The sequence below is a fragment of the Coregonus clupeaformis genome, chromosome 24 (assembly GCF_020615455.1).
Source record: "Coregonus clupeaformis isolate EN_2021a chromosome 24, ASM2061545v1, whole genome shotgun sequence".
In the NCBI taxonomy this organism is placed as follows: Eukaryota; Metazoa; Chordata; class Actinopteri; order Salmoniformes; family Salmonidae; genus Coregonus; species Coregonus clupeaformis.
In genome coordinates this window covers 13,223,943-13,351,843 of record NC_059215.1, presented here as the reverse complement: position 1 = coordinate 13,351,843, position 127,901 = coordinate 13,223,943, and the positions used below count along the sequence as shown (strand labels likewise).

Below are 127,901 nucleotides of genomic sequence, written 5' to 3'. Positions count from 1 at the left end.
ACCCCTCAGCACCCGCGTCCCCTCCACCCTCCATCACCCTCGTTCCCCCCACCCTCCATCACCCTCGTTCCCTTCACCCTCGTTCCCTCCACCCTCCATCACCCTCGTTCCTTCCACCCTCCATCACCCTCGTTCCCTCCACCCTCCATCACTTTCGTTCCCTCCACCCTCCATCGCCCTCATTCCCTCCACCCTCCATCGGCCACATTCCCTCCACCCTCATCGCCCTCGTTCCCTCCACCCTCCATCACCCTCATTCCCTCCACCCTCCATCACGCTCGTTCCATCCACTCTCCATCACCCTCGTTCCATCCACTCTCTATCACCCTCGTTCCATCCACCCTCCATCGCCCTCATTCCCTCCACCCCTCATCACCCTCGTTCCCCCACCCTCCATTACCCTCGTTCCCCCACCCTCCATCACCCTTGTTCCCTCCACCCTCCATAACCCTCGTTCCCTCCACCCTCCATCACCCTCGTTCCCTCCACCCTCCATCACCCTCGTTCCCTCCACCCTCCATCGCCCTCGTTCCCTCCACCCTCCATCGCCCTCATTCCCTCCACCTCCATCGCCCTCGTTCCCTCCACCCTCATCGCCCTCGTTCCCTCCACCCTCCATCACCCTCATTCCCTCCACCCTCCATCACGCTCGTTCCATCCACCCTCCATCACCCTCATTCCCTCCACCCTCCATCACCCTCGTTCCCTCCACCCTCCATCGCCCTCGTTCCCTCCACCCTCATCGCCCTCGTTCCCTCCACCCTCCATCACCCTCGTTCCCTCCACCCTCCATCACCCTCGTTCCCTCCACCCTCCATCATCCTCATTCCCTCCATCACCCTCATTCCCTCCACCCTCATCACCCTCATTCCCCCACCCCTCATCACCTTCATTCCCTCCAACCTCCATCACACTCATTCCCTCCACCCTCCATCACACTCATTCTTTCTTTCCTCCAAATGGGACACCCCAGGATTATCCATCTGTCCCTTACAGAAGGTCACTTCTAAATCAAAACTCTACAAAGTCAAGGCAGCATCTGGCCTTCTCCCATTTGCCCTACAAGCGTCCCCTATAGAGTGCCTCTCCTCTGGGCTTGGGGTCCTTCCAGCTGGCCCCTGCTCCTCTCTGTTCCCACAGCACATCTGTCCCCTGTTTGGTCAGTGGCTCTCTCAGGCTCCGTCCAAAGGGCATTCCCCCGTTCCGAGTTCACATGGTGCCAATGACAGAGAGGACAATGTAGCCCTCCCATCCATCAGACGGTCAGTCTGTCTAGTGCCATGGGCCTAAGCCCATGCCCATGGCTGTACCCTGTACCCACTCCAGGGTCCTGCCTGCAGCTGGGCACCTGGGTTGTACTTTCTCTGCCTGATTTAATGTCTCAGTTGTGATCAGGCAGATGTGCATATCAGAAGGGCCTTGGGCAGGCCCTGAGGGCTGGGCTGCAAAACACAGTTCTAAGAACAGTGAGAAGGCATGGGCCCTTATTAATAAAGTGTCTCACTGTACTGTGTGCTGATCTAGGATCAGGTTCCCGCTGTCCATATCATTTTATTCATTATGACCTAAAATACAAACTGATCCTATATCAGCTCTCCTACTCTGAGACTCCTCAATAATAATAATTTAAGGATTTAGCTGACACTTTATCCAAAGCGACTTACATCATGCATAAATACATATTTTATATGGGTGACACCAGCAGGAATCGAATCCACGGCCCAGGCTTTCCAAGCGCCATGCTCTACCAACATAGGAAAAGAGACTGAAGCACAGGTCTAGGAACAGTTAGACAGGCCAGGGACTGTACAGGCAGAGAGCCACATTAGCATGGCATGCAGGTCTGAGCCTTGGGCACACACAACAATGGGTGCATGTGTGGGATGAAGAGAACACTCAATTCATGTTTTTCCTCCAAGTGGTTTCTTTTGTTCTTGAAGAGACACCCTTAATTCTACCTTTTCCTATATAGTACATCATAGCCACATCTCCTATATCTGTCCCTGGGGAGTCTCCTGACTGAATGGATGCTTTTCTCAATGGGTTTGCAAAGTAGCAGGGAGGATGACATAAATTCAGGCATATTGTACATGCATCAAACAATACTATTATACACTACATGACCAAATGTATGTGGACACCTGCTCGTCGAAGATCTCATTCCAAAATCATGGGCATTAATATGGAGTTGGTCCCCCCTTTGCTGCTATAACAGCCTCCACTCTTCTGGGAAGGCTTTCCACTAGATGTTGAAACATTGCTGCGGGGACTTGCTTCCATTCAGCCACGAGCATTAGTGAGGTCAGGGCTCTGATGTTGGGCAATTAGGCCTGGCTCGCAGTCAGCGTTCCAATTCATCCCAAAGGTGTTCGATGGGGTTGAGGTCAGGGCTCTGTGCAGGCCAGTCAAGTTCTTCCACACCGATCTCGACAAACCATTTCTGTATGCACCTCGCTTTGTGCACGGGGGCATTGTCATGCTGAAACAGGAAAGGGCCTTCCACAAACTGTTGCCACAAAGTTGGAAGCACAGAATCGTCTAGAATGTCATTGAATGCTGTAGCGTTAAGATTTCCCTTCACTGGAACTAAGGGGCCTAGCCCTAACTATAAAAAACAGCCCCAGACCTATATTCCTCCTCCACCAAACTTTACAGTTGACACTATACATTGGGGCAGGTATCGTTTTCCTGGCATCCGCCAAACAAAGATTTGTCCGTTTGGACTGCGAGATGGTAATGCGTGATTCATCAGCTTCAGAGTCCAATGGTGGCGAGCTTTACACCACTCCAGCTGACACTTTGTATTGCGCATGGTGATCATGGAAAGCCATTCTATGAAGCTCCTGACGAACAGTTCTTGTGTTGACATTGCTTCTAGAGGCAGTTTGGAACTCGGTAGTGAGTGTTGCTACCGAGGACAGACGATTTCTACACGCTACGCGCTTCAGCACTCGGCAATCCTGTTCTGTGAGTTTTTGTGGCCTACCACTTCGCGGCTGAGCCATTGTTGCTCCTAGATGTTTCCACTTCACAATAAAAGCACTTACAGTTGACCGGGGCAGCTCTAGCAGGGCAGAAATTACTGACTTGTTGGAAAGGTAGCATCCTATGACGTTGTCACGTTGAAAGTCACTGAGCTCTTCAGTAAGGCCATTCTACTGCCAATGTTTGTCTATGGTGATTGCATGGCTGTGTGCTCGATTTTATACACCTGTCAACAACAGATGTGGCTGAAATAGCCGAATCCACTAATTTGAAGGGGTGTCCACATACTTTTGTATATATAGTGTATATTGAAGCCAGGCTTGTAGATAGAGCAGTTAAGGCTGTTTTTATAAAGGCTTGACTGTTCAATGACTGATGTGATGTTCATATGATATTGAGAATGCATACTCATCACTGCATGGTCTGCACGTGCATGCACACACACACACACACACAAACACACACACTCCTACACATCAGAAAGGTTCATATTACTCACCTCTGTGCAGGAGGTTGACTCACCTATAGATCTATGTGCGTTTTTCTGTTGAAACTACAAAGGATGACTCCATATCTCCATCATGAAGAGCGCCTTGTTCTTATATGTAAAGAAAATCACTTGACTCAAGCACTTTACTCTCCTACTGACAGTAGCTCTTTGCCTTCATCTTTTATGGATAGTTTTCTTCCTCCATTCAGACCAGGAGAAGTCAACTCTGAATACAGTAATGAGCTAGGTCAGAGGCATGCAAATACAAACCTGCAGATAAGAGCGCACGCACGCACACACAAACACACACACACACACACACACACACACACAAAACACACATACACTCACTGGGCAGGGCTTAGTGATGTTAATAGGGTCTGGGCTCTTAGCTCGGGGCTGGGTAAGGCTGAAGCGTAGTGTTGGTCAGCTCTGCCCTTGTTGCCCGTGAGCCTCTCGCTCTCCAGAACATCACTGCTGACATGCAAATCCTGTGGCACACTTGCTGCACTTCTGTCTCTCTCGCTCTCTCTCTCGCTCTCTCACTCTCTCCCTCTCTCTCCCCCTTCTCTCTGCTTCTCTCTCTGTATCTCTCTGCCTCTCTCTACCCTCTACCTACCTATCTCTCTCTGTCCCCTCCCTTTCTCTACTCCCCTCTCTCTCCCTCTCCTGTTCTTTGCTGTGTGTAACGGTCTAGAGCCTACAGTCAGTCAGTCTGTCCAGGGAAGCAGCACAGCTGTATTAGAGCAGCAGAGAGAGATGCAGGGAGCTCACAGGGCTCATCATGCGTCCTCCTCACGCTCACCACCCTTCTCCTTCCCCCTGTCTTTCTCTCCCTCCGGTGATATGGCTACAGAGCACAAGGACAAGGCTGGACAGGAGTGGAGGAAGGCTGTGCCCAGCTATAACCTGTCCAGTAGTGGGGCCATGGACTTCCGGACCTGGAGCACCTTATCACGTGACGAGAGCCAGGAACCCCTGCCCAAGACCTGGGAGATGGCCTACACAGAGACGGGCATGGTCTACTTCATAGAGTAAGTGCTGGTCTTCTGGTTCTCTACTCCAGTACAGTGCCAGGGTGGTGTTGCTAGAAGTGGCGAGAGGTCGTTTTGAAAGAGAGCATGGTGATTTGTTTGTTCCACTCTAACGTCTGTGTTTCACTGGTAGATACAGCATCCTACTTGTTTCTCTGTGGCTCAGACGTACAGTAGCAGTACAGTAGTTGGAGAAGTTAACAATAGTATTATTGTTATTATAATTATGGAGGAGGATTTGTGAAATTATTCATTATTTTAACCCATCTGGCGTCTAGAAAACAGGTGTACTGTTTTCCTGTGTTTGATGTGATGGTGCTTGGCTTGGGCTTAAAGCGCTGGGCCTCTCCCTCTCCATCCATTGTTTACCAGTCAGTCTGTTTGTGTGGCTCACACAGCATACAGAAGTCAGGGTCAGGTTCTGTAGCCTGCCTAAAATCAATAGCCCATTCTCTCTTCACAGGAGAAACAATTCGGCAAATGAAATGCTCCCAGAGGCCTGCTCTCTCTCCTTTCTCCTCTCTCCTCTCTCCTCTCTCCTCTGCTCTCTGCTCTACCTTTCTCTCATTTCCCCCCTCCTTTCCTCCATCCCTCCTTCCATTCCTCCCTCTAAGGACCTATCTGCCACTATTTGGTTCTGACTACACCTCCCTCCCTCCCTCCCTCCCTCCCTCCCTCCCTCCCTCCCTCCCTCCCTCCCTCCCTCCCTCCCTCCCTCCCTCCCTCCCTCCCTCCATCTCTCCCTACCTCCACCCCTCCCTCCCTCCATCTCGTCCTACATCTCTCCCTCCATCTCTCCCTACCTCCCTCCCTCTCTCCATCTCTCCCTACCTCCCTCCCTCCCTCCATCTCTCCCTACCTCCCTCCCTCCATCTGTCCCTACCTCCCTCCCTCCATCTCGTCCTACATCCCTCCCTCCATCTCTCCCTACCTCCCTCCCTCCCTCATCTCTCCCTACCTCCCCCTCCATCTCTCCCTACCTCATCCCTCCCTCCATCTCTCCCTACCTCCCCCCTCCATCTCTCCCTACCTCCATCCCTCCCTCCATCTCTCCCTACCTCCCTCCCTCCATCTCTCCCTACCTACATCCCTCCCTCCATCTCTCCCTACCTCCCCCCTCCATCTCTCCCTACCTCCCTCCCTCCATCTCGTCCTACATCCCTCCCTCCATCTCTCCCTACCTCCATCCCTCCCTCCATCTCTCCATCCCTCCCTCCATCCATCTCTCCCTACCTCCATCCCTACCTCCCTCCCTCCATCTCTCCCTCCCTCCCTCCCTCCATCACTCCCTACCTCCCTCCCTCCCTCCATCTCTCCCTACCTCCCCCCTCCATCTCTCCCTACCTCCCTCCCTCCATCTCGTCCTACATCCCTCCCTCCATCTCTCCCTACCTCCCTCCCTCCATCCCTCCCTACCTCCATCCCTCCCTCCCTCCATCTCGTCCTACATCCCTACCTCCATCTCTCCCTACGTCCATCCCTCCCTCCATCTCTCCCTACCTCCCTCCCTCCATCCCTCCCTCAAAGGCACCTGCTCCTTTTGTTCCAGTTTCAAAGGCTCCCTGAAAGAGCCACTGTATTCCAAAATATTGACACACGTTTTTGAAGGGCCTTTTATTTTGATTTGCTTGGGGGTTGGCCGAATGGTTAGGGTGCGCAACAGTTGTTTCCAAACACTGGCTGGTGAATAGCTAGCTATACTTTACCTAGTTGTTGTGATGCGTTGTATATATTGTATTTTTTTGTCTCCACAGTCACAACACCAAGACCACTACCTGGCTGGACCCCAGGCTGGCCAAGAAGGCCAAGCCCCCAGAGACGTGTGAGGATGGAGGTGAGAATCATACATACATTCTCATATACAGACGGTGTAGTAGCACTAAACTTTCTTACACAAGCATCTTGTAGCAATATTTCACTCACATGCACTCATACACCCTCACCACTCTCTCACTCACTCACATACACACACACACATACACATTACTGTCCACATTCGGAATACACCCCATTAACCATACTGTAACTATGAGTGGAGACCCCTATGTCACTGAAGTCTGTGACCTGTAGACAGACACACATACACACAAGACAGTAAACCACTAAGCAGGACCCAGCCTGCCCCTATCCCTAATGGCTTGTGGGAGACCTGCAGAGAGCTCATCAGCACTGTATCCCTGAAAATGCAATTCCACAGTCCCCTCTTGCGTGAAGCACTCTTTTCCCCTGCATGTGTTCGTCACAGGACAGCACACACTCCAGATTCCACTCACACCGCTGGGAAAAGACAAGCCATTATTTTTTCAGCATGGGCATAACAACTCCACATTTCCTTGCTTCCTATCCCTCTCTCTCTCTCTCTCTCTCTCTCTCTTCTCTCTCTCTCTCTCTCTCTCTCTCTCTCTCTCTCTCGCTCTCTCTGTGTGTTTCTCTCTGTGTGTCTCTCTCTCTCTCTCTCTCTCTGTGTCTCTCTCTCTGTCTGTGTCTCTCTCTCTCTCTCTCTCTCTCTCTCTCTCTCTCTCTCTCTCTCTCTCTCTCTCTCTCTCTCTCTCTCTCTCTCTATGTCTGTCTCTGTGTCTGTCTCTCTCTCTCTCTCTGTCTCTCTCTGTCTCTCTCTCTCCCCTTCCACTCCAGAGATCATGTTAAGTCCCAAACACCCGGTGACAAATAAGGCAGCCCTCTCAGTAGTTGGTGTGTATATATACATAAACCCTTCTTCCCTAGTCCTGTGCGGTTAGCTGCCATTTACAGCTGCGTGCTTCATTGCGTGTGTAGGCTATGTACCAGTTGTTCCAGAGCTTTAGCAGCACACTGATTTGCATCTGCTTCTGTCTGTCTCTTGCCTGCAGAACTTCCGTATGGCTGGGAGAAGATTGAGGACCCACAGTATGGAACCTACTACGTGGAGTAAGTACACCTCTCATGATTGTTGTGGTGATACAGGAAGTAGTGGCATGGTTATTATTTGATAATAACAAGTGTTTGTTTCATGAGCTGGGATGAGCTGGGATTTCTATACACAAAGTTGAAGTCATTAAGATATGCTGGACAGGCAGACCTGCGCTTGTGAAGGCTGTCAGTCAATGTAGCCTGTAGTAGCGCTTGAGTTTGAGAAGATGGATTAAGGACAGCTGGCCTTCCCAAACAGCATTCCCATGGTGCTCTACAGGGGTGCCACTGCCTGGTGCAGGGGGCACTCGGGGTCCAGAGCATGAGTGACGCTCACCGCCTCGCTGAGAAATGCACACTGGCACACAGTTCACCCAGTATGTCCTCCCTTAGGAGCAGAGGGAGGAAGTATTCCATTCTGAGGAGTAGAGGAAATGACAGCCCAATGTTTGATTATACAAAGGGATCACCAGGACAACCAGGGCTTTTCCCCTCCCTGTCTTTTTATTTTCAATGAATACAGTAAGATACAATGGATCATTATTTTCTAACTAAAGTACAGAACAAGAGCCAAGGCAATCAAAGGAGCGGACTGAGCGAGTTCAGTCACAGAGGAGCGCTTCTGTTCCCTGATTGGATAGGGAGGATAACTCTCAGCATGGCTCATGCCCAACGAGAGCACAAACAGTACTTTTCTTCTAAACACACACACACACACACTGGCACACACACTGGCACACATCGAAACGCACAAACCCACACACACAGGCATGCACACAAATTGACAGACACATATGACTGCGGGAAGATATTTTGGGTTGGGTCTGCTGTCGACGGGGAGTGCTGAGGATGATTTTTCTCCGCTCTGCTGAAGAGTATTTTCTTCTCTGCTCATCATAGAGTAATAAAAGTAATAAATGTTGTGAAATGTTTTCTTTTTTATTATTATTACTATTTTTTTTGTTTTTTATTTATTTATCAGGGGCACACACACATACACTGGCAATTGGCACACACACTGTCACACATACAGTTGAAGTTTACATACACCTTAGCCAAATACATTTAAACTCAGTTTTTCACAATTCCTGACATTTAATCCTAGTAAAAAGGCCCTGTCTTAGGTCAGTTAGGATCACCACTTTATTTTAAGAATATGAAATGTCAGAATAATAGTAGAGAGAATGATTTATTTCAGCTTTTATTTATTTAATCACATTCCCAGTGGGTCAGAAGTTTACATACACTCAATTAGTATTTGGTAGCATTGCCTTTAAATTGTTTAACTTGGGTCAAACGTTTCGGGTAGCCTTCCACAAGCTTCCCACAATAAGTTGGGTGAATTTTGGCCCATTCCTCCTGACAGAGCTGGTGTAACTGAGTCAGGTTTGTAGGCCTCCTTGCTCGCACACGATTTTTCAGTTCTGCCCACAAATGTTTTATAGGATTGAGGTCAGGGCTTTGTGATGGCCACTCCAATACCTTGACTTTGTTGTCCTTAAGCCATTTTGCCACAACTTTGGAAGTATGCTTGGGGTCATTATGGAAGAAAAAAAATGTATGCACTCACTAACTTACGTAAATGTAAATGTCATTGTCCATTTGGAAGACCCATTTGCGACCAAGCTTTAACTTCCTGACTGATGTCTTGAGATGTTGCTTCAATATATCCACATAATTTTCCTTCCTCATGATGCCATCTATTTTGTGAAGTGCACCAGTCCCTCCTGCAGCAAAGCACCCCCACAGCATGATGTTGACACCCCCGTGCTTCACGGTTGGGATAGTGTTATTCGGCTTGGGATGGTCATTATGGCCAAACAGTTCTATTTTTGTTTCATCAGACCAGAGGATATTTCTCCAAAATGTATGATCTTTGTCCCCATGTGCAGTAGCAAACCGTAGTCTGGCTTTTTATTGCGGTTTTGGAGCAGTGGCTTTTTCCTTGCTGAGAGGCCTTTCAGGTTATGTCGATATAGGACTTGTTTTACTGTGGATATAGATACTTTTGTACCTGTTTCCTCCAGAATCTTCACAAGGTCCTTTGCTATTGTTCTGGGATTGATTTGCAGAATGCGTCTCCTTCCTGAGCGGTATGACGGCTGCGTGGTCCCATGGTGTTTATACTTGCGTACTATTGTTTGTACAGATGAATGTGGTACCATCAGGCATTGGGAAACTGCTCCCAAGGATGAACCAGACTTGTGGGGGTCTACAAATTTTTTTCTGAGGTCTTGGCTGATTTCTTTTGATTTACCCATGATGTCAAGCAAAGAGGCACTGAGTTTGAAGGTAGGCCTTGAAATACATCCACAGGTACACCTCCAATTGACTCAAAGTATGTCAATTAGCCTATCAGAAGCTTCTAAAGCCATGACATCATTTTCTGGAATTTTCCAAGCTGTTTAAAGGCACAGTAAACTTAGTGTATGTATACTTCTGACCCACTGAAATTGTGATACAGTGAATTATAAGTGAAATAATCTGTCTGTAAACAATTGATGGAAAAATTACTTGTGTCATGCACAAACTAGATGTCCTAACCGACTTGCCAAAACTATAGTTTGTTAACAAGAAATGTGTGGAGTGATTGAAAACGAGTTTTAATGACTCCGACTTCAACTGTACACACACACTCCGCATGCATGTGATTCAACGAGTAGAGTGGGAGTGGCATCCATTCCCCCCAAAAATCTAGTAACGACTGGCGCTGAGCTACACCTGTTAAAGCACAGGCGCATTATGCAGATGAGCTGCTTTCCTTGCTTTACATTCAACCTGGGGGGCTCATCTCTGAATAGTAGGAGATGTTTAAACACAAAGTGCTGACCTGGGAATCTACAGCTCTACAGCTAGCAGGGAACAGGAGGCACACAGGCTGCTTTACTGATCCTAGGTCAGTCAGATGTGGCCGTTGTGGGCAGGATATATGTCTTGGGTATAGGGTTATTCCACTGATCTTAGGTCAGTGGTTATACATGCCTAGTGTAAGTAAGGAAGTTTCACCCACTATGCTAAAGCTGTTTGTCAACAGTACTGCAGTGTTATTTGCTTTGTGGTTTACAGATGAGAAAGTGGCGTGTTGGTGTCTCTGATTTGAATATGATCACTGTGATGTAAAATAAGCTTGGTACCAGAGGTTTGCAATGGCTGGATAGTGATATGGGATGTCACTAGACTGTACTGTGAAACAGAGTTTTGGTCACAACACAAACCACAGAAGAAAACTGCTCCTGAGAGATGACTTGGCTTTTGTATTGCTGCCAAATTAATAGATACAGATAACTATGTGTCATCTCTAGGAGGAGAAGGAAAACATTGAAAGACAGCTGTGAAAACTGACTTTCCTTTGGTCGGTTTCACCTTCCCTAAGATTTTTTATCAAGTGTGTATTAGTCCTTGCTTGAGGTTGTATTTCTTAGTTTTTTTTATATGTACAGTAGCACTCTACGCATATGTGTGCTGTATATTATTCTCTCCAGTGAGTGTTCTGTCTTGTCCCTTGTCTCTGTATTGCAGCCATATCAACCAGAAGACCCAGTTTGAGAACCCAGTCCTGGAAGCCAAGAGGAAACTGAGCCTGGACACCCCCTCCCCTGGCCCGCAGGGGGCTAACACACCCTCAGGTAACACCTCTCTGCCAGCCCTGGGTCACCATAGATTCAAATAAAAACTGCTCATTGTCATGGTCACTAACTAGTATACCACTTATTATGAAGCAGTGTGTTTAATTATTTGGGCATATTCAATGAATTGTCTGTTTAATTGGGCATGCATTCTGTATGGTAGTGTCTATTGGATCAGAGCCTAAACCCAGAATGTCAGAATTGTTTCTAATCAGATCCCCATAGCTGAGAGATGGTGTCAGTGTAGACGCCAAATACACGATATGCCACTTGGACCACTTCTCATTGTAGTGTCTACTGTCTAGAGATTATCATGACAGTTGCAGTCAGTGAGGGCAGTACCAAGTGGCCATCGTAACAATGGTATTCAAATTCAACTATTGGATAGTAGCCACTTTACTTCAAATGTATTTAGACAAGTGTGTTGTGAAGTAGAGAAGGCACTCGTTTTGCTCACAGCTCTCTCGCACAAAAAGCCTTTGTCTGTCCCTGTCAATCATCGCTTCGAACATTTCACACTGCCGAGAGAGAGAACCAAAGAGAGAGAGAGAGTCATGGGAGTGACAAAGACAGCGAGAGAAAGAGAGAGAGAGTCATGAGACAGAGAAGAGAGAGAGAGTCATGAGACAGAGAAGAGAGAGAGAGTCATGAGAGAGAGAGAGAGACTCATGAGAGAGAGAGAGAGTCATGAGACAGAGAAGAGAGAGTCATGAGACAGAGAAGAGCGAGAGAGTCATGAGACAGAGAAGAGTGAGAGAGTCATGAGACAGAGAAGAGAGAGAGAGAGTCATGAGACAGAGAAGAGCGAGAGAGTCATGAGACAGAGAAGAGCGAGAGAGAGTCATGAGACCGAGAAGAGAGAGAGAGAGAGAGAGAGAGAGTCATGAGACAGAGAAGAGCGAGAGAGTCATGAGACCGAGAAGAGCGAGAGAGTCATGAGACAGAGAAGAGAGAGAGAGAGTCATGAGACAGAGAAGAGAGAGAGAGAGTCATGAGACAGAGAAGAGAGAGAGAGAGTCATGAGACAGAGGAGAGAGAGTCATGAGACAGAGGAGAGAGAGAGTCATGAGACAGAGAAGAGAGAGAGAGAGAGTCATGAGACAGAGAAGAGAGCGAGAGAGAGAGTCATGAGACAGAGAAGAGAGAGAGAGTCATGAGACAGAGAAGAGAGAGAGAGTCATGAGACAGAGGAGAGAGAGAGAGAGTCATGAGTCAGAGAAGAGAGAGAGGGTCATGAGACAGAGAAGAGAGAGTCATGAGACAGAGAAGAGAGAGAGAGAGAGAGAGAGACAGAGAAGAGCGTGTCGGACGGTAGAAAGTTTGCTGAATCATGGTTGTTTGGTGTCAATGGATTGGCACTCAAGTGGACGACGGATTAATTATAATGTAGTGGTTATAAATTACATTATGATTGACTCATCCTCTCAGGACCACTTCCTCTAAGTAATGTCACCGAGCCATTCTGTTTTCTAACCACACTGTAAGTCAGCATTCAGCTCTGATTAAGCTGACTAGGGCTGGCTTGTTTCTAAGTGAGCGTGGTTTCCAAGGTTTTCAGTGAGTCTCTTATGTTCAATAAGTCTGTAAGGATATTAATCAGTCAATCAATTAAATGTATTTATAAAGCCCTTTTTACATCAGCAGTTGTCACAAGTCCTCTTCTGGCTGTGCTGGGTGGAGATTATAAGAGTACATGGCCATTGAGGCCAGCTTGTTCTTCAAGATGTTCAACCATTCATAGATGACCGGCAGGGTCCAATAATAATCACAGGTCAGCACCTCAGGATTACATTGAGGGAGGGAGGGAGACAACCAGGTGGGCTGGGACAGCCAGGAGTCGTCAGGCCAGGTAGTCCTGAGGCATGGCCTCCAGCTGTTTGCTTAGAAGTTCTAGGGACAATAAAGAGGCCTGCGTCTTGTGATTGTAGCGTATGTGTAGGTATGTATGGCAAGACCAAATCGGAGAGATGGGTAGGAGCAAGTCCATGTAATGTTTTGTAGGTTGACAGTAAAACCTTGATATCAGCCCTAGCCTTGACAGGAAGCTAGTGTAGAGGCTAGAGTAATATGATCAAATGTTTGGGTTCTAGACAAGATTCTAGCAGCCGTATTTAGCACTAGCTGAAGTTTATTTAGTGCCTTATCTGGGTAGCCAGAGAGTAGAGCATTACAGTAATCTAATCTTGAAGTGACAAAAGCGGGATTAGCTTTTTTTTGCACCATTTTTTGACAAAACGTTTTTTTGCAATGTTACGAAGATGGAAAAAAGCTGCTCTTGAAATATTTGTATATGTTTGTCAAAAGAGAGATCAGGGTCCAGAGTAACGCCGAGGTCCTTCAGTTTTGTTTGAGACAACTGTACAACCATTGAGATTAATTGTCAGATCCGACAGCAGATCACTTTGTTTCTTGGGACGTAGAACTAGCGTATCTGTTTTGTCTGAGTTTAAAAGTAAAAAATATTCCACCATGGACTTCCTTATGTCTGAATCACAGGCTTCCAGGGTAGGCAATTTTGGAGCTTCATCATGTATCATCTAAATGTACAGCTGTGTGTCGTCTGCATAGCAGTGAAAGTTGACATTGCGTTTCCGAATGACATCACCAAGAGGTAGCATATATAGTCAGAACAATAGTGGTCCTAGAACAGAACCTTGAGGAACACCATCCACAGAGACAGATATACTGATATATTTTCAACAGATAAGATCTAAATCAGGCAATAACTTGTCTGCGTAGACCAATTAGGGGTTCCAATCTCTCCAAAAGAATGTGGTGATCGATGGTGTCGAAATCGGCACTAAGGTCTAGGAGCACGAGGACAGATGCCATTAAAGGTCAAGTCGGTTAGGACATCTATTTTGTGCATGACACAAGTAATTTTCCAACAATTGTTTACAGACAGATTATTTCACTTATAATTCACTGTATCACAATTCCTGTGGGTCAGAAGTTTACATACACTAAGTTGACTGTGCCTTTAAACAGCTTGGAAAATTCCATAAAATGATGTCATGGCTTTAGAAGCTTCTGATAGGCTAATTGACATAATTTGAGTCAATTGGAGGTGTACCTGTGGACGTATTTCAAGGCCTACCTTCAAACTCAGTGTTTCTTTGCTTGACATCATGGGAAATTCAAAATAAATCAGCCAAGACCTCAGAAAAATAATTGTAGACCTCCACAAGTCCGGTTCATCCTTGGGAGCAATTTCCAAACTCCTGAAGGTACCACGTTCATCTGTACAAACAATAGTATGCAAGTATAAACACCATGGTACCACACAGCCGTCATACCACTCAGGAAGGAGACGCATTCTGTCTCCTAGAGATTAACGTACTTTGGTGTGAAAAGTGCAAATCAATTCCAGAACAACAGCAAACAGGTACAAAAGTATCTATATCCACAGTAAAACGAGTCCTATATCGACACAACCTGAAAGGCCGCTCAGCAAGGAAGAAGCCACTGCTCCAAAACCGCCATAAAAAAGCCAGACTATGGTTTGCAACTGCACATGGGGACAAAGATGGTACTTTTTTGAGAAATGTCCTCTGGTCTGATGAAACAAAAATAGAACTGTTTGGCCATGATGACCATCGTTATGTTTGGAGGAAAAAGGGGGCGGCTTGCAAGCCGAATAACACTATCCCAACCGTGAAGCACGGGGGTGTCAACATCATGCTGTGGGGGTGCTTTGCTGCAGGAGGGACTGGTGCACTTCACAAAATAGATGGCATCATGAGGAAGGAAAATTATGTGGATATATTGAAGCAACATCTCAAGACATCAGTCAGGAAGTTAAAGCTTGGTCGCAAAAGGTTCTTCCAAATGGACAATGACCCCAAGCATACTTCCAAAGTTGTGGCAAAATGGCTTAAGGACAACAAAGTCAAGGTATTGGAGTGGCCATCACAAAGCCCTGACCTCAATCATATAGAAAATTTGTGGGCAGAACTGAAAAAGTGTGTGCGAGCAAGGAGGCCTACAAACCTGACTCAGTTACACCAGCTCTGTCATGAGGAATGGGCCAAAATTCACCCAACTTATTGTGGGAAGCTTGTGGAAGGCTACCCAAAATATTTGACCCAAGTTAAACATTTTAAAGGCAATGCTACCAAATACTAATTGAGTGTATGTAAACTTCTGACCCACTGGGAATGTGATGAAAGAAATAAAAGCTGAAATAAATAATTCTCTCTACTATTATTCTGACATTTCACATTATTAAAATAAAGTGGTGATCGTAACTGACCTAAGACAGGGAATTTTTACTACGATTAAATGTCAGGAATTGTATTTGGCTAAGGTGTATGTAAACGGGCGGCAGGTAGCTTAGTGGTTAAGAGCGTTGTGCCAGTAACCGAAAGGTCGCTGGTTCTAATCCCCGAGCCCACTAGGTGAAAAATCTGTCGATGTGCCCTTGAGCAAGGCACGTAACCCTAATTGCTCCTGTAAGTCGCTCTGGATAAGAGCGTCTGCTAAATGACCAATTATTTATTTAATTATTTATAAACTTCCGACTTCAACTGTATATGCTCACACACAAACGGCTCAGTGACACTGCTGCTATGCGAGAATGTCATGTTAATCACACTCAGCATAACCCGTTTTCTCTGAGCGCTATGCAATTATGCAAATCTAAATCCCATGACACATGACACATGGGGGGTAGTGGAGGAGGAGGGGGGATGTCTATATTTACTCCATTTAAAGAGATTGATGCCCCCCACCCCCCTATCCATCCCTCAGTGCGTGAAGCATCACTAGAGGGGACACAGCCTATAACTCACCCAATGGAAACCAAGGTCAGACAGGTGCCATGGATATCTCTTTGCTCCCTCTCCCTCCTCTATCGCTCTCAATATCACCCTCCTCTCGATCTCCCTCTCCCTCTCTCTCTGTGCTGATGCAGAGGTAAAGGGCGCTGTGTCTCAGTCACATGGTGAGAGCCTCCAGCTGCAGTTTGAGGTCAGCTGTCTGTCTGCCTCCATCCCTGTGTTATGGTGGTTATTCAGGTGGATATACCCCTGCAGTGTAGACACACACACACACACACACTGCTGAGACACACACACACACACACACACAAACACAAACACACACACACAGTTTGTCTCCTGGACATTTATTCCCATGCACCATCCTGCAGGCATAACATAGCAAATTCAATCTGAAAGTTTATCACATCTCTGTAAGCTTTGAAATGTCAAGGTCATATCCAAATGGATTTGTCACTGCTTTGTGCGTCATGCGTGTGTTATATATATATTTTTTTACAGTATGTATTTTTCAATGGCAGGCTTAAGTATAAGAGTAGTAGGCCATCTCTGTTCAGCAGTAGCATAGTTCTTGCCTGTGCTTTGTTACCAGACAGCTCTTCAAATGAATAAGCCTGATGTGGATATTTTATTGCCATGTTGTATTTTGATGTGTGATTTGAGTGTTGGTGGAATTAGTGAGAGTCTGAGTGACGTGTTGCTGTCAGCATCCTGTCACCGTGGCGGTAGCCTGCACTGTGACGATACAGGGGACAGATGGCTAACAGCCTGTGAGCATGCACCTGTGTGCATCTGTCACACACACACACAAAACAAACAAACATACTCACACACTTTACCTACCATAAAAAAAATAACAAGACTGCTACTTCAGGTGTTCTTTGAAGTTGTCCCATGTGGATATATCAGAATAAAATAAGCGTAGCGGCATAGAGGTGTCACTGTAATCTCTCTCATTGTGGATTAGTGATAGCAGCTAGCCTAGCGTGGTTTCTCTGTCAGATCAATGGATTAGTGATAGCAGCTAGCCTAGCGTGGTTTCTCTGTCAGATCAATGGATTAGTGATAGCAGCTAGCCTAGCGTGGTTTCTCTGTCAGATCAATGGATTAGTGATAGCAGCTAGCCTAGCGTGGTATCTCTGTCAGATCAATGGATTAGTGATAGCAGCTAGCCTAGCATGGTTTCTCTGTCAGATCAATGCAGCTGAACAATAGTGACAGGCCTTGTGATGATAATACCACAAACAAACAGGGAATTAATAGTCACTAATTTGTAAAGTAGAATACTTCAATGCGGCATTAAGGTTTGAGAGCAATTTGTAAAGTAAAATACATCAATGGGGCATTAGGTTTGAGAGCAATTTGTAAAGTAAAAATATTTCAATGGGGCATTAAGGTTTGATAATTAGGTAATTGCTTATACAGTACTTCCTCAATTTGCATCTCTCTGTCTCTCAATTCAATTTCAATTCAAGGGGTGTTATTGGCATGGGAAACATATGTTTACATTGCCAAAGCAAGTGAAATAGATAATAAACAAAAGTGAAATAAACAATAAAAAATGAACAGTAAACATTACACAAAAGTTCAAAAAGAATAGATATTATGTCTATATACAGTGTTGTAAAGATGTGCAAATAGTTAAACTACAAAAGGGAAAATAAATAAATATAGGTTGTATTTACAATGGTGTTTGTTCTTCACTGGTTGCCCCTTTCTTGTGGCAACAGGTCACAAATCATGCTGCTGTGATTGCACACTGTTGTATTTCACCCAATATATATGGGAGTTTATCAAAATTGGATTTGTTTTCGAATTCTTTGGGTCTGTGTAATCTGAGGGAAATACAGTGGGGAGAACAAGTATTTGATACACTGCCGATTTTGCAGGTTTTCCTACTTACAAAGCATGTAGAGGTCTGTAATTTTTATCATAGGTACACTTCAACTGTGAGAGACGGAATCTAAAACAAAAATCCAGAAAATCACATTGTATGATTTTTAAGTAATTAATTTGCATTTTATTGCATGACATAAGTATTTGATACAACAGAAAAGCAGAACTTAATATTTGGTACAGAAACCTTTGTTTGCAATTACAGAGATCATACGTTTCCTGTAGGTTTGCACACACTGCAGCAGGGATTTTGGCCCACTCCTCCATACATACCTTCTCCAGATCCTTCAGGTTTCGGGGCTGTCGCTGGGCAATACGGACTTTCAGCTCCCGCCAAAGATTTTCTATTGGGTTCAGGTCTGGAGACTGGCTAGGCCACTCCAGGACCTTGAGATGCTTCTTACGGAGCCACTCCTTAGTTGCCCTGGCTGTGTGTTTCGGGTCGTCGTCATGCTGGAAGACCCAGCCACGACCCATCTTCAATGCTCTTACTGAGGGAAGGAGGTTGTTGGCCAAGATCTCGCGATACATGGCCCCATCTATCCTCCCCTCAATACGGTGCAGTCGTCCTGTCCCCTTTGCAGAAAAGCATCCCCAAAGAATGATGTTTCCACCTCCATGCTTCACGGTTGGGATGGTGTTCTTGTGGTTGTACTCATCCTTCTTCTTCCTCCAGACACGGCGAGTGGAGTTTAGACCAAAAAGCTCTATTTTTGTCTCATCAGACCACATGACCTTCTCCCATTCCTCCTCTGGATCATCCAGATGGTCATTGGCAAACTTCAGACGAGCCTGGACATGCGCTGGCTTGAGCAGGGGGACCTTGCGTGCACTGCAGGATTTTAATCCATGACGGCGTAGTGTGTTACTAATGGTTTTCTTTGAGACTGTGGTCCCAGCTCTCTTCAGGTCATTGACCAGGTCCTGCCGTGTAGTTCTGGGCTGATCCCTCACCTTCCTCATGATCATTGATGCCCCACGAGGTGAGATCTTGCATGGAGCCCCAGACCGAGGGTGATTGACCATCATCTTGAACTTCTTCCATTTTCTAATACTTGCGCCAACAGTTGTTGCCTTCTCACCAAGCTGCTTGCCTATTGTCCTGTAGCCCATCCCAGCCTTGTGTAGGTCTACAATTTTATCCCTGATGTCCTTACACAGCTCTCTGGTCTTGGCCATTGTGGAGAGGTTGGAGTCTGTTTGATTGAGTGTGTGGACAGGTGTCTTTTATACATGTAACGAGTTCAAACAGGTGCAGTTAATACAGGTAATGAGTGGAGAACAGGAGGGCTTCTTAAAGAAAAATGAACAGGTCTGTGAGAGACGGAATTCTTACTGGTTGGTAGGTGATCAAATACTTATGTCATGCAATAAAATGCAAATTAATTACTTAAAAATCATTCAATGTGATTTTCTGGATTTGTTTTGATTCTGTCTCTCACAGTTGAAGTGTACCTATGATAACAATTACAGACCTCTACATGCTTTATAAGTAGGAAAACCTGCAAAATCGGCAGTGAATCAAATACTTATTCTCCCCACTGTATGTGTCTCTAAAATGGTCATACATTTGGCAGGAGGTTAGGAAGTCTCTCTCTCTCTCTCTCTCTCTCTCTGTGCTTTTTTTGTATTTAGTCATCTTTCTCTAAGATTCTTTTCTCTCTCTTTGCTCTATTCTCGCTCCCTCTCCCTCCTCGCTCCCTCTCCCTCTCTCCTTCAGATGAGCCTGTTGTGGGTGTGAGGGGTTTCGTACGGGACCCAGCCCATCTCCAGGGCTCCATTCTGAGGACAAATCTGAGGAAGAGCCCCCAGGGGTTTGGCTTCACCATCATTGGGGGCGACCGCCATGACGAGTTCCTCCAGGTGAAGAACGTGCTCCAAGACGGGCCCGCCGCGCACGACAACAAGATGACCTCTGGTGAGTGTTGTACGTGCATGTAAACACACTCTCACACACACAGACGTACACACAGATGCTTGTACGCAGGAACGCACACAAACACACACAGATCAGCAAGGTTAATCTTCATTGTCTGGACGCACCCATGTTATGTGACTGTAAGTCGCTTTGGATAAAAGCGTCTGCTAAATGGCATATTATATTATTATTATTATTATATGTTTATGGTAACGCTTTGAAGTGGAGCCATATACAATATTTCAGATTTCATAGGCCTCTTGGCAGTGCTTTTTTACATGCTTATGATTATTACGAGCATGCATATCTATACAGTGCCTTGCAAAAGTATTCACCCCCTTTGCGTTTTTCCTATTTTGTTGCATTACAACCTGTAATTTAAATTCATTTTTATTTTTATTTCATGTAATGGACATACACAAAATAGTCCAAATTGGTGAAGTGAAATGAAAACAATTCTAAATAATAAATAACGGAAAAGTGGTGCGTGCATATGTATTCACCCCCTTTACTGACAAAGACATGATCAGTCTATAATTTTAATGGTAGGTTTATTTGAACAGTGAGAGACAGAAAAACAACAACAAAATCCAGAAAAATGCATGTCAAAAATGTTATAAATTGATTTGCATTTTAATGAGGGAAATAAGTATTTGACCCCTCTGCAAAACATTACTTAGTACTTGGTGGCAAAACCCTTGTTGGCAATCACAGAGGTCAGACGTTTCTTGTAGTTGGCCACCAGGTTTGCACACATCTCAGGAGGGATTTTGTCCCACTCCTCTTTGCAGATCTTCACCAAGTCATTAAGGTTTCGAGGCTGACGTTTGGCAACTCGAACCTTCAGCTCCCTCCACAGATTTTCTATGGGATTAAGGTCTGGAGACTGGCTAGGCTACTCTAGGACCTTAATGTGCTTTTTCTTGAGCCACTCCTTTGTTGCCTTGGCCGTGTGTTTTGGGTCATTGTCATGCTGGAATACCCATCCACGACCCATTTTCAATGCCCTGGCTGAGGGAAGGAGGTTCTCACCCAAGATTTGACGGTACATGGCCCCGTCCATCGTCCCTTTGATGCGGTGAAGTTGTCCTGTCCCCATAGCAGAAAAACACCCCCAAAGCATAATGTTTCCACCTCCATGTTTGACGGTGGGGATGGTGTTCTTGGGGTCATAGGCAGCATTCCTCCTCCTCCAAACACGGCGAGTTGAGTTGATGCCAAAGAGCTCGATTTTGGTCTCATCTGACCACAACACTTTCACCCAGTTCTCCTCTAAATCATTCAGATGTTCATTGGCAAACTTCAGACGGCCATGTATATGTGCTTTCTTGAGCAGGGGGACCTTGCGGGCGCTGCAGGATTTCAGTCCTTCACGGCGTAGTGTGTTACCAATTGTTTTCTTGGTGACTATGGTCCCAGCTGCCTTGAGATCATTGACAAGATCCTCCCGTGTAGTTCTGGGCTGATTCCTCACCGTTCTCATGATCATTGCAACTCCACGAGGTGAGACCTTGCATGGAGCCCCAGGCCGAGGGGAGATTGACAGTTATTTTGTGTTTCTTCCATTTGCGAATAATCGCACCAACTGTTGTCACCTTCTCACCAAGCTGCTTGGTGATGGTCTTGTAGCCCATTCCAGCCTTGTGTAGGTCTACAATCTTGTCCCTGACATCCTTGGAGAGCTCTTTGGTCTTGGCCATGGTGGAGAGTTTGGAATCTGATTGATTGATTGCTTCTGTGGACAGGTGTCTTTTATACAGGTAACAAACTGAGATTAGGAGCACTCCCTTTAAGAGTGTGCTCCTAATCTCAGCTCGTTACCTGTATAAAAGACACCTGGGAGCCAGAAATCTTTCTGATTGAGAGGGAGTCAAATACTTATTTCCCTCATTAAAATGCAAATCAATTTATAACATTTTTGACATGCGTTTTTCTGGATTTTTTTGTTGTTATTCTGTCTCTCACTGTTCAAATAAACCTACCATTAAAATTATAGACTGATCATTTCTTTGTCAGTGGGCAAACCTACAAAATCAGCAGGGGATCAAATACCTTTTTCCCTCACTGTACAGTATCAGTTATGCAAGCTTACAACCAGAATAGAAAACAAGCTAGCTATCTAACAAGGCTAACTAACTAGCAGCGCTCTTGCTCACAAGACTAGCCAAGTTATCTGTATTGTTGCTTGCATGCGATTGGCTGTGGTCTTGGGGGTGGCAAAGAGCCTGGGAGACAGAGCTGCCTGTCAGGCATCGTTCAGGGCTTAAATGCCCCACGAGGGCTTAGCTTGCCCACGAGCTGTTAGCTCAAGGTAAATTACATTTCACTTGCTAACATTCTAACTGCTAAACTGATAATGAGCTCCAAACACATGAAAACGTGATGTTATCATGAAATGTACCATCCCTTAGTGTAGCAATCAATAAAAATGTATGCGCTGATCCACCATGGGCTCTGCCGCCTCAGCCATCAATACGTCCACTCCTATTTATAGAGTTTCTCTCATGATCGCGACACAACTTTTGTTACATCATGATCATGAGAAAATTATATTGTGATATCGACAAAACAACTTTTGTTATGTAGTGATCATGAGATAAATAAGTTGTGATCTCGACATAACAAAATAATATATTTTTTATTCATACATCCTTTCTGGACTTCCATAGAGATCAGATGTATGGTAGTAATATAATTATGATTTGTTTATTGTGTAATATAAATCATGTCAGATTATGCATTATGGGATGACTCGTTAGAACACAGTAGACTGTATTGTGTGACAACAACCACAGTGTTATTGCTTAAAACTCTAATGACTACAAGACTGGAACACGTTTTTCCATGTCTCATTTCCCCTAGGGTGCCATCTAATTGATAGAACAAAAGTATATGTAAATTTGATGCTAGAACAATATCATAAGATCGGATACATTTCTCTGTCCTTGAACCATGCGTACTTAAGTGTGATGCTAGCGTGCGTGCGTGCGTACGTGAAGTATGGGCGTAATTACCAGTGTTTTCCCTGATAGTGTTTGGCTGTGTTGGCCTTTCTCCGTTAAGCTGGTTTGTTCAGCTCATTTGAACAACAGTCAAACGTTACATGTGTTTGTTAGCAACAGCTATTGATTTTGTTGGGTGGATCCTTCAGGGGACTCCCAGCTAGCTAGCAGAGTTGGGAGTTTCCTGCTTTTGTTTTGGCTGGAGATGAGATTAACGCATTCTCCTACTCTTCATTGATCTGGCTGGGGCTAGCTGACTTAATAAACCAAGGCTGGAATGATGGAGGATGAGGGGAATGAGATAGTTAGGCTGTACCTTACTTCCTTGTTCATTCATCAACCCCAAAGCAGTTGTTTATGGAGCAGACTCCAAGGAAACATATTTCAGCTCCTGACCAACGATGCCTTCATACGGGCACTGTCTGTGTTAAAAGTTATGCAAACTGATTTGTGTGTTAGTGGACTGGGTCTGGTGTTAGTGGACTGGGTATAGTGCCACAACTAACCACAACACACTCCCATTCTAAAGACAGTTGCCAATGCTGATATTGACACGTCCTCTCCCCTCTCCCTCCTTTCTCTCCTCTCCCTCTACTCTACCAGGTGATGTCATCGTGGAAATCAACGGGCTGTGTGTCCTGGGGAAGACTCATGCTGACGTGGTTCAGATGTTCCAGTCTATCCCAGTCAACCAGTATGTGGACATGGTGCTGTGTCGGGGTTACCCCCTCCCTGAGGACCCCAGTGGGAGTGACGACACCTCCTCAGGGGACGTAGCCACGGCCCTGGCCCCCGAAGCAACCTCTTCACTTTCGACCTCTAACCCCCAGGAGATACAATATATCACCAGCCCAAACGGCACCCTCCCAAGACAGGTACAGTACAGCCAGAAGAGGATGGGCCACCCCTCTGAGACGGGTTCCTCTCTAGGTTTCTCCCTTTTTAGGGAGTTTTTCCTGGCCACTGTGCTTCTGTTTTTGCTTGCTGTTAGGGGTCTAGCCTGGGTTACTGTAAAAGCACTTTGTGAAAACTGCTGATTTAAAAAGGGGCTTTATAAATTGATTTGGGTGATTTAATTTGATTGATTGACAGACAACAGCTGCAGTCCCAGCCATGACCAACGGGGGGCGCCACTACTATGAGAGTCCAGACCCCACGCTGCTGCAGCCGGAGCTGGTGGGCGTACCCCTGGTGAAGGGGCCGGGAGGGTTCGGCTTTGCCATCGCAGACTGCCCCCTGGGTCAGAAGGTAACATTTATTGAATGAATTTCCGGCAACACTTTACCATAGCCTCCCTTATGTATGACTGGTGTTATAATGCCAGAGGTGTGGACACGAGTCAGTTGACTTGGACTGGAGTCTGACTCGAGTCACAAATTTGATGACTTGAGACTCGATAGAAAATAAAATGACTTGACTTGGAGCCTCAAGACTCGGGACTCGACTTTTACTCGACTTTGGTTTTATAACGTTTTGTCACTCATTTTGTGGCACAGAGTCTCTGTGGATTACTTTCCAAGCAGCCAAAGCAATATAGCACTTGCAAAAAAACAGATTGGCTAGTGAAACGCACACTCAGCCCTCTGATTGGACCAGCAAACTGTCAATCAACACATGTCGGGTGAGCTAGCGCAATGAGGTTTTGGGGGGTTGCAAGTGTGAAACTGAATGGAGAAAAACATACATTCTTCATACATATTTGAATAGGCTACATATAGCCTACCATTTGTATTTTATATTTATACCTTTACTTATTCGATCTTGTCACCAACATAGACCTACGGCATTGGACCAAATTCTTCTTTCAAAAACATCTAATCAGTGCTTCAGAACCAAAAAGATGTGCGTTTTGACTGTTGACCTATGACCAGTCATCAGCATTGGCGCGCAAAGGCGGGCGCACATATCCAGATTAGGGACCGGAAAGCACTTGTTTCATTTCCTCCGGTTTTGCCTGGCAGAAACAGAGTCGCCTGCCTACATTGCTACGGACGCATCAGCCACAACAATAGGCTACCTGGTGATTTCATTGATCATTTTCATATTTCAGATATGGGTTATAATTATATACATGCCTCAGTGGTGGTACTGCATGTGTCTAAAGATACCTGTAACATAGCACTACCTTCAATACTTATGGGATGAAGATGTAACATATTCTGGCAAATTAATTATGAGGAAGAAAAATGCTACAGACAGATCATGCTTTCCATCCGATCCTGCAACCCCAGCTGCATACAGGTAGGCGTGCCCGTGCGTGGGGGTCGCAAGCTTTGAACCACTACTTTTTGGAGGTCGCGGGTCAAAAAGTTAGTAAACCACTGAGCTAGAGAACACCTCTGTATAATGCCTTATGTAGCAGTAGCTGTTGTAACGACTTGATGAATGGCATATACAGTTGAAGTCGGAAGTTTACATACACCTTAGCCAAATATATTTAAACTCAGTTTTTCACAATTCCTGACATTTAATCCTAGTACAAATTCCCTGTTTTAGGTCAGTTAGGATCACCCCTTTATTTTAAGAATGTGAAATGTCAGAATAATAGTAGAGAGAATGATTTATTTCAGCTTTTATTTATTTCATCACATTCCCAGTGGGTCAGAAGTTTACATACACTCAATTTGTATTTGGTAGCATTGCCTTTAAATTGTTTATCTTGGGTCAAACGTTTCGGGTAGCCTTCCACAAGCTTCCCACAATAAGTTGGGTGAATTTTGGCCCATTTCTCCTGACAGAGCTGGTGTAACTGAGTCAGGTTTGTAGGCCTCCATGCTCGCACACGCTTTTTCAGTTCTGCCCACACATTTTCTATATGATTGAGGTCAGGGCTTTGTGATGGCCACTCCAATACCTTGACTTTGTTGTCCTTAAGCCATTTTTCCACAACTTTGGAAGTATGCTTGGGGTCATTGTCCATTTGGAAGACCCATTTGCGACCAAGCTTGAACTTGTCTTGAGATGTTGCTTCAATATATCCACATAATTTTGCTTCCTCATGATGCCATCTATTTTGTGAAGTGCACCAGACCCTCCTGCAGCAAAGCACCGCAACAGCATGATGCTGCCACCCCCGTGCTTCACGGTTGGGATGGTGTTCTTCGGCTTGCAAGCATTCCCTTTTTCCTCCAAACATAACGATGGTCATTATGGCCAAACAGTTCTATTTTTGTTTCATCAGAGCAGAGGACATTTCTCAGAAAAGTACGATCTTTGTCCCCATGTGCAGTTGCAAACCGTAGTCTGGCTTTTTTATGGCGGTTTTGGAGCAGTGGCTTCTTCCTTTCAGGTTATGTCGATATAGGACTCGTTTTACTGTGGATATAGATACTTTTGTACCTGTTTCCTCCAGCATCATCACAAGGTCCTTTGCTGTTGTTCTGGGATTCATTTGCACTTTTCGCACCAAAGTACATTGTCACCGTTTCGGCCGAGGCTGCTCCTCCTCCTTGTTCGGGCAGGCTTCGGCGGTCGTCGTCTCCGGAGTACTAGCTGCCACCGTTCTATGTTTCATGTTCGTTTGGTTTTGTCTGTTTGTAACACCTGTCCCTTGTTAGTGTTTGATTGTGTTCCCTATTTAGTTTCGTTTATTTGGGTCAGGTGTTATGTGTGATTGTTATTGTCAGCTATTGCCTCCGAGGAGTTTTCTCTCTCGTTTGTTGTTATTTCGTGAGTTCGCACTGCGTGCGCTTTTTCTTGTTTTCCGCACTGTGTGTTGTGCGTAATTGTTCGTGCCGCCCGGTTGGGTTGGCGACTCATTCCTGTTTTGGAAATTACTAAAGTCTGTTGAAGAACATCCTTGTTCCTGCGCTTGATTCCCTTCACTACATCCACACACAGCACTCTGACATACATTCATCTCTAGGAGACAGAACGCATCTCCTTCCTGAGCGGTATGACGGCTGCGTGGGCCCATGGTGGTTATACTTGCGTACAATTGTTTGTACAGATGAACGTGGTACCTTCAGGCGTTTGGAAATTGCTCCAAAGGATGAACCAGCCTTGTGGAGGTCTACAATTATTTTTCTGAGGTCTTGGCTGATTTCTTTTGATTTTCCCATGATATCAAGCAAAGAGGCACTGAGTTTGAAGGTAGGCTTTGAAATACATCCACAGGTACACCTCCAATTGACTCAAATGATGTCAATTAGCCTATCAGAAGCTTCTAAAGTCATGACATAATTTTCTGGAATTTTCCAAGCTGTTTAAAGGCACAGTCAACTTAGTGTATGTAAACTTCTGACCCACTGGAATTGTGATACAGTGAATTATAAGTGAAATAATCTGTCTGTAAACAATTGTTGTAAAAATTACTTGTGTCATTCACAAAGTAGATGTCCTAACCGACTTGCCAAAACTATAGTTTGTTAACAAGACATTTGTGGAGTGATTGAAAAACAAGTTTTAATGATTCCAACCTAAGTGTATGTAAACTTCCGACTTCAACTGTATAAGGAAGCGTACAGTAAAGATTTACCGAATGTACTTTTAATCTAATTTAATGTAATATAGGCTAACCTAATCTAATCCAATATAATGTAATGTAATGTAACCTAACTAATGTAATCCCAGGTGAAGATGATCCTGGACGCCCAGTGGTGTCATGGCCTGCTGAAGGGTGATGTAATCAAGGAGATCAACCGTCAGAACGTTCAGACACTGAGCCACTCCCAGGTGGTGGACATCCTTAAAGACCTACCTGTGGGGAGTGAGGTCAACGTGCTAGTCCTTAGAGGAGGTGAGATAGACATATCCGTTATGATATTATAAAGCTGTGCGTTACAGCTGCTTCCCCTATGCAATATGCGCTTTCTCTAGGTAATCAGTCTAGAATAGACGGTGTACGCCTTGAGCAAGGTCAGTTCTGGTGTTCAGTTGTAGTACTTTATGAGCTTGCCGTAGACCAGTGGTTCCCAACCTTTTTTGGTTATTGTACCACCAACTAAATTTTGCTCGTCCTTGAGTACCCCTGAAGTACCACCTCATGTGCATTTTACCAGTAAGCCTATGGTCTCATGAGTCTTCCCAAGTACCCCTGTGGATAGGCCAAGTACCTCCAGGGGTCCTAGTACCCCTGGTTGGAAACCACTGCCCTTGGTAATCAGTGTTGTTATGATAGGAGTGTGGCAGTGCATGCCTTCATCTCAGTCAACATACCGGTGTTCAGAGGAGCTGCCAGACCAAACTGAATACTGCCACCTTATTCTGACAGGGTCATGCTGCTGTGAAGATATAGTATATAGTAGTTCCTAGAGGAAGTAAGTTAGATGGCCGTTCAGCTCCTCAGCAGCCGGCCCTCCCAGAGGCCAGCCCCAGAGCCACCCACCGTTTAATAAAGCAATTTCATGCTCTAGTCTATCCTACTATCGATCCACTATCCATTTCCCATTTGCACCTCTGCACCTTGACCAGAGAGGGAGGAGGAGAAGGGTATGCTAGTGGGAGTTACATTCAGACAACTCTAGTGTTTGGCTCGGTAGTGATTAATGATGGGGGGAATCGATACAGTTACATATCGGGACATTATTTTAGGTGATAAATCGTATCGTTTTGACAATATCGCAATATTATTTTTTTGCGCTAGTTTGCTGTACCTGCACAGATTCCAGTATTTTTCCTTCATAGCTTATTCTCCATCTTCTTTTTAAATAGGGAGCCAATTTGTTTTCAGCGCTTTTATTTCCATGGCTGATCAACGCTCATTTTCTCATGGCTCTCGAATTGGAACATCCGAATTGCCATAAAATCACAGTATCGAATCGCAATACATATAGAATCGTGAGAATCGCAATACATATCGTATCGATAATATTGTATTTTGAGGTACCTGGCAATTCCCAGCACTAGTAGTTATCTCTCAGCTCATACTTCAGTGGCAGGCAGCCTGACAGAGGCAATCTGACATTTTGTGAAGTGGAGAGTCATTTTTGCCCGGCTCTCCTCTTCAAAGATGATGCTGTCACTCGATTGGTGAGCTTTCCATTAGCCTGCACCACAATAGCCAATGTGATACCTTGAACAGAGAGGTAGGAAGAGGAGGAGGGGATGCTGGTGAATATACAGTATGTTGTGGTCCTCTGTAGCTCAATTGGTAGAACATGGCGCTTGTAACGCCAGGGTAGTGGGTTCGATCCCCAGGACCACCCATACGTAAAAATGTATGCACACATGACTGTAAGTCGCTTTGGATAAAAGCGTCTGCTAAATGGCATATTATTATTTAATTATTTATGTTCACCTAGTTTTGGTTCGATTATGAAAAAAGTGTCACTTTTCTATTTCGGTTTCACTCATTTTATTAGACATTAAATACACTATGCATTATGTGGGTTGAATGCTGTAACAACACAGAATAAAACAATTAATACAAATCCCATAATGGTAGTGACTGCCCATTACTGCTTATCACTTATTAACCATCCGTTTATTCACATTACTTTAATAAAATATTTGTTTGATTTGATTACTTTATTATTTCATTCCAAGTCATGATCTCTATAGAGCTGCTGTCTATGCCATCTGACAAAATCACTATTTTGTAGTTCTTCAAAGTAAATCATGACTTTTATGACTGCTGAATACCAACTATCAATCACTTAGATCATGTATTTTTGCAAAGCAACTGCTTTCTATCCCTCTCGATCATGCATTCTCTCTTCTCTCAGACCCCATGTCTTGCTCTGCACAGACTGGACAAGTTTGGAAGGGATTAAGGTCATTGTAGTTAATTACCACTTTTTATACGCTAAACTATGTAGAATATTGGCCTGTTGGAAACTATAACTCCGTAATACATCGCACAGTTCAGGCTTGATATGATTTATCTCAACAGAAACTGCACATTGAGCTCAAATAATTGAACCGACATCTGTCAATTAGTTGTTTAAAAAACCGAACAATTCTAATGAGTCAGGATGTTCAGCCAGAGATGTGTGGTGCGCCAACTCCTGACTCCTGTACTGTGAAGTGTTTGTCCTGAGGAGGCCTGGGGGAGGGAGCAGGTTCAGGTCGTACTGTTGACTGGTGGAGGGGCTGGCAGGAGATCAGTCTGGCCTGGCAGGGTCATCAGGAGGTCACCTAGGGGCTGAGGTATAGAACCTTGAGCTATGACCAGGGGGTAACAGCAGCTCTCCACCACTGACAGCCACAGAGAGCGAGAACAGGTACTTGCCTGCTGGACTGGCCCCAAGCACTATCCAGCTCACTTGAGGATGCTTCCACTGTGCAATAATGGTGCTTGCCCTAGGCGGTACTGGTAATACCAATGGGAATTTTCACCATTCACCATGGTCAATGAAAAGGTGCTGACTAGTGACTACTAGCTGTGTGTTGTGTAAGAGTTAGATCATTTTATTAAAGTGACACTCCACAATGATACAATAATAGAAAATACAGATATTTCTTAAATACACATTGTGGACCACTTAACTTGAGTTTTGAGAAACTAAAAACAATCATAGTCAAACATGGTACAGGCGTAATCTATAATGCATTACATAATCTATACACATTACATAATCTATAAACAAAAACAAAACAAAGTACAGTGGATATAAGGACAATTATGCAGTTATAAAGAAATGTCTCCATTGGAGGATAAGGTGGCAGATTTTGGCGTAGGCATTTACATTATTGTTACCTGATAACATTTTCATCAAGACAGTTAACATTTTTGGTGCGTCATACAGACACCCCTTGGCTTCTTTTAAATGTCACTGGGCTTCTTTTGATGAGGGTGGAAGGTCTACTGCTGATTATCAGAATGGAGTGTCTTAGTGTGTGGCATGGTAGCAGCAGGTGTGGAAAATAAATAACAAGGTTAACCCATGGTGAGGCACATCTCATCCCTTAGTCTGTTTCTCTGTGTTGAGATCAGAGATCCTTCCCATGCTGCTGCTTGAGCATAGTACCACCTGCTGGTCAAGTTGATCCGTGATCCTGCTGGCTTTTAGTATCGGAGAGGATATGTAGAGATGTATGGGGCTGTCATGGTTACCACTCATTATGTAGGGCAGAGTGTGTGTCTAGGGGAAACAGTCATTTTGTATGATGAATGAGAATGTACAGTTTTACAGCAGAGCAGGGTCAATGGTGTGGGGAAATAGAGATGTATAATAATCTATCAGACCTCCAACACAATAACCCAGTCACCCCCCTAAGGCACTGGAACCTGTCCTCCATAATAAATGCTCTTCTTCTACTGTATTGAATCATATTTTTATTTTTTAAATCTCTCTCCGCCCCCAGGTCAGACATCTCCCGTGAAGTCTCTAAAACCAGTAAGTTAAAATAAATGCTTTTAATCACCCTGCTCCTTCTCCTCTCCTCCTCCTGCTCTCTCTCACAGAGACTCTCTACCCTTGGCCTCTACAGGGGATTCTAATGAGAGGGGATGCGTCCCAAATGGCACCCTATTCCCAATATAGTACACTTCTTTTGACCAGGGCATACAGTGAGGGAAAAAAGTATTTGATCCCCTGCTGATTTTGTACGTTTGCCCACTGACAAAGAAATTATCAGTCTATAATTTTAATGGTAGGTTTATTTGAACAGTGAGAGACAGAATAACAACAAAAACATCCAGAAAAACGCATGTCAAAAATGTTATAAATTGATTTGCATTTTAATGAGGGAAATAAGTATTTGACCCCCTCTCAGTCAGAAAGATTTCTGGCTCCCATGTGTCTTTTATTCAGGTAACGAGCTGAGATTAGGAGCACACTCTTAAAGGGAGTGCTCCTAATCTCAGCGTGTTACCTGTATAAAAGACACCTGTCCACAGAAGCAATCAATCAATCAGATTCCAAACTCTCCACCATGGCCAAGACCAAAGAGCTCTCCAAGGATGTCAGGGGCAAGATTGTAGACCTACACAAGGCTGGAATGGGCTACAAGACCATCGCCAAGCAGCTTGGTGAGAAGGTGACAACAGTTGGTGTGATTATTCGCAAATGGAAGAAACACAAAATACCTGTCAATCTCCCTCTGCCTGGGGCTCCATGCAAGATCTCACCTCGTGGAGTTGCAATGATCATGAGAACGGTGAGGAATCAGCCCAGAACTACACAGGAGGATCTTGTCAATGATCTCAAGGCAGCTGGGACCATAGTCACCGAGAAAACAATACGCCGTGAAGGACTGAAATCCTGCAGCGCCCGCAAGGTCCCCCTGCTCAAGAAATCACATATACAGGCCCGTCTGAAGTTTGACAATGAACATCTGAATGATTCAGAGGAGAACTGGGTGAAAGTGTTGTGGTCAGAGGAGACCAAAATCGAGCTCTTTGGCATCAACTCAACTCGCCGTGTTTGGAGGAGGAGGAATGCTGCCTATGACCCCAAGAACACCATCCCCACCGTCAAACATGGAGGTGGAAACATTATGCTTTGGGGGTGTTTTTCTGCTAAGGGGACAGGACAACTTCACTGCATCAAAGGGACGATGGACGGGGCCATGTACCGTCAAATCTTGGGTGAGAACCTCCTTCCCTCAGCCAGGGCATTGAAAATGGGTCGTGGATGGGTATTCCAGCATGACAATGACCCAAAACACACGGCCAAGGCAAAAAAGGAGTGGCTCAAGAAGAAGCACATTAAGGTCCTGGAGTGGCCTAGCCAGTCTCCAGACCTTAATCCCATAGAAAATCTCTGGAGGGAGCTGAAGGTTCGAGTTGCCAAACGTCAGCCTCGAAACCTTAATGACTTGGTGAAGATCTGCAAAGAGGACTGGGACAAAATCCCTCCTGAGATGTGTGCAAACCTGGTGGCCAACTACAAGAAACGTCTGACCTCTGTGATTGCCAACAAGGGTTTTGCCACCAAGTACTAAGTCATGTTTTGTAGAGGGGTCAAATACTTATTTCCCTCATTAAAATGAAAATGCGTTTTTCTGGATTTTTGTTGTTGTTGTTCTGTCTCTCACTGTTAAAATAAACCTACCATTAAAATTATAGACTGATCATGTCTTTGTCAGTGGGCAAACGTACAAAATCAGCAGGGGATCAAATACTTTTTTTCCTCACTGTATAGGGTTTTGGTCAAAAGTAGTGCACTATGTAGGGAAAAAAGTGCCATTTGGGACTCAGGTAGAAAGTGTAGAGTGAGTCTGGGAACAGAGACAGAAACACAGGGCTTTTAAACACCAGACAGGAGATTAATTATTAAAACAATCGTGATATGACTTTGTCTTAGTTTCTTTCCCCCGCCAGCGAGCAGAGTCGTCTGCTGTAGAGAGCAGTGCATTATTCAGGGAGCTAACACGAGTTGCGAGCCACACACACAAACACACACACACACACACACACACACAATGGTGTTATTTTTGGATGTGTGTGAATGTGCTCCTGGCAAACAGCTACTTAACATCCTGGCTGGTAGTAGCTGTAGTATGTAGCAGTGGTGTAAGCTGTTAAGCCATGTTCAACAGTGCTGTTCCTAGAGCCCAGCAGATACATTCTTAGAGGGGTTCCTTCTCTGAACAACAGACTAGAGGAGGCTGCTGGGTCAGCAACAAGCCTTTGTACACGGCTCAGAATCAGTGCAGACAGAGCCTTATATTGAGATATATAACTGAATCTAGATTTAAGGCTCCGGTTCAGTGGAAGTATTATCATTCAGCTAATGAGGGACTGTGTTAATTTATGAGGGACTGTGTTAATAGAGTTGAAGCAAGCACTGTAGACACTAGGGGGGAAACTCCTAAGTGTAGTTTGGGACTACAGAAGAAAAAAAACTGTCTTGCTAAATCCAACACTATTACCTCTCCGTGTCTGAGTTGTAGATTATTGTATACTGTCCATATTAAAACCATGATATGAATAAAATACATTGTTTTAATTAAATCATTTTGTTTGTTGTGTTGCAGTGCACTGCTCCCATGTCGCAGCAGAGGCAGGAGAGAAAGGAGAAGGAGAAGACAACCAGCACAGAGACCCTCAGCCCCCCAGAGCCAGCCCTGGCCCCCACCCCACAGCCCCTTCCCTTTCCCCTCAACACCATGCACTCTGCCAAGCCTGACCCCTCAGAACTCTACCTCAAGTCCAAGGCCCTGCTGGACAGCAAACGTGAGTATACACAAACCCCTCTAACCTGACGGACAGTCCCTATCCAGTCTCACACAACATTCTGCTTGGCTGGTACTTTTAAATGTTCAGTCTGTCACAAGAGACTGCACACCATGCTGTGGTTCCCATTTTCCACCTGTCAGACTGATATTACTTAGCAGGTTGTCTAAGTCTTATCATTCCACTGCACAATATCTGGCTATTCTTCCATAGCAATAGTGAGTTAACCCAGTGTGTCCTTCTCCCTGTCTTTCCCTGTTTATCCAGCCCCCAACACCAAGGACCTAGATGTGTTCATCAAGAGGAACCAGGAGTCAGGCTTTGGTTTCCGAGTCTTAGGAGGAGAGGGGCCAGACCAGCCCGTAAGTACCCACCCAGAGAGACTGCTCTATCCTGGTTCAGCCAGCATTAAGTCTCTGGGCACACTGTGGGCTGCTTTCCTGGAACTAGATTAATAGTGCTTTAAAGTTGTTACCTCCATTGACCATGTTTTTTTTGTCGTTGAGAATGCTTAATCTGGGTCTGGGAAACTGGTTCTAAATCTGGTTAAAGTTATCCCCCTGTGTTTGAGTGTCTTAAATAAATGTCATCATACCCGCCTCTCTTCCCTGCGCCAGGTGTACATTGGTGCCATCGTGCCCCTGGGCGCAGCAGAGAAGGACGGACGTCTTCGGGCAGGTGATGAGCTCATGTGTATCGACGGGGTGCCAGTCATGGGCAAGTCTCACAAGCAGGTGCTGGATCTGATGACCAACGCTGCCCGCAATGGACAGGTCATGCTGACAGTCCGCAGGAAACTGGCACACACAGGTGGGTGGGTGGGTGGGTGGGTGGGTGGGTGGGTGAGAAAATTAAGTATCAATCATAGACTCTTTGTGGTTGGAGTCAAAGCATGAGATATAAACAGATTTATTTGATGCAAGTTGACAAGACAAAGATTCAAGAAAACAAGCTATTCATGAAAGATTGACTGAGGCAGAATTGCTTTACCCAGAAATAATGACTTTACAAACATTTCCATTCCAAATATTTATTTCCTATTCTGTGCACAATTCAGATATGCCAAACACACATCAGTGAGTCTTTCTATACAGTAATTGTGGGGTTCATTTTAAAATGAACACTAGAATGACATTGATACATTCTAAAAGGAATAATGTGGTGGCATAAACTGAGCATTATAAACAACTTTAAGGGGCGGCAGAAAGCCTAGCGGTTAGAGAGGCGAGTCAGCAATCCGACGGGAAATATCTGGTGGGAAGTGAGCTGGCAACTGGAGGGTTGCTCATATCAAATCCTAGATGCCATTGCATGCCGTTGTGCCCTTGAGCGAGGCACTTAACCCCCACAACAACAGCTCCCCGGGCGCCCAGTGTGGCAGCCCCCCGCAGCTCTCCAAAACCTCTATATGTATGTGTGTCTTTCGGAGGGGTTTGGTTAAAAGCGGAAGTCAAATTTAGGTTGGACATTGTGTGCAATTGACAAATAAAGGGATCTTAAATCTTAACTTCTACCTTTTGAGCTTTCATAAGGATGGCTGTGAGAGAGCGACCATAAACAACTTGAAAATTACGAGAATAAGATGTAGACAGTAAGTTACCCCAACTGAAACCATATAAAACTATTTCTCCCTGTGTGTGTGTGATCAGAGGGCAGTGGAGAGGAGGATGGTGGTAGTGGTCAGCAGCAGGTGGCTCCAGCCCTGGTCAATGGCTCCCCCAAGCTGCCCTGCATCCAGGTTCCTACAGCCAGCTCCCCCCACCACCCAGAATGCTACGACATCACCCTGCAACGCAAAGACAACGAAGGCTTCGGCTTCGTCATCCTTACCTCCAAGAACAAGCCTCCTCCCGGAGGTAAGAGATATTCCAACTCTATACTCCAACTCTGTATGGATGATGCTGTTTGGCAATTTAGAGACCGTTCCCTCCAATACAAAACATAACCTCCATGCTTGTATTCCTCTGAATCACAATGTAGACTATTTTCAATGCCTCGTATTTCAAGTAGATTCAAGTAGAGAAAATAGCTTTGTTTTTGCACCATTGGTGTTTCCAAGCTGTTTCATCTCTTCTTATTACTGATTGGGTAACACACAGAGCACGGTATTGACCCACGCAGCATGCCATCTCTCTCCCTTTCTGTCACTCCTTTTGTCTCTCCCTGTCTTTCTGTCTATTAGTACTTGAGTTTGTTTGTACACTGAACTAATGGTACAGACAGGAGGCATGGAGTAGTGAGGTTCACTATACATATAGAGCATGAAGTACTTCCTATGAGGGAGGTGATAAAGGACTATACAAAGATCTTTCAAATTGTGTTTGGTTGATAATGTCAAAAATTAGTAGTATAGCTTTATTTAGCTTATTGAATACTGCTTTGATACAATGAATAACCAGTTTGGTACAATGAAAAACCATAACTGCTTCACAAGTACCATCTGCACTAATACCTGACAGAGTGGAGCTAAATTGTCCTGTCATCTCTTTCACTCTCTCATGCTTCAGTTATCCCTCACAAGATTGGTCGCATCATCGAGGGCAGCCCCACAGACCGTAGCGGTCAACTGAAGGTGGGCGACCGTATCTCAGCGGTCAACTCCCAGTCCATCATGGAACTGTCCCACAACGACATCGTCCAACTCATCAAGGAGGCCGGCAACACTGTCACCCTCACTGTGGTGCCGGAGGATGGTTAGACCTTCCATAGACACACTGCACTCTGTGATATGGAGCCCTACTTGATATGGGGTTCAGTAGTATTTTTGTTTATGTTTACTGTGGATTGTGGAACTACTAAATTTGTTAGTCTTGCATTTTCAGTTTTTTGATATTGCTCGATAAAGTGAAAGAGGAAAGGTTGGGATGGAGTTGAGATGACTGTCTGGAGAGGATGAAATGTTGGTTTGCATGACATCCCATACTGAAAGTCTTCTGTGTGCGCTCTTTTAGAGAATAGTGGTCCTGCATCTGGAACCAGTTCAGCCAAGCAGAGCCCTGCAGCACAGCACAGAGCTATGGGCCAGCAGCCTGCCAGCCACACTGACAGGTACAGGAGTGGACACACACACAGAGCTACATGGCCCATCCTGAAGAGAAGGATTAATGGAGGGTGGTGTGGCTGCACTCAGTTTTTGATCTTCCTGTTTAAACCAGATTACCTGTGTCAGACTTTTAATCCATTACTACAGCAACTATAATTCCCCTCACATCCCCTAACCCAGCCAGTCAGGGAAAGCACACTGCTAAAAAGGTTCTCTGTAGCATAATATTATTATTATATCACTGCAGCTCAACTCTGACAAAAGATTGTAATGAGATTGAAGTCTGCTACAAGCAGCTTGTCTCTTCAGAAGAATTATAGCATGTACCATTTACCCCACACTGTATAAGCATACTGAAGGAAAGGGACACTAAACACTACAAACCCTGTGAAGGAGGAAACCTTTCTGGTACTGGAGTTGGTGAGTACACTGACACTGTGATGTTTTGTCTGTGACTGTTTAGGAATGGAGACACCCTGGAGTATAAGTCCCTTCCACCCAGTGAGATGGGACAACTCATCACCTTAGACACCAAGCAGGTGAGGCTGTGGAGAGAAAAGGTCAGACACTGTGTGTGTGTGTTTATTGTTGTGTATTCCTAGCCATGTGGATCAATATTGGGTAACTGAATATCATAAAGCATTACACATCTATTCCCACATGACATTATATCTATATGTTAGCTGAATAACTTAGTTGTGAGATGTATATGTTCTCTGTATTAGGGCGGTTTCCACGTGGAGCTGGAGCGAGGCCAGCGGGGGTTTGGCTTCAGTCTACGGGGAGGGAAGGAGTACAACATGGGCCTGTTCATACTGAGGCTGGCGGAGGAGGGCCCTGCACTGAAGGACGGCAGGATACACGTGAGTCTAACTGGGCTAGTCCGTCACCAACCCAGGGCATTAACACCTGCTCTCAGAGATGGTAGCTACTTGGGTTCTCTCTATGAGAATGGGCACACATACAGTACATGTCTGTTCAATGGTGTCGAGGGGAGAAAGACAATTTTGCTGCGTTTAATGACATTGGAAGGATTCAAGTGATTGTAGCATTAACATTAGCTTCATACTGAGTAAATACTGTGGCTAGTTGTACTGAAACGTCATGTGCGTTGTTACCACAGGTAGGAGATCAGATTGTGGAGATCAACGGTGAGCCCACCCAGGGCATCACACACACCCGGGCCATCGAGCTGATCCAGGCTGGGGGCACCAAGGTCCTGCTGCTCCTCAGACCTGGCCTGGGCCGGGTGCCCGACCCCAGTGAGAGACCACGGACTCAACCACATACTTTACTCAAACACACATAAAAGAGGGACCTTGTTCTCAACCACAGAATTAGAATGTGGACTCATCAACATGTAACCTACTCAGACACTGTTACTATTGCTTGCAATACACATACGCATAGAAGACTGACCATGGACTAAACCATAGAATTAGAATGTGTCCATTCTAGTTGTTCTACTTCTATGGACTCAACACATATTCTACTCAAACACTGTTATTAAACTTTCAATACACACACACACACATAGAATATAACCCAGTCTATACAGTACGTATAAATGACCATACCTCCCTTTTGTGCATGTGAAAGCTTTTGCAGGCGTCTCGCTTTACCTCAGTTTCTCTCTCTAGCTTTATACCTCTCTATCTATCTGGCTCTTCCGCTCTCTGTCTGGCTGTCCTGGCACTGTTCTCTCTCTCCTTCCTCCCTATAGGTGTGAAAGCTTCTTCCTCCACCCTGTGCTTCTACATGAAACCAGAGCGTCACTAGCAGCCTCACTGCTTTTCTTGGTCTGTCCCTAATAGCCTTGGTAAACCACCTCGTACTCCTCTCTCCTCCTCTTTGCCTCTGTTCTCTCCTTTTCAAAGTGCTACACCTCCTTTTAAAATCAGCTTCTGTTTATATCTCCTCCTTGCCCCCCTTAATCAGAACTGGACATCTCCTCCCATAACAGTCCCATGTTCAGACAAGGCCTCGTCCAATTAGAGCTACTCTGACTGTAACCTGTAGGCGGTCTGAACGGAGGCAGTGACTCCAGTCGAACATGTTTACTAACGAAGGCCTCAATTCAATAAATCACAGATAAGGAAATTGCACTACAGGTTCACTCTGAGGTGTTAACCACGAAAAGACAGTTATTCTCAAGGACCAAACCTGTCTTTGAAATACAGCGTTAACATTCTGAGTGAAACTGCAGTTTTCCTTTATCTGCAATTGATTGAATTGGGGCCTGAGACCCACACTGGAGCATGATGTGTTGTTATTACAGAACACAAACATGCCGTTGCCGCGGAACGCACGCAACATCACAATGATCGAGACCAGGAGAAAGTCGTTACCTAGATATTGATCAGTGAGATAGAGGAAAATGATGTATGTGCGTTCACCGTCATCATCTCTCTCCTGTCCTGATTTTAAGAAGAATGGATTTCTATGGGTTGTTTCTCGTAGAAATCGAAACCCCATTTCAGCTCCACTAAGTCCATCTCACTTTCTGGTTCTCCGCTACACATCTTTGCTCTTTCAATCACGCCAGCGCTACTCTTATCAGCTCTTGAGGGAAATTCAAACGACAGCCGTGCGGTGGTGTAGAAAAGCTTACGCCTACCTCCCTTTGATGGCACTGAAACATATCTCAGATTCATATTGTCTGATGTGACTTAAAAGCTCATATTTGAAAGGTTATAATGGAAAGATGGAGTAAGAAATACATTTTGTTAGTGGATTATTGAATGTGCACTTATTTTAGAAGATTTCAAGATGCTTCACCACCTTCACATATTGAATGTACAATATATCCCAGACTTTAATACAGTGGGGAGAACAAGTATTTGATACACTGCCGATTTTGCAGGTTTTCCTACTTACAAAGCATGTAAAGGTCTGTAATTTTTATCATAGGTACACTTCAACTGTGAGAGACTGAATCTAAAACAAAAATCCAGAAAATCACATTGTATGATTTTTAAGTAATCAGGACCTTGAGATGCTTCTTACGGAGCCACTTCTTAGTTGCCCTGGCTGTGTGTTTCGGGTCGTTGTCATGCTGGAAGACCCAGCCACGACCCATCTTCAATGCTCTTACTGAAGGAAGGAGGTTGTTGGCCAAGATCTCGCGATACATGGCCCCATCCATCCTCCCCTCAATACGGTGCAGTTGTCCTGTCCCCTTTGCAGAAAAGCATCCCCAAAGAATGATGTTTCCACCTCCATGCTTCACGGTTGGGATGGTGTTCTTGGGGTTGTACTCATCCTTCTTCTTCCTCCAAACACGGCGAGAGGAGTTTAGACCAAAAAGCTCAATTTTTGTCTCATCAGACCACATGACCTTCTCCCATTCCTCCTTTGGATCATCCAGATGGTCATTGGCAAACTTCAGATGGGCCTGGACATGCGCTGGCTTGAGCAGTGGAACCTTGCGTGCGCTGCAGGATTTTAATCCATGACGGCGTAGTGTGTTACTAATGGTTTTCTTTGAGACTGTGGTCCCAGCTCTCTTCAGGTCATTGACCAGGTCCTGCCATGTAGTTCTGGGCTGATCCCTCACCTTCCTCATGATCATTGATGCCCCACGAGGTGAGATCTTGCATGGAGCCCCAGACCGAGGGTGAATGACCGTCATCTTGAACTTCTTCCATTTTCTAATAATTGCGCCAACAGTTGTTGCCTTCTCACCAAGCTGCTTGCCTATTGTCCTGTAGCCCATCCCAGCCTTGTGCAGGTCTACAATTTTATCCCTGATGTCCTTACACAGCTCTCTGGTCTTGGCCATTGTGGAGAGGTTGGAGTCTGTTTGATTGAGTGTGTGGACAGGTGTCTTTTATACAGGTAACGAGTTCAAACCGGTGCAGTTAATACAGGTAATGAGTGGAGAACAGGAGGGCTTCTTAAATAAAAACTAACAGGTCTGTGAGAGCCGGAATTCTTACTGGTTGGTAGGTGATCAAATACACTGCTCAAAAAAATAAAGGGAACACTTAAACAACACAATGTAACTCCAAGTCAATCACACTTCTGTGAAATCAAACTGTCCACTTAGGAAGCAACACTGATTGACAATAAATGTCACATGCTGTTGTGCAAATGGAATAGACAACACGTGGAAATTATAGGCAATTAGCAAGACACCCCCCAATAAAGGACTGGTTTTGCAGGTGGTGACCACAGACCACTTCTCAGCTCCTATGCTTCCTGGCTGATGTTTTGGTCACTTTTGAATGCTGGCGGTGCTTTCACTCTAGTGGTAGCATGAGACGGAGTCTACAACCCACACAAGTGGCTCAGGTAGTGCAGCTCATCCAGGATGGCACATCAATGCGAGCAGTGGCAAGAAGGTTTGCTGTGTCTGCCAGCGTAGTGTCCAGAGCATGGAGGCGCTACCAGGAGACAGGCCAGTACATCAGGAGACGTGGAGGAGGCCGTAGGAGGGCAACAACCCAGCAGCAGGACTGCTACCTCCGCCTTTGTGCAAGGAGGAGCAGGAGGAGCACTGCCAGAGTCCTGCAAAATGACCTCCAGCAGGCCACAAATGTGCATGTATCTGCTCAAACGGTCATGAGGGTGGTATGAGGGCCCGACGTCCACAGGTGGGGGTTGTGCTTACAGCCCAACACCGTGCAGGACGTTTGGCATTTGCCAGAGAACACCAAGATTGGCAAATTCGCCACTGGCGCCCTGTGCTCTTCACAGATGAAAGCAGGTTCACACTGAGCACATGTGACAGACGTGACAGAGTCTGGAGACGCCGTGGAGAACGTTCTGCTGGCTGCAACATCCTCCAGCATGACCGGTTTGGCGGTGGGTCAGTCATGGTGTGGGGTGGCATTTCTTTGGGGGCCGCACAGCCCTCCATGTGCTCGCCAGAGGTAGCCTGACTGCCATTAGGTACCGAGATGAGATCCTCAGACCCCCTTGTGACACCATATGCTGGTGCGGTTGGCCCTGGGTTCCTCCTAATGCAAGACAATGCTAGACCTCATGTGGCTGGAGTGTGTCAGCAGTTCCTGCAAGAGGAAGGCATTGATGCTATGGACTGGCCCCGCCCGTTCCCCAGACCTGAATCCAATTGAGCACATCTGGGACATCATGTCTCGCTCCATCCACCAACGCCACGTTGCACCACAGACTGTCCAGGAGTTGGCGGATGCTTTAGTTCAGGTCTGGGAGGAGATCCTCAGGAGACCATCCGCCACCTCATCAGGAGCATGCCCAGGCGTTGTAGGGAGGTCATACAGGCACGTGGAGGCCACACACACTACTGAGCCTCATTTTGACTTGTTTTAAGGACATTACATCAAAGTTGGATCAGCCTGTAGTGTGGTTTTCCACTTTAATTTTGAGGGTGACTCCAAATCCAGACCTCCATGGGTTGATACATTTGATTTCCATTGATAATTTTTATATGATTTTGTTGTCAGCACATTCAACTATGTAAAGAAAAAAGTATTTAATAAGATTATTTCATTCATTCAGATCTAGGATGTTTTATTTTAGTGTTCCCTTTATTTTTTTTTGCAGTGTACTTATGTCATGCAATAAAATGCAAATTAATTACTTAAAAATCATACAGTTGAAGTGTACCTATGATAAAAATTACAGACCTCTACATGCTTTGTAAGTAGGAAAACCTGCAAAATCGGCAGTGTATCAAATACTTGTTCTCCCCACTGTATAACTACAGTCTCTCCAATCTGCTTCAGTATCACAATCTGTATTATTATTTATTTCTCAGCTAGCTGGAGGTGGAACCATTTTCTCACTCACTATGACTCTCAATGCCTTTATTCCAGGTATGAAGGAGAAAGTGAACATTTCACCCTCAAGCTTTCCTAGACTCTCTGCATCTGACGAGCAGTCATCCCCCGCTTCTCCATTCTCCATCTCCCTGTCCACCTCCGAGCTGCCCTGCCCCTCCTCCACCAACAACTCTGCCCCCGAGGAGCCCTCTGACTGGGAAACGTCTGCTGCCGCTGCACCCTCCCCCTCTAGGCTGCTGGAGCCCAACAAGGCCAGAGGGCAGCAGCCTCACCACCATAGCCAGAGGAGAGCCAACAGCCCCAACAACAACACCCTCCCCAAGAAAAGTGATTCCATCACCTCCCACAGCAACAAGCATGCTAACCCCAAGAGATCCACCGAAGGCCGGGCTGAAACCAAGGAGCGCTCCCAGAGCCCCAGGAAGACCGACAGAGTAGACCGAGACAAGGCAGGGAGTGCTGAACACAAGAACGGCTCAGTGGAGGGAGACCTGAGCAGGGAGAGGAAGGCCCATGGCCAGAGCGAGGGCCGGAAGGATCGAGAGGGCCGCTCTTCCAGCCCCAGGAACACAACATCAAAGAGGGATCCGGAGGCAGCAGTCTCCAGGCAGCCCTCGAAGGGCCAGGAGGGTCAGAGGCGCTCTAGGGGGCAGCATCCCAGCTCCAACCCTGCCTCTGGTGAGGGCACTCAGGGGAGAGAAAGAAGACGTAAGGAAGAGGACCCCTCTCACAGACAGGAGAGAGAGACGGGAACCAGCGAGCGCCGCAGGAAGGACATGGGGGTGGGGCGAGAGGCGGAGCCTCATAGATCCCACTCCCAGACACAGAAGGAGAAGGCAGGGCCAGTCTCAGAGGGCGGAACCCTGAATCGGAGAGAGAGGAGTCAGAGAGAGGGCAAACACAGAGAGGCAGCGGAGGAAGAGAATCAGAGGGACACCAGGGATAGCACCAGTAGTGCTGCTAGCCAGGACCCTACATGCAACAGGAACCCCAGCAGCAAGAAGCAGGCCACCATCACCCCAGGGCCTTGGAAGGTCCCTAGCTCAGCCAAGATCCACTCTCATGTGGAGGGAAACTGATGCATCGTAGACAGACTAACCTGTCCATAACAGATACATACACGGCTTCTACAGTTCTGCTTATCTGCAGCATGATGACATTTAGAATGGACCAATGAGGATTGAGAGGATTTAGGCTATTTTGCATCACTGTGTTACTCCTTATCATCACATTGCCTCCTATTGCATATCAGTGCTTCTTTTCACAGTTTGCTACAGGCTGTTTTTATGTCCAGAGTTCAGTCAGTTTGTGGCTCTGCAGAGTCGGTGCCTGTCTGATGATCTGGAGGATGTGAAGTCCAAATCTGTTTTGTGCCAATCAGAGACTCCGACATGCTGGGAGGAAGTTGGTCCATGTCATGTGATGTATCGTCCTTTCTGTGATGTGAAACTCTTTTGTAGTTGAATGAAAGGAGATGCTTCCTCTTCTCTGATGCTGGCTTTGATGAAGGATGTTGTTGTTTATCACTATGAAGGTTTAAAAGACAGACTCTTATCCAGGCAATCACTCAGCGTTTTGTGTTCCTTGTGGCTGGTGGGATTGATCCACTGCTATGTACCAGATGGATGTATAAAGAGGTGATGGTGATTTCTCCTCAAGTCACTGGGAGATGAGGGGGTTTGGGTTTTCAATCATTTTCTGTCCATATCTAGAAATCCAGTCCAGACATGTTAACTGGGTGTGTAGGCTACACGCTCTGTGTAGACTCTGAATCACTGTTGTCATCAGCTTTGCAGTGGATTTTAGATCATTACGGAAAAGCTTTATATGCATATCTATCTGAAGACCAGACACTTGTGGTTAGGTATATTGTTTACTACTACACGTGTGTTTATTATGAAGCATATTGTAATTTATTGAGATTAAATGACAAAGAATAAGTATTAATGTATCCATACTGAGCCATTCCATATTTTGATGTATTGACCACAGGAGGTTGGTGGCACCTTAACTGGGGAGAATGGGCTCGTGGTAATGACTGGAGCGGAATCAGTGGAATGGTATCAAACACATGGTTTCCATGGTTTCCAGGTGTTTGATACCATTCCATTTACTCCGTTCCGGACATTATTATGAGCCATTCTAGAAATAGTGTCTGGAGACATCACCACTGAAAATGTTCATTTGCTTTTAGCCGCATAGCCACCCTATTGCAGGATAAATGTCCTTTCCTCAAACTTGTAGTGTATTTGAGGTTTAAAAAGACTTCTGACACTTTCAAATTTCACCCTACAAAAATGACCATTAATTATAATCCACATTTCCTGTTGCTGCAGGATTATTTTCCTGCTGTAGCAAACTGGCTCAAATTAAGATCCAACATCTGTACTTCAATTATTGCTCATCACTACTGTGTTTTAGTGTATTTACATTTTAGTCATTTAGCAGACGCTCTTATCCAGAGCAACTTAGTTAGTGAGTGCATACATTTTTTTTCATACTGGTCCCCGGTGGGAAACGAACCCACAACCCTGGCGTTGCAAACGCCATGCTCTACCAACTGAGCTACACGGGACTACAGTGTACATCACATTACATTCACGTCACCGTATCAATAACTGTGCCCCCATATTGGATGAGCCATGTCAATCACATATGGAGTACTAGATCATTCTATCCCATATCAGTCTATGATCCGTATACACTGTATTTCTATCCATTCACAGCCTTCATCCATCATGTTATTTATTGTAAGCAGCCATTTTAGATCCTCTGGCAAAATGTGTATACTACAAGCTGACGGGTATGTATTTTAGACAGTGCTGTAGCTTTGACTGTACGTTATCTAATATGTGTATTATTTAGCAAGGTGTTTGCTAATCCAAATGTGGGGGTAAATTAGCTGTATTGGCAGATTGAAGTTAAAAAGTGAGACCTTTGCATTTTTGTGACACCACAATTGTTCTTCCAATGTGCACATCAAAATTTGCTTTTAATTGTACACCAGTCCAAGATGTTAATATTAAATACATCTAAAAACTACAGTAATGCCAAACATATCCTGATATATTCTGGCACACTTCAGACCAAGGTTTCCCAAACTCGGCCCTGGGTGCACGTTTTGGTTTTTGCCCTAGCACTACACAGCTGATTCAAATAGCCAACTCATCATCAAGCTTTGATTTTTTTTAATCAGCTGTGTAGTGCTAGGGCAAAAACCAAAACGTGCACCCAGGGGGGGCCCCAGGACAGACTTTGGGAAACCATGTTTTAGACCAGTGGTTCCCAAACTGTGCGGTGCGCCCTCTGAGGGGTCCCCTAGGGGGATAACGGAACTCAGTCCGGCTTTAAACTTACTCTTGAAAGTTGTAATAGTAGAATGCACGAGGTGCAATTTTGAAATTGGGTAGTGCATCATCAGATCCTCTTGTCATGTTAGTCATTGCATACCTTAGAGAGCTATTTATAACTTGTCAGAAATGTCCAGATCAACTAGCCCATGTCAACCTTTTTTTGTTGTTGTTGTTTTTTTTTGCCCATAGATAGTTGTAATTTTTTTGTCACTCAAATATCACTAGAATACACATTAAACATGGCAAAATGGATAGAATTGCAAGAAAATTAGCTTTAAAACTGCAAAATGTTCTTTGCACCCCATAACAAAAGGAGTAGAATTGCAGGAAATAAGCTTAAACCTGCAAAATTCTCTCCACCAACAAGAGGGGTGTGAACAGTTTGTGTCATGAACAGTGCTTGTGCCCATAGAAATATACGTGGCGCGTGAACGCGCAAGGGGGGCGCGGGATGTTCCCCAATGCTGGAAGGAGGGCCCAGAGTGAAAATGTTTGTGAACCCCTGCTTTAGTGCCCTCTTCTGGAGGAACGGAAATAAAGGAACTCCATGCGAGAATCCCTGAAATCTACATTTAAATGTTTTACATTTTAGCAGACGTTCTTATTCAGAGCAACTTACAGGAGCAATTAGGGTTATGTGCCTTGCTCAAGGGCACATCGGCCAATTTTTGGCCTAGTCGGCTCGGGATTCGAACCAGCAATTACTGGCCCAACACTCCTAACTGCTAGGCTATGTGGCGCCCCTTATCTGTGTCACGATTTTACAAAATTACATTAGTTTACACAATGATAGCCTAGTCTGTTTGAGGGCATCGGTTATGTGGCAGCTTTGAAAATGATCAGCTAAAACCTTACATTTGGGTGTGTCCAACTTAATAAATAATATGCCATTTAGCAGACGCTTTTATCCAAAGCGACTTACAGTCGTGCGTGCATACATTTTTGTGTATGGGTGGTCCCGGGGATCGAACACACTACCTTGGCGTTACAAGCGCCGTGCTCTACCAGCTGAGCTACAGAGGACCACAACTTCAAGTCTTCTCTTCCAATCAACCCTGTAAATCAAGTAAACTCCATAAACTGCATTGAAAATTTGATATGCACTAACAATACATGGGAATTAAATTAGAAACATCACCAGATTTGTAAACTTGCTTGTCCTGTTGTGTAGCAACATTTTAATTAAATTGTCTCGTGATAAAATCTTAGACAAGTATACTGATTTTGATTTACTCTTCACCGTTATATATAGTTTCCCTTTTATCTCCCAGCATTCATGTCACGTGTCTGTATATAATAATGTGGCCTTGCATTGCTTCAACAGAAAACAGCCTTTTGGTCTTTACATTATGTGGTAGTTGTAAATGTTTATAAATTGTACAGCACCTGTATAAATACTTGCCTTCATTCAGAAAAAAAAAAAACTGTAAATCACTCCATTATTTTTTTAAGTAATTGAGAAGAAAATTATATAAAAGGGGTGAGAGAAAAGAATCAGGTAATTCTGTTCATGTCCTGATAAATAAAGTTTTACTGAATAAACGTATTCCTTTGTGTGAAGCCTACAGTCATTGGTGCAAGAGGGTTTCCTCCGCCCAAAATCTGATCGAAAATAAACACTAAAGTGAGGAATTTTTGTATGGAGGTTTTGTATGGCTTAACCCCTACCTAAATGTACATGATAAACACTCTTTTCACGTCACTTCGATTCCGAATTAAGTGACTTTTTCGTAGCAGGTTAGGAGAATTAACATAGCAGGTTAGGAGACTGAGGTTAATGTTAGGAAAGGGGTTAGCGAAAATCACTTTGTATCGAAGTGGCATGAAAAGAGTGTTTCCCATATGTATACAGAACAAAAATATAAACGCAACATGCAACAATTTCAAAGCCTTTATTGAGTTCATATAAGGAAATCAGTCAATTGAAATAAATGCATTAGCCCCTAATCTATGGATTTCACATGACTAGGAACACGGATATGCATCTGTTGGTCACAGATACCTTTTTATTTTTTTAAGATACAGGCGTGGATCATAAAACCAGTCAGTATCTGCTGTGACCACCATTTGCCACATGCAGCGCAACACATCTCCATTGCATAGAGTTGATCAGTCTGTTGATTGTGGCCTGTGGAATGTTGTCCCACTTCTGTTCAATGGCTGTGCGAAGTAGCTGGATATTGGTAGGAACTGGAACACGCTGTCGTACAAGTCGATCCAGAGCATCCTAAACATGCTCAATGGGTGACATGTCTGGTGAGTATGCAGGCCATGGAAGGACTGGGACATTTTCAGGAATTGTATAGATCCTTGCTACATGGGGCTGTGCATTATCATGCTGAAACATGAGGTGATGGAGGCAGATGAATAGCACGACAATGGTCCTCAGGATCTCGTCACGGTATCTCTGTGCATTCAAATTGGCATCGATGAAATGCAATTGTGTTGGTTGTCTGTAGCTTATGCCTGCCTGCCCATACCATAACCCCACCATGGGGCACTATGATTACAACGTAGACATGAGCAAACCGCTTGCCCACATGACGCCATACACGTGGTCTGCGGTTGCGAGGCCGGTTGGACGTACTGTCAAATTCTCTAAACGTTGGAGGCGGCTTATGGTAGAGAAATTAACATTCAATCCTCTGGCAACAGCTCTGGTGGACATTCCTGCAGTCAGCATGCCAATTCCACACTCCGTCAAAACTTGAGACATCTGTGGCAGTGTTTTGTGACAAAACTGCACATTTTAGAGTGGCCTTTTATTGTCCGCAGCACAAGGTGCACCTGTGTAATGATCATGCTGTATAATCAGCTTCTTGATATGCCACACCTGTCAGGTGGATGGATTATCTTGACAAAGGAGAAATGCTCACTAACAGGAATGTAAACACATTTGTGCATAATATTTGTGAGAAATAAGCTTTTTGTGTGTATGAAACATTTCTGGGATCTTTTATTTCAGCTCATGAAACATGGGACCAACACTTTACATGTTGCGTTTATATTTTTTTGTTCAGTGTACATAGTTACTGTACCTCAATTACCTTGTACCCCTGCACATCAACCTGGTCTCAGAGCATTTCGTATTATTCTGTATGTAAATCCGAGACACTCCATTTAGTATGTTACGTTTCGTATGGTCTGTGGATGTCTATCACCCTTTTCGTAAGATACGTTACGAATTACAATCCGTATGATATGTTACGAATTTCTGGTTAGGCACTAACGTTAGCTAGGCTAGGGGTTAGGGTTAAGTTTAGGAGTTAGTTTAAAGGGTTAAGGTTAGGGTTAACTAAAAGGGTTAAGGTTAGGGGAAGGGTTAGCTGGCATGCTAAGTAGTTGAAAGTTGCTAAAATGCTAAAGTTGTCCGTAATGAGATTCGACCTCTCAACCTTTGGGTTGATCGACATTCACGTTTTTAGTAGATGGGATACAGTTTGTCAGAATTTACCAGAAATGACTTTTTCGTAGCAGGTTAGGAGAATTTACGAAGCATGTTAGGTGTATTAGGTTAAGGTTCGAAAAGGGTTAGGTAAATGCAAAAAAATAATAACTTCTGACGTCAGTTTGACATAAGATGTATCCCATCTAGATGTGACCCATAGTTAGGTCGAAGACATGAGTATCTCGTCAGGAAAAAAAAAAGAGGACTGAGCACGCCCCCATTCCACATCACCAACGAACTATCATGGTCCAAACACACCAAGACAGTCGTGAAGAGGGCACGACAAAGCCTATTCCCCCTCAGGAGACTAAAAAGATTTGGCATGGGTCCTCAGATCCTCAAAAAATTCTACAGCTGCACCATCGAGAGCATCCCGACTGGTTGCATCACCGCCTGGTATGGCAACTGCTTGGACTCTGACCGCAAGGCACTACAGAGGGTAGTGCGTACGGCCCAGTACATCACTGGGGCAAAGCTCCCTGCCATCCAGGACCTCTATACCAGGCGGTGTCAGAGGAAGGCCCTCAAAATTGTCAAAGACTCCAGCCACCCTAGTCATAGACTGTTCTCTCTGCTACCGCGACGGCAAGCGGTACCGGAGTGCCAAGTCTAGGGTCCAAAGACTTCTCAACAGCTTCTACCCCAAGCCATAAGACTCCTGAACAGCTAATCATGGCTACCCGGAATATTTGCACTGCCCCCCACCCCATCCTTTTACGCTGCTGCTACTCTGTTAAGTATTTATGCATAGTCACTTTAACTCTACCCACATGTACATATTACCTCAACTACCTCAACTAGCCGGTGCCCCCGCACATTGACTATGCAACGGTACCCCCTGTATATATAGCCTCCCTACTGTCACTTTATTTTACTGTATATATAGCCTCCCTACTGTCACTTTATTTTACTTCTGCTCTTTTTTTCTCAACACTTTTTTGTTGTTGTTTTATTCTTACTTTTTTTTGTTTAAAATAAATGCACTGTTGGTTAAGGGCTGTAAGTAAGCATTTCACTGTAATGTCTGCACCTGTTGTATTCGGCGCATGTGACCAATAAAATTTGATTTGATTTGATTTGATTTGATTACATCCACAATCTCTGGTTTCATAATTGTTTTACAAATAAATTAGCCCTGTATCTATAATTATAAACTGGGTGGTTCGAGCCCTGAATGCTAATTGGCTGACAGCCATGGTATATCAGACCGTATACCACGGGTATGACAAAACATTTATTTTTACTGCTCTAATTACATTGGTAACCAGTTTATAATAGCAATAAGGCACCTCGGAGTTTGTGGTATTTGGCCAATATACCAGGGCTAAGGGCTGTATCCAGGCACTCTGCGTTGCGTCGTGACTAAGAACAGCCCTTAGCCGTGGTATATTGGCCATATACCAAACCCTCTCCTCCCTTATTGCTAAAATATACAATATGCAGAATAGAATGTTATAGAATACATGTTTTACATTATATTTAACAGGCAACCACATGGTTCAGTTCAATGTTCAACCTGAAATGTGTAGAACTATGGCAGAGGAGATTGCACAATTAGGTCCTGTATGGCGTAGTTGGTGTTGTGAGTTCGATTCCTGGTACCATCCATAATTAAATGTATTGTAATGACCCAGCTGGGTCATAAAGTAAAAGAGAGACGGGCACCAGGTGTACAGGCAGAACACAGGTTTATTCCTGAATGGGCTATTGTTCAGGCCACAGCCCACGCCGCTAAACCTCGAACATACACAAATAGAACATGTCAAATCAATGGTCCCGAACAGAAGAGAGAGAGATGAGACCGTAACCCCTATTTAATCATTCCAAAACCCCGCGGGATTACCCATCATACCCCCAACCTTTCCATCTGTCCTGGCATATTTAACCCCTGCTAGTACCCATGAGAACGATAACACATCCATGAACACAGAACACAATACAGGGTCGTTACATAGCCCCCCCTTTCTAAACCCTAGCCCCTAGGGTTACAAAACAAAATCCTTAAAACGACCCGGAGGTCGCATCAGTCTCTTGTGCCTCCCCTTGACTCTCACTGGTGGACCCCCAGAACACTCATCTGCCCCAATGTCATTTCCAGCACCCCCGAAGAGGCAGCCCCCGTCCCAGGCTCAGCTTGCACTAGAGTCTCCCTCGCTAGACTGTCCCCGTGTGCTCACATCAGAGTCCTCACTTCCATTCCCTACCGTTTTTCCTCCCTCTGTAGGGCGCCAATCGGTCCCGGTGGACCACCACCCTCCTGCCCCGTGGGGAACCTCCACCCGGTACGTCACCTCCCCCACTCTCTCTATCACCAGGCACGGCCCCACCCAGGCACTGTCCAGCTTTGGGCACCGCCCCTTCTTGCGCGTGGGGTTGTGAAGCCACACGCGTTCTCCCGCTCCAAAGTGCCTCCCCCTCGCGTGAGTCATAGTGGCGCTTTTGGCGCATTCCTGCGTTCTCGAGTTGCTCTCTTGCGAAGGTGTGAGCCGCTTCTAACCGGTTCTGCAGTCGACGAACATAGTTCGGGCCAGGCAAAACCCCGTCGTCGTTATCAGGAGGGTGGCCAAACGTCAGTTCGGCTGGGGTGCGCAACTCACGACCTAACATTAGTAGCGCTGGGGAGCACGCAGTCGATTCCTGAACAGCCGACCTACATGCCATAAGAATAAACGGTAAGTGGGTGTCCCAATCTCTCTGGTGTTTTGAGGTAACGATAGCCAGCTGTTGTGCTAATGTTCTGTTAAATCTTTCCACCAGCCCATCACTCTGGGGGGTGAAGCGGAGTAGTGCGCGTCTTCTCCGCGCCTAACCGTCTACACAACTCTGAGAACACCCGTGACTCAAAGTTTCTCCCCTGGTCGCTGTGTATAGACTGTGGCACCCGAACCGACTGATTATTCCCCCTACCAATGCATCAGCTACTGTTTCTGCCTCCTGGTCTGGGAGAGCGTAAGCCTCTGGCCACTTGGTGAAGTAGTCCATAGCAGTTAGAATCCACCTGTTACCGCTGTCTGTGGTTGGAAACGGTCCAACTATGTCTACCCCCAGTCTCTCCATGGGCTCCCCTACTGGGAATTGTTGTAGGAGGGCGTGTGACTGACCTGGAGGTCCTTTCTTAGCAGCACACTCATCGCACTGCCTGCAAAAGTCCTCCACATCCCTCCTGTGCCTGGCCCAATAGAAGCCTTTACGTACGCGCTTTAACGTTTTGGAGACCCCAAAATGCCCTGCGCCTACTCCCCCGTGAAGCTGCTGTAACACGCTCCCTTGCAGCCTTTTGGGAACCACTACCTGCCACGTCATTTCTCCAGTAGCTGGCTTTTTCCACCCCCTCTGGAGCACTCCCTCAGCCACTCTAAGGACTGAGAATTTAGCCCAGAGTCCTTTGGTGACTGGTGATAGAGGGGCTACTTCCCCCATGGCGGTCGTCTTCCCTCTTCCACCCACCCCAGCACAGGACGCAGCTCTGCGTCCTCCTCCTGGCGACGCCTCCACTCCCCAACGTCCACAGCCTCAAGCTCCCGGCACTCTGTCACCCTCAGCTGACTCACCGTGGCGGTGACTCCCTCCTCCATGCACAGTTCCCTCTCTCGCTCCACCCGTTTGGCGCAGTACCCACAGCCGTCCCTCAGCACACGGGCGACGGGACAAGGCGTCTGCATTGCTGTGGCGAAGGCCGGCCCTGTGCTCCACCTGGAAGTCGTAGGGTTGCAGCTCCTCCAACCAGCGGGCGATCTGACCCTCTGGCTCCTTGAAGGAGAGAAGCCACTGCAGGGCGGAGTGATCCGTCCGCACCACAAACGGCAGGCCCCCCAGGTAGTACTTGAAATGGCGTACTGCTGCCACGACAGCCAAAAAGCTCCCTCCTTGTCACGCAGTAGCGTTTTTCAGCCTTATCAAAAGTTCTGCTGTAATAAGCTACTACGTGCTCCCCGTCAGAACCACGCTGAGCCAGCACAGCCCCAAGCCCTCATTGCTTGCGTCGGTGTCCAGGATAAACGGACGGTTCGGGTCTGGTGAGGACAGGACAGGGGCCTCCACCAGGGCACGTTTGAGGGCCTCAAACGCCCGCTGGTGCTCTTCGGTCCACTGAAAAACAGTGTCCTTCTTGAGAAGGTGGTTCAAAGGAGCTGCTATCCCCGCAAACCCTTTCACAAACCTACGATAGTAGGATGCCAGACCCAGGAAGCTCTTAACCTCTTTTTTTCCACTTGGAATTGGCCACCCCCTCACAGCCTCCACCTTGTCTGGCATCGTGCTGATACCCTCACCACCCAGCCGATGACCCAGGAACGCCACCTCCCTTTGCAGAAATGGCACTTTTCCGGGTGTAATTTTAGCCCCGCCCCGAGATCCTCTCCAGCACTCGCCTAAGTGCCCCCAGTGCCCCCTCAAACGATGTGCCGTGCACCAATATGTCGTCTAGGTACACGACACACTCGTCTCTCGGAACCCCCGCCAGCACTCTGTCCATGAGCCTCTCAAAGGTGGCAGGAGCATTACAAAGCCCGAAGCACAGCACCTTGAACTGCCAATGGCCCCTATCCGTGGAGAAGGCCGTTTTTCACGTGCCCCAGGCGAGAGGGGCACCTGCCAGTAGCCACTGCGCAGATCAAGGGAAGAGAACCACGAGGACCCTCTGACGTGGTCTAGCGACTCATCGATCCTCGGTATGGGGTAAGCGTCTTTAGTGGTGACAGAATTTAGACCCCTGTAGTCCGCACAAAACCTAAGTTTACCCCCTTTCTTAGGCACCATGACGACCGGCGCGGACCATGGGCTATCTGATGGCTCAATGAAATCCGCCGCAACATGTCAGCAATAGCTGTGGCTGCTGCTTCCCTCTTGGCAAGGGGAATGCGACGGGGCCGAATTTTAATGGGTTGGTTGTCCCCAGTGTCGATGTCGTGCTGAACCAGGTGCGTTTGCCCTACCTCATCTTCCCCCCCAAGCGAAGCTATCTTTAAAGTCAAACAGCAGCTGCTTTAACTGTCTCTGTTGTCTCTCATCCAGACCTTGACAGTTTTTCAGCCACACAGCCTCAACGGCGTCGATAACTTCCTCCTTCCCCCGTCGGGCTGATGGGGTGAAGGAGCCAGTGTGTTTTTGGGCTACTGGGATGCCTGTGCTTGCACCATTATGGGGAGTGAAGGTCGTTGCCGCCGGAGACAGCTGCTGGGATGGCACAACGACCAAGGGAGCAGCCGGGACGACCAGTGGAGTTTCGGCAAGCTTGGAGGAAGACGGAGGGACAGCCCTGCCCCTGCTGGACCTCCCGAAGGCGACATTCCCACTGTGGGACCCCCCGACAGCCTCAAAGTGCCCGAGCTAAGTCCAACTGAGCCCCACAGTTTTTCAAAAAGTCCATTCCCAGTATACAGGGGGTCCTGTACCGCTGCTACCCACACCGGACACCCCACAGTTCTCCCCCACAGTCACAGACAACCAACACTTCCCTAACATGGGGCTAGCTCCCCGTGACAGTCCGTAGCTGGACAAGGGTCGGCTCCACCCGCACCCCAACAGGTAGTATGTCTGGTCTCACCAGGGTTACTGTAGAGCCCGTGTCAACCAGGGCCAAACATTCCACCCCCTCTACCTTGACGATGACATTGCAGAAGTCCCCAATGGTGGTACGTCCCACCACAACTACCGGACTAGGAAACACGGTGGCAGCCACACCCTGGGGAAGCAGGTCCCCACCCTCTTGCCTGCGCTGCTGGGTACCTCTTCTGCTTACTGTGGTTTCGGGGGCGGAGGGGTGGGCCCGCGCTGCCCCCTGCGCGAGAACCCGCTGTCGTTTCCCTGTTGACTGGGGAATCTGCCACACCCGCTGAATGTGGCCAGGCTGGCCACAACCCCAGCAGACAATGGAAGTTGAGCTGACACTGCGATGTTGTCTGGAGCCCTTCTCAATGACAAGCGAAGCGGTCTTGACTAACCCTCCCAACTCGTCGACCCACTCTGGTTTGGTGACCCCCGGCACCCCGGCCGCCGCTGCTCTCACCTCTGGTTGACTGACAACCTCCACTCTCACTCCCTCACCCCAGATCAGCTCCCTCTTCCTGGCTATCTCCACTGCAGCCCGCAGAGATGCTGGGTCCGACATCTGCACATGCTTACCCAGTTCGGTGGGGGAGAGCGCTCTAATAAAACTGTCCCGTGCCAGCTCGTCTTGCACCCCAATCGGCATATTTGCATAAGCCCGCCTGGTCAGGCTCAGAATATCACTTGCCAACGCCTTTAATGATTCCCCCTGAAGTCTCTTTTTGTTATTCAGTTCAATCCGCAGCAAGTTGGGCTGTGCATCGCTGCCGAAACGGACCCCAATGCCTCCACTAGCGCACCGTAGTCGCCCTCTCGTCCGGGGCTAGCGTTAGCAGGCATTCCGACGCCTCCTCTGCCAGGCTCAGGGCAAGCTGTAACCCTTTCGTCTCGTCAGACCACCTCCCGGCTCTAGCCAACAACTCGAATTGAGTGAAAAAAACTTCCCATTTACCTTGTCCATTGAACTTTGGAAGTTTAGCCGCTACCGTGGCTAATGGCAATAGGGCGCTGCCATCTCTGTTTACATAAGGAGGTCCAGCCATTTCCGCGCACGCGGTGACGTCGATATCTCCGTCGCCGTGACGTCTGTTCTGGTCGAGCGGTTTGGAGGAAAACCCGCCCGTTCTGCCATCTTGCTGACTGACAATTTAACTCCCGCCATGTGGCTCTCCAGCTCTTCTACAGCCGTCATCGCCTGACCCTCCCGACCGGGTACACCCGAGCCCACAACGGACACTTTGTCCGACTCTTCCTTAACTTTCCGCCTCGCCCCGATCATCCTGCCCGTAGATGCGAGTCACGCTAAAGCTAACCACGGCCTATACTGAAACAGCTAACTCGCCTAATCTCGATCTATCCCGTCGTTCGAAAGCACTTCTGACACCAATGTAATGACCCAGCTGGGTCATAAAGTAAAAGAGAGACGGGCACCAGGTGTACAGGCAGAACACAGGTTTATTCCTGAATGGGCTATTGTTCAGGCCACAGCCCACGCCGCTAAACCTCGAACATACACAAATAGAACATGTCAAATCAATGGTCCCGAACAGAAGAGAGAGATGAGACCGTAACCCCTATTTAATCATTCCAAAACCCCGCGGGATTACCCATCATACCCCCCCAACCTTTCCATCTGTCCTGGCATATTTAACCCCTGCTAGTACCCATGAGAACGATAACACATCCATGAACACAGAACACAATACAGGGTCGTTACAGTATGCATGTATGACTGTAATAAAAGCATTGGATGAAAGCGTTTGCTAAATGCCATATTATTATATTATATGTTTACATTTTAGTCATTTAGCAGACGCTCTTATCCAGAGCGACTTACAGTTAGTGAATACATATTTTTTATTTTATTTTTTATACTGGCCCCCCGTGGGAATCAAACCCACAACCCTGGCGTTGCAAACGCCATGCTCTATCAACTGAGCTACATCCCTGCCGGCCATTCCCTCCCCTACCCTGGGCCAATTGTGCGCCGCCCATGAGGATTATAACAACACCAAAGCTGCAAAGAAGGACCCGCACCTGCAACGTCCTCTGTCTATCTCTCCGAGTGTCGCTCAGTTTACCATTATGTCAGCTGTAAAAGTGAGTGCGTGCAGAGGCGCACGCATGCTCTAAAACACGAACTACAACTCCCAGATAGCCTTACAACTAACTACAATACTGAGAGTGCGCATCAGCTGCCCATAGACCAGAAAGGGTGGAAAAACTACAAATACAAGATCGCTGAGCGCTTACAAGAACTACAAACTCCCATCGAGTTGCGCAGTATGAATTTCTAGCCCTTTAATTAAATGTACGTGCAAAATGGCTGCGCAGGTCGACTTGCTCCGTATTAAAGTAGAACATAAGGTAAGGGACGGTCTTGATAAATTAGCCAAAGAAAATAAGAAGAAAAAGAGGGAACTGTCACCGTCCGCGGATAAACGCCAGCGTTCATCCGAGGAGGCAAAGAAAGTAAAGCTCCATCATCATCGCCACCACCATGACCCACAACATGTTCAACAGCAGCAGAATGGCCAACCACAACCACGCAACTCCAGCGCCGAAAAACCTACAGTACAACGACATCACCAGCACCATCACCACCATCAGCACAACAACACCAATGGTGCAAAGAAGGACTCGCACCTGCAACCTCCTCTGCCTGCGCGGAAGGTGGTACCCGCAGCAGCCAAGTTGGAGAGGAAGAAAGCACTTCCCCTGGTTCTGCCGCCTGGAGTGTTCAATTTCACGCCCCTCAAAGTGGCGGAGCCCAAGGCCAAGATACAGGAGAACAAGGAAAAGCACAGGGAGAAAGAGCTCAAACTCAAACCTAAGAAGGAAAACACAGAGGATAACGTAAAACATGAAGTAGTCATATGTAAGAAAAAGAAAGGTAGGTTATTCTTCATATTCTTTTCCATTATATTAGTATGTTACCACTCTTAATTCTGGAATCTTATGCAAAATTACAATTAAGTCAGACAAACAGTTATGACAAAGCTTTGTTTGTTTACATATGCAAAAGTAGCCAAGTGACGCACATGTAAGGTGCGTGACAAGGTAATCATTATTATTTTATAATTGCCTGCCAACCCAGAGGCTGCTTTGGCCAAACGCTACGCCCACAGACATTAAGCCTACTTTCATTGCAGAGAATAAACTATGTAGCAAACAACAGTGCAGCAGAACAATTTAGTGTGAGTCTTCAGGCTTGTTTTACAGTACTCCTAGTTGTCAACCCTCTTACCATCATGGCCACCTGGCACCTAATCATCCCCAGCTTCCAATCGGCCTGGTTGCTGTAACTGAGAATGTGTTCTCAGTCAACTTACCTGGTAAAATAAAAAAGTGAACCAATTGCAATTTGGGTATTGACAAGCGATGTGCATGGTAATGAGCTATTGTCTTCCTGTCTCCAGAGCCCCATCATGATGAGAACAGCAAGGCCCAGTCACTGGAGGAGTACCTGTTGAGGAAAAAGAAAAAGAAGCGGCGGCACCGTGAGGATGAGCGTGGTAAGAGGATCCGTACATACAACAAGGAGGTCCAGACCGTGTACGGAGGTCTGACTGACCACAGTCCTTCAGCCCGCCTTGGCCCTGTGAAGGAGGGGAAACACTGCCAGCCTGGTACAGGCCACAACAACCACCTCACTCCTAAAGAGCTACACAGCCACAACCCCCCCCACCCCCCCTTCCTTTCCCCCCAAGACCACTTCATCCGCAGCTCGTCTCTGCAGACAGGTACCGTCTACGGACGCTTCATCCACGAGGAGCGCCAGGCCAATGGTGGGGCATCGGTTCTGCACGCTTACGCTGATGAGCTGGCCTCTCTACGGCCGTGGGAGATGGAGCGCTTCGCCCAGGAGTTCCTAGAGCTGGCATTTGCTGAGAGACCCAGAGGGGCAGCCTGCTATGCCCTGGCTGTGGTGCACAGGGCTGCTGCCTACCTACCTGACTTCCTGGACTACTTTGCCTTCAACTTCCCCTCCACGCCGGTCAAGATGGAGATCCTGGGGAAGAAGGATATCGAGACCACTACTATCGCTAACTTCCACTCTCAGGTCGTGTAATACAACTTTATGGAATTTAAGTATTTGTTTCTTGGGCTTCAGGAATGTGACTGAAAAAGAAAAAATAAACTGATTGAAAGTATGAGGGGATATCAGTGAACAAATTCCGCCCGTGGTCAAGGCTACGACGGCCCAGCGCAATGAGTGGAGCTTACTCAGGTGTTCAAAAGCGCATATCAGACCAAGAGCCTAATGCTTCTTAGGTAGTTATTTATGAGTTGTGGTTTAGAAAACGATCTCTCCGCAGAAGCGACAGTTACAGGGATGGTAAAAACAGCTTGATTGCCATAGCAACATCAGGGAAACTTACAGAACTGGGCAGAAAGGAGTTGTGCTTCAAATACAGCAGTTCTGGAAAAATATTAACTGAGGACAGGTCGTCTGGATACTGGACATCCAATAAATTGGCAGATGCAAACAGATTATTATCTTTAGCAGACAACAATTCTTGAGGGCTTGAACAAATAAACCTGTTTTGCGATTTTGTTCAAATCAAATTTTATTGGTCGTATACACATATTTAGCAGATGTTATTGCGGGTGTAGCGAAATGCTTGTGTTCCTAGCTCCATCTGTGCAGTAATATCTAACAATTCACACAAATCTAAAAGTACAAGAATGGAATTAAGAAATATATAACATTAGGACGAGCAATGTCGGAGTCCGGAGTATAAATACAGTGTGTATCAGTGGAGGCTCCTCAGAGGAGGAAGGGGAGGACAATCCTCAGTGAATTTCATAAAAATAAAAATTGTAAAACATTTAAAGTTAGCCTTTTTAGATAAAACTATACTAAATATAATCACGTCACCAAATAATTGATTAAAACACACTATTTTGCAAAGAAGGTCTACAGTAGCCTCAACAGCACTGTGTAGGGTAGCACCATGGTGTAGCCGGAGGACAGCTAGCTTCCGTCCTCCTCTGGGTACATTGACTTCAATACAAAACCTAGGAGGCTCATGGTTCTCACCCCCTTCTATAGACTTACACAGTAATTATGACAATTTCCAGAGGATGTCCTCCAACCTATCAGAGCTCTTGCAACATGAACTGACATGTTGTCCACCCAATCAAAGGATCATATAATTAATCTAGTGCTGAAAGCATAAGCTACAGCTAGCTAGCACTGCAGTGCATACAATGTGGTGAGTAGTTGACTCAAATAGAGAGAAAGACAGTAGTTGAACAGTTTTAAAACAAATTCATTTCTTCCAAAATGAAGGAGAAGCAAGAGAAATCGAGAGAGAGAGAGAAAGAGAGATTTCCTCATTTTTTTTCAGTTTCACTTATTTAGCTAGCAAATGCAGCTAGCTAGTTTAGCCTACTGAAACACCCTGGTCAAACAGAGGGATGCTATGTTAGTTGCTGGCTATGACTTTCCAACACAACACTGGAACTCTTCCAAGTCAAGGTAAGCTTTTGGTTTTACAAATTTATTGCCACCGGGGCCTGCCGGTGTAACTGCTTACTGACTGTACACTGTAACGTTAGGGAAAGGCAAAGGGGGATACCTAATCAGTTGAACAACTGAATGCATTCAACTGAAATGTGTCTTCCGCATTTAACTCAACCCCTCTGAATCAGAGAGGTGCGGGGGGCAGCCTTAATTGACATCCACGTCATCGGTGCCCGGGAAACAGTTACTGCATGATTATAACGAATTTACTAACGCAGTGGTCCTCTGTAGCTCAGCTGGTAGAGCACAGCGCTTGTAACGCCAAGGTAGTGGGTTCGATCCCCGGGACCACCCATACACCCAAAAAAAATGTTATGCACGCATGACTGTAAGTCGCTTTGGATAAAAGCGTCCGCTAAATGGCATTTTATATTATATTAGCTATGCTGACTATGACGTGACTTTAACTAATATGGTGACAACGATGTAGGCTGTGTGTAGCGGTTTGGCTTGGAGCGTTTTTCCGCCTGGTCACATACAGCTGATGTGTTCTGCATTGAAGTCCACAAGCGAAGGGAAGAGGTGAGAGGAGGAGAGTGCATAGATGCGAGAAGGAATACAACGTGGCTGCTAAAGTGAACTGTGTTTATGCGTGATCAGGGGTGTATTCATTCCGCCTATTCTGTTGAAAAAACGTTTCTTAAACGGAAGTAAACGGAACAAAATGGTGATGAACATACCTGAATTTGTCCAATAGGAACTCTCGTTTGTAACTATTGGACTAATGATTTCACCCTATATCAGCTAGATGCAGGCAAGAATGTGTCTCTCAACCTGTGTGCACCTACGTTGTAAACTGTCATTCATAGGCTAGGTTGTAGCAACCTCATGATGGGTATAGGGAAAATTTGAGTATCATGTAGTAGCCTAAACCTATCGCTGTTTGAACTGGGTGAATGGAATATGAATGACAGTCATCCAATATGCTGTCATAGAAATAAGGCCATGCTCATGAAAAACAATCATCCTCCCTCATCTTAAACGGCACTGACTGCCACTGGTGTACAGTGAGGGAAAAAAGTATTTGATCCCCTGCTGATTTTGTATGTTTGCCCACTGACAAAGACATGATCAGTCTATCATTTTAATGGTAGGTTTATTTGAACAGTGAGAGACAGAATAACAACAAAAAAATCCAGAAAAACGCATGTCAAAAATGTTATAAATTGATTTTTCATTTTAATGAGGGAAATAAGTATTTGACCCCTCTGCAAAACATGACTTAGTACTTGGTGGCAAAACCCTTGTTGGCAATCACAGAGGTCAGACGTTTCTTGTAGTTGGCCACCAGGTTTGCACACATTTCAGGAGGGATTTTGTTCCACTCCTCTTTGCAGATCATCTCCAAGTCATTAAGGTTTCGAGGCTGACGTTTGGCAACTCGAACTTTCAGCTTTTCCACAGATTTTCTATGGGATTAAGGTCTGGAGACTGGCTAGGCCACTCCAGGACCTTAATGTGCTTCTTCTTGAGCCACTCCATTGTTGCCTTGGCCGTGTGTTTTGGGTCATTGTCATGCTGGAATAAACATCCACGACCCATTTTCAATGCCCTGGCTGAGGGTAAGAGGTTCTCACACAAGATTTGACGGTACATGGCCCCGTCCATCGTCCCTTTGATGCGGTGAAGTTGTCCTGTCCCCTTAGCAGAAAAACACCCCCAAAGCATAATGTTTCCACCTCTATGTTTGACGGTGGGGATGGTGTTCTTGGGGTCATAGGCAGCATTCCTCCTCCTCCAAACACGGCGAGTTGATGCCAAAGAGCTCGATTTTGGTCTCAACTGACCACAACACTTTCACCCAGTTCTCCCCTGAATCATTCAGATGTTCATTGGCAAACTTCAGACGGGCCTGTATATGTGCTTTCTTGAGCAGGGGGACCTTGCGGGCGCTGCAGGATTTCAGTCCTTCACGGCGTAGTGTGTTACCAATTGTTTTATTGGTGACTATGGTCCCAGCTGCCTTGAGATCATTGACAAGATCCTCCCGCGTAGTTCTGGGCTGATTCCTCACTATTCTCATGATCATTGCAACTCCACGAGGTGAGATCTTGCATGGAGCCCCAGGGAGAGGGAGATTGACAGTTCTTTTGCAAATAATCGCACCAAATGTTGTCACCTTCTCACCAAGCTGCTTGGCGATGGTCTTGTAGCCCATTCCAGCCTTGTGTAGGTCTACAATCTTGTCCCTGACATCCTTGGAGAGCTCTTTGGTCTTGGCCATTGTGGAGAGTTTGGAATCTGATTGATTGATTGCTTCTGTGGACAGGTGTCTTTTATAAAGGTAACAAGCTGAGATTAGGAGCACTCCCTTTAAGTGTGTGCTCCTAATCTCAGCTTGTTACCTGTATAAAAGACACCTGGGAGCCAGAAATCTTTAGATTGAGAGGGGGTCAAATACTTATTTCCCTCATTAAAATGCTAATCAATTCATAACATTTTTGACATGCTTGGAGTTTGTCAGAATTTGTGGGTTTTTGTTTGTCCACCCGCCTCTTGAGGATCTATTAAGGCAAGTCATCCAGGTCCTGAGGCAGCAAAGCATCCCTAAACCATCACACCACCACCACCATGCTTGACCTTTGGTATGATGTTCTTACTGTGGAATGCAGAGGTTTTTTTTTTATATATACACTTCCTATCCAAGCTGGGAGAGCGTGCGGGGACGGCTCATGTCTTGCAGGTTCAGGTAGCCTATACAGGACAGTTGTATATTCTGGGGTCCAGAGAAACTGCGTTACGCCAGTGGATACTTAGGTGCCGATACTATTTGTATTGCGATTCTCACAATTCTATATGTATAGCGATTCGCTACTGCAATTTTATTGCGATTTGATGTTCCAAACATATTGCTCACCATACAGTGCATTCAGAAAGTATTCAGACTTCACTTTCTCCACATTTTGTTACGTTGCAGCCTTATTCTAAAATGGATTTAAATGTTTTTTCCCCCTCATCCACTAACACACAATACCCCATAATACCAAAGCAAAAACTGGTTTTTATAATCTTTTTCTTATACCAAAAAAATAAGGAAATATTACATTTACATAAGTATTCAGACACTTTACTCAGTACTTTGTTGAAGCAGCTTTGGCATCGATTACAGCCTCGAGTCTTCTTGGGTATGACGCTACAAGCTTGGCACACCTTTATTTGGGGAGTTTCTCCCATTCTTCTCTGCAGATCCTCTCAAGCTCTGTCAGGTTGAATGGGGAGTGTCGCTGCACAGCTATTTTCAGGTCTCTGTGTGCTTGGCTGTGTGCTTAGGGTCGTTGCCCTGTTGGAAGGTGAACCTTTGCCCCAGTCAGGTCCTGAGCGGTCTGGAGCAGGTTTTCATCAAGGATCTCTGTACTTTGCTCCGTTCATCTTTCCCTCAATCCTGACTAGTCTCCCAGTCCCTTCCACTGAAAAACATCCCCACAGCATGATGCTGCCACCACCATGCTTCACAGTAGAGATGGTATTGGCCAGGTGATGAGCGGTGCCTGGTTTCCTCCAGACGTGAAGCTTGGCATTCAGGCCAAAGAGTTCAATCTTGGTTTCTTCAGACCAGAGAATCTTGTTTCTCATGGTTTGAGTCCTTTAGATGCCTTTTGGCAAAGTCCAAGCAGGCTGTTGTACCTTTTTACTGAGGAGTGGCTTCCGTCTGGCCACTCTACCATAAAGGCCTGATTGGTGGAGTGCTGCAGAGATGGTTTTCCTTCTGGAAGGTTCTCCATCTCCACAGAGGAATTCTGGAGCTCTGTCAGAGTGACCATCGGGTTCTTGGTCACCTCCCTGACCAAGGCCCTTCTCCCCCGATTGCTCAGTTTGGCCGGGTGGCCAGCTCTAGGAAGAGTCTTGGTGGTTCCAAACTTCTTCCATTTAAGAATGATGGAGGCCACTGTGTTCTTGGGGACCTTCAATGCTGCAGAAATGTTTTGGTACCCTTCCCCAGATTTGTGCCTCAACACAATCCTGTCTCGGAGCTCTACGGACAATTCCTTTGACCTCATGGCTTGGTGTTTGCTCTTACATGCACTGTTTGCTCTTACATGCACCTTATATAGATAGGTGTGTGCCTTTCAAATCATGTCCAATCAATTGAATTTACCACAGGTGGACTCCATTCAAGTTGTAGAAACATCTCAAGGATGATCAATGGAAACAGGATGCACCTGAGCTCAATTTAAAGTCTCAGAGCAAAGGGTCTGAATACTTATGTAAATAAGATATTTCCGTTTTTTATTTTTAATAAATTTGCAAAAATGTCTAAACCTGTTTTCGCCTTGTCATTATGGGATATTGTGTTTAGATTGATGAGCAAAATAATAATCAGAATAAGGCTGTAACGTAACAAAATGTGGAAAAAATGAAGGTCTGAATACTTTCCGAATGCACTGTATGTCTGCTTCAGAGGGACTATTGGTTTTGGAAATAAAGGTGCTGAAAACAAATTGTCTCCGTATTTAAAAAGAAGATGGAGAACAAGCTAGGAAGGAAAAATGCCAAAAAATAATATCCCGATTATGTAACTGTATCAATGTTTTCCCCGTCACTTAAGTATTCTGGCGGTGGTCACCAATCCTGGTCCTGGAGAGTTACAGGCTGTGCAGGCTTTTTGTTCCGTCCCATCATCAAGACCTCAACCGGCCTGATAAAGTGATTGACTGTGAATTAGGTGTTATAGCTTTGTTTGGGTTATAGCTGTGTACCCACCAGCTCTTATCTTAGACAAAGTTATGAATGAGCTAAACAGCCAGTTAGTCATCCAATAGTTGTTTCATTCCAAAGTACACCAATGTTAATTCTATAGCTGGACTCCTGCCACGTTTTCCCTGTTGCTATGCTCCCTAGAGGCCTAATGGAGTGGCTCTTGACTTGTTCCATGACGTTTTACTGTTCTGTTTAACCAGACCAATGGAGACTCATAGGGCTGATAGCACCACACACACACACACACACACACACACACGGTTAATACAGTGCTCTGTGCAGTTTACACAGACAATTAGCCTAGGCCTCATTTAATGCAGCGTTTCCACTAGAATATCCAAGGGCTACTAACGCGTTCAGAGGAGGAACATGAATGCAGGGCACTGCTTGATTATATTGCACTAACTAACTAGGGTTAGCTAAATGTTGGAAAGCCTTGGACGGCTCCATGCTCACCAAACCATCCACCTGGGTCACTTTTAGTCCAATATCCTAATGATATATTAAAGCCTAAAGCCAATGCACATTGGCATTGCATTAATTTCAGATTGAGCCAAATCAACATTACCTCTCCACCTGTGTGCTGACTGTAGGTGGGTCGTCCCAGGCCGGCCCCATGAGACAGATCAGTCTGGTCTGACCTCTGACCTCTCTCCCTGTCCTGTAGGTGGGGCGGACCTACTGCTCGGGGACGTACCGGGCCGGTCCTATGAGACAGATCAGTCTGGTCGGAGCCATGGCAGAGGAGGTGGGGGACTACTTCCCAGAGTTCCTGGACATGCTGGAGGAGTCCCCCTTTCTGAAGGTCAGAGGACGAGGGAATGGATGTTAGGGATGTTTGTGCTTGGAATTTATCAAATGATTAATACAAATCTGCTGGCTTTCTATTCATTCTTACTAGCCTCCTGGCCATCGTTTTAGAACTGAAGTGTAGATCTATGGTTTATGTGTAGGCCTACAGCTATGGCTAACAGACTGAAGTGAGACAAAGGTAAAATTTCTGTCTCAATGTAGGCCTAAGATTTTTGAATGAATCATTGTATACCAAGAGTATGATTGTCACTGAAACTATGTCTGTCTGTCCAGATGACCCTGCCTTGGGGAAGTCTCTCCAACCTGAAGCTGGACTGTCGTTCCCAGAGTGATGATGGGCCCATCATGTGGGTCCGGCCGGGTGAGCAGATGGTGCCAACCGCTGACATGCCCAAGTCACCCTTCAAACGACGCAGGTAGCCTAAACATCCAAGGACTTTTATCATAGTAACACAGTAATAATATAGTAATAACATATATGACGTAACACATAATAAGCCTCCTTATAGGTGGATCATTTATTCGTTTGTGCCAGTGTAGCTCTACTCCCTCTCCTTGTTCGTTCTCAATCCTCCTCTCTGTCCTCACTGTGTCTCCCTCCATCCCTTTCCCCACTCCTCCTCTCTGTCCTCACTGTGTCTCCCTCCATCCCTTTCCCCACTCCTCCTCTCTGTCCTCACTGTCTCTCCCTCCATTCCTTTCCCCACTCCTCCTCTCTGTCCTCACTGTGTCTCCTTCCATCCCTTTCCCCACTCCTCCTCTCTGTCCTCACTGTGTCTCCTTCCATCCCTTTCCCCACTCCTCCTCTCTGTCCTCACTGTGTCTCCCTCCAACCCTTTCCCCACTCCTCCTGTCTGTCCTCACTGTCTCCCTCCATCCCTTTCCCCACTCCTCCTCTCTGTCCTCACTGTGTCTCCTTCCATCCCTTTCCCCACTCCTCCTCTCTGTCCTCACTGTGTCTCCCTCCATTCCTTTCCCCACTCCTCCTCTCTGTCCTCACTGTGTCTCCTTCCATCCCTTTCCCCACTCCTCCTCTCTGTCCTCACTGTGTCTCCCTCCATCCCTTTCCCCACTCCTCCTCTCTGTCCTCACTGTGTCTCCTTCCATCCCTTTCCCCACTCCTCCTCTCTGTCCTCACTGTGTCTCCTTCCATTCCTTTCCCCACTCCTCCTCTCTGTCCTCACTGTCTCCCTCCATCCCTTTCCCCACTCCTCCTCTCTGTCCTCACTGTCTCCTTCCATCCCTTTCCCCACTCCTCCTCTCTGTCCTCACTGTCTCCCTCCATCCCTTTCCCCACTCCTCCTCTCTGTCCTCACTGTCTCCCTCCATCCCTTTCCCCCACTCCTCCTATCTGTCCTCACTGTCTCCCTCCACCCTTTCCCCACTCCTCCTCTCTGTCCTCACTGTCTCCCTCCATCCCTTTCCCCACTCCTCCTCTCTGTCCTCACTGTGTCTCCCTCCAACCCTTTCCCCACTCCTCCTCTCTGTCCTCACTGTGTCTCCTTCCATCCCTTTCCCCACTCCTCCTCTCTGTCCTCACTGTGTCTCCCTCCATTCCTTTCCCCACTCCTCCTCTCTGTCCTCACTGTCTCCTTCCATCCCTTTCCCCACTCCTCCTCTCTGTCCTCACTGTGTCTCCTTCCATCCCTTTCCCCACTCCTCCTCTCTGTCCTCACTGTGTCTCCCTCCATCCCTTTCCCCACTCCTCCTGTCTGTCCTCACTGTGTCTCCCTCCATCCCTTTCCCCACTCCTCCTCTCTGTCCTCACTGTCTCCTTCCATCCCTTTCCCCACTCCTCCTCTCTGTCCTCACTGTGTCTCCTTCCATCCCTTTCCCCACTCCTCCTCTCTGTCCTCACTGTCTCCTTCCATCCCTTTCCCCACTCCTCCTCTCTGTCCTCACTGTCTCCCTCCATTCCTTTCCCCACTCCTCCTCTCTGTCCTCACTGTGTCTCCTTCCATCCCTTTCCCCACTCCTCCTCTCTGTCCTCACTGTGTCTCCCTCCATTCCTTTCCCCCACTCCTCCTCTCTGTCCTCACTGTGTCTCCCTCCAACCCTTTCCCCACTTCTCCTCTCTGTCCTCACTGTCTCCCTCCATTCCTTTCCCCACTCCTCCTCTCTGTCCTCACTGTGTCTCCTTCCATCCCTTTCCCCACTCCTCCTCTCTGTCCTCACTGTGTCTCCTTCCATCCCTTTCCCCACTCCTCCTCTCTGTCCTCACTGTGTCTCCCTCCAACCCTTTCCCCACTCCTCCTGTCTGTCCTCACTGTCTCCCTCCATCCCTTTCCCCACTCCTCCTCTCTGTCCTCACTGTGTCTCCTTCCATCCCTTTCCCCACTCCTCCTCTCTGTCCTCACTGTGTCTCCCTCCATTCCTTTCCCCACTCCTCCTCTCTGTCCTCACTGTGTCTCCTTCCATCCCTTTCCCCACTCCTCCTCTCTGTCCTCACTGTGTCTCCCTCCATCCCTTTCCCCACTCCTCCTCTCTGTCCTCACTGTCTCCTTCCATCCCTTTCCCCACTCCTCCTCTCTGTCCTCACTGTCTCCCTCCATTCCTTTCCCCACTCCTCCTCTCTGTCCTCACTGTGTCTCCTTCCATCCCTTTCCCCACTCCTCCTCTCTGTCCTCACTGTGTCTCCCTCCATTCCTTTCCCCACTCCTCCTCTCTGTCCTCACTGTGTCTCCCTCCAACCCTTTCCCCACTCCTCCTCTCTGTCCTCACTGTCTCCCTCCATTCCTTTCCCCACTCCTCCTCTCTGTCCTCACTGTGTCTCCTTCCATCCCTTTCCCCACTCCTCCTCTCTGTCCTCACTGTGTCTCCTTCCATCCCTTTCCCCACTCCTCCTCTCTGTCCTCACTGTGTCTCCCTCCAACCCTTTCCCCACTCCTCCTGTCTGTCCTCACTGTCTCCCTCCATCCCTTTCCCCACTCCTCCTCTCTGTCCTCACTGTGTCTCCTTCCATCCCTTTCCCCACTCCTCCTCTCTGTCCTCACTGTGTCTCCCTCCATTCCTTTCCCCACTCCTCCTCTCTGTCCTCACTGTGTCTCCTTCCATCCCTTTCCCCACTCCTCCTCTCTGTCCTCACTGTGTCTCCCTCCATCCCTTTCCCCACTCCTCCTCTCTGTCCTCACTGTGTCTCCTTCCATCCCTTTCCCCACTCCTCCTCTCTGTCCTCACTGTGTCTCCTTCCATTCCTTTCCCCACTCCTCCTCTCTCTGTCCTCACTGTGTCTCCCTCCATCCCTTTCCCCACTCCTCCTCTCTGTCCTCACTGTGTCTCCCTCCATCCCTTTCCCCACTCCTCCTCTCTGTCCTCACTGTCTCCCCTCCATCCCTTTCCCCACTCCTCCTCTCTGTCCTCACTGTCTCCTTCCATCCCTTTCCCCACTCCTCCTCTCTGTCCTCACTGTCTCCCTCCATCCCTTTCCCCACTCCTCCTCTCTGTCCTCACTGTCTCCCTCCATCCCTTTCCCCACTCCTCCTATCTGTCCTCACTGTCTCCCTCCATCCCTTTCCCCACTCCTCATATCTGTCCTCACTGTGTCTTCTTCCATCCGTTTTCCCCACTCCTCCTCTCTGTCCTCACTGTCTTCTTCCATCCGTTTTCCCCACTCCTCCTCTCTGTCCTCACTGTCTCCCTCCATCCCTTTCCCCACTCCTCCTCTCTGTCCTCACTGTCTCCCTCCATCCCTTTCCCCACTCCTCCTCTCTGTCCTCACTGTCTCCTTCCATCCCTTTCCCCACTCCTCCTCTCTGTCCTCACTGTCTCCCTCCATCCCTTTCCCCACTCCTCCTCTCTGTCCTCACTGTCTCCCTCCATCCCTTTCCCCACTCCTCCTATCTGTCCTCACTGTCTCCCTCCACCCTTTCCCCACTCCTCCTCTCTGTCCTCACTGTCTCCCTCCATCCCTTTCCCCACTCCTCCTCTCTGTCCTCACTGTGTCTCCCTCCAACCCTTTCCCCACTCCTCCTCTCTGTCCTCACTGTGTCTCCTTCCATCCCTTTCCCCACTCCTCCTCTCTGTCCTCACTGTGTCTCCCTCCATTCCTTTCCCCACTCCTCCTCTCTGTCCTCACTGTGTCTCCCTCCATCCCTTTCCCCACTCCTCCTCTCTGTCCTCACTGTGTCTCCCTCCATCCCTTTCCCCACTCCTCCTGTCTGTCCTCACTGTGTCTCCCTCCATCCCTTTCCCCACTCCTCCTCTCTGTCCTCACTGTCTCCTTCCATCCCTTTCCCCACTCCTCCTCTCTGTCCTCACTGTGTCTCCCTCCAACCCTTTCCCCACTCCTCCTCTCTGTCCTCACTGTCTCCCTCCATCCCTTTCCCCACTCCTCCTCTCTGTCCTCACTGTGTCTCCTTCCATCCCTTTCCCCACTCCTCCTCTCTGTCCTCACTGTGTCTCCTTCCATCCCTTTCCCCACTCCTCCTCTCTGTCCTCACTGTGTCTCCCTCCATCCCTTTCCCCACTCCTCCTCTCTGTCCTCACTGTGTCTCCCTCCATCCCTTTCCCCACTCCTCCTGTCTGTCCTCACTGTGTCTCCCTCCATCCCTTTCCCCACTCCTCCTCTCTGTCCTCACTGTCTCCTTCCATCCCTTTCCCCACTCCTCCTCTCTGTCCTCACTGTGTCTCCTTCCATCCCTTTCCCCACTCCTCCTCTCTGTCCTCACTGTCTCCTTCCATCCCTTTCCCCACTCCTCCTCTCTGTCCTCACTGTCTCCCTCCATTCCTTTCCCCACTCCTCCTCTCTGTCCTCACTGTGTCTCCTTCCATCCCTTTCCCCACTCCTCCTCTCTGTCCTCACTGTGTCTCCCTCCATTCCTTTCCCCACTCCTCCTCTCTGTCCTCACTGTGTCTCCCTCCAACCCTTTCCCCACTCCTCCTCTCTGTCCTCACTGTCTCCCTCCATTCCTTTCCCCACTCCTCCTCTCTGTCCTCACTGTGTCTCCTTCCATCCCTTTCCCCACTCCTCCTCTCTGTCCTCACTGTGTCTCCCTCCAACCCTTTCCCCACTCCTCCTGTCTGTCCTCACTGTCTCCCTCCATCCCTTTCCCTACTCCTCCTCTCTGTCCTCACTGTGTCTCCTTCCATCCCTTTCCCCACTCCTCCTCTCTGTCCTCACTGTGTCTCCCTCCATTCCTTTCCCCACTCCTCCTCTCTGTCCTCACTGTGTCTCCTTCCATCCCTTTCCCCACTCCTCCTCTCTGTCCTCACTGTGTCTCCCTCCATCCCTTTCCCCACTCCTCCTCTCTGTCCTCACTGTGTCTCCTTCCATCCCTTTCCCCACTCCTCCTCTTTGTCCTCACTGTGTCTCCTTCCATTCCTTTCCCCACTCCTCCTCTCTGTCCTCACTGTGTCTCCCTCCATCCCTTTCCCCACTCCTCCTCTCTGTCCTCACTGTGTCTCCCTCCATCCCTTTCCCCACTCCTCCTCTCTGTCCTCACTGTCTCCCTCCATCCCTTTCCCCACTCCTCCTCTCTGTCCTCACTGTCTCCTTCCATCCCTTTCCCCACTCCTCCTCTCTGTCCTCACTGTCTCCCTCCATCCCTTTCCCCACTCCTCCTCTCTGTCCTCACTGTCTCCCTCCATCCCTTTCCCCACTCCTCCTATCTGTCCTCACTGTCTCCCTCCATCCCTTTCCCCACTCCTCATATCTGTCCTCACTGTGTCTTCTTCCATCCGTTTTCCCCACTCCTCCTCACTTCCCCTTCTCTGCTGGTGGTTGACTGTAGTATGTGCTCTCCTGTTCCTCCCTGTAGGTCCATGAATGAAATTAAGAACCTTCACTACCTGCCCAGGACCAGTGAGCCCAGAGAGGTGCTGTTTGAGGACCGAACCAGGGCTCATGCTGACCACGTGGGCCAGAGCTTCGACTGGCAGAGTACCGCAGCAGTGGGCGTGCTGAAGGCTGTGCAGTTTGGGGAATGGTGAGGTTTTACTGAAAGTAGGGCCGTTTGGGGAATGGTGAGTGTTTGGTATTCATTCGGCTCTGCTTGGCTCTCAGTTGCGATGCAGTATGAATATGCTGGTGAAAGAATTCCAGTTTGGGATGCTTCATCCAGTGTTTCTGTTGTCATACGGGCTCCCGAGTGGCGCAGCGGTCTAAGGCACTGCATCTCAGTGCTTGAGGCGTCACTACAGACCCCCTGGTTCGATTCCAGGCTGTATCACAACTGGCCGTGATTGGGAGTCCCATAGGGCAGCGCACAATTGGCCCAGCGTCGTCCAAGTTTGGCCGGTGTAGGCCGTCATTGTAAATAAGAATTTGTTCTTAACTGACTTGCCTAGTTAAATAAAGGTTAAATTAAAAAAATAACGGATACCTGTGATATGTTAAACCACTTTGACTACTTTGACTCTTCACCCTTGATTCCACATTGTATCAACATTTATGTAGGTGTGATCCATATGTCCAGTGAACAAACTGTTTTTGATCTACAGGAGTGAGCGTCCGAGGATAACCAAAGATGTGGTGTGTTTCCACGCAGAGGACTTTAACAATGTGGTCCAGAGGCTACAGCTGGATCTGTACGAGCCCCCTGTGTCTCAGGTAGGAGGAACTGAGCTCTTATTGAACCTTGAACCTGTTAGGGTGATGCATGAATCTCCGCTGTATGGGATCATAGCAGGTCAAATGTCTGATAGGCTTAGTCATCAAAAGGATCAGACATGCATGAGGTTGAAAGCCTTGGAGTGGATGACATAATATGCCATTTAGTGAGTCAGTTTAGAGCTTTAATTTACAGAACCAGAGGCTTTATTCTGGTCCCAGAGAATGACCAATTCTGCATGATCTTCTCTGGAGTTTTCTGGAGTTCAGTTCAGTGTTGGTCGAGATACCAGGCAGGCGTGACAGGACAGGCTTACTGCTGCTGTGTGGGAACAGATCCGGTAAGCCTACCCATAATTCTCGTCTCTCTCTGCAGTGTGTCCAGTGGGTAGACGATGCCAAGCTGAACCAGCTGAGGCGGGAGGGCATCCGCTACGTGCGGGTGCAGCTTTGTGACGACGACATCTACTTCATCCCCCGTAACGTCATTCACCAGTTCAAAACTGTCTCGGCAGTCTGCAGCCTGGCCTGGCACATCCGCCTCAGACAGTACCATGAGGAGAAGGACTGGGGGGAACACGCCCAACACAAGCCCAACGACCAGAGCACAACATCGGGTCAATTCTTCTTATCCTCCCCCTCCCCGGCCCAGCCGGATGCCAAAGTGCCGCACTGTGCCGGTCTGCAGGCACAGACAGACACGACCCAGGGAGGGGTGGCCAAGACTGAGGAATCAGTGTTTCAGAGGCCTGCTACTCCACCTAGAGAGCCCCGGCCAGCCCGTCCTCAGCCTGCTAAGTCTGCTCACCTGCCCCCTCCCTACCTGGGCATGAGCCCCCTGCCACATGTCTCCTCTGGTCCTGGTTCTAACCCCTCCAGCCTAGAGCCCAGGCTTCCACAGCCCCTGGTCTGGCCTCCCCCTGGTCGAGACTACAACTCCCCGCGACCCCACCATGATGTACAGCGTCACTGCCCCACTGACTTCCTCAAATGACCTTCCCTCCCCTTTACTCCTTTAGCTGCTTTTGCTACCCTCTAAGGGAGAGCAGTTTATTTCAAGGAATATGACTAACTTTTTGAATTTCTTCTCTTTAAATTATTCAGATTATAATGTATTATTTTTATGTGTAAATGCAGTATCAGAGACAATCCTATACGTTTTTTTTCTCAGCCAAAGTGTGAAAAGTAAATTTAGAAACATTTGTCAGAAAAAAAGTGTCCGTGTTTATATTTGTTAGTATCTGAAACTGAGGTCCCTCTGGGGAGTTTCCTAACTTGCTTCGTGAGTTACCAAGGCAACTCGCTTTGCCAATCGAGAGAGACTACCAAGGTGTATATCATGTACATTGCCTAATTGGTTTTTAGAGAAAAGTGCCTGCCACCCGAAGAACAGCAATCAGTCTCAAATACATTTTTTAAATGTATTCTTAGGCTAGCGTTCTTGAGACTTTCTGTAATGGTGAATGTACAATAGAGTTTTAAAGAACTGTGGAAATTCACATATAAGATATTTTCCCGAGTTGTTCGTTATTTTTGTCTGTGCTTCACAAATGCAGAGTTGGCCTGAGTTTTTGTATTGGATTGTGGATTCATTCATATATTTTTTTAAATGTGTAATTAAACAATGAATGGCATGTTCTGGTGTTTGACACTCAGATGTTGATACAGTACAATACTTTATGTCCAAAACATTGTCCAACTTTCAGCCATTTCTATCGATGTTATGCCATGTTTTAATGTTTTTCTACTGTCCCATTTATTTTCTACTGTCCCACTTTTACACATTTTACATTTAAGTCATTTAGCAGACACTCTTATCCAGAGCAACTTAGTTAGTGAGTGCATAAATTTTTTTTTCATACTGGCCCCCCGTGGGAAACGAACCCACAACCCTGGCGTTGCAAGCGCCATGGTCTACCAACTGAGCTACACGGGGCTTACACTGCTTCTGATGTTTTATTTATTTGTTCTGCATTAAGTAAAACCAGGTAGCCTAGCGGTAAAGCGGTTAGGACAGTAACCGAAAGGTTGCTGGGTCGAATCCCCTAGCTGACTAGGTGAAAAAGCTGTCTGTGCCCTTGAGCAAGACATTTAAACCTAATTGCTCCTGCAAGTCGCTCTGGTTAAGAGCGTCTGCTAACTGACTAAAACGTAAAATTTAAAACAAATGGTCATTTGTTCTGAATTAAGTCTATTACTTTAGACTGTCCATTTATAATGGTAAATAAAGGGTTAAACCTGTGTGAGGTGTTACACAAGTTGCACCTGTCTGAGGTGAGGGCAGTTTGGGTCTGTGATGGTGCACAAGGCAAGAATGGTTATGGTCAGCAATCACTTTTGTGAGATGTTTTCCTGAAATAATGTCCACGCATTTTAAAATGTTATGTATTATCTATTGTTATGTTATCTAGAATTATGTGAATGCTGTCAGTGCACTTTGTCATACAATTTTTCGCTCAATGTTTTGATGAAAAGGTACTGTAATGGGTACACTTTGTGGTAGGTGAAATCTGAGTGCAATGTAGTGACCACTATTGTGTAGTGTTGTTTTATGTAAGTTTTCTTGTTTTTGCACTTGTCTGTCTGGTGGTAACTATGCTGAAAAAGAAGTCTATGTAAGGGAGAGCTGGGTGTTCCCTAGCCTCGGAAGCCCAGGTCGAGTGAAGGATACTGGCCTCTCGACTAGTTGTTCCTTAAAGGTCTGTCAGTACAACTGATGCATTCCCTAGGATGCAGATTAGGGTTTAGCTAGCATTTTAGTTCCTTGACAATTCTGCCCATTTGAAACTGTGATTTGTTTGTAGGCCTATAAGTCTATAATAACACAGACTATACATTGCTTCCTTATGCTCCATGATTTCCAGATGTGGAACCTGTGGAATAGAAGGCTTCTATCAGGTTGGTTAAATAAGTAAAAAGAACAGTATGAAGATATAATTACCTTTGGAATGAACATTGGTCATTCAGAACCATGCCTTTCATGTATTTTAAGTCTTTCTCAAACATGCAGTTTTTCTGAAAAGTCGAATGGCTAGTTATTGCAATTTGTTAAACAGATGGTTCTCAAATAGGTACTGAAATAAATTGGCAGCTAGCTCCTGTTTCTTCTGACTTTTGTCAAATTCTAATGTGTAGTCTGCCTGATGACCAAGGCCTGCTACACGGGGGGCCAGTATGAAAAATGTATGCACTCACTAACTGTAAGTCGCTGTGGATAAGAGCGTCTGCTAAATTACTGAAATGTAAATGTAATGTGTAGTTTTAATACAAATAATTACTGTTGTTGATGTTTGTATTTTAATTAATGATATAAACAAAAAAATATTTAGAAAAAAACATTTTGGGGTAAAACAAGTTACATTTGATATAATTATGTTATTAAAAGTGTGATCAATCATGTGAATTGAGTAGAAAACAAAATGCAATTCAAACGTTTCTTGTATTTTTCAAAATAAATAATTGTATGTGTGCATTATGTATGAATTATCTGAGTGACATGACTTTTGTAAGCATTATAGAGAAGAAAACAGTGATCTTCAAAAATGGGTAAATTTAGAGCAATCTCTATTTTCTTTGCTATTAAAGCCCATATAGAAAACACATCCATCAACTTACAACAATGAACATGATGTATGCACAGTACCGGCCTGTATGCTTATCCCACACCACCATGAAAAATATTACCGGTATATATTTATCTTAAAAATAGTTAGTCCCATCACGGTGGGTAATATTCACTCTGTACAGGGTAGGTGTAGATCTAGATTTTGTCTGGATCAGAAGGAGCCTATACAAACAATAAAAAATTAACATCAGCATATAAAACTATTTGGTAGCATGTATCAAGTAGCGTGTTACCAACAATTCAAAGTACCTTACAGTATTTATCAGGCAAAATAGACAAAAGTAGCCCTCTAAGATTTATCAACTCATCCATCCATCCATCCTTTGCCTACATTTGATTGCATCCTTCCACCACATTTCAAAGGCACAAGTTCTCCCTTCAGGCACGGATAAATAACTACAGTACAATCAATTTGTCATGAATTGCAGGTGCTCCAATACAAAGCTAATCCGAGGTTGATCACTGGGCCGTGACAGTGTTAATGTCGTTTCAGAACACAGGGAGAAAGTCTTGCTACATAATTCCCCATGTCTTCTTGGAATGATGCTCTTCCTTCACACTGTCAAAAGTCCTCTAGGGACCATCCCTAGTCCAGTTGAGTGGCCAGTAGCTAGTAGCCACATGCAGGGTTCCAGCCATGTGATCTGAGGACAGTGGCCAGACATGTCCAGCTTTGTTGACTGGTTGTCTTACACCCACGTCTCAGGTTGACTCCTTGGCCCTTTAGGCTTCCCAAAACGAGTCCCAAATCCTGGAGAGAACACATACTGTTCTGAAATGTGTCCCATCACATTCTTTAAATTAGATTTGCATTGATGTGTCTGGTGAAGGCTTACCAAAAGTGAACACTGATGATGAGGCAGAGGTACCATAAGGAGGAGGTGGTCCAGAGTGGGTTGGTACTGGTGGAGGGGCAGACTTTGCTGTGGGAAGAATTTGTTACCATTTTAGCTGCTAGAGGTGGGAAATCTACAGTATGTTCCAGACAGCAGATCCATTTACGTATATACCTGTTACTTACGTTTCTGTCTGAGTTTGAATAACTTCAGGCTCTGAAAAATAAAAACAGAGACAGCTGGCTTTAGATGACAAGACATACCCAGATAATAGCAGAGAATATTCTGAGTATAGAAACACCAGATCCTCTATTTCTAAAACAATAGACAAAGTCTGTGAGTTACTGTAATTCTATGTACATAGTCATTACCTTTGTTCTAGACATGGCCTTCCCACTGTTCTTGTCTGATTTGTCTTCTGTAGTCCCAGTGATGGTTGAGGTGCTGTTGTCCACAGGCTGCTGAAGCTTCATTTCAGCTGAGAAACGGTCATTAGATACAGTATGTCACAGTTATGGAGACATTTTGTAAAAGTTTAATTCAATATCATCAAGAGTCAAGAGTAAACGGGAATAGGGTGGATGTTTGGATTAGAGTGATTTAAATACTCTTAATAAGGAGAGGTCATATTTACATGGGCCTGTGTTTAGTTAGTGAGACAGAGTTGATAGTTGTAATTGCGGGTCTATGTTCTGTGTGTTGCAACTCACCACTTCCTCCTTCAGTCATGGCCACAACGGCTGGAGCAACCAGAGGAACAGTAGTCAGGGGCTCTGTAGAGAAAATGTAGACAGACAAATTGTAAAGTACTGTATGTTCTCTCAAACATCAGATAGCTCAAGGAAGGAGTACTTCTGACATTAGTTCTCATCATCATGTCATCAATTACAATAAGAGTAAGTAAGTAGCCTTGCACGAGCTGGAATGGCTCATAGGATAATGATCCTATAGAGCTTGACAGCTTGTAGTCCTATAACCCGGAAATGAGTTACCTCTGGTTCGTTCAGCCATCCCTATGTGAAAAATGAATTGTGAAAGAATATGGTTTTGGAACAAATGTCGATAATAAGGTCTGAGGTTGGCACAGGCTTAGGAGATCTTATACGTTTTGTTCTATGAGATAATTGCAGTCAGTTAACATGATCATTATGAAGCCTTTATGTGTTTTATGTGTTTCTTTAAATTACATAAATTCTTCAAAATTCACAAAAAGAGATGTTAGCTGAAGAAGATTCTCATAGGACAAAACCTATAAGATCTCCTAAGCCTGTGTTTACCACATACCTTATTTTCAGCGTTTATCTAAAAACCCTACAAAAATGCCATTCATTTTCTCCATAGACTTTGTCCAACGAACCATGGTGGAGTTAGTGCCTACAAAAAGTTGGCATTACTATTTATTTCTATATCCTGTTTCTGTGGTTTGAGGTAGCTTGATATACAAGTACACCCACCTGGACAGGACACTAGTCTATTGCAAGGCCTTACCCCAATCTATCTCCAGAGACACATTGTGTTCCATCATTTACAGTCTTTGGTACGACTCGGTGATCAAACTTCCAACCTTCCAATTTCAGGGCAGACACTAACCACAAGGCCACTGAGTGTGTATAATGATGCTTTTCAGTGATTTCTATTAGTGCCTTTTATTGTGTGAGGGAGCAAAGCCAAGAGCAACCATTTGAAGTTGACTTTTCTCAGTCACAGATGGCCTTTCTCAGTCACTACTGAGAAAACAGCTTACCTTGCAGTGAACTCTTTACACGGACACTCTGAGGGAAAGGTTTAGAGCATTGTATTAATGTTCTTATGTATTTACAACAACTGGAACATATGAGCCATAGCATGAATCACAAGGAGGACAAAAATGCTCAGGGCATTTAATATCCCTAAAGGGCATTTAGCAAAGATAAGTTCATGACACAAAGGGGTGGGTGGCAGCATCCTGTACTAGCTAGATGTACCCATTAAATACACATGACTCTAAGAGTAAGAGTCTCTACTGACCATAGAAACGGAATAACTAGAACCATCCCCATTCTATAAGCATTAGTTCTATGAGGGTGACTACCACACCTCCTTATAGTCTTGACAGCTACAGCACCCAGAGTCTGTTAACGTCTGTTACCTTGCTCCGATTCATGATTCCATCCAGGAATCCTATGGGTTGGGAGTTCCCTGCCCACTCTGAGGACGTACCGATCCTCTGATGTGTGGTTGTGGTCTGGCTGCTGCTCTGACTCTGCAGGCAGGGGGCGCTGTTCTGATCAACTGCAACTGCCCAAAAATTATACAATGTCAGTTTAGTACTACACAGAGTAGATACATTACCTTGATTGACACACACAGAGCCGTTTACATATTTTTAAATTCTGTCTGGAGGATTAACATTTTGACAGTAGCCTATTCCTAGCAGCACTATCATGGTGATGATGATGATGATGATGATAATGATGGTGGAGGTGGTGGTGATGAAAAGGCATGTGCTCACCTTCTTGAGTGACCAGGATGAAGGATTCTGGGGTTCTCTCAGGTAGAGGGGAAGTCAGACTCTCTGAGCCTTCACAATGAAAAAAAACACAAGTCAATGAGGTTCTACATGGAACACAAAAGGGTTCTACCTGGAACCAAAAGGGTTCTACCTGCAACCACAAATGGTTGTTCAAAGGGTTCTCCTATGGGGATAGCCAAAGAACCCTTTAAGGTTCTAGATAAAACAATTTTTTCTAAGAGTGTATAGAAAAATAACATTGCAAACATAAAATGGGTGTCACTTTTGCTTACCTGGAGGTGTGAGAGGAGGGGCCAGAGGATAGGGAGGTGGAGGGGGAGGAGGAAGGTTTACTGATGTACAGGGAGCAGGTACAGAATATCTAACTGGGGGAAGCACTGTAATGGGTGGTGGCACTGTAACCGGGGGTGATCCTGTAAAGGAAAAAAAGGCCAAAAAGACTGGGATAAACATCATTTGCACATGACATTCTCTCCATTTTATCATACTGATTGTTTTGTGTGACAAATACCTGAGAGTGTTGTCATTTTTACTTTTAAGCTTTTGCTCCTCATCCGAGATCTCTTCTCCACCAGAGCAGGAGTGTCCACTGAATGTCCAGACCACTCTTTCTCTTCTGACTTCTGGCCTACCATCTCCACGGGGACTGAGAGGGAAGGGAAGACAGGAGTGCTCCTACCGGCATCGTTGGCCAACACAAAGGACTCTGGCGTTCTCTCTGGCAGTGGGGGGATAGGCGAGGGGGGACTCCCTTTGGGAGAAAATGAGGTAGAGAAAAAATTTATGTTTGAATACTTATGAAGAAGAGCTTATGATGAGTATTATGAGTGTCTTCAAAGGCCCTCCACTCACCGTTCCCCCTGAGGGCTTCAGCTGCAGCATTAGGAGGGATGATGACCTCTAACCTCTCAGGTTTAGAGATGTTATCAGGACGCTCTGATGGGCCCAGGAAAAGATTTCGTGACATTAAACATATAGTTATATATATATATATATATATATATATATATATATATATATATATATATATATATATATATATATACTATATGTTTAATGTCACGAAATCTTTATATATATATATATATATATATATACAGTGCATTCGGAACGTATTCAGACCCCTTGACCTTTTCCACATTTTGTTACGTTACAGCCTTACTCTAAATTGGATTTGTCCGTAGAGCTCCGAGACAGGATTGTGTCGAGGCACAGATCTGGGGAAGGGTACCAAAAAATGTCTGCAGTATTGAAAGTCCCCAAGAACACAGTGGCATCATTCTTAAATGGAAGAAGTTTGGAACCACCAAGACTCTCCCTAGAGCTGGCCGCCCGGCCAAACTGAGCAATCGGGGGAGAAGGGCCTTGGTCAGGGAGGTGACCAAGAACCCGATGGTCACTCTGACAGAGCACAAGAGTTCCTCTGTGGAGATGGGAGAACCTTCCAGAAGGAAAACCATCTCTGCAGCACTCCACCAATCAGGCCTTTATGGTAGAGTGGCCAGACGGAAGCCACTCCTCAGGAAAAGGCACATGACAGCCTGCTTGGAGTTTGCCAAAATGCACCTAAAGACTCTCAAACCATGAGAAACAAGATTCTCTGGTCTGATGAAACCAAGATTGAACTCTTTGGCCTGAATGCCAAGCGTCACGTTTGGAGGAAACCTGGCACCATCCCTACGGTGAAGCAAGGTGGTGGCAGCATCATGCTGTGGGGATGTTTTTCAGCGGCAGGGACTGGGAGAAACTCCCCAAATACAGGTGTGCCAAGCTTGTAGCATCATACCCAAGAAGACTCGAGGCTGTGATCGCGCCAAAGGTGCTTCAACAAAGTACTGAGTAAAGGGTCTGAATACTTATGTAAATGTGATATTTCCGTGTTTTTTTTCTAAAATCCTGTTTTTGCTTTGTCATTATGGGGTATGGTGTGTAGATTGATGAGGGAAAAAACAATTTAATCAATTTTAGAATAAGGCTGTAACTTACCAAAATGTGGAAAAAGTCAAGGGGTCTGAATATTTTCTGAAGGCACTGTATTATATATATATATATATATATATATATATATATATATATATATATATATATATATATATATATATATATATAGTGATGGGATATACTGGAATATCAACCCAAAGAATGGGCCATGCTTTAAAGCCAACTAAGCACTCAAATTCTTCATTGATCTAAAAGAGTAAGCATACAGTATCACAACATTCACCTGTTCCAGCAGCCAGTACATATGATTCAGGGGTTCGCTCCGGTAATAGAGGTGGACTGTCTTCATCCGAGGAAGCTACAACCACACCTGGGGCAGCGTTGGTGATGACAAGGGCTGGCAGCTCCATCGGCTGGCCGTTAAGGGTCATACTTGACCCATTGAAATAGGGGTTCTCTGTCAACTTGCTCAGTGGAGCCAGCTCCTCCTCATTATCAGCCCCTCTGGGAGCCTCAGAAGCCAGGGGTGAGGTCAGTGAAGAGTCAGGTCCAAAGTAGGGGTCCTCCACGGTGAGACAGAGGGTGTTGGAGATGGAGACCGCAGAGAGCACTGGTGGTACCAGTCGGTTGATCTCTACATCCCTCTCCACCTTCTTTTGCTCCATGGCTCTCTGACAGAATTCCTGAGTCCTGAGTGCCTGAGGGGTTATGATGGGGATGCTGAGGCTGGGCTCTTGTCTCAGGTCCTGGCAGGTGGGCAGGTTATCAGGCTTTGTCGGTAGTGGGTATGGTGGTCTCTGGTCGATGGGCCTGTTATTAGGCTGTGTCTGTAGAGGTTGTGGTTTCTGGTTAACAGTCTGTGTTGGTAGGGAATTTGGTCTCTGCTGTTCCCTCTGCCTGTCCCTTGCTCTCAGGGCATTGAGGATGGCTGAGGGGGAGCGCGTAGCTGCGTCAGACAGTGGGTCACCATCATGCACCGCTGCTGAGGCAGAGAAGGCCACTGGTAAGACGTGATTGGATATCCCATCAGGCTCCTCCCTCTCTGAGTGCCTGCAACACAATATGAGTTATTTAGCCATTCTATTGAAGAGGCCACTGGAGGCATTTCTCTCTCTGTGTGAGAAAGAGTATTGGTTATTGTGACATATTTTGCTATAGAGATATGCATCCAGAAATGCACCATGAAAAAAGCTTTAATTGTCAGATCTATGGTTGATGGGGAAAAGCATTTACTGTTCTGTACCTGTGCTCTGTCTGTGGTTCTATTTGATGCTGGGGCACAGGTTCTGGTTCCTGTTCAGCTTCAGACGCCTCGCTGAGGTCAGAGAGCTCACTGTCACTGGGTGTAGGGGGTGAGGGGGCCACTGGCACCTAAACATTTAAACAGAATCACACGCTTACTCACTCACCCTCTGAGAAAGTATTTACGTAGGCCACAGATCACTGGCCTTAGTTTATGTGGCTGTGTTGCTCCATTCCAGTGCCTGTTGCTACAACATCCCCAAACAGCCAGCTTGGTTCCCCTAGCCAGAGTCTCTCTGTGTGTTTGAGATTACACAACAGTCACACTGTGCAGAATCATTGATCTACAAATCACCTTGCATCCCAAATAACTACTCATTATGTGATCGGGATTAGTGATTCAGCACCTCATCTTGATATAACTGTTCCCCGTCAAACACGCTGTCTGTCTCACCTCCTCTGTGCAGGAAGGCGGTGCTGGTGCCATGGACAGCAGATACTTCTCAAACAGGAACTTGATGGTTCTGTACACTAGCTCATACTGTTCCTGTAGTCACACACAAAACCAGTTATTTTAGTGTTAGATCCCATATCAGCTGCCCCGGCGAGAGATTACACAGGGGGAGTTTCTACTAACATTATAGATTGCAAAGAATATGTGGCTCTACAGATGTAGGATCTTAATTTGATCAGCCTGTTGCAGGAGAACTGTCCTGCAATGCAGGAAATGTAAAACATGTAGTGTATTTGAGATTTTAAAAGGCATATGAAGCCACTTTGAAATGTCAGAATTGATTGCTGCCAGACGATGGTGAGATACAACTTTGTGATAATAATGTCTCAGGTGGAGGCCTGTCACACTGAGTGTACAGAACATTAGGAACACCTGCTCGTTCCATGACATAGTCTGACCAGGTGAATCCAGGTGAAAGCTATAATCTCTATAATCCCACCTCAATGTCAACTCAATCAGTGTAGATGAAGGGGAGGAGACAGGTTAAAAAATGATTTTTAAGTCTTGAGACAATTAAGACATGGATTGTGTATGTGTGCCATTTAGAGGGTGAATGGGCAAGACACATTTTTTTAAGTGAACGGGGTATGGTAGTAGTTACCAGGCGCACCGGTTTGAGTGTGTCAAGAACTGCAACGCTGCTGGGTTTTTCACGCTCAACAGTTTTCATGTGTATCAAGAATGGTCCAGCACCCAAAGGACATCCAGCCAACTTGACACAACTGTGGGAAGCATTGGAGTCAACATGGGCCAGAATCCCTGTTGAACGCTTTCGACACCTTGTAGACTCCATGCTGCAACGAATTTAGGCTGTTCTGATGACAAAAGGGGGTGCAACTCAATATTAGGAAGGTGTTCCTAATGTTTTGTCCGCTCAGTGTATGTGGTTATGCTCAAATATTACTATGAAGTGAAAACGCTACCTTGGTCTAAAGTAGAAGCCTGTCACAAAGTGTCTGTGTATGTATGTGATTATGCAGCTAATAGCATTATGTAGAATACTAAGTGAGAATGCTACAGTGTCTTCAGAAAGTATTCATACCCCTTGACTTATTCTACATTTTGTTGTGTTACAGCCTGAATTCAAACTAGATTAAATATAAATCATTTCTCACCCATCCACACACAATACCCTATAATGACAAAGTGACATACTGACATACTGTAAGTATTCACTCCACTTTGCTATGACACTCTAAGTTGCGTTCAGGTGCATCCAATTTCCTTTGATCGTCCTTGAGACGTCACTACAACTTGTTTGGACATGATTTAGAAAGAAGCACACCTGTCTATATAAGGTCCCACGGTTGACAGTGCATTTCAGAGCAGAAACTATATCATGAAGTCCAAGGAACTGTTTGTTGAGCTCCGAGATAGAATTTTGATGAGGCATATATCTGGGGAAGGGTATAAAACTATTTCTAGAGTGTTGAAAACTTCCAAGATCACGGTGGTCTCCATCATTGGGAAATTTAAAAAATATGGAACTACCCAGACTCTGCCTAGATCTGGCTGTCCGACCAAACTGAGCAACCGGGCAAGGAGGACCTTGGTCAGTGAGGTGACCAAGAACCCAATGACCACTCTGACAGAACTACAGAGTTCCTTGGCAGAGATGGGAAAACCTGCCAGAAGGACAAGTCTCTACAGCCCTTCACCAATCTGGGCTTTATGGGAGAGTGGCCAGACGGAAGCCACTCCTGAGAAAATGGCACATGACAGCACACCTGAAGTTTGCAAAAAGGCACGTGAAAGACTCTGAGAGCATAAGGCAAAACATGATGTGGTCTGATGAGACAAAAATGTAACTCTTTGGCCTGAATGCAAAGTTCTATGTCTGGAGAAAACCAGGCACAGCCCATCACCCATCTAACACCATCCCTACCGTGAATCATGGTGGTGGCAGCATCATGCTATGGGGATGCTTTTCAGTGGCAGGAACTTGGAGACTGGTAAGGATAGAGGGAACAATGAATGGAGCCAAATACAGGAAAATCCTTGATGAGAACCTGCTTCAGAGTGCAAATGACCATAGACTGGGAGCAATTTACATTCCAACAGGACAATGACCCGAAGCATACAGCCAAAGCAACACTGGAATGGTTTCAGAGCAAGAATGTGAAAGTGCTTGAGTGGTCCAGTCAAAGCCCAGACTTGAATCTCATTGAAAATCTGGGGAAAGACTTGAAGATCGCTGTTCACCGCTGCTCCACATCTAACTTAACAGAGCTTGAGGAAATCTGCAAGGAAGAATGGGAGAAAATCCCCAAACCCAGATGTGCAAAGATGATACAGACATACCCAAGATAACTCAAAGCTGTAATCGCCGCCAAAGGTGCTTCTACAAAGTATTGACTCAGGGGTGTGAATAATTACGGAAATTAGCAAACTTCTAAAACATGTTTTCACTTTGTCATTATGGTGTATTGTGTAATTCAGGCTGTAACAACAAAATGTGGAATAAATCAAGGGGCATGAATACTTTCTGAAAGCACTTTACCTTGGTCTGAACCACAGAGGGCCTCTGTGTTCTCATGTCCTGAACCAGGTCATAGATGCTGAAGTCTTCTTTGAGCCGCTGGAAATAAACACAAAGGCACTCAATGACGATCAGTAAGGTGACTGTACACACATACAGTTACAGATAGGATAGCTTTCAGTACACCACAACATAGATACAGTAGTCTTTGGTCCTCTGCTCTCACTCGGGTTCAGAGGAGATGGTACAGTACAGGGTAGGGTAGGTACAGTTCTCACCTGTGTTTTCACCAGGTTCCAGGTGTAGTCGATGGCACACAGTGCTCCTGTTCTTCCACAGCCAGCACTGCAGGGACAAACAGGTTGAACAGTGTCAACATAAAATACATTATATTAATTAAGAAGAACAAACATGTAGAATATATAAATACAAACTCTTTTCACCTAGCATGCTCCTGGCCCACACTAACAGATAGAGACTGTCAGATACACTATATATATACAAAAGTATGTGGACACCCCTTCAAATTAGTGGATTCAGCTATTTCAGCCACATCCGTTGCTGACAGGTGTATAAAATTGAGCACACAGCCATGCAATCTCCATAGACAAAGATTGGCAGTAGAATGGCATTACTGAAGAGCTAAGTGACTTTCAACATGGCACCATCATAGGATGCCACCTTTCCAACAAGTCAGTTCATCAAATTTCTACCCTGCTAGAGCTGCCCTGGTCAACTGTAAGTGCTGTTATTGTGAAGTAGAAACGTCTAGGAGCAACAACGGCTCAGTCGCAAAGTGGTAGGCCACACAAGCTCACAGAACGGTTACAACACTCACTACCGAGTTCCAAACTGCCTCTGGAAACAACGTCACCATGGCCGAGCAGCCACACACAAGCCTAAGATCACCTATGCGCAATGCCAAGCGTCGGCTGGAGTGGTGTAAAGCTTGCCGCCATTGGACTCTGGAGCAGTGGAAACGCGTTCTCTGGAGTGATGAATCACGCTTCACCGTCTGGCAGTCAGACGGACTAATCTGGTTTGAGGGATGCCAGGAAAACGCTACCTGCCCCAATGCATAGTGCCAACTGTAAAGTTTGGTGGAGGAAGAATAATGGTCTGGGGCTGTTTTTCATGGCTAGGCCCCTTAGTTCCAGTGAAGGGAAATCTTACCGCTAAAGCATTCAATGACATTCTAGATGATTCTGTACTTCCAACTTTGTGGTAACCGTTTGGGGAAGGACCTTTCCTGTTTAAGCATGACAATGCCCCCGTGCACAAAGCAAGGTCCATACAGAAATTGTTTTCGAGATCAGTGTGGAAGAACTTGACTGGCCTGCACAGAGCTCTGACCTCAACCCCATCGAACACCTTTGGGATGAATTGGAACGCCGACTGCGAGCCAGGCCTAATCGCCCAACATCAGTGCCCGATCTCACTAATGCTCTTGTGGCTGAATGGAAGCAAGTCCCCGCAGCAATGTTCCAACATCTAGTGGCAAGTCTTCCCAGAAGAGTGGAGGCTGTTATAGCAGCAAAGGGGGGACCAACTCCATATTAATGCCTATGATTTCTGGAATGAGATGTTCGGCGAGCAGGTGTCCACATACTTTTGATCATGTAGTGTAGGTGATATGAGAGCAGCCTAGTTTCCCATGGAGAGTGAACTGTTCCAAGGGAAACATGCCAGTAAGCAGATCTGTCACTTCATATGATGATACCTTCCTATCCTCACCCCTGACTCTAGGTTAACTAACTGAGTAGAGAGGGGAGCATGATTCTATGGCATGGGCATGCCTGATGCCTGTGACTGAACTTTCCGTTCCTGGTGGTTCATCTATCTACTAGGAGGTGTGGGTATGTTGTGACGCCTCCTCTATACCACGCCTGGATGCCAGCCTGTTACACAGACACTACTATTAACTGACTACTGAAGTGTTATGCCATCTGACTGGGGTTTACTTAAAATCTGTAGCAATTGGGCCTAAAATAGGATGCTAAAGACTGCCTATTATAGCCTTATTATAGAGAGCAGGGGGAGGGGATAACGAGTGTTGTGCAACACGACTCAAGCCTATGTCAAACACATTGAGCAACTTTCAAAGAGGAGACCTGTGGCCACCGCTGAAATTTCCGTGTGTCACTGTTGTCGCAGTATGTAAACAAGCAATGTTCTCTCTCTCGTCTTACTCATGTAAGACAGACGACTGAGTTAAAGGAGGACAGGGTTTAAAAACACAACCCTTTGAACATTCATCATCACTAGACTCTCAGATAGCCCAAGGCCTTACAGCAGGTTAGCGGTAACCATGGCGAGAGATAGTAAGAGAGAGGGGGAGATGTACAAGTGCTTGTTTGCACACAGTGGTCTGTTGGCCAGCCGCCCACACACTCTTCCTGTCTGTGTGTCTAAGAGAAGGGGGAGGTGACTGAGCTTAAAGTGGTCTACAACAGGATGCCCACAACAGGGTGTTCTACTCACAGAACAATCACTTTTTCATGATATATGACCCCACAGCATATGACTGCCTAGCATCAGCCACAAAGGGAACCTATAACTGTAGAACTATTTACCATGCTTTATTGACTCTCCGTTTCTGACAATGATTCAAACTTCAGGTTAACGGTGTACTGTGTTGGTGTAATTCAGGACTGATTCACTGTTGTGAGGTGTGTGTGTGTGTGTGTGTGTGTGTGTGTGTGTGTGTGTGTGTGTGTGTGTGTGTGTGTGTGTGGTGGGAGCTTGGAGAGATGACCTGCAGTGTATGCAGATGGGCACGTCCCCATGGGCCTGGTAGGACCTCATCTCCTGCAGCAGCTCCAGGATGGGTGGGATGGTGTCAGGGACCCCATGGTCGGGCCAGTTGATATAGTGCAGCTGTCTCAGGGTCCGGCACCACTTATGGAAAAACCACAGAGTTCAATATTAAAACAGACAGACGGACACACCAGGAGACATGTGAGACCCCTACCCCATGAAATAAAATCAAAGTTTATTGGTCGCGTACACAGTTTAGCAGATGTTATAGTGGGTGGGGTGAAATGCTTGTGTTACTAGCGCCTAACATTGCAGTAAAATGTCAAACAAGTACACAAATTAATCAAAAACTAAAATCAAGAAATCTCAGAAAGATTCCAATTAACAACCCAAATAACACTGTATCAGTAATCCAAGTGCAATCTATGCGTATATACACCGAAAAGATTATACGAAGAATGATATGTATAGCAGTTGATTTATTAGAGTGAGCTATGTTAAGAATCCAGTATCTAAATATGCGGTGTGAATAAACAGTGTAACTAAAATGCAATGTACAATAGTAGATATCTTAGAATGAGCTATGTTAGGCTTCCCAATTGGCGCAGCGGTCTAAGGCGCCTTGTGGCAGGCCGGGCACCTGCAGGTTGACTTCGGTCGTCAGTTGAACAGTGTTTCCTCCGACGACACATTGGTGCGGCTGACTTCCGGGTTAAGCGGGCAGGTGATAAGAATCGCGGTTTGGCAGGTCATGTTTCGGAGGACGAATGACTCGACCTTCGCCTCCCCCGAGCCCGTTGGGGAGTTGCAGGGATGAGATAAGATTGTAATTGGATCACAATTGGATATCAAGAAATTTGGGAGAAAAAGGGGGTACATTTTTTGAAAACAAAATAAAGAATGAGCTATGTATATAAATACACAGTGTGAAAAACAGTATAAAAGAAACAGGAAGTGTCCAGCATTAGGAGTCTAAGGGCCCGGGCTGGGCTTCTACTAAGCTAACATATGTAATTGTTTTAAGATGGTCATACCAAGGATTATTTAGCTATTCAATTCTGAATTTTAGGACCCCTGTAGGTATAAAAAAATATATTTTATGAAACATTGAATTTGTACTTACTGCTATTAGCCCATGGAAACACATTGAATAAAAGATTCATACATGGAAAAACAGATAGTCCAAAAATAAATCAAGTTTGCCAAAAAACAGTAGGTCATTCTGGTTAGTCAATGTCCAGATTTCAGTTTCCATTTAACCCATCTAAACAGTAGGCTACAGTTCCCTTGACATGCCATAGGCCTATTTGAATCACCGTAAACCCGTCTGCCCCACGGATATAACCTCGGGGACTGCGGGTTATGAGTTAACCTGCGCATCACTAGTGTGGGAGTGTGTGCAAAAAAGTCTACCTTTGATGTATTTAATTACTGAAATGCTCTGCACCAAAGAATACTGCAAAGCATACTACAATTCCACCAACAAAATATTCCATCACAATTTAGCGATTTTAAGCATGTATATATCTCTTGTCCGCAGATTCTACACATGATCGTTTCTAATTTACACTCCATCTCAGTTTATAATAAGGGTATAAACAGTTCTTACATTACGATAGGTCACCCTCAAGTTTCTGCTCACATAGTCCCCTTTACTCTCCTCTGAGTCCTGTGCACAAACACACAGAGTTGGCAGCTTAGCATTATTTTCACACAGAAAACCTGCAGACGCTATTCTTTCTAAGGTGGGAATGACATTAGTATACTACATGTACTTCACACGTGCGTGATTATCAATGTTTAGGCATATTTAAGGCATATTTGAGCAGAGCCCTATAACTTAGAATCACAGAGGAAAAAGTACTAAGCACATCAAGGGACTTTTGTACAGTGCATTCGGAAAGTATTCAGACCCCTTGACTTTTTCCACATTTTGTTATGTTACAGCCTTATTCTAAAATTGATTTTAAAAAATCCCCCCCCCCTCATCAATCTACACACAATACCACATAATGACCAAGCAAAAACTGGTTTTTAGAAATGTTTGCAAAAATATATACATATTTATTCAGACCCTTTATTCAGTGCTTTGTTGAAGCAGCTTTGGCAGCGATTACAGCCTCAAGTATTCTTGGGGATGACGCTACAAGCTTGGCACACCTGTATTTGGGGAGTTTCTCCCATTCTTCTCTGCAGATCGTCTCAAGCTCTGTCAGGTTGGATGGGGAGCGTCGCTGCACAGCTATTTTCAGGTCTCTACAGAGATGTTCGATGGGGTTCAAGTCCGGGCTCTGGCTGGGCCACTCGAGGACATTCAGAGACTTGTCCCGAAGCCACTCCTGCGTTGTCTTGGCTGTGTGCTTAGGGTCGTTGTCCTGTTGGAAGGTGAACCTTCGCCCCAGTCTGAGGTCCTGAGCGCTCTGGAGAAGGATTTCATCAAGGATCTCTCTGTGCTCCATTCATCTTTCCCTCGATCCTGACTAGTCTCCCAGTCCCTGCCGCTGAAAAACATCCCCACAGCATGATGCTACCACCACAATGCTTCACTGTAGGGCTGGTGCCAGGTTTCCTCCAAACATGATGCTTGGCATTCAGGCCAAAGAGTTAAATCTTGGTTTCATCAGACCACAGAATCTTGTTTCTCATGGTCTGAGAGTCTTTATGTGCCTTTTGGCAAACTCCAAGCAGGCTGTCATGTGCCTTTTCCTGAGGAGTGGCTTCTGTCTGGCCACTCTACCATAAAGGCCTGATTGGTGGAGTGCTGCAGAGATGGTTGTCTTTCTGGAAGGTTCTCCCATGCATTGTCAATTGTGGGACCTTATAGAGTCAGGTGTGTGCCTTTCCAAATCATGTCCAATCAATTGAATTTACCACAGGTGGACTCCAATCAAGTTGTAGAAACATCTCAAGGATGATCAATGGAAACAGGATGCACCTGATCTCATTTTCGAGTCTCATAGCAAAGGGTCTGAATACTTATGCAAATAAGGTATTTCTGTTTTTTATTTGTAATACATGTGTAAAAAATTCTAAAAACCTGTTTTCGCTTTTTCATTATGAGGTAGATTGATGAGGACATTTTGTCATTTAATCCATTTTAAATAAAATACTTTCCGAAGGCACTGTATGTGCCTGTATCTTTTTGTATCTGGCTTTTCAATAAGGTTGCATTCATCTAGCATTTATGACTATAGTGTTGATAACGTAGTTATGGTTAGGAGGCCGGTTGTCTTGTGAGAGGACAAGAGAACCAACCAAAGCAGGAAGTGGTCAGAGAGAGGGAGGAAGTAGCCTACTACTCACGCAGTAAATAGTAAACGGGCCACACACAAATGGCTCCTCTTGTTTCTCCGGCCAGTAGCGCTCACACTTTTTCTACGAAAGAGTATGTAGGTCACATTACAAACAATCTGTCTTCAATGTGCAACAGGCTACAACACTGACCTGATATTAACCACAATCTATGATTATGAAATGCAGCGTAATAATAGAGCATAGTATACATGAGCATAGAGAGTGACTTACCCTGCCCATCTCATACTCCCTGCAAGCCATCACTATGACCTGATAGAAGACAATATCACCATCAGTGCATCAGTACAACATCACCAGAGAGAGCGAGAGAGACAGGGGGGTCGTTCCAGCTCAAATAGCACAAAAAATAGGATTTCGACACCCACCATCTCAGATTGTTCTGAAGTCGTGGATGAACAAATAATACCCAGAGCCGCAGTTCCATACTACTCATCAAGCATACAGAACTGATAATAAACTCAGCAAAAAAGAAACGTCCCTTTTTCAGGACCCTGTCTTTCAAAGATAATTAGTAAAAATCCAAATAACTTCACATATCTTCATTGTAAAGGGTTTAAACACTGTTGCTTGTTCAATTAACCATAAACAATTAATGAACATGCACCTGTGGAACGATCATTAAGACACTAACAGCTTACAGACAGTAGGCAATTAAGGTCACAGTTATGAAAACTTAGGACACTAAAGAGGCCTTTCTACTGACTCTGAAAAACACCAAAAGAAAGATGCCCAGGGTCCCTGCTCATCTGCTTGAACATGCCTTAGGCATGCTGCAAGGAGGCATGAGGACTGCAGATGTGGACAGGGCAATAAATTGCAATGTCCGTACTGTGAAACACCTAAGACAGCGCTACAGGGAGACAGGATTGACAGCTGATCGTCCTCGCAGTGGCAGACCATGTGTAACAACACTTGCACAGGATTGGTACATCCGAACATCACACCTGCGGGACAGGTACAGGATGGCAACAACAACTGCCCAAGTTACACCAGGAACGCACAATCCCTCCATCAGTGCTCAGACTGTCCGCAATAAGCTGAGAGAGGCTGGACTGAGGGCTTGTAGGCCTGTTGTAAGGCAGGTCCTTACCAGACATCACCTGCAACAATGTCGCCTATGGGCACAAACCCACCGTTGCTGGACCAGACCGGACTGGCAAAAAGTGCTCTTCACTGATGAGTCGCGGTTTTGTCTAACCAGGGGTGATGGTCGGATTCGCGTTTATCGTCGAAGGAATGAGCGTTACACCGAGGCCTGTACTCTGGAGCGGGATTGATTTGGAGGTGGAGGGTCCGTCATGGTCTGGGGCGGTGTGTCACAGCATCATTGGACTGAGCTTGTTGTCATTGCAGGTAATCTCAACGCTGTGCGTTACAGGGAAGACATCCTTCTCCCTCATGTGGTACCCTTCCTGCAGGCTCATCCTGACATGACCCTCCAGCATGACAATGCCACCAGCCATACAGCTTGTTCTGTGCATGATTTCCTGCAAGACATGAATGCCAATGTTCTGCCATGGCCAGCGAAGAGCCCGGATCTCAATCCCATTGAGCACATCAGGGACCTGTTGGATCGGAGGGCTAGGGCTAGGTCCATTCCCCCCAGAAATGTCAGGGAACTTGCAGGTGCCTTGGTGGAAGAGTGGGGTAACATCTCACAGCAAGAACTGGAAAATCTGGTGCAGGAGATACACTGCAGTACTTATTGCAGCTGGTGGCCCCCCCAGATACTGACTGTTACCCCACAGTGAGAGGACGTTTCTTTTTTTGTTGAGTTTATATCTAATCTAATCATCAACAACAAAAATCTCATCTATATACTCGTTGTTGGGGTGGGATTGGTGTGAGGTATGGGGAGTCCGTCGATGGCTTTTGACCACTTCTTTAGATTCCTCATGTCTTACTCATTGTTTGAAAAAAGTTTGGTCCAAATTGGATGTTAGGTACTATAATTATTGAATAATATATGAATCCTAGAAATTAAAATACAATCAATTAGCTTAATTTTTCAGATATCGAATTCTATTTCAACAAAATAATGTTTACAGAATGCTTATCCTATCTGTTTCTAACTACAGAAATGATTTCCGAACAATCTGTGATGGTGGGTGTCATGGCTTGCTGAAATGACATGGAACAACCGTAGAGAGAGATAGAGAAGAAGAGAGAGAAAGAGAGAGAGAGAGAGAGAGAGAGAGAGAGAGAGAGAGAGAGAGAGTGACACAAACACACACACAGAGACAAACAGACAGACAGACAGACAGACAGACGGACAGACGGACAGACAGACAGACAGACAGACAGACAGACAGACAGACAGACAGACAGACAGACAGACAGACAGACAGACAGACAGACAGACAGACAGACAGAGTGGTACCTCTATGTTGTACTCCCAGAGCATCCTCCAGAAGTCCAGCACGGTGTGGGGCAGAGGGCCCTGAGTGGCAATGTAGGCCCTGGACCCTGACACTCCCTGGGGGTACAGAGCATAATGGTCGCACACCCTGGGACTCTACTGCAGATACTCTTCTATTGTGTCTTCTAGTACACCAAGATCAAGTCCCGCCACCCTACCTTGATGAAGCTGGCATTGATGTAGTCATTGTCATTCTTGGAGGTGGTAAGGGTCAGCTTCACTCTGCTGTGGTCAACTGAGGGGAGATGAAGACATTATTGTAGTGAATACTGCATAAATATACCACTTCAAACCACTGCATTAGACTGTAACTGTAAACCGTGACTTACAGGGAACAATGTCCTTGTATCGGTTCTTCTTCACATTCTCCTGAGTCTCTGCTACCTTTGTGGGGTACGTTTTGTCAGTGCGGTACTTGGTGGACTGGCGTTTGAGCCTCTGCAACAGTGAAAAGTGAGTCAAATATTAGAAAACACAAGGCATATGTTTGCATGTGCAGGAGGGAAAGGGTTATCTCAGTCTATCACCCAGACCTGTGTGGTTAAATGTAAGGGTGTCTAAAGATCTTGTTCCTCTGGGGAACTGGATGTAAGTAGCCGTACAGTCAATGACATTGCAGTTGTCACAGTTCCTATGTTTGTATGTCTGAGTCTAGTAACTGCCCAAAAAGGGTTCTTCAAAGAGTTATCCTATGGAGACAGCCTAAGAACCGTTTTAGGTTCTAGATAGCACCTTTTTTTCTAAGAGTGTAGAGTCAGTGTTAGAGTCACATCCATGTACTGTACACTCTGTGGGTAACCCTGTGACACCACACCACTGCCAAAGCTTAACGTCAGCTCTGGCATGGCTCAGACTTACAGCCATTAGCTTACTGGAAACATACAGTGCATGGCAACAGACTAAGAGAGGACATTAGTGACTCCAGTCAGGGTAGTGAATGAGTGACACTCAAAATAAAGACCCAGAGTGTCCCTCCCTGGTCCTCTCCCAGTTCTGACAGACAGCCCAAACAGAAGGCAGAGAGCAGACATCTGCACCCTGCAGAGCTATTTTTGTTCCACACACGTAAGTTCTGTTCCCCTGGGTGGTCAGGATGGAAGGGACACGACACAAGCAGGGCGGCAGGTGGAGCGGAGAGAAGGGAGAGGGGAGGAGAGGAGAGGAGAGGAGGCCCAATGCCCTCAGTCACAGAGGTGTCCCTCCTCACCATGGTGATGGTCCACAGGTGATGTCATCCATGGGAACAGGACAATGGGGTGCCCAAGGCAGAGTTTTAGTTAAAGTGCACTGATGGTTAGTGGGGCCTCACTTGGCCCCACTAACAGGCTTCTGTGATATCCCATTTGCAATTGTAAAGCTAGTGTCAGTCAGTGTGTGTTTATGTGTGTGTGTGTGTGTGTATGAGTATGTGTGTCTGTGTGTATATGTGTGTGTGTGCATTAGTGATGCACAGGTTAGCTGTTTGTTCACCTGCACCTGCCCTCAATTGCTAATAACCCATCCACAACCGCCTGACTATGTGTGATAAAGTGAAAATCTGATGCAGCACCCAACCCTAACCAGCAAATATAGAAAATGGGCAACAGGCTACTGTCAAAGAACGATTTCTTGACATGGGGTGCAGGATTTTTTTGTTGCCTGATTTAGATATGATTCTGCTTATATTTTCCGACATTTTGTTAGGCTATTTGTAGTCAACTTGTCTATAATTAGATACATGTAGCTTCTCTTTTGTCATTATGTTGCCCTAGAAGTCTAAATAAACCCTTGCTCAACAGAATAATGTAATAGATCGATAGAATGAACGCTTCAATCTAGTTGACATCGGTGAAGTTTTCTCTGTAGTCTTTCGCGGAGCAAAGACGTTTAGGGACTGGGGAGAAAATACAATAAAGCAAACAAAAAACGGGGAAGATTTTCTGTGCAAAATCAGTTTGACCGGTTGTAAGGAAAAAGAAAGCTGTGAAAACCACCCAACGTGTTTCCGATAAGATTTCAGTTGGGTTTCAATGCATATTTTATGTGGTTGAAATACTATCAGCATTTATGACGCTTTTATGATGAAGTCAGCACCTCTACATATGGTATCTAACTGAGCATTGCATTTTCTCAAGATGCAAAAATAAATCATAAACCAAGTCCCAAATTTGCCTACATTTGCTGTATAATTTTACTGCAAGAAATGCTTAATTCCGGAGGAGTTATTATTAAGGCTATAGCCCTATTGGCACGGGATTAGTATTACTAGAGAACGTTGGTTATGTATTTATTACCCCAGAATGTCCGTTATTCCAGAGGTGCAATATTTTTTAACGATGCTTTGGTAATGTTCAATTCATTCGCACAAAACGTGTAAGCAAAAGCATTCACTGTGAAAGTCGATACATGTAGGCCCTTCATATATAGGCTATGAGCAGCACTTCTTTCAATCTATCGAATCAGTGATTTGATTTGATGCTATAGGCCTATTTGAAGTCCCGTCATGTGACTGTCGAATTTGTATAGAGCCTCACAATCATCACACGTAACATAACCGGCACTACTATCTTCCTCTTTTACCAGTTCCCCAAATATTTTACCAACATTACTTTTCTGGTCCTCCCTTCTCTTTATTTTCATCTCTCCTTTCGCAGCTTTTGTCTTACTGAATTAAACTTCGACAATGTCCTTTGTGCCTCCGTGGATTGACGTTAACTTTGTCTGCCCTTCCCAAAAGCATTATTTGGCAATTGGCTGTGTAGGCTATTTGGCGCGTGTAGGCTACAGTTAAACCCTAAAGTTTAGGCTTATGCAGTAATACCAGATAGCCTAAAAGAATGAAAGAAAAACCTCAATGTAGCCTATATGAATTGCACAATAATTATACATTTATGGATTTTTTAAGGTATTGCTTCTCTTTATTCAACCCGCCTGCCACCCACCCGCCCTTCAGCCACACAATATTTATGACCCAAATCCCGTCCGCGGGTTATTAGTCAACCCGCGCATCACTAGTGTGCATGTATGTGCGTGTGTATCAGTGGTGGAAAAAGCACCCAATTGTCATACTTGAGTAAAAGTATAGATACCTTAATAGAAAGTTACTCAAGTGAAAGTGAAAGTCACCCAGTAAAATACTACTTGAGTAAAAGTCTAAAAGTATTTGGTTTTAAATATACCTAATAGGGGTGTAACGATTCGTTTTAACAACGATTCGATTTGTATCACGATTCGTGGTTGTCGATACGATTCAAGGACGATATTGGTTCATTTAGAACGATACGATCCGAAACGATTCAGTGACTTGAAATCGATTCAGTAACCTTTTAGCCAAAAATTCAACCAGTGTGACTGAAATAAATACCTGGTAACCAGTTGCATTTTAATGGCTGGCAATAGTCTTGATATTTTTAACAGTGTTTCATGACTCCATGCAGACCATCTGGTATTATGAAACTTACCAAAAGTCTCACAAGTCCGTCTGTTATGGCCTGTGCGGTTCGGTCAGCACCCAATTCAATCAGTCCAATAAAGTCCGAAGTAAACTCTCCGCTGCTGGACACAGACACAATGTAAACTATTTCCTGCTCAGTTTTTGTGATGTCCTCAGATCCATCAAAAAGCATTCAGTAAATGAACATCCTCAGAATAGGAAGACATGGGACGTGCGTGTTTAACTTTATGGAAAGAGAAAAATATTAAACAGAGCTTGCCGCTGTTCTTCATTCAGCTTGCTCTTTTCATGTTTGTCAAATAAAGGATGGTTGAATTTCTTTGAGCCTTTATAAAATGCACCTGTTTTGTCTGCTAGATGTGGATTTGAGCGGCAAATCTTGCACCACATTTCAGTGCGCTCATCGTTAGCTTCAAGCCACTTTTCCGAAAAAAGTATTTTCTTCGGCTCTGGCTCCAGTTGGCGTTTCTTTGTAGGTGGCGAAACGCCAAAGAAGCTTCTTAATGTCTGTTGCTTTTTGGACATCCCTGACAGTAGTTGACAAGCAACATGTCATGTGTAAGGTTAGATGAGAAGATCGGTCAAGTACGCAAAGGCGCGTAGTAACACAAGTGGCATTACGCATTCCTGATTTTTGTCGCGCTTGCGTATCTGCGTACCAGTTATGTGCACCCCTGCATATAAAGTCTGACGTGCTTAAATCCAATGGGTTATTTCCTAGTATCGATACAATCGATTTATTACATTTTAAAACGATGTTAGATCGATATATGTTGTCCAAAAGGCCAACTCGCCGAGCACAGATCGATGTAGTTGGATCATATGAATATAAATCGATACATCGATGTAGTAGATGGATCGTTACACCCCTAATACCTAAGTATCAAAAGTAAATTCAATTGCTAAAATATACTTAAGTATCAAAGTAAAAGTATAAATCATTTCAAATTCGTTAAATTAAGCAAAGCAGAGGGGCACCATTTTCTTGTTTTTAAAAATGTACTGATAGCCAGGGGCACACCCCAACACTCAATACATTATTTACAAAATATGCATTTGTGTTTAGTGCCAGAACATAGGCAGTAGGGATGATCATGTATTCTCTTGATAAGTGCGTGAATTTCACAATTCTCCTGTTCTGTTAAGCATTCAAAATTGTAAAGAGTACTTTGGGTTGTCAGGAAAAATGTATGGAGTAAAAAGTACAATATTTTTTCTTTAGGAATGTAGGGAAGTAAAAGTAAAAGTTGTCAAAAATATAAATAGTAATGTAAAGTACAGATACCCCCAAAAACGACTTAAGTAGTACTTTAAAGTATTTCTACTTGAGTACTTTACACTACTGGTGTGTATGTGTGCATGTGTGCATGCGTGTCCTTGCAAGTGCATGTGTGTATGTGTGTGTGTGCAGGGTGGTGGTGCTGGGGGCTCTTTCTGCATCAATAACATAGCATTTGGACTGACTGACACAACCCATACAGAAACAACCCATACAGAAACAACCCATACAGAAACAACCCATACAGGAACAACCCATACAGAAACAACCCATGCAGACACAACCCATACAGGAACAACCCATGGAGAAACAGCACAACAGAAATAGTATGTCTCTCCTCTGAACATGGCGTTATTTTGTCAAATTCTTCTTGGGACATTGGCAGAGTTCTGCTCAGTGGAATAACAGTTTGACTTATCACAACAGCACTCTCTCTTTGTCCACACACACTCACATAAAAACAAATACACTCACTCACATGCTCTCTAAGCTCAGATAAACTGTAAACATTCAGCATCACAGCACAGGTGAAGTCCGCACTAAATCCACTTTTTTATACAATGAGAAAAGTGATCAAACAAATAGATTAACTCACAGAGAACTCCCCGGTGAAGCCACTCTCTGCTTCCTCCTCCTCAGCCTCCTTGCTCTCCACTTGAGCCAGGAAGCCCCTCAGTATCCAGGCTTGCTGCTCCATGGCTGGGCTGCTGGGGCTGCGCGTGTGCTGCTGCTGCTGCTGCCTGGCATGTCAGGACACAGAGGGCCACGGGGCCATGGACAGGGGGCCCGCCGTCAGGGTCCGGGTGGCTGGGGGTGTCTCTGTTCCAAGGGGCCTGGTAAGAGGTGCTACTCTACATCACACTGAGGATGAGGAACTATGCTAAGGCACAAGGCACTGTCAGAGCTTTCCTCAGTTCAAGGAGGCAGCAGCAGCAAGCTAAAAGGTTCTGTGGTCAGATTAAAAATATCACCACGCCCCCTTGTGTCTCTCTCACTGGGTCCTAGAGCCAGCTCCTTATGTCTCTCTCACTGTGTCCTAGAGACAGTCTTTGTGTCTCTCTCACTGGGTCCTAGAGCCAGCTACTTGTGTCTCTCTCACTGGGTCCTAGAGCCAGCCCATTGTGTCTCTCTCACTGGGTCCTAGAGCCAGCCCATTGTGTCTCTCTCACTGGGTACTAGAGCCAGCCCTTGTGTCTCTCTCACTGGTCCTAGAGTCAGCCCTGCTCCGGAAGCACCTCATCAGGGTGTGTGAGGAAGAGAGAGAGATAGAAAGAGAGAATGAAAGATACAGTGAGAGAAGCACAGACACAAACAGAGTGTACTATGGTGGCACCTAGTGGAAGGTGTGTAAAATTTCTTCATTGAATGGTCCTGGAGCAGAATGCCCCCCCAGTACATAGACAAATAACTATTTCAAGCAGCATAGACCTATACATTTTAAAGTTGTATTTTATGATTATGGATGATTAAACCAAAACCAACTTCATCTGAGCCTAATACTGTATATCAGTGAAATGGAACAGGGTGAATAATGCCATATGGATCTCGCTTTAGAGGGTCTATTCAGATCCTCCATCGCCATACATTTTGCACAGCTCTGAAGCTCTCTTAGTAGAGGAGGATGCCGCACCAACCACAGTCCATTTCAGTGGCATCCTGTCTCATTTTCAAACCAGCACTTTGTCTTACAATAACCTCATTCACAGGTTGAATTGCTATTGTATAGGTTGAGAGAAAGAGATGGCTTGTAGAGGACATTAGTCTTACCATGACGAGGGTCCTTTATTTCCTATTGCTGTGTCATAGTAAGTATCTTTTAATCTACTTTTAATGTTTTTATTCAGTAATTACAACATGTGTTTACAGTCCTGTTTTCATGCCCTCACAATTTTACATAACATTACATGATATCAAAGGGATGAATATATATACAGTAACGGTAGAATTCCTCTGAGTGTATTCAACATACTTTGTCATACTTATGCCTGTCTGTGACTACATAATGATATCAAACCACAACTGTGTTGATTTTTCCTGATGATCATTCGAATGATCATTATCAACAGGGTTGCCATTATACATATACTGTATATAAAGTAGATATATACTTGCACAGTATATCTTACACCACTGTTGATGACCTATTTACTGAATACAGAATACTATCCAGTGTACATCAGGACACAGAAAATGCTATTTTCAACCTGCAGAACGTCTTTTAAAAGACGTTCTGCAGGTCTGAGAGGGCTGTTGACCAACATTATGATTTATCTAGCTATTTGTTGAATTTCTTTTCCCAGCAAGTGTCCAGCTTCAGTGTGACAAAACACTCATCCAGGCCAATGTCGGAAGTGGATTCAATCTGGTCTGCCAGTACCAAACAAACCAGTACCTCTTCAGTAAGAAGTACTGGTGTCGTGGGGAATCTAGGTCGACCTGTGATATTCTAATGGACACCGATCGCCTCACCAACAGAGGGCTCAGACACAGGTCCCAGATCATAGATGCACAGCGAAGGGGGTTGGTCATCATAACAACAGATCTCAAGTTAGAGGATACTGGAGTGTACTGGGTTGGGATTGATAAAATCTATGCTGATATCATGACTTCCATCAATCTAATTGTGACATTTGGTAAGATTATTTTTGCTCTTTACCTTTCCTGACCAAGTTTCCCCTGCCCCTTTTCTCTTGCATTATCCAAATAACACCTCTCTATCTCTCTCTCCCAGTGGCAGTGTCCAAACCCAAGGTATGGCCCCTGAGCTCCATGGGAAACACTTGCTGGGGCCAGCCTGTGACAGTGCGTTGTGCTAGTGCACAGGGCACAAGTGTCCACTACACCTGGTACCAACCCGCCCAACCCCAGGACATCCAGTTTCAGAGCTCAGCAGACCTGCACCTACACTGTGGCATTGTGGAAGAAGACAGCCAGTACTACTGCAGAGCCAGCAATGATGTGAGCAGCCAGCATAGTGGGATGGTTTCTCTGCAGGTTCTGAAGCCCTTAGAGGAAGACTGCATCTATAGTTTTACAATGGAGGGTGAGTGCCTAGAAAATATTTTGTTTGTGGTTGATTAAGTAGGAACAAATCAGAGGCAAAACACATCAGCAAAACTACATACTAAGTAGACACCCAAGTTAATGTCTCCTAAACAGGTAGCTTCTCATGACAAATAAAGTATAATAACTATTTCCAATCCATGCATATGTACTTTTCAACACCACCAGGCCAGAGAAGCTATGACTGTAGTGACAGACTGAAGACAAGCACAGCCACAACTCTGCGTTCTACTGGCCATCTCACAGAAGAACCCTATCACCCTGGAACCAACAGCAACCTGTCCTCAACAATCAACCAAACACACCAGGACTGGAGCTACAGTAGGTCAGAACCTCTGTGTAACCTCTATGTAACCTCTATGAAACCTCTGTGTAACCTCTGTGTAATCTCTGTGTTTATCTATTTCCACAAGATCCACATTAGCACACCTTGAGCTGAAGCCTGTTACCCAGTAACATAATGTGACATGTCTTGAAGAAGCAGTGCAGCTAGACTTCCTTTGCTGTGGTCAATCTGTCAGCATGTTACGTATCTGTCTGTTGTTTGATGGCAGTGTAGAAAAAGTTTCCATAAAGAGGCACAGTGCAGTAGCGCTATTAAAAGGTTGTAGAGGTTTTAGGTGTCCATTTCCAAGTACAGGATGTATTGTGCACTCTTAAAAACTATACTGTGTATGCTGCTGTGGAAGTTAGATCTGAAGACTACTAAATCAAATCAAAAGGTAGTGTTGTATTCACCTTACAGTGAAATGCTTACTTACAAGCCCTTAACCAACAATGCAGTTTTAAGAATGAATACCAAAAAAAATCACACAAAAAATACTATATAAAATAATACAAAATAAAAGTAAGAAATAATTAAAGAGCAGCAGTAAAATAACAATAGCGAGGCTATATACAGGGGGTACCGGTACCGAGTCAATGTGCGGGGGCACCGGTTAGTTGAGGTAATTGAGGTAATATGTACATGTAGGTAGAGGTATTAAAGTGACTATGCATAGATAATAAACAGAGAATAGCAGCAGCGTAAAAGGGGGGGCAATGCAAATAGTCTGGGTAGCCATTTGATTAGATGTTTAGAAGTCTTATGGCTTGGGGGTAGAAGCTGTTTTGAAGCCTCTTGGACCTAGACTTGGTGCTCCGGTACCGCTTGCGGTGCGGTAGCAGAGAGAACAGTCTATGTGTCACGTTCGTTTAAGGACGGGTCAGACCAAGGCGCAGCGTGAAATGCGTACATGTTTATTACAACGATAAACACACTAACAAAACAACAAACCAACGAAACGTGAAGTCCTAAGGCTAAACACAAAACAAGCCTACTCACGGAACAAGATCCCACAACTAATGATAGCAAACAGGCTGCCTAAGTATGATCCCCAATCAGAGACAACGAGCGACAGCTGTCTCTGATTGGGAATCACACCCGGCCAAACATAGAAATACAACACCTAGAACGAGAACATAGAAAATACAACATAGAACTCCACACCCTGACTCAACATACTAGAGTCCCATAAGTCAGGGCGTGACACTATGAGTGGCTGGAGTCTTTGACAATTTTAGGGCCTTCTTCTGACACCGCCTGGTATAGAGGTCCTGGATGGCAGGAAGCTTGGCCCCAGTGATGTACTGGGCCGTACGCACTACCCTCTGGAATGCCTTGCGGTCGGAGGCCGAGCAGTTGCCATACCAGGCAGTGATGCAACCAGTCAGGATGCTATCAATGGTGCAGCTGTAGAACCTTTTGAGGATCTGAGGACCCATGCCAAATATTTTCAGTCTCCTTAGGGGGAATAGGTTTTGTCGTGCCCTCTTCACGACTGTCTTGGTTTGCTTGGACCATGTTAGTTTGTTGGTGATGTGGACAACCTGCTCCACTACAGCCCCGTCGATGAGAATGGGGGCATGCTCGGTCCTCTTCTTTTTCCTGTAATCCACAATCATCTCCTTTGTCTTGATCACGTTGAGGGAGAGGTTGTTGTCCTGGCACCACACGGCCAGGTCTCCGACCTCCTCCCTATAGGCTGTCTCGTCATTGTCTGTGATCAGGCCTACCACTGTTGTGTCATCGGCAAACTTAATGATGGTGTTGGAGTCGTGCCTGGCCATGCAGTCATGGGTGAACAGGGAGTACAGGAAGGGACTGAGCACGCACCCCTGAGGGGCCCCCGTGTTGAGGATCAGCGTGGCGGATGTGTTGTTACCTACACTTACCACCTGGGGGCGGCCCGTCAGGAAGTCCAGGATCCAGTTGCAGAGGGAGGTGATAAGTCCCAGGGTCCTTAGCTTAGTGATGAGCTTTGAGGGCACTATGGTGTTGAACGCTGATCTGTAGTCAATGAATAGCATTCTCACATAGGTGTTCCTTTTGTACAGGTGTGACAGGGCAGTGTGGAGCGCAATAGATATTGCATCATCTGTGGATCTGTTGGGGCGGTATGCAAATTGGAGTGGGTCTTGGGTTTCTGGGATAATAGTGTTGATGTGAGCCATGACCAGCCTTTCAAAGCACTTCATGGCTACAGACGTGAGTGCTACGGGTCGGTAGTCATTTAGGCAGGTTATCTTAGTGTTCTTGGGCACAGGGACTATGGTGGTCTGCTTCAAACATGTTGGTATTACAGACTCAGACAGGGAGAGGTTGTAAATGCCAGTGAAGACACTTGCCAGTTGGTCAGCGCATGCTCAGAGTACATGTCCTGGTAATCCGTCTGGCCCTGCGGCCTTGTGAATGTTGACCTGTTTAAAGGTCTTACTCACATCGGCTACGGAGAGCGTGATCACACAGTCGTCCGGAACAGCTGATGCTCTCATGCATGTTTCAATGTTACTTGCTTCGAAGCGAGCATAGAAGTAATTTAGCTCGTCTGGTAGGCTCGTGTCACTGGGCAGCTCGCGGATGTGCTTCCCTTTGTAGTCTGTAATAATTTGCCAGCCCTGCCACATCCGACGAGCGTCGGAGCCGGTGTAGTGCGATTCGATCTTAGTCCTGTATTGACGCTTTGCCTGTTTGATAGTTCGTCGGAGGGCATAGCGGAATTTCTTATAAGCATCCGGGTTAGAGTCCTGCTCCTTGAAAGGGGCAGCTCTACCCTTTAGCTCAGTGCGGATTTTGCCTGTAATCCATGGCTTCTGGTTGGGGTATGTACGTACAGTCAATGTGGGGATGACGTCATTGATGCACTTATTGATGAAGCCAGTGACTGATGTGGTGTACTCCTCAATGCCATTGGAAGAATCCCGGAACATATTCCAGTCTGTGCTAGCAAAACAGTCCTGTAGCTTAGCATCTGCTTCATCTGACCACTTTTCTATTGACCGAGTCACTGGTGCTTCCTGCTTTCGTTTTTTGCTTGTAAGCAGGAATCAGGAGGATATAATTATGGTCAGATTTGCCAAATGGAGGGCTTTGTACGTGTCTCTGTGTGTGGAGTAAAGGTGGTCTAGAGTTTTTTTCCCCTCTGGTTGCACATTTAACATGTTATTTAAGTTTCCCTGCATTAAGGTCCCCGGCCACTAGGAGCGCCGCCTCTGCATGAGCGTTTTCCTGTTTGCTTATGGCTGTATACAGTTCATTGAGTGCGGTCTTAGTGCCAGCATCGGTTTGTAAATAAATAAATAAATTGGTCATTTAGCAGACGCTCTTATCCAGAGCGACTTACAGGAGCAATTAGGGTTAAGTGCCTTGCTCAAGGGCACATCGACAGGTTTTTCACCTAGTCGGCTCGGGGATTAGAACCAGCGACCTTTCGGTTACTGGCACAATGCTCTTACCCACTAAGCTACCTGCCGCCCATGTGGTGGTAAATAGACAGCTACGAAGAATATAGATGAAAACTCTCTTGGTAGATAGTGTGGTCTACAGCTTATCATGAAATACTCTACCTCAGGCGAGCAAAACCATGAGACTTCCTTAGATATCGTGCACCAGCTGTTGTTTACAAATACACATAGACCGCCACCCCTTGTCTTACCAGAGGCTGCTGTTCTATCCTGCCGATAGTGTATAACCCGCCAGCTGAATGTTATTCATGTCTTCGTTCAGTCTTGACTCAGTGAAACATAAGACATTAGTTTTTAATGTCCCGTTGGTAGGATATACGTGCTTGTAGTTTGTCCACTTTATTATCAAGCGATTGTAAATTGGCCAATAGTATCGATGGCAAAGGCAGATTGGCCACTCGTCGCCGGCTCCTTACCAGGCACCCCGATCTCCTTCTGCGATATCTCCTTTTCTTTCTACTGCGAATGACGGGGATGAGGGCCCTTTCGGGTGTCTGGAGCAAATCCCTCTCGTCCGACTCATTAAAGAAAAATTATTCGTCCAGTTCAAGGTGAGTAATCGCTGTTCTGATGTCCAGAAGCTATTTTCGGTCATAAGAGACGGTAGCAGTAACATTATGTACAAAATAAGTTACAAACAACGCCAAAAAACAAACAAAATAGCACGGTTGGTTAAGAGTCCATAAAATGGTAGCCATCCACTCTCCCATATGTAGGGGAGAGTGGGGTAAGGGGAGCGAAATTGGTAAGTTAAGCCACCCTTGTTTCTAGGAAACCATACAGAAAATTAACCTTTTGACCAAATATTTAGGAAGAGGTCATCATTTCATGGAGTCTGTGAAGGAAGAAACCACATGGAAAAAGTGGTAATCAAGTTGGGTCCAAAAAACTCATTTTCACCAAGCGAAATGAATTTGTGTTAGACGTTTCATGATGCTTGTATCTAGACCAAAGTAGATCATTTTAAGATTGTTCTATACAGCGATTTAAGGTCTCTATTAGCATTAATATGAGGTCCTAAACCTATCATGAAAGTGCATCCTTGTAGCTGTGTCTTGTGTGTGCTAATATAGTCAAAATGTTTGTCTTGGGGGAAGTTGAGCCAATGGCCATTGGGTAAATTGAGCCAATCGTTGAACCAATGGCAAGTTGAGCAAATTGAAGTGTCTTCTTCCCAGGCGTAATGCAAGGCATTATAGCTGGGATATTTTTATTTTATTTTTTTATTTAACCTTTATTTAACCAGGTAAGCCAGTTGAGAACAAGTTCTCATTTACAACTGCAACCTGGCCAAGATAAAGCAAAGCAGTGCGATAAAAACAACAACACAGAGTTACATATGGGGTAAACAAAACATAAAGTCAAAAATACAACAGAAAATATATATACAGTGTGTGCGAAAGTAGTAAGTTATGGAGGTAAGGCAATAAATAGGCCATAGTGCAAAATAGTTACAATTTCGTATTAACACTGGAATGATAGATGTGCAAAAGATGATGTGCAAATAGAGATACTGGGGTGCAAATTAGCAAAATAAATAACAATATGGGGATGAGGTAGTTGGGTGGGCTAATTTCAGAAAGGCTGTGTACAGGTGCAGTGATCGGTAAGCTGCTCTGACAACTGACGCTTAAAGTTAGTGAGGGAGATAAGAGTCTCAAGCTTCAGAGATTTTTGCAGTTTGTTCCAGTCATTTGCAGCAGAGAACTGGAAGGAATGGCGGCCAAAGGAGGTGTTGGCTTTGGGGATGACCAGTGAGATATACCTGCTGGAGCGCAGACTACGGGTGGGTGTTGCTATGGTGACCAGTGAGCTAAGATAAGACGGGGATTTGCCTAGCAGTGATTTATAGATGACCTGGAGCCAGTGGGTTTGGCGACGAATATGTAGTGAGGGCCAGCCAACAAGAGCGTACAGGTCACAATGGTGGGTAGTATATGGGGCTTTGGTGACAAAACGGATGGCACTGTGATAGACTACATCCAATTTGCTCAGTAGAGTGTTGGAGGCTATTTTGTAAATTACATCGCCGAAGGATTGGTAGGATAATCAGTTTTACGAGGGCATGTTTGGCAGCATGAGTGAAGGAGGCTTTGTTGCGAAATAGGAAGCCAATTCTAGATCTAACTTTTGATTGGAGATGCTTAATGTGAGTCTGGAAGGAGAGTTTACAGTCTAACCAGACACCTAGGTATAGGTGGGGGGGTGCATGGGCAAGTTGCAGCGGAGGGTGCAGAGCTGGTGGCCGGGGTAGTGGTAGCCAGGTGGAAAGCATGGCCAGCCGTAGCAAAATGCTTGTTGAAATTCTCGATTAATGTAGATTTATCGGTGGTGACAGTGTTTCCTAGCCTCAGTGCAGTGGGCAGTTGGGAGGAGGTGCTCTTATTTTCCATGGACTTTACAGTGTCCCAAAACTTTTTGGAGTTAGTGCTACAGGATGCAAATTTCTGTTTGAAAAAGCTAGCCTTTGCTTTCCTAACTGATTGTGTATATTGGTTCCTGACTTCCCTAAAAAGTTGCATATCGCGGGGGCTGTTCGATGCTAATGCAGTATGCCACAGGATGTTTTTGTGCTCAAGGGCAGTCAAGTCTGAGGAGAACCAGGGGCTATATCTGTTCTTAGTTCTGCATTTTTTGAATGGGGCATGCTTATTTAAGATTGAGAGGAAAGCACTTTTTTTCCAGGGTAGGGGAGGGAATGGCCGGCAGGGATTCCAGTATAAAAAATAAAAATGTATGCACTCACTAACTGTAAGTCGCTTTGGATAAGAGCGTCTGCTAAATGACTAAAATGTAAATGTAAAACAACCAGGCATCCTCTACTGACGGAATGAGGTCAATATCCATCCAGGATACCCGGGCCAGGTCAATTAGAAAGGCCTGCTCGCTAAAGTGTTTTAGGGAGCGTTTGACAGTGATGAGGGGTGGTCGTTTGATCGCGGACCCATTACGGACGCAGGCAATAAGGCAGTGATCGCTGAGATCCTGGTTGAAGACAGCGGACGTGTATTTAGAGGGTAAATTTGTCAGGATGATATCTATGAGGGTGCCCATGTTTACAGATTTAGGGTTGTACCTGGTAGGTTTGTTGATAATTTGTGTGAGATTGAGGGCATCTAGTTTAGATTGTAGGTTGGCCGGGGTGTTAAGCATATCCCAGTTTAGGTCACCAAGCAGTACGAACTCTGAGGATAGATGGGGGGCAATCAGTTCACATATGGTGTCCAGGGCACAGCTCGGGGCTGAGGGGGGTCTGTAGCAAGCGGCAACAGTGAGAGACTTATTTCTGGAAAGGTGCATTTTTAGAAGTAGAAGCTCAAACTGTTTGGGCACAGACCTGGATAGTACGATAGAGCTCTGCAGGCTCTCTCTACAGTAGATTGCAACCCCACCCCCTTTGGCAGTTCTATCGAGACGGAAAATGTTGTAGTTGGGGATGGAAATTTCTGAATTTTTGGTGGCCTTCCTAAGCCAGGATTCAGACACTGCTAGAACATCAGGGTTGGCGGAGTGTGCTAACGCAGTGAATAACTCCAACTTAGGGAGGAGGCTTCGGATGTTAACGTGCAAGAAACCAAGGCTTTTACGATTACAGAAGTCAACAAATGATAACACCTGGGGAGTAGGAGTGATACTGGGGGCTACAGGGCCTGGGTTAACCTCTACATGACCAGAGGAACAGAGGAGGAGTAGAATAAGGATATGGCTAAAGGCTTTAAGTACTGGTCTTCTAGTGCGTTGGGTACAGAGAAAAGAAGGGGCAGGTTTCCGGGCGTTGTAGAATAGATTCAGAGCATTATGTACAGAAAAGGATATGGAAGGATATGAGTACAGTGGAGGTTAACCTAAGGGTTGGGTAACAATGAAAGAGATAGTGTCATGATTCTCTAAAGCAGAACCCAGAAGCAGACCAGGACAAGGTGAGTAGAACGAAGGTGAGTATTTATTTACATATTCAAATGTAGAAGCAGAATAATCCAGGAGACGGAGCGGGCAGCGGAGGTGAGTTGGTGGGAGTGAATAGGCAGATCCAATGATGGCACAGAAGCCACCGACGACCAGGCAGGGGTGGGGTGAATGTTCCGGGAGAATGACTGTAGACAGAGTAAACGAAGGTAAGTACACGGCAAGCAAAAAGTACAAAACAACAAAACTAACTCTAGTAACTTTGAGGCTGATACGCTGACACAACATACTGTTCATGGCTAACGATCCGGCAGGGAATGGATGTCAGGTCAGAGCTTATACATTTACATTTACATTTTAGTCATTTAGCAGACGCTCTTATCCAGAGCGACTTACAGGAGCAATTAGGGTTAAGTGCCTTGCTCAAGGGCACATTTACGTCATTTAGCAGACGCTCTAGACCAGAGCGACTCACAAATTGATGCATTCACCCTATAGCCAGTGGGATTACAATTTTTTTTTTTTTTTTTTTGGGGGGTAGAAGGATTACTTTATCCTATCCCAGGTATTCCTTAAAGAGGTGGGGTTTCAAATGTCTCCGGAAGGTGGTGAGCGACTCCGCTGTGTGGGGGCGGGGGGGGGGGGGGGTAGAAGGATTACTTTATCCTATCCCAGGTATTCCTTAAAGAGGTGGGGTTTCAAATGTCTCCGGAAGGTGGTGAGTGACTCCGCTGTGGGGTGGGGGGGTGGGGGGGGGGTAGAAGGATTACTTTATCCAATCCCAGGTATTCCTTAAAGAGGTGGGGTTTCAAATGTCTCCGGAAGGTGGTGAGTGACTCCGCTGTCCTGGCGTCGTGAGGGAGCTTGTTCCACCATTGGGGTGCCAGAGCAGCGAACAGTTTTGACTGGGCTGAGCGGGAACTATGCTTCCGCAGAGAGGAAGGGGAGCCAGCAGGCCAGAGGTGGATGAACGCAATGCCCTCGTTTGGGTGTAGGGACTGATCAGAGCCCGAAGGTACAGAGGTGCCGTTCCCTCGCTGCTCCAAAGGCAAGCACCATGGTCTTGTAACGGATGCGAGCTTCAACTGGAAGCCAGTGGAGTGTGCGGAGGAGGGGGGTGACGTGAGAGAACTTGGGAAGGTTGAACACCAGACGGGCTGCGGCATTCTGGATGAGTTGTAGGGGTTTAATGGCACATGCAGGGAGGCCAGCCAACAGCGAGTTGCAGTAATCCAGACGGGGAGATGACAAGTGCCTGGATTAGGACCTGTGCCGCTTCCTGTGTAAGGCAGGGTCGTACTCTCCGAATGTTGTAGAGCATGAACCTGCAGGAGCGGGTCACCGCCTTGATGTTAGCGGAGAACGACAGGGTGTTGTCCAGGGTCACGCCAAGGCTCTTCGCACTCTGGGAGGAGGACACAACGGAGTTGTCAACCGTGATGGCGAGATCATGGAACGGGCAGTCCTTCCCCGGGAGGAAGAGCAGCTCCGTCTTGCCAGGGTTCAGCTTGAGGTGGTGATCCGTCATCCATACTGATATGTCTGCCAGACATGCAGAGATGCGATTCGCCACCTGGTTATCAGAAGGGGGAAAGGAGAAGATTAGTTGTGTATCGTCAGCGTAGCAATGATAGGAGAGGCCGTGTGAGGATATGACAGAGCCAAGTGACTTGGTGTATAGGGAGAAAAGGAGAGGGCCTAGAACTGAGCCCTGGGGGACACCAGTGGTGAGAGCACGTGGTGCGGAGACAGCTTCTCGCCACGTCACTTGGTAGGAGCGACCGGTCAGGTAGGACGCAATCCAGGAGTGAGCCGCGCCGGAGATGCCCAGCTCGGAGAGGGTGGAGAGGAGGATCTGATGGTTCACAGTATCAAAGGCAGCAGACAGGTCTAGAAGGACAAGAGCAGAGGAGAGAGAGTTAGCTTTAGCAGTGCGGAGAGTCTCCGTGACACAGAGAAGAGCAGTCTCAGTTGAATGACCAGTCTTAAAACCTGATTGGTTTGGATCAAGAAGGTCATTCTGAGAGAGATAGCAAGAGAGTTGGCTAAAGACGGCACGCTCAATAGTTTTGGAAAGAAAAGAAAGAAGGGATACTGGTCTGTAGTTGTTGACATCAGTGGGGTCGAGTGTTGGTTTTTTGAGAAGGGGAGCAACTCTCGCTCTCTTGAAGACGGAAGGGACATGGCCAGCGGTCAAGGATGAGTTGATCAGCGAAGTGAGGTAGGGGAGAAGGTCACCGGAGATGGTCTGGAGAAGGGAGGAGGGGATGGGGTCAAGCGGGCAGGTTGTTGGGCGGCCTGCAGTCACAAGTCGCAGGATTTTATCTGGAGAGAGAGGGGAGAAAGAAGTCAAAGCATAGGGTAGGGCAGTGTGAGCAGGACCAGCAGTGTCATTAGACTTAACAAACGAGGATCGGATGTCGTCAACCTTCTTTTCAAAGTGGTTGACGAAGTCATCCACAGAGAGAGAGGGAGGGGGATTCAGGAGGGAGGAAAATGTGGCAAAGAGCTTCCTAGGGTTAGAGGCAGATGCTTGGAATTTAGAGTGGTAGAAGGTGGCCTTAGCAGCAGAAACAGATGAAGAAAATGTAGAGAGGAGGGAGTGAAAAGATGCCAGGTCGGCAGGGAGTTTAGTTTTCTTCCATTTCCGCTCCGCTGCCCGGAGCTCAGTTCTGTGAGCTCGCAATGAGTCATCAAGCCACGGAGCTGGAGGGGAGGACCGAGCCGGCCGGGAGGATAGGGGACACAGAGAGTCAAAGGATGCAGAAAGGGAGGAGAGGAGGGTTGAGGAGGCAGAATCAGGAGATTGGAGGGAGAAGGATTGAGCAGAGGGAAGAGATGATAGGATGGAAGAGGAGAGAGTAGTGGGAGAGAGAGAGCGAAGGTTGCGGCGGCACATTACCATCTGTGTAGGGGCAGAGTGAGTAGTGTGGGAGGAGAGCGAGAGAGAAAAGGAAACAAAGTAGTGGTCGGAGACATGGAGGGGAGTTGCAGTGAGATTAGTAGAGGAGCAGCATCTAGTGAAGATGAGGTCAAGCGTATTGCCTGCCTTGTGAGTAGGGGGGACGGTGAGAGGGTGAGGTCAAAAGAGGAGAGGAGTGGAAAGAAGGAGGCAGAGAGAAATGAGTCAAATGTGGACATAGGGAGGTTGAAATCCCCCAAAACTGTGAGGGGTGAGCCATCCTCAGGAAAGGAACTTATCAAGGCGTCAAGCTCATTGATGAACTCTCCAAGGGAACCTGGAGGGCGATAGATGACAAGGATATTAAGCTTAAATGGGCTAGTGACTGTGACAGCATGGAATTCAAATGAGGAGATAGACAGATGGGTTAGGGGAAAAATTGAGAATGTCCACTTGGGAGAGATGAGGATTCCTGTACCACCACCCCTCTGACCAGATGCTCTCGGGGTATGCGAGAACACATGGTCAGACGAGGAGAGAGCAGTAGGAGTAGCAGTGTTTTCAGTGGTGATCCATGTTTCCGTCAGCGCCAGGAAGTCGAGGGACTGGAGGTTGGCATAGGCTGGGATGAAGTCAGCTTTGTTGGCAGCAGAACGGCAGTTCCAGAGGCTGCCTGCGACCTGGAACTCCAGGTGTGGGGTGCGTGCAGGGACCACCAGGTTAGAGAGGCAGCAGCCACGCGGTGTGGTGCGTTTGTGTAGCCTGTGCAGAGAGGAGAGAACAGGGATAGGCAGAGGCATAGTTGACAGGCTGTAGCAAATGGCTACAAAAATGCAGAGGAGATCGGAATGAAATGAGCTAAGCATCTGGGAGAGGAGAGAGCAGGGCCTCCCTCACCAAAAACTTCTACCTCAGAAACTAAAATTGTTTCACTGAACCACCCGAACAAAAACTCTCCCAACTTCCACCTTTAGAAATCAGAATTGTTGTGAACCACAGCGGTTCAATGTTTAAAGGAATAGACTCAACCCACTTTATTCAGCTAGCTAACTATGACACCATAGCTAACTAGCATGCTAGCATCCAATAACAATAACACACAGTTTAGCACCAACACTTGGTCACAACAAACCACCAATAGTGTGTTAACTAGCTAACTAGCATGCTAGCATCCAGTAACACACAGTTTAGCACCAACACTTGGTCACAGCAAACCACCAATAGTGTGATAACACACTAAACAGATCATTTGTGTCTGTGTCAAGTTCCTTTCATGACGCAGCAATGATTAAACGTTGGCTAGCTAGGACAAGTATATTGTATTTAGCTACTACAGTACAGTTAGCTGGTCGTGTTGGGTAGCTAGCAATGGCCACTGTGTTGACTTTGTTTGAAGAACGGCTAGCTAGCTAGCTTCGTGCTACACCCGGCACACAATGGCTACTGTGTTGACTCTGACTCTGTTCGAAAAACGGCTAGTTAGCTCGCTTCGTGCTACAGCCGGCACGGCCGAAGACACTGCCAAGACACACCAATAGTGTGTTAACACACTAAACAGATCATACGTGTCTGTGTCAAGTTCCTTTCATGACGCAGCAATGATTAAACGTTGGCTAGCTAGGACAAGTATATTGTATTTAGCTACTACTTATGAAGAGGTGATGATCAGGACCAGGTGTGCAGACAGCTGATGAGATGCAGGTGCGGGTAATCGAGAGATCTCCCGCCTAGCTTCGTCGCCTGGCAACCAGACAGGGTGCATTCAGGAACCTTCAGGAAACAGACTCCAAGACAGAAAACAGGCAACTCAGGCAGAAACAGACTCAGGAAGCGGGATTCATGACAGATAGCATCACTGGAGGCACCGATTGAGTCGGTCTCCGCGTGTATGTGGGGTGGGACAAAGGAGCTATCTAAGGCAGGTTTAGCTGGGCTGGGAGATCTACAGTGAAATAGTACAATAAGAAATAACCGAAACAGCAATAAGTAAGGCATATTGACATGGGAGCAGGGACGGCCTGTTCAATAGGGCGATATGGGCGACGCACTGCCAAACGGGAAAAGGAAGGGATTTTTTTTCTAATCAATTATATCACGGCAACAGTAGTTATCAGTGTTGTAATCTATACGTCTGATCTGCCACAGTGCCACACTGCCACTAAATGTCCAATCAGGCTAAAGTCGTGCTTCAAATGGCTCCATCCCCTTTTGGGGCGATTTCAGTCAGATTGAAAATCGCCCAGAACTTCTGTCATAGACTCCCATGTAAAATCTATTTTTTTCAAATTTCAGAGCCTTCAATACAATCTCAATGGGTGTCTGTGGGCTTGCACTTACGCGCTTTCGTCACATGAACGTAACTAAGAAAAGAGAGGGTAGCAGCCTCAATCAATTCACTACTACTATCAACATGGCTAGGCTTCAGTGCAACTCGATTGTGTCTTTGAATGAAGTTCCTTTTTGTCGGCGAACAAATGAAGATAAATTGGCAACGAAACAATTAGGACCTCCCAGACCAAATTTAATAATTCAACAGGTTTCTACTAAAGGGGGGAAGTCCTACACCCGAGGATTTTCCAAAAATTGGTATGAACGAAAAACCTGGCTAGCAGGCTGCGATGTAGCTAATGCAGTTTTCTGCTACCCCTGCTTACTCATTCACCCTGAAGGCGGCACTTCAGACAGCACCGCTTGGACAGCGACTGGTGTAACCGACATGCACCATCTTTCAGAAAAGATTAAGAAACATGAGCTGTCAAAGACCCACATGGATAGCTGTTTGAGAATTTCTGCTTTGGGGAGAGTGAATATTGCCACTCAACTGGATGAGGGATACAGGCTAGCTGTCCGCCGCCACAACGATGAGGTTAGCAAGAACCGCCATATCCTCAGCCGGCTAATCCAGTGTGTGAAGTTTTGCGGCGTGTTTGAGTTAGCTTTGCGAGGCAAAGATGAAACTGTGGGCTCCACCAACCCTGGTATTTTTCTTGGACTTGTCAACTTTGTGGCACAATTAGATGAGGTGTTTGATGACCATCTTAAAAATGCTAAAGTTTTCAAGGGCACATCAAAGACCATTCAAAACGAGCTACTGGAGTGTATGCTAGCGGTCACGAGGGAACATATTGTGGAGGAGGTGAAGTCTGCGAACTTCGTAGCTATCCAAGCTGACGAGACCACGGACGTTTCTACACAGACACAGTTGGTGCTTGTGCTGAGGTACATAGATAGCAAGCACAAAGTGCAGGAGCGCTTTTTGAGTTCCTTCCCATCTCGGAATCAACCTGTCTCAATCGCCAGTGTACTTTTGGAGAGACTGAACGGTCTTTTGCCGATGACGAGAAAGTCAAACTCATTGCGCAAGCTTACGATGGAGCCAGTGTGATGAGGGGAGAGAAGGCTGGTGTGCAGAAAAAGGTGCGTGAGCATTTCAAGAATGCCCATTACGTGCATTGCTATGCGCATCAGCTGAATTTGATCATGCAGCAAGCTACTTCTCGCATCAAAAAAGTGAACATTTTCTTTTCCGATCTGAGCGGGATTACAACTTTTTTCCCGGTCACCCAAACGCACCAGCATTCTTGACCAGACTGTTGCACGAAGACTGCCCAGACCTTCATCCACACGGTGGAACTTCAACAGCAGAGTCGTGAACACTGTCTACGAGAATCGAGACGACCTCATAGAATGTTTTGAAGCCATCCGGACGGGTTCATTGGGTTCATTTGACCAGGGCACAGTGAGAGAGGCATCTGGCTACGTGAGGATGCTGCATGATGAAGATTTTATTTTTTTCCTGCGGCTTTTTCACAAAATCATGCCCCACGTCGACATTCTGTACCAGAAGCTACAGAAGAAGGACATCGATGCTGTCTTTATCAAAAGTGCCCTCGACAGCTTCACAAGCAGTGTGCAGGCCATAAGGTAAGATTAAACAATATCATTCCATCTTTCTCAAAGCAGAGCTTTATTTGAAAATGTATGCATGAAAGGAGACTGCATTTGTGTTTGAAATTACATTATTCTCATTATATATGGCCAGTGGTGTAATCTATTTTATTTTATATACTATGTGTACTGTGCAGTGGTGCTCATAAGTGTATGAACACATTCTAAAGTTGACTAAAAAGAGGAATAAAAAAATAAAAAAATAATCTTTTGGAAATTTATCTTAATGACTTAATTAAAAAAGTTGGAAAATCCAACCTTTATGGACACCAATTTTCTTTTCTTTTTATTCCTCTTTTTAGTCAACTTTAGCATGGGATCATAAGCTTATGAGCACCACTGTATACTGTGCTGAACATCCAGGCTATGTGAGACACAAAGGCTAACTTAAACACTAAAGACTTTATGCATCCCTGCCCATTTTAAGTGGAACTGAAGTATTTGTACTATACATCATGGATACATTGCATATACCTGTGCATCACATAGACAACAATACTGTACAAAGCCAACAAACACATTGGTCTGTTTGCCTTCAGGGACTCCTCTCAACAGCAGCTGCAAGAAGCAACAGGAGCCAAAAGACCCAGAACAGCTTTGAGAGAAGAGGAGAAGCAGAGGCTGTCTGAAGAGGTCTGCAACACCATCCTGGATCACACCAAAGAAAGGTTCTCTTTCTCTGGCCACCTTGTGAGTGCTACCTTACTGCAAGCAGACATGTTTGAAAGGTACTGCCATTCATTTCCTGATGAGGCTCTGAATGCCACTGTGAATGCATACCCCATGCTGAGCAAGGCAAAGCTCAAGACAGAACTATCTCTGATCTATGAGAATCCTGAATTCAAGGGAGGCTGTGGTGCACTGGCACTGTACCAGGTTCTCATGAGCTACAACCTCCAGGAGACGTTCTCTGAGACTGTGACTCTGTTGAACATCCTCATAACTACTCCCATGACAACAGCTGAAGCTGAGAGATGTTTCTCAACTTTGACACGAGTTAAGACATTCCTGCGAAATTCAATGGGCCAGGAACGTCTGAATGCACTGGCCATGCTTTCCATGGAGAGGGAACTAGTCCTCAGCATGCCTGATTTCAATGAGAAAGTCATTGAACGCTTTGCTGTATTGAAACAGAGAAGAGAACAGTTTCAGTACAAGTAATGTAGCCTCTCTCTCTCTTTGTCCCTCCCTCCCTGTCTCTTTAACACACACACGCCCAAATCAGTTCACAGTTGATGTTGTTTAAAATAGTTATTTTTCATTAAAAAAAAGTAAAACTAAAAAAAATATCTGTTCATGTTCATTTTACAAATCTATACAATTGGCCAGAATATGGTTGTTCATATTTACAAATCTATACAATTGGCCAGAATATGGTTGTTCATTTTTACAAAGCCATACAGATAGCTGTGTTTACCTTTTCTAGAAATTACTTTCAAATTCTGTTTTCAAGCAAAATGTCTATCACTGTTCATTTTCACAAATCTATACAAGAGGGCAGAATATGGAAGTCTATAAAAATGTCTTATTACCAATAACTTGCATCAATGTTTTCAGTAGCCTCTATCAAAAGCTCCTGCTTGCTTGTTGTGAATTATGCTCAGGTGCACATATTTCCAATTCAACCATGAGGCAAAAAATGTGGTAAAAGCTCTTGTTGATCCTGCAATCTGAACAAATACCAAGATGCTGTATTTTCAGCTGATATTTCATTTGTTTATGGAAATGCATATTGTTTATGCAGTGTTGAGGAATGTGAAAGAACACCCTTGATTATTTTTACTGTGATAACTTATTTTGATTTTGTAAGCCAACACTTTTGAGATCAGTCAATAAATGCTTCTGGTATTGACTTATATGCTGCCCCTGTCTTCATGTTGTTGCTGGACATATCTTTTTAAAAATGTGTGTAGGTCACCTAAATCATCAGAAAAATTGCCCCTCCTGAGAATTTTTTCAGGAGCCGCCACTGCATGGGAGAGAGGCATAAAGCAATCACAGGTGTAATTCGAGAGAGCTAAGACAACAGCTGGTAATGGCGACAAAGTTTGGGCTGAGGCTAAACATAAACAGGATGCGGTACCGTAAAAAGGAACAGTCCAGCAGGCATCAGCTGCAGTGGCGGCTCCTGAAAAAATTCTCAGGAGGGGCAATTTTTCTGATGATTTAGGTGACCTACACACATTTAAAAAAAGATATGTCCAGCAACAACATGAAGACAGGGGCAGCATATAAGTCAATACCAGAAGCATTTATTGACTGATCTCAAAAGTGTTGGCTTACCAGGGTTGGTGGAGCCCTCAGTTTCATCTTTGCCTCGCGAAGCTAACTCAAACACTCCGCAAAACTTCACACCCTGGATTAGCCGGCTGAGGATGTGGCGGTTCTTGCTAATGTCGTAGTAAATATATTTGTTATAGTGAATATGGAATATGATATGTTGAGTAAAATGTTGTGCTAAGATCTATTTAGGTCAGGAGCTGGTTATAAGTTCTGTTCCTATCCAATAACAATGGACAAAAGGGTCCTATCTTGTCAGCCTTGTCAGCAGGTGGCCAAGGACAACACCCACGCCATAGGCCTCTCAGTTCTTCCAACTCACAAGTTCTTGCTCTGAGGACACACACACACACAAACACAAACACACACACACACACATCATCACTGTTAAACACACACACACACACACACATCATCACTGTTAAACACACACACACACACACACACACACAAAAATCCCCTCTCTTAGGCTGAACATTTGAAGACAGAGAACCCGACTCAGAGCCAATGCAACAGTGACAGTAGCCTGGAGGGGACCTCGCCCAACTCATCAGGACCAATCAGAAGATCAGAACTACTAGATTCAACCTACTTCATTTATTGCATAAAATGTCTGCACACAATGTTTGGGCTCTCTTCAGATAATAATAATAATAATAATATGCCATTTAGCAGACGCTTTTATCCAAAGCGACTTACAGTCATGCGTGCATACATTTTTGTGTATGGGTGGTCCCGGGGATCGAACCCACTACCTTGGCGTTACAAGCACCATGCTCTACCAGCTGAGCTACAGAAAGTGGATACTCATGGATGCGCATTGCAATTGTAAAATGTCAACACAATTGGAGACACCACGTCATTTTTGGAGACATGTTATTGACAGTAAACTATTGTAGATGCGACTGCTAACTAAATAAAACATTTTAGCTGGCTAGCTAATCATCTTAGCTAAATGTGGGGCAAACAATTCAGTTATTTACCGTTAATTTGAGGGATTGGGGTGAAAGAAATCGAGTTACATAGTGATACTTTACGATATACTGTATTGACAATATCGCAATATTTTAGCGCTAGTTGGCTGTACCTGCACCAAAACACCATTATTGTTCCTTCATAGCTTGTTCTCAATCTTTTCACATTGGGAGCCAATTTGTTTTCAGCACTTTTATTTCCATGACTGATCAAAACTCGTTCTCATGGCTTTCTGATCCCTCTGCAACAGACATATGGTGCGCAATAAAATCACAGTATCGAATCGCAATACGTATAGAATCATGAGACTCGCAATGCTGATGCATATATCTTATCGTGAGGTTCCTGGCAATTCCCAGCCCAAGTTCATTTGCCACAACAAATCTCTTCGCTAGCAAACGCGATGTCTTCTCCAAAACGGCAATGTGTCTCCAGCAATGTTTACTTTTTTGACGTTCTATGGCATCTCCACTTTCCAAGCATATATGACCACATGTAATATTTTGGTAAGTGATGCAAATAGTGAACTATGTAGGGCCAGGATGTAAAATATATGTAGCTGCAGCAATTTCTCTTATCTGATATGGTAAGTAATGGGGCTTAATTTATAGCTCCCTAAGAGTTTGACGAACGGGTCCGTGACGCGATTCCAGATATCTTTACCTCTGAATAAACTGCCTTTATTATACCATATCCACCCTGTCCAAAGTCTCTACTTGGTCTCAGTTGGTTCTCCAGTAAACTTGTGATTATCAACACTAACCTCATCGTTGTGGCGGCGGACAGCTAGCCTGTATCCCTCGTCATCCAGTTGAGTGAGTGGCAATGTCTTTTTCGTTCGTACCAATTTTTGGAAAATCCTCGGGTGTAGGACTTTCCGCCTTTAGTAGAAACCTGTTGAATTATTAAATTTGGTCTGGGAGGTCCTAATTGTTTCGTTGCCAATTTATCTTCATTTGTTCGCCGACAAAAAGGAACTTCTTTCAAACAATCCGCTCTTTTCTCAGTTACGTTCATGGTTACGTAACGTGACGAAGCAGCGTAAGTGCAAGCCCACAGACACCCATTGAGATTGTATTGAAGGCTCTGAAATTTGAAAAAAATAGATTTTACATGGGAGTCTATGACAGACTTCTGGGCGATTTTCAACCTGACTGAAATCGCCCCAAAAGGGGGGGGAGCCATTTGAAGCACGACTTTAGCCTGATTCGACATTTAGTGGCAGTGTGGCACTGTGGCAGATCAGACGTATAGATTACAACACTGATAACTACTGTTGCCGTGATATAATTGATTAGAAAAAAAATCCCTTCCTTTTCCCGTTTGGCAGTGCGTCGCCCATATCGCCCTATTGAACAGGCCGCCCCTGATCAGCTGTATAGCTGAGTTATCATAAGGTTCGGTGAACAGCAATAGTATACTGTAGTTCAGAGGTAGTTCAGGGGCTGCTATAGCACTAGCGAGCAAGAGGCCACGGCTAGCGTGTGCTAGCGGGCCGGGTCTAGAAGATGGATCTTCGTGGTCGACGTCATAACGGGAAGCCTGTTGTAACCACATCATACGATTTTGTCGGTAGACCAGTCGTGTTGGATCGTTGGGGCTCCGTGTCAACACTAGGAGGTCCCGTCCGGTTGACAGAGAGGTAGATAGCCGGGAGATGGGCCTGGCTCAAGGCTAACTCAGGGCTGTTTAGCCAACCACAAACGTCCATTTGGTTGCAGCTAGCTAGTAGCGATGAATCCGGTGTTAAAGGTCCAGTGATTCAGTGATTCCGGCAGAAAAACCGATATGTTCAGGGTCGATAACGCGCTGTGCAGACAGTGCAGACTGGCCGAATAATAATCCAGGCTAGAGCTGGCTGGCTGGTAGGTAGTGCAGGCCACGGCCACGGACAATGGTGAAGACCACTGCGGTAGCTAATAGCAAGTAGCTATTTAGCTGGCTAGCGATGATCCGGTGTTAAGGTCCAGTGATTCAGTGGTTCCGGCAGAAAATCCGATATGCTCTGGCTCGATAGCGCGATGTGCAGACTGTGCAGACTGGCCGACAATTGTCCAGGCTAGAGCTGGCTGGTGGGTAGGTAGTGCAGGCTACGGCCACGGACAATGGTGAAGACCACTGCGGTAGCTAATAGCAAGTAGCTAGTTAGCTGGCTAGCTGGCTAGTTTCAGCCAGAGGTTCTGGATGAAAATGTATGAAGAAACAACAGAATCCGTTCCACATTGGGTGAGGCGGGTTGCAGGATATGAGGTAACAACAGGGCCTGGCCTATGTTATAAGTGTACAAAATAAAGTACAAAGTGTTTATTAGGTGTTCAGCCTATTAAAAGGTGCTTAAAATGATTAAAATACAAAAAGGTGATTGTGATTGTGTTGAATTGTGTTTGGGAAATAAAGATAAGGGCCTCCCGAGTGGCGCAGCGGTCTAAGGCACTGCATCGCAGTGCTAGAGGCTTCACTACAGACCCGGGTTTGATCCTGGGCTGTATCACAACTGTCTGTGATCGGGAGTCCCATAGGACGGCGCACAATTGGCCCAGCGTCGTCCGGGTTAGGGGAGGGTTTGGCCGGGGTGGGGGGCTTTACTTGGCTTATCGTGCTCTATCGACTCCTTGTGGCGGCCGGAAGCCTGCAGGCTGACCTCAGTCATCAGTTGAACGGTGTTTCCTCCGACACATTGGTGCGGCTGGCTTCTGGGTTAAGCTGGCGGGTGTTAAGAAGCGCGGTTTGGCGGGTCATGTTTCAGAGGACACATGACTCGACCTTCGTCTCCAATTGCGGAGAAAAATACAACAACAACAAAAATATAAATAAAGAGAGTCGCACACTCTAATACAGTTGAAGTCGGAAGTTTACATACACTTAGGTTGGAGTCATTAAAACTCGTTTTTCAACCACTCCACAAATTTCTTGTTAACAAACTAAAGTTTTGGCTAGTCGGTTAGGACATCTACTTTGTGCATGACACAAGTAATTTTTCCAACAATTGTTTACAGACAGATTATTTCACTTATAATTCACTGTATCACAATCCCAGTGGGTCAGAAGTTTACATACACTAAGTTGACTGTGCCTTTAGCTTGGAAAATTCCAGAAAATAATGTCATGGCTTTAGAAGCTTCTGATAGGCTAATTGACATAATTTGAGTCAATCGGAGGTGTACCTGTGGATATATTTCAAGGCCTACCTTCAAACTCATCATGGGAAAATCAAAAGAAATCAGCCAAGACCTCAGAAAAAAATAGTAGACCTCCACAAGTCTGGTTCATCCTTGGGAGCAATTTCCAAATGCCTGAAGGTACCACGTTCATCTGTACAAATAATAGTATGCAAGTATAAACACCATGGGACCATGCAGCCGTAATACCACTCAGAAAGGAGATGCATTCTGTCTCCTAGAGATGAACGTACTTTGGTGCGAAAAGTGCAAATCAATCCCAGAACAACAGCAAAGGACCTTGTGAAGATGCTGAAGGAAACAGGTACAAAAGTATCTATATCCACAGTAAAACGAGTCCTATATCGACATGACCTGAAAGGCTGCTCAGCAAGGAAGAAGCCACTGCTCCAAAACCGCCATAAAAAAGCAGACTACGGTTTGCAACTGCACATGGGGACAAAGATCGTACTTTTTAGAGAAATGTTTTCTGGTCTGATGAAACTAAAATAGAACTGTTTGGCCATAATGACCATTGTTATGTTTGGAGGAAAAAGGGCGAAGCTTGCACGCCGAAAAACACCATCCCAACCGTGAAGCACGGGGGTGGCAGCATCATGCTGTGGGGGTGCTTTGCTGCTGGAGGGACTGGTGCACTTCACAAAATAGATGGCATCATGCGGAAGGAAAATTATGTGGATATATTGAAGCAACATCTCAAGATATCAGTCAGGAAGTTAAAGCTTGGTCGCAAATGGGTTTTCCAAATGGACAATGACCCCAAGCATACTTCCAAAGTTGTGGAAAATGGCTTAAGGATAACAAAGTCAAGGTATTGGAGTGGCCATCACAAAGCCCTGACCTCAATCCTATAGAACATTTGTGGGCAGAACTGAAAAAGCGTCTGCGAGCAAGGAGGCCTACAAACCTGACTCAGTTACACCAGCTCTGTCAGGAGGAATGGGCCAAAATTCACCCAACTTATTGTGGGAAGCTTGTGGAAGGCTACCCGAAACGTTTGACCCAAGTTAAACAATTTAAAGGCAATGCTACCAAATACTAATTGAGTGTATGTAAACTTCTGACCCACTGGGAATGTGATGAAATAAATAAAAGCTGAAATAAATCATTCTCTCTACTATTTTCTGACATTTCACATTCTTACATTAAAGTGGTGATCCTAACTGACCTAAGACAGGGAATTTTAACTAGGATTAAACGTCAGGAATATGAAAAACTGAGTTTAAATGTAGTTGGCTAAGGTGTATGTAAACTTCCATCTTCAACTGTATATAAACTCCCAGTAATTTATTGGTGTTTTACCCAATAAAATACTGGGAGTTTATATATATAGAGTGTGCGAATCTCTTTACTTATTTTTATAGCTTACAGTTTGTTCGCCGTTAGTCATCACTCTACACTAAAGCTCATGCTTTCTATTAGGGAAATAAAGATAGACATGGTTTTAAAATGTATTGGTAATATTTCATTCAGTACAGAAATGTCCTTACTCCAGTGGCTGTTGATGGACAGGGTCAGCATAGGCCTTGCTGCTTTGCCTAGCTTCATTTATTGAGCCTATTTCATATTTTGCTTATGTGCATTGCCTAAACATGTTGTGTGGGTAAGCCTGGGGTAAGCGCTGCACATTTGAGCCTGTCTACATAATTTGGCGCTGAATGAAGCTAGCTAGCTAGGAAAAACAACCTGATAAATGGACACTATACTGCACCTCAAAGAAGGCTACAAGCTCATGTAAAGGTGGCAACTGAACTATGTGGAGTTATTGTATAGGCTACCTTTGCTGAAAAAGATGAAAGGTTATCTAGACACTTGGAGACTTCCACCGTGTTTGGTTGCTAGGTGAAGACAGGTTCCTGGGTCCAGAGCATTTGAAAATGACTGCCCCCTCTCACTGAAGCCACGGTACTGCAGGCATTGTTAGCAGAAAACAGGAGATGTGGAGATGGGAGAACCTTCCAGAAGGACAACAATCTCTGCAGCACTCCACCAATCAGGCCTTTATGGTAGAGTGGCCAGACGGAAGCCACACCTCAGTAAAAGGCACGACAGCCCGCTTGGAGTTTGCCAAAAGGCACCTAAAGAACTCTCAGACCATGAGAAACAAGATTCTCTGGTCTGATGAAACCAAGATTGAACTCTTTGGCCTGAATGCCAAGCATCACATCTGGAGGAAACCTGGCACCATCCCTATGATGAAGCATGGTGGTGGCAGCATCATGCTGTGAGGATGTTTTACAGCAGCAGGGACTGGGAGACTAGTCAGGATCGAGGGAAAGATGAATGGAGCAAAGTCCTGCTCCAGAGCGCTCGGGACCTCAGACTGGGGCGAAGGTTCACCTTCCAACAGGACAACGACCCTAAGCACACAGCCAAGACAACGCAGGAGTGGCTTCGGGACAAGTATCTAAATGTCCTTGAGTGGCACAGCCAGATCCCGGACTTGAACCTGATCGAACATCTCTGGAGAGACCTGAAAATAGCTGTGCAGCGACGCTCCCCATCCAACCTGACAGAGTTTGAGAGGATCTGCAGAGAAGAATGGGAGAAACTCGCCAAATACAGGTGTGCCAAGCTTGTAGCGTCATACCCAAGAAGACACGAGGCTGTAATCGCTGTCAAAGGTGCTGCAACAAAGTACTGAGTAAGGGGTCTGAATACTTATGTAAATGTGATATTTCCGTTTTTAATTTTTAATAAATTTGCAGAAATGTATAAAAACCTGTTTTTGCTTCGTTTTTATGAGGTATTGTGTGTAGATTGATGAGGAAAACAAACAATTTTTAAGAATTTAAGAAAATGTGGAAAAAGTGAAGGGGTCTGAATACTTTCCGAATCTACTGTAGAATGAATGGTGTCACGTGATCAATAGCTTTGTCCATTTATACAGTCATTGGTCCAGAGTGATGGGTGACATGTCGGTAAGTTGGCCAGCACTTCAGTGGTATGGCTGTGCTTGTCTTTGTTAACTATGCACACTGATACTCCAACACACATACAAAACACACTCCATCATTTGCTCACACACATAAAATATGCACATACATTTATACTGACTCGAAACACACCCACTCACATCCAATCATCATATACGCTGCTGCTACGATGGTTATCATATATCCTGATGCCTAGTCACCTTACCCCTATACATACTGTATCTACCTTTATCGATCCAGCATCCCTGCACATTGTAAATATGGTAGTGGAACTGACCCTGTATATAGTATGCTTACATACTTTATTGTGTTCTTCTTATTTCTTATTTTTATATCTTGTGTGTTTTTATTCTACCTTGTTATTTTTAGTTTTACATTGTTAATGATTACTGCATTGTTGGGGTTAAAGCTAGCAAGAAAGGCATTTCACTGTATTTGTGCATGTGACATTAAAACTAACATATCATGTGCCGTTAGACTTCCTTTGCAGTGGTCAAATGTGGTCTGTTGTTTGATTGCAGTGTAGTGAAAGTTTCCAGAGAGGCACGGCACAGTGCTGTAGTGCTGTGAAGAGGTTGTTGAAAGTTGCATAGGTATAGATTAAGGTGTCAATTTTCAAATACAGGATGTACTGTGCACTCTTAACAATTGCACTGTGTATGCTGTTGTGGGAATGAAATCTGAAGACTACTACTGTATGTAATGTGGAATTTCATTTTCAAAGAGCGATTTTCAATCATAACTCTTCTTGTTTATTTTTCAGGGCATGGACAGAGTTGCCTGTTTGGTATGAGGTCCTGCGCTGGCTTTTCCTGGCTACTCTGATAGTAGCTGTTTGTCTTGTGAACAAGTGCAGACCTACACAAGTGTGATCCAACAGTCTCTATGACAACAACAAGTTTCCTTTGGCAAACTGACCACTTTGTTTCACCTTAGTCGCAGATATGTATGTATGTGCTTTAGCTAACTCCTTTGTCATTTTGTCATATAACAACAACATCCTTCATGGACATTGAAAATATAGAATTGGCTAACTACATCAAGGTAAATAGGTTTATCTACTTACCTATACAAAGGGTGAAGGTGGGATTATATTATGTCAAATTATATTTTCTTACTGACACACAAGAATAGTTGAAGTAAATGTGCCTGTGAGGATGTGAAGAGCTACAGTTAGCCACAGGAGGGCAGTAATGATTGTGTTATGGAAGTTTGAAACGTCACATGTTCAATATGGCTTACATTATGAAAGGACTTTAAGTGATATCATGGAAACCTAAAATTAACAGTTGTATTTCTTATCATAATGACACATAATCAAATAATTGCTCAGTAAAATCGTTTTTTTTACAGGGAGCCGGGAGTGTTTACCAGAGACAGATACTAACTCCCTGCCCAACAGCCACCAGATCCTGTCTAGGTTAGCGACACAATACATACAGTCTTGATTCTTGTTCATACATTTCCAACAATTATTTGTCTTACTGTATGCCTGTTCATTTGACTGTATTAATAAGCTACACCATATCTAGTGTGACATTAAAACAGGAAGACCCCTCCCTTCCTGTGAATGATATCATGAAATAAACAAATATTACTTTATGAGTCAGGTGACTTTTATTGCATTTCATGCGTATGTTCTTCCTGTGAATGATTCACTTGTCCAATTACTTTCTCAATCAAGCTTTTATTGCCCTGTATTGTCACGCCATGACCTTGAAGGCCTGTTGTTTCTTATTGGTTTGGTCAGGGTGTACATTCAATGTTATTGTAGATCTATATTGGCCGGTGTGGTTCCCAATCAGAGGCAGCTGTCGATCGTTGTCTCTGATTGGGGATCATACTTAGGCAGCCATGTTGCCTACCTATGTTGTGGGATATTGTTTCTGTGTGGTTGGCTTGTTTGATGTTAGCGGTTAGAACGTTACGTTTGTTGTTTTGTTCGGTGTTTATTCAATAAACGAACATGTACGCATACCACGCTGCACCTTGGTCCAATCCTGTACTCAACGAACGTGACATGTATAAAACATCAAGCCTTATCTATTATGTTGGTCAAAGACACCGATAATATTTTCCATCAAGAAAAAGCCAGAGAAAAGTAAATGGAACTGAAAGAGCTTAAGTCAAAATTAGAATTCATGAAATAATCT

The 127,901-nt window shown here is 45.6% G+C and overlaps 4 protein-coding genes across 8 annotated transcripts in view; 3 read left to right on the top strand and 1 right to left on the bottom strand.

Annotated features, from left to right (window-relative positions):
- The window catches only part of LOC121538003 (membrane-associated guanylate kinase, WW and PDZ domain-containing protein 3-like), a 254,542-nt gene extending 209,993 nt beyond the window's left edge, over nt 1–44,549 (top strand). Inside the window, exons 5-23 of the mRNA XM_041845725.2 lie at nt 4,332–4,509; nt 6,264–6,343; nt 7,359–7,416; nt 10,918–11,024; nt 19,419–19,616; nt 23,222–23,493; nt 23,711–23,866; nt 27,191–27,356; nt 30,866–30,897; nt 33,482–33,680; nt 33,948–34,042; nt 34,298–34,490; nt 35,330–35,536; nt 36,188–36,373; nt 36,632–36,728; nt 37,187–37,262; nt 37,449–37,586; nt 37,847–37,985; nt 42,522–44,549. Of these exons, the coding sequence (XP_041701659.1) occupies nt 4,332–4,509; nt 6,264–6,343; nt 7,359–7,416; nt 10,918–11,024; nt 19,419–19,616; nt 23,222–23,493; nt 23,711–23,866; nt 27,191–27,356; nt 30,866–30,897; nt 33,482–33,680; nt 33,948–34,042; nt 34,298–34,490; nt 35,330–35,536; nt 36,188–36,373; nt 36,632–36,728; nt 37,187–37,262; nt 37,449–37,586; nt 37,847–37,985; nt 42,522–43,567 (3,623 nt within the window). The 3' untranslated portion in view covers nt 43,568–44,549. The remainder of the gene's footprint in view (nt 1–4,331; nt 4,510–6,263; nt 6,344–7,358; nt 7,417–10,917; nt 11,025–19,418; nt 19,617–23,221; nt 23,494–23,710; nt 23,867–27,190; nt 27,357–30,865; nt 30,898–33,481; nt 33,681–33,947; nt 34,043–34,297; nt 34,491–35,329; nt 35,537–36,187; nt 36,374–36,631; nt 36,729–37,186; nt 37,263–37,448; nt 37,587–37,846; nt 37,986–42,521) is intronic.
- Nucleotides 44,550–57,146: 12,597 nt separating this feature from the next.
- On the top strand, nt 57,147–74,276 carry LOC121538004 (lysine-specific demethylase 9). The gene is made up of 7 exons (XM_041845726.2): nt 57,147–57,729; nt 58,256–58,899; nt 65,732–65,869; nt 66,151–66,293; nt 71,634–71,801; nt 72,316–72,424; nt 72,801–74,276. Exons 1-7 carry the CDS (start codon nt 57,159–57,161, stop codon nt 73,416–73,418), a joined length of 2,391 nt encoding a protein of 796 aa, XP_041701660.2. The 5' UTR covers nt 57,147–57,158; the 3' UTR covers nt 73,419–74,276.
- A 579-nt stretch (nt 74,277–74,855) lies between these two features.
- LOC121538005 (tyrosine-protein phosphatase non-receptor type 22) lies at nt 74,856–99,702 on the bottom strand. 4 transcript variants are annotated; one of them, XM_041845727.1, is made up of 24 exons: nt 99,372–99,702; nt 94,394–94,502; nt 94,223–94,299; nt 94,026–94,121; nt 91,856–91,894; nt 91,634–91,705; nt 89,940–89,999; nt 88,329–88,471; nt 85,852–85,918; nt 85,595–85,672; nt 83,035–83,127; nt 82,582–82,709; nt 81,622–82,388; nt 80,250–80,333; nt 79,909–80,148; nt 79,670–79,810; nt 79,377–79,445; nt 79,014–79,162; nt 78,630–78,657; nt 77,596–77,658; nt 77,257–77,363; nt 77,071–77,101; nt 76,886–76,972; nt 74,856–76,800 (listed from the first exon to the last, which is right to left on the bottom strand). In XM_041845727.1, exons 1-24 carry the CDS (start codon nt 99,471–99,473, stop codon nt 76,739–76,741), a joined length of 2,892 nt encoding a protein of 963 aa, XP_041701661.1. In that variant the 5' UTR covers nt 99,474–99,702; the 3' UTR covers nt 74,856–76,738. The 4 variants fall into 4 exon arrangements, with proteins under 4 accessions (XP_041701661.1, XP_041701662.1, XP_041701663.1 ...); XM_041845728.1 differs by lacking the exon at nt 80,250–80,333; XM_041845729.1 differs by lacking the exon at nt 83,035–83,127.
- A 772-nt stretch (nt 99,703–100,474) lies between these two features.
- On the top strand, nt 100,475–127,154 carry LOC121538009. 2 transcript variants are annotated; one of them, XR_005995164.1, is made up of 6 exons: nt 100,495–100,581; nt 101,077–101,409; nt 101,508–101,819; nt 102,008–102,164; nt 126,512–126,694; nt 127,102–127,154. XR_005995164.1 is itself a non-coding variant. In XM_041845741.1 (5 exons), exons 1-5 carry the CDS (start codon nt 100,545–100,547, stop codon nt 126,618–126,620), a joined length of 948 nt encoding a protein of 315 aa, XP_041701675.1. In that variant the 5' UTR covers nt 100,475–100,544; the 3' UTR covers nt 126,621–127,148. The 2 variants fall into 2 exon arrangements, 1 of the variants encoding a protein (XP_041701675.1); XM_041845741.1 differs by having other exon boundaries at nt 100,475–100,581; nt 126,512–127,148.
- Nucleotides 127,155–127,901: the final 747 nt, after the last annotated feature.

Bases quoted from the DNA above. Each gene is read 5' to 3' on its own strand.
- LOC121538005 (XM_041845727.1), bottom strand. From the start codon at position 99,473: ATGGAGCAGCAAGCCTGGATACTGAGGGGCTTCCTGGCTCAAGTGGAG. The intron at 88,472-89,939 runs GTAAGAACTGTT...TTTTTCCATAAG, and splicing joins TGAGGGTGACCTATCGTAAT to TGGTGCCGGACCCTGAGACA. The intron at 76,801-76,885 runs GTAAGCCTTCAC...TGTTCTCTCCAG, and splicing joins ATCATCAGTGTTCACTTTTG to GATTTGGGACTCGTTTTGGG.
- LOC121538009 (XM_041845741.1), top strand. From the start codon at position 100,545: ATGACGAGGGTCCTTTATTTCCTATTGCTGTGTCATA. The intron at 100,582-101,076 runs GTAAGTATCTTT...TTCTTTTCCCAG, and splicing joins TTTCCTATTGCTGTGTCATA to CAAGTGTCCAGCTTCAGTGT. The intron at 102,165-126,511 runs GTCAGAACCTCT...TTTATTTTTCAG, and splicing joins CAGGACTGGAGCTACAGTAG to GGCATGGACAGAGTTGCCTG.
- LOC121538004 (XM_041845726.2), top strand. From the start codon at position 57,159: ATGGCTGCGCAGGTCGACTTGCTCCGTATTAAAGTAGAACATAAGGTA. The intron at 57,730-58,255 runs GTAGGTTATTCT...TCCTGTCTCCAG, and splicing joins CATATGTAAGAAAAAGAAAG to AGCCCCATCATGATGAGAAC. The intron at 58,900-65,731 runs GTCGTGTAATAC...CCTGTCCTGTAG, and splicing joins TCGCTAACTTCCACTCTCAG to GTGGGGCGGACCTACTGCTC.